Source organism: Triturus cristatus, chromosome 1_2 (assembly GCF_964204655.1).
Source record: "Triturus cristatus chromosome 1_2, aTriCri1.1, whole genome shotgun sequence".
NCBI classification, from domain to species: domain Eukaryota; kingdom Metazoa; phylum Chordata; class Amphibia; order Caudata; family Salamandridae; genus Triturus; species Triturus cristatus.
In genome coordinates, this window is record NC_140580.1 from 1,181,848,477 (window position 1) to 1,181,989,965 (window position 141,489).

Here is a 141,489-nt window from a genome sequence, read left to right on the forward strand (position 1 = left end):
CCCTGCAACAGAAGGACGGCACGGAGGATGCACATCTAGATGCAGCGTTTAATATAGCAGCAATTGGGGAGAAACTACTGAAGGCCATTAAAAAAACGAGAGTGCACGAGAGGATATGTATGAGTGCAGTGAAAGAGTTGGCCACCTATTCGCAGTTAGGACAAGGCAAGAAATCACAGAGTGAAATTAAGGAAGTGAGGGACCCTCTGTTAGGACTAGTTTCAGATTCGATTAAATTCAAACAGCCTTTAGCACATTTTATCGGGGTCTATACATAGAAGATCGGGGGGGTTGAATCAGATGGAAGAACGAATAGCAACATATCTGGAGCAAGCGGCTGGGGTGTCTTTATCAGTTGAAGAGAGTTAAAACAACCATTTAGCTGGAATGAGATTGCTGTAGCCTTGTCTAGTTCACCAAAAGGGAAGACGACTGGACCTGATCTGATTCCTCCTGAATTTTATGAGGTTCTTTCAGGAACAACTGAAAGAAATTTTGAAGACTATGCTTGTACAGATTGCAGAGGGTATGAATCCACCAGCATCATGGGCGATGGCGAAAATTATTGTCTCCCCCCCACCCTCCCAAAAAAAAAGACCTAGTGAGGAATTTGGATCGTTTCGTCCAATAACCCTTATAAATGGGGATGTGAAAATCTATTCTAAAACCCTTGCCTCTCGTCCGTCATTGATTATACACAACGTTGTTTCCGAGACAACATGGCTTTATCCCGGGTGGAGGCAATATGGAACACATTAGAAAAATCATTACGCTGTTTGATTTGAGGCAAGTGTTAGGAGACCCTAAGGCCGCATTTTCTTTTAGATGCTGAAAAAGCTTTTGATAGGGTCTCCTGGCAGTGTCTATGGGCCTCTATGCACTGGAAAGGGATAGGGGATCAGTTCACAGGCGCAGTGAAAGCCCTGTATGAAGAACCCGAGGCCAGAATACTTATAAATGGGTAATTGACAGAGGCTTTTAAAATAATAAGAGGTACAAGACAAGCGTGTCCCTGTTCACCGCTGTTGTTTGCGATATATATAGACCCCTTTTTGAAATGTTTAGAGCAGGCTGTAGATATTCCCCCATTATTTAAGTCAGAGCAGGCAGATAGGTGTTGGCCTATGCCGCCGATACTGTGCTAGCTATGTCGCATCCTGAGAAGGTGATAAAACAACTGAAATGGAGACCCAGCGATTAGGTGCTCTGTCCGGATATGCCCTGACTAGGGATAAAGCACAAATATTCACTAACGATTTTGCATCCATTATGGATAACGGAGTAGTTAAAAAAAAAAAAACATACCTGGGTGTTGTGATAACTGCTGAAATCGATGAGGTAGTAAAGGAAAACTTCGAACCTTGTGCTGCAGAAATTAAAAAAGCGCTTAAAAAATGGATAATCTGCACCTCACATTGATTGGTAGAGTGAGCATAATCAAGATGGTATTTTTTCCAAAACCTTTGTAGAGCAATCCCCCTTTTCTTTACTAATTCCTGGTTGAAAAAGGTCAAAAGCATATTTGCACAGTTCATCTGGGCTTACTGAAGACCTAGAAGATCGATGAAATACCGGTCCCTTCCCAGGGAGCATGGTGGCCTGGCCTTACCGAACCTTAAATCATACTGGTGGGCGGCCTCCATAGTGCGATGTGCAGCACTTCTGAATGCGGATCCTGGGCGGGACTAGTTCATTATAGCTGCCCCTTTGAACATGTGATTGGCCATGATGTAAGGGGCGGTCTATGGCGCCAACTTGACGATGGATACTATAAAAAGGTGCGCTTTAAGACACTGCTTACGGCTTTTAAAGAATGGTCCTCTGTACGGCGCTTGATAGGACTTGGGAAAATAAATATTACACGCCATTTTTATTAAATAAAGACCTAACTGTAATTTTTAATGATTGCTATTTTGATAAGTGGATAAAGGCAGGTGTAAAGTATATAGGCTGCCTTTTCTCCTCATGTGGCTTAAAGTCATTTGAAGAACTGAGAGCGAAATTTGATTTAACCAATAGATTTTTTTAAAATATCTACTGGTTAGAGACCCTGCAGAGGAAGGAAGGAGAATTTTGAGAGCTGTGAATGAGTGGATAGAATGATGCAGCCCGTGGCTCCTAGGACTGGGATGCTATGAGAGGCTGAACGAAAATATGAAAGATGATTTGGGGAAATGCTCAGCCAAGTGGCCGGAGACATGAGGCATTCCAGACGCAGATTTTCAAAACGCCTTTTTAGGTGCCTTATCGATCCTAATGCCTGCGAACCTGCGAAGCTCAGCGTTAAAGAACATGCTTTGCGTCATACTACACTCCCTATCGGATTGCTGTGTGGGGAGGGGGAAAGGGGTGCACTGCCCGCGGTGTGTGGCATTTAAGGCAGATTTAATGCATATGTTTGCCACCTGGAATGTGCTTGGCCCGCTCATTAGAGAAATTCTTAAAGAAAAAGTTGCTACTTCAAGTGAATGTAACCCCTGTTAATTATGCTGGGTACAACTAACCTGAAAAGGAAGGAATGGCAACATACAGAATATGGATACCCCCCCCCGCATTTCATCAGAGCACATGCAATCTGGAGAAAGTGATATATAAACGGAGGGGGTATAAGGCCAAACAGAAAGGGGCAGAAATTTGGCAATATTTTGTCAATTGGAGGGAAGAACCTGAAGGGTAATTCTATACATGCTCGAAAACAGTCTCTATTGCTTTGTATGGCAACAGTGAGAACTCCTTTCATAATGTCTAATGTTCCAGAGATTACACGTATGCACTTTAAAAACTTGGCACTTTCAGAATATGCTGCTAAGAGAGGAAACAAGGCTGTGCACAAGCACTTTATTGTAAGATGGGATGCGAAGGTCACTAGCCTGACTGCACTTTGACCCTTGAGGTTGCTGCTATAAACTGTGTTTTAATGTAATTGGATCATGAGATTAAATCTGATAATGGAAATGTATTGTATCTGTAGTCCATGGTATTGTAGGAGTAAGAAATCATAGTTGTATAATCAAACCCACATTGAACTTGTTTGGACATCTGTGGGAAGGGGGGGCTTGGGCACGGGGATATATCTATAAATGTGGGAGGGAGAGAGAAATTGCCTTGCTTTTCTTTGTCTCACTCAATAAAAACATTTTTTTTTTAAAGAAAAAAGCAGGGTGCACGAAGGCTTAAATCAGCTGAACGGGGAGGATGTTGGCAAACTGTGCACGCTGATGGACTGAATGGACCGCAGGTTTGTTGCTTCTAGACACACTCCTGCTGAGCGCCTTACAACATCCAGCGCAGCTCCTATGGGCATACATTCCATCCACCGGAAGCAAGATCTCCAGCCCACCTTTGAGGGGTTGAACCTTCCTGCATCAGACTCATCACCGATGCTCCGAACCACGCCCCTCTGGTACTGCAGACCAAACACTCTATAAATACCCTACCGGCCTGTCCGACTGAAGGATCCTCCGCATGGGAAGCCGACTTGGAAGATTCACTACACGCACTAGAGACATTATCACGCAAGCCGCTGAGCAAACCTGTGGACAAACAGGCACATCCGATTTCTGGTGGCTGGCATCCAGAATAGGACAGAACTTGCACATTAAGACTTAACCGACACTACAGCCTACTCTCAGCAGCTGTGGACACGGCCTCACCCCACTAGGCGCTCACAGGTATGGCAAATGAAAGAGCAGCCTGCATGGACGGTGGCCCTTAGCTGGGGCAGTACCAGAATCATCCTTCCGGATTGAAAGCGTCTGCCCCAACCCTTATGGAGCTAGGAACATCTGGCTGAAGCCCATATTTATAGTATCCTGCCCGTCACGTGCCTCAGGTCCACTCCCAGAATGGGTCCTAAGGTTTAGAAGAACAAGTTACTTCCCTTCGGTAACGCATTATCTGGTAGAAACGAGATCTAGCTGCAGATTCCTTACCTTTGAATCAGATACCCATGCCATACCATCCGGGAGGTGGGTTGCGGACTCATGGACTAGGCTAAAAAGTCTTGCAGGACTGAGCGGGCAAAGTGCCCGTCCCTGTGCACTTGACCATCAAGGCAATAATGTTTTGCGAACGTGAGCAATGATGCCCACGTTGCTGCCTGACAGATGTATTGGACTGGGACACATCGTGCCAAGGCCGTAGTTGAAGCCTTTCCCCTGGTGGAGTGGGCTCTTAATCCCTCAAGGGGCTGCTTCTTCGCCAAGGCGTAACAAATTTTAAAGCAGAGAACAACCCACCAAGAGATGGTTCTTTTCTGCACTACCTTTCCCTTCTTTGCTCCCACATACCCCACAAGGAGTTTGGTATCCACCCAGAACTCTCTTGTGTGGTCAAGGTAGAACGACAACGTACTTTTTGGGTCCAGTCGGTGGAGACGCTCCGCTTCCTTTGACGGATGTGGAGGAGCAAAGAAGGTGGGCAAAGTGATGGACGGACCCAGATGGAATGGGGTCACAACCCTTGGTACAAAAGATGCCCTGGTGCGAAGCACCACCTTGTCCTGAAAAGACATAAAATAAGGAGGCGAGCTGGATAACGCCTGTAACTCACTTACCCTCCGGGCCGATGTAATCGCCACTAAGAAGGCTGCTTTGATGGTCAACAGCCGGAGGGGACAACTGTGCAAAGGCTCAGAAGCAGCGCACATCAAATAAGTGAGGACCAAATTAAGGTCCCATTTTGGCTTAATAAAGGTTGTGGGTGGAAACAAGTGAACCAGCCCTTTTAGAAATCTATTTACAATAGGAGATTTAAAGAGAGGGCTGGTCTGGCAGCCGCAAAAAAGCAGACAGAGCACAAAGGTAACCCTTGAGAGTTCCCAAAACAGAGCCCTGTAGAGCAAGGGTCAGAATGAATAAAAGGACAGTGGAAAGAGAAGCAGAAAGAGGGTCAATGGTTCTTTTTGTACAGTAAATACAACCTTCTGCCAACAGCAAGTGTATACCGACTTAGTGGAGGGCCGCCTGGCCGCCAGAAAAACATTACAGACCTCGGGAGGAAGGTCAAAAGCCATCAACTGCTGCCGATCAATCTCCACGCATGGTGGCGCAGAGTTGACAGGTTCGGGTGGAGAATCCGCCCCTGCTGCTGCGACAGAAGATCCTTCCGAAGGGGCAGCCTGATTGGAGGATCGGCACTCCTGCTCAGAAGCTCTGGATACCAGACTCTTCTTCTCCAGTCCGGCACCACAAGAATGAATTGGGCCCGGTAGCTCCTGATCTTCTTCAGAACCCTGGGCAGGAGTGGTATTGGCAAAAAAGGCCTACAACAGGCCTGAGCTCCACTCACGACGAAATGCGTAGCTGAGCAATAGCCGCCTTGGAAACTTCAGCGCGCAGCACTACTGACATTGCGCGTTCTCTTTGGAGGTGAACAAATCTAACCAAGGTTCTCCCCACTGCTGAAAGAGACCTTGTGCCACCTCTGACTGGAGAGGCCATTCGTGATCCGATAGGCATCGATGGCTTAGATCGTCCGCCCTGGCTTTCAGAGAACCTGTCAGGTGTTACACCTCCAGGGTTATGCCCTGAAGCTCTAGCCACGTCCTCTCGACAAAGGGTCCTTGACCACCCCCTGCCTTGCTTGTTGCAGTACCACATGGTGTCGTGGTGGTGTTGTCTATGAACACCTGCACCAATTTCCCCTTGACAGAGGGAAGAAATGCTTTCAATGCCAAGCAAATCGCTTGGCGCTCCAACACGTTTATGTGGAACCCCGTCTCCACCGGAGACCAGTGACCTCTGAACTTCATCTCTCCCAAGTGGCCGCCCGATCCCAGAAGTGACGCATCCGTCACGATTGTGAGACACGGTTGGGGAAGGGAGATGGGTCTGCCTTTGACCCAATCGCGGTTCGTCAACCACCACTTCTGATCCTTCGCAGTTCCTTCCGAGATCTGAACCATGTCCGTGAGATTCCCCTGATGCTGTGCCCATTGGAACTTCAAGTCCCACTGCAGAGCCTGCATATGCCATCTTGTGTGCCTTACCAACAGGATGCAGGAGGCCATGAGACCCAACAGCCTCAGTGTCAACCTCACCGAAATCTAGGATAGAGGCTGAAATATCAGAATCATAAGCTGAATATCATGGACTCGCTGCTCGGGAGGATAAACCTGAAACTACTCTGTGTCCAGAACAGCTCTGATGAAAGAGAGCATCTGAGAAGGAGTCAGGTGTGACTTCGGCACGTTTATAGAGAACCTGAGCGAATACAGGAGTTTCGCAATAGTATGAAGGTGGGAGACGACAACCTGGGGGAGGACGCCTTCAACAGCCGGTCATCGAGGTAGGGGAAGACTGACACCCCTAATCTGCGCAGATGAGCTGCGACCACCGCCATCACCTTGGTGAACACTCGAGGGGCACTGGTAAGGCCGAAGGGGAGCATGGTAAACTAAAAGTGCTAGTGTCTACCTTGAACCGCAGGTAACGCCTGTGCCCTGGCAGGATGGGAATGTGAAAATACACATACTGCAGGTCCAACACCACCATCCAGTCTCCTTGGTCTAAGGCAGACAAGACCTGAGCCAATGTGAGCATTATGAATTTCTCATTTTTGAGGAAGAGATTGATGGTGCGAAGATCCAAAATGGCCCGAAGCCCCTTGTTCTTCTTCGGAATCAGAAAGTAGCGGGAATAACAGCCACTGCCTACTTCTGAAACTGGAACCCTTTCTATAGCTCCTTTGGCCAAAAGAGCCGTAACTTCCTCTTGGAGCAGCTTTAAGTGATCCTCCGCCAGCCGTTACTGACTTGGCAGATTAGTAGGAGGAAAAGAAAGGAAAGGAAGAGAATAGCCCTCCTGGACGATCTGCAAGACCCACTTGTCTGTTATAGATCTCCAGCGGGGAGAGGATGATGAATTCTCCCACCCACTGGCGTAGTGTGGTCCTGCATATCCGCTTAGGCGTGCTTGAAGACTGCGGCTGCTGGGGGTAGTGTGGCAGACTACTTCTGGCCTCCATTCCGAGGACGGAATGTACCGCGTCCACGCACAGCTTGGATAGTCTGTGAGGGACGTTGGCTAGGATAGGGCTGACTCGGCTGGAAACCCCTTCCGTTGCCACGAAAGGGTCGAAAAGGAAGACTGGCCACGAGGAGTGGAGAAGAGACCCAAGGATCTGCCTGTAGCTTGAGAGTCCTTGAACCCGACCAGGGCAGAGTCAGCCTTTTCCCCAAAAAGGCGAGTTCCATCAAAGGGCATGTCCATTAAATTGGCCTGGACATCCCCGAGAAGCCAGAAGTAGAAAGCCAGGCGTGGAGCATCAAGGCCACTGTAGTTGAAATAGACCTGCCCACCGAATCGGTCGTATCCAAACCCCACCGAATGGTGAATTTTGCCGCATCTCTCCTGTCCTTGACAGCCTGCGAGAGCAAAGCCCGGGCCTCCTCCGGGACTTGTGTTAGCACTTGCGCAACTGTCTCCCAAAGTGAGTAGGAGAAATGGCCCAATAAGCATGCGGTATTCACGAACCGCAATGCCAGACGGGAGGAAGAAAACATCTTCCCAAATGAGTCCAGTCTCTCGGATTCCCTATCCGGAGGGGCGGAAGGGAATTTGCCCTGTGAAGTAGACCACCAAACTTTCTGGGGGTGGGGTGTTGGCTGAGGAACTTTGGGTCGCCCGGTGCTGGGCTAGGATTGGACCAAGTTCCTATTACGACGTCCGCAAGTGCCTCATTAAAGGGAAAAAGGGGTTCAGAGGTGGAAGCCCCAGGTTGAAGCACTTCGGTCAGGAGATTAGTCCTGATCTGCACTGAGGGAAGTTCCAGTCCAAGGCCCTCAGCTGCCATCTTAACCACCATTGCATAGCATGCCAGAGTCTGGGGAAGTATCCACACCACTGGCTTCCCCAAGTTCCCCATACCAGTCCATTGTCTCCTCAAAGACATTCTGGTTCTCTAAAGTGTCTCCAGACTCCTCCCATTCCTCTCCTGAGCCTAGCACGTCCACAAAGTGCTCAGACTACAACATATAACCCCTGCGTTCTGTCGGAATCCGCGTCGAACGACGCCGTTCCGGCTCTGTGTTGTCGGGGATGAAGATGGGGCTTGCGCCACCGAAAGCCGCTGGCACCGACTAAGGGTTAGATGCCGGGGAAGGTCGCGTAGGTATGACCGGCGTCAAACCGGATCAGAGATCGGACCCCCGAGGCCCCACCAATGCCGCGGCCGAAGCAGACGACATCGAACTCGATGGGGCCCCATCCGACCCCACGGGGCCCGAGGGCTCACCAACAGGGTCGTTCCGCTCAAATATGCGGCACATGGCCTCGTAAAAATCCTTCATTTGAGTGAGAGTCGCTCCGGCTCCTGGAAATGGAGGGAGGCGCAAAGTCGACTCTGTCTCGGACTCCGCAGAACCGTGCTTAGAGCATCCGGGCTCCGTACCTTTTTCGATGACGGACACCAGTTGAGGTGAAGTCCTTCTTCTTGTGCCTCTGCCCAGATGACTTCGAATGGGGGGGAAGAGGACTTCGGGCTCTGAGAGCACACAAAGTCGTCCAAAATTTCGACAAAAGTCAAGAAAGAAGCCTGCCAAAAAGCAGCAGAAGGGTAGCTCTTCCCAGGTCGGCGCTTAACTGTCGCGGAAAGAAAAGAACTGACATCCGCTTGCCTGGGTGGCGCCTATGTAGGCACCGCAACGTTATAACTGATGCTACCAACGTCATCGACGACACGCGGAGCCGAATGAAGCCATCCGATGTCGCGCACAAGGGGTATTGCGCAGCAAAAGTTCCCGGATCCAGCCTGACGCCTGGGAAATTTAAAGCTAAGGAATCTGCAGCTAGAATTCTCCATCAGATACAGACTTTTGAAGCATGTAATGCCCTCGGACAGCCTCGCCAAGAAAGGAGCCGGCTGAGCCCGAGAGATGACCGAGGCAGCCTGAGAGCCACAGAAGCACCGCCTTGGATGAGGCAACAATTCAATGTTTAATGTAGGAGGGGTCCGTGTCCCCTTGCTTCACCGCTCCCCCTTTTTATATACCTTGGCCTCCTTCCTTATAGCACCGGCACCCACTTTTTAAATTGTGGGTTTTAAAGAGCTTTACCCTTGTAGAACAATGGATACATTATACGAAATCAATTCAGCACAGTCATGAATTTCGGAATTAAAAATATTGCTGGTGACATTTTTGAGCAAACTCTTGTATTTTTTAACTATTTCAAGTAATCATACAATAAATCATTCATTCTTAACATTTGTTCTTCAGATTTTGACCATTAAACACTAAATCCTGAAAAGCTCTAACATTTCTTGCTTTTCCTCTTGCAATACTACCCAATGGCGGAATACTGCCCAATGCCGGAATACCGCCAAATGCCAGAGTACCGCCCAGTGCCAGAGTACCGCCCAATGCCGGAATACTGCCCAATGCCGGAATACTGCCCAATGCCGGAATACTGCCCAATGCCAGAGTACTGCTCAGTGCCAGAGTACCACCCCAGGCCACAGTACCGCCCAATGCCCCAGTACCGCCCAATACCACGGTACCACCCAATGCTACGGTACCGCCCCAAGCCCAGGTACCGCCCTATGCCGGAGTAACGCCCTATGCCGGAGTAACGCCCTATGCCGGAGTAACGCCCTATGCCGGAGTAACGCCCCATGCCGGAGTGCTCAGTACCGCCCAATGCCACGGTACCGCCCCATGCCGGGGTACCGCCGAAGCCGAGGTACTGCCCTATGCTGGAGTAGTGCCACATGCCGGAGTACTGCCCCATGCCGGAGTACCGCCCCATGCCAGAATACCGCCCCATGCCAGAATACTGCCCAATGCAGTACTATACTGCTCAATGCGACTGTACTGCTCAATGCTGGAATACTGCCCAATACCGGGATACTGCCCAATACCGGGATACTGCCCAATACCGGGATACTGCCCAATACTGGAATACTGCCCAATGCCGGAATACTGCCCAATCCCAGAGCACTGCCCAATTCCAGAGCACTGCCTAATCCCAGAGCACTGCCTAATACCAGAGCACTACCTAATCCCAGAGCACTGCCCAATGCCGGAATACTGCCCAATGCCGGTGTACTGCCCAAAGCTGGTGTACTGCCCAATGCCGGAGCACTGCCCAATCCCGGAGCACTGCCCAATCCCAGAGCACTGCCCAATGCTAGAATACTGCCCCATGCTAGAGTACTGCCCCATGCCAGAATATTGCCCAATGCCGGAATACTTCCCAGTGCCGGAGTACTTCCCAGTGCCGGAGTACTTCCCAGTGCCGGAGTACTTCCCAGTGCCGGAGTACTTCCCATTGCCGGAGTACTTCCCATTGCCGGCGTACTTCCCAGTGCCGGAGTACTTCCCAGTGCCGGAGTACTGCCCAATGCCAGCATAAGGACTATAGTCTTCAAAGTATGATATCTGACTGTGAACATGGACCACAGCTTCGTTTTTTAGAACCATTTAATGATATCGTCTTTAGTACTTCTGCACTCTGTTCTGTGGTTTCATCCTTATACTGAAAGTAGAGACTGGTGAACCAACTACAGCAAGTTAAACCCAGTCAGTCACCACAGAACAGTTTTGGGTACAACCTGCGATCATGCAGTTAATGGTTTGTTCAGACTGTGATCCTCCTGACAAAGTCCCACAGATACCATTAGACAAATGTTTGCAAAGCAACAGGAACCGTCTCCTCAAAGGCCGTTGGATGTGTCCTGAGTAAGTGGATCTTCTCCGCACAGGAAGAAGCAGCGAATCCTTCTGCTACAGGCCAGGAGCTCATAGGCAGAAGGGCTTGGAAGGAAGGCATCCTGCAATCTATCGCTGCACAGGCCAAGACCCTGGTCCTGGACAGCAATCTTCTCAAATGTCAACATGAAATATCACAAACTTCCACATAATAACCGTTTCCAAACAGTTGCCAGTCACAGGAGGTGAGAGGCTCTGAATCATTTTCTTTGGCGGAGGACAGACACCAGATTCCAGCCCCGGTGCAGACCCCTGAGAGCTACTGTAGCTTGAGTTCTCCCTTCAGGAGAGAGGAACATATCAAGCACCATGAAGTGCGGTCACTTCGGACTGCTCGAAGTGGACAGGTGGTGAGAAAGTGACAGGGCATGGTTAATAGGGGTCTTGAAGAATAGGGGAGGGGTACAGGTCTGAAAGGGCAGAGAGGTTGGAGTGTGCATGAAAAGGTCTTCGAAGACGGAAAGTGTGGGAGTTATGAAGGATGGCTCTACTTGTCGGCATCTCTTCTTCGTCGTATAAGCCTGGAGGGATTGCAAACTACTTCTTACAGAACCACCTTGGAGAAAACCTCATCCTCTTCAGCCAGAGGACACCTTGTTCCCCTGTATCGCCTTCTCCATCCTGGAGTACCAAGCTCCAATCTTGCTGTTGCTCATGAGATCATCAAAGGTCTCCAGGCCCTCTGTCACTCGGAGAACGCCATACACCGCCTGCACCACAAGAAAAAGGAGTAGAAAAACACTGAATGTCATGGATAGAAACAGAAGTTCAATATAACAGTCTTGTATGAGAGAAACAGACCAAATGACTAGAGCAAAGATGGTGGTGTAATGAGAGGCACACACTGCCTTCAGCATCCGGAGGGAGAGAAGACCGCCTCACTGGGAGAAGGTAACTAGTGTGTACACACAAACGTTAAGAAACAGAAGATAGCTTCCGAACATGAATCACAAAGCAATCACATCTGAATGAAAAGACCCCCTTACTTCTTCATGCCTCTCCCTCTCCCTCTCTCTCTCTCTCAGGAGACATCTTCTGGGCATAAATCACAAAGTGTCTACACCAAAAGAGAGAACATACCCAAGACTTGATTTAGACATCAAGTAAGAATGCAGCACACCCACAACTCTAGGATGGCTGCTGTGGGTGACCAGACTACTCAAAACAAATATGAAGACAAAACTAAACAGTAAAAGTGAAAATGTGAAATAAGCAGATGGCCATCTGACACATTAAAAGCCTATTTTAATACTGAGCACCAGGCACATGGCTGCATGCTACCTACATCTCCATGTTCATGGACACCAAGTAGCAGTGAAGGTGAGAAGAAATCGACTTTCATTAGGAGAAAAAAATGCCCAGTTAAGGGGCCCTAGAAATAAAACAACAACCCAGGACCTGGCACTGCCCCTCAGCACAGTGAACATGGACCAGCACAATGGGGTCGCTTAGGATTACACAAAAGATAAGAACAAGATACGGCCACTCAGTCCCTACTACGGCAGTGTACTTGTGGGCAGCTGCAGCCCTGGCTCTGGAAAGCTGGCTGCGAATGAACAAAACAAGCTTTGGCAATGCCAATAGGTTGGGCTTTGCAAGCGTGCAATAGTTTTTATTTCCCTTTTTTGCATGGGTGTTGCATAAAAATATATAAAAAATTAAGGAGCAGCCTTCAGGTACAGAAGTGTACATGCAATCTGTGAAAATGCTGTCACTAAAGACACACAATCGAGGAAGTGGACTGACCCACTGTCTCGTGCGGAATGCTGTTATGAGCGAGAGTAAAATGTGGGAGTAGAAGACCGAGCACCAAATATTTCCCAGCGTCGGGCATACGCAGAATTTATGGATGACTGCTCAGCTGCTAAGATGACACCAATCATGTCGGGAAGAAGATCAAAGGCCATCAACTGTCCCCGCTCAACCTCCACGCATGGAGGTGTAGATGACACCAATCACTTCGGGAAGGAGATCAAAGGCCATCAACTGTTACCTCGAAACCTCCACGCATGGAGGTGTAGAGGACACCAATCACTTCGGGAAGGAGATCAAAGTCCATGAACTGTTACCTCGAAACCTCCACGCATGGAGGTGTAGATGACACCAATCACTTCGGGAAGGAGATCAAAGGCCATGAACTGTTACCTCGAAACCTCCACGCATGGAGGTGTAGATGACACCAATCACTTCGGGAAGGAGATCAAAGGCCATGAACTGTTACCTCGAAACCTCCACGCATGGAGGTGTAGATGACACCAATCACTTCGGGAAGGAGATCAAAGGCCATCAACTGTTACCTCGAAACCTCCACGCATGGAGGTGTAGATGACACCAATCACTTCGGTTAGGAGATCAAAGGCCATCAACGGTTACCTCTAAACCTCCATGCATTGAGGTGTAGATTGCACATGTTCCAGTGTGAACCCGGCCCTGCTGCTTCGACAAGAGGTCCTCTCAAAGGGGAAGCTAGATTGGAGAACATGTGCTCATGGCCAGAAGCTCCATGTACCACTCTCTCTTTGCCTGGTCCGGTGCCACTAAGATGACTTGGGCCCGGTGTTTCTATCTTTTTCAGCACATTGGGCAGGAGAGGGAGGGGTGGAAAGGCATATGGGAGTCCTGACCCCCCCAGTCTTGGCGGAAGGAGTCACCAACAGAGGACAGCCTTGGGAACTCTGACAAGCAAAGAACCATGACACTGCTTGGTCTATGCGGTGGCAAATAGACCCAGCCAGGGTCTTTTCCACTGTTGGAAAATACCCTTCACATCCCTATGCGTGTAACTGCCATTTGTGATTCGTTGGGCAATGTCGGCTGAGTTAGTCTACCCTGGCGTTTAAAAATCCGACCAGGTGTTGGGTGATCAGGGAGATGCCCTGGGCGTTCAGCTTCCATACACAGATCCACAACAATCAATCAAAAGAGGGGGGGACTAGGAGTCATTCAAGGTCCAGATGCTCCTACCTGGAAGTATATGTAACCAAGCATTGGCATAGCCAATAGGTTTCGCTTTTGGGATCCTAGAAGTGTTTAGCCGCGCAGCGCATTATCCTGGGCGATTTGCATTTTTTGAAGAGCAATTTCAAAACCATCTAAATGGAGGAATTGGCGGTGATGAGGCTATGCTTGGGTTCACCATTCCTAGGGAGCAAGAAAGACATAATAAACCGCGTCAACTCCTTGTTGGGGTGGTGAGCGTACAAGATTTCAATATAATACAATTACCAACAAAAACACTGGATAGCTTTGTCTGCCATACCACTCTTCAGTCTTTGTTAAAGAATTCAAAAGTTTGGACTGTGCATCCATTAGCTTTGGAATTACACACTGATGTGTAGTGGTATTCTCTAGACATAGCTTTATTTTTCCAGCAGTCGTTCAATGGCATGAAACCACCATTCGGGTGTTGCAGTCTCCCAACTAGAGACACCTGGTGATATTCTTCCCAAAATGTGTGATGGCTAAACTGTGTTGCAACTCAGCCCAAGGTCACACATGGTGTCAGGGTGAATGACTCAGTTCATGACGTTCTACAGCCTCAGGCACTTCCCTTGTCTCAAGGTGACTACAGGAAAACAAGCAAGAAAACATTTGTATTACTTATCACGGCCACATCCAGCCGAACACAACGATACCTATGCCCAGCAATATTTGGAAAGAGGATGCGACGTAACACCCTGAGCTGCTGACTTTGGAACTAGGGTCTTGGTGTCAGCCCTCTCCGTGCCTACAAAAAAACACATTAAAGTAGCTTAAACTTAGAACCAAAAACCAGTTTTTTCCTGTACACCAAGACTATCTGGCCCAAACGTTTACAAGCTTCCCTTTGCCTGTGTGAGTGGCACATACAGCAAGGCTCTTCCTGTGCATTCTGGTACTTGTAGTCTCCTCCATTAATAATGGGAACAGCGATAAAACGAGTATCAGAACGCAACAAATATGCTTGGGTGGATGAATTCCCTGAGAAGGATTAGACCATTAGCCTCGGTATCCCTACAAAGTTTGTGTAAACAAAAACAAGTATTGCTCAGTCGGCTTGTGATTCTCATTCTCAGCCTGAACCATAAGTGGAACTGTGCCAGGGCTGGAGGAGTGCCAGCAGAGGGTTAATGGAAGGAAGCGCTGCCACAAAGCGGGCCTTGGGAGCAGAGAGGAAGTCTGCCAGGGAGATGCAAAGATGACAGCACGGAGACAGAAAAGTGAGACAATGCAAGGCTAACCTCAGGGAACATGCTCTCGTCGACCCATGTGCAGTTTAGGGGGTTGGGAACGTTACTGCAGGGGAAACAAACACATGCTTTAACAGAACATGCTACAAGTTAACACCAAGCTCTTTATAAAACTAATTAAATTAAATGACCCAGTGCAACGTTGTATACTGCTTTGGGAAAAGGCAAATGCTACTTACCAGTATGCATCTGTTCTTGGCATGTAGAGCTGCAGATCTACACACTGTGCATAGATCGCCATCTGGTGTTGGGCCCGGATGTTTGCAGTTGTTTTTCCTCTTGGAAAGTCTTTGGAAGTCACGAGTTATGTGACTCCTCCTTTGGATCGTATTGCGCATGGGCTTCGGCTCCATCCTCAGATTGTTTTTCGCCAGCAGGGAAAGATGGAGTGTAGTAATAACAGTGAAGATGCCCATGTGTGTGTTGTATCTAAATAAGAACGACTGGAACAGATACAGGTAGCCGGGGAGGCGTGTGTAGATCTGCAGCTCTACATGCCAAGAACAGATGCATACTGGTAAGTAGCATATTCCGTTCGAGGCATATGAGCTGCAGATTACACACTTGTGCCTAGATTATATAGCAGTACCCATCCTTAGCGGCGACCACCCGTATCTGTTGCAGTGGTTTGAAATAATGTTTTGAGTACAACCTGGCCCACACTAGCTTGTTGCTTAGTTTGCACATCTACACAATAGTGTTTAGTGAAAGTGTGCGGCGTTGACCATGTAGCTGCTTTGCAGATATCATCTAATGGGATGTTCCCTAGAAAAGACATTGAAGCCCCTATTTTACGTGTAGAGTGGGCTTTAGGGGGAACGGATAGCGTTTGTTTTGCTTTGTGGTAGCAAATCTGTATGCATTTTACAATCCACCTAGCTATCCCTGATTTAGAAATAGGGTTGCCTTTATGTGGTGGAGAGAAGGAGACACATAGCTGTTTGGTTTTCCTGAAAGGTTGTGTCCTTTGGATGTAGTAAAGGAAAGCCCTTTTTACATCCAGTGTGTGTAAAGCCCTTTCCGCAATGGTTTGGGGTTGTGAGAAAAAGACTGGTAATTCTACCGACTGGTTTAGATGGAATGGAGAAATGACTTTGGGTAGAAATTTTGGGTTGGTGCGGAGTACAACCTTGTTCTGATGCATTTGGAGAAAAGGTTCCTGTATAGTGAGTGCTTGTATTTCACTGACCCTTCTGAGGGAAGTGATGGCCACTAGAAAAGCTGTTTTCCATGTGAGAAATTGGAGCTCACATTTATGTAATGGTTCGAAAGAGGGTCCCATTAACCGTGTGAGAACTATATTCAAGTTCCAGACAGGTGAGGGTGGCACTCTGGGTGGAATTACTCTTTTGAGGCCTTCCATAAAGGCCTTGATGGCAGGCACCCTGAAGAGTGATAGGTGCTGCCTGTTCTGTAAATAAGCAGCAATTGCAGCGAGGTGTAACCGAATGGATGTATATGCTAGGTTACACCTTTGTAGATAGAGTAAGTAACATATAATGTGCTGTATGGATACATTTAAAGGATTGATTGTGTTGTTGTGGCAGTAAACAACCAATCTTTTCCACTTTGCAGCATAGCATGCCCTAGTAGTAGGGCGTCTAGCTTCCCTGATAATATTCATGCAATCGGGGGGAAGATTAAGGTATCCGAATTCTAGGACCTCAGGAGCCAGATCGCAAGGTTGAGCTGAGCTGGGTCCGGGTGCCTGATCTCTCCATGGTTCTGGGTTAGGAGGCATGGCGAGAGGTGTAGCTTTTGGTGTGGTACTACTGAGAGTTCCAGCAGTGTGGTGTACCACGGTTGTCTGGCCCATGTTGGAGCTACTAGGATCAGTGTTAGGGAATGCTGTTGTAGCTTTCGCACCACTAATGGAATTAGCGGGAGAGGTGGAAAAGCGTATGCAAATTTGTTTGACCAGTTCATCCATATCGCATTGCCTTTGGACAATGGGTGTGGATATCTGGCGGCGAAGCTTGGGCATTTTTTGTTTTCGTGGGTGGCGAATAGGTCTATGTGTGGATGCCCCCCCTTCTGAAAGAACGGGTGAAGAACCTGTGGGTGAAGTTCCCACTCGTGGATCTGCTGCGTCTGTCTGCTGAGCAGATCTGCCACGGTGTTTTGGACTCCTGGGACGTGTTGGGCCAGGAGAAAGATCTTCTGTGGAATTGCCCATCTCCAAATGCTCTGTGCTAATTGAGAGAGCTGTGGAGAGTGTGTGCCCCCCTGTTTTTGAATGTAGTACATGGCAGTCATGTTGTCTGTGCGAATGAGGACTGCCTTGCCTGAAATCTGCGTCTGGAAGGTTTTTAGGGCGAGGAAGATTGCCAGAAACTCCAGATGGTTGATGTGGAGTAACTTCTGTTGCGGCGTCCATGTGCCCTGTGCTGTGAGATGTAACAGATGAGCTCCCCAGCCGGAGAGCGATGCGTCTGTTAGGATTATTTGTGGGACCGGGTCCAGGAACGGTCGACCTCTGGAAAGGTTTGTAGTGTTCCACCACTGCAGAGAGCGATGGGTGCGACCGTCTACCAACACCAGATCTGTCAGTTGTCCCTGGGCCTGGTTCCACTGGCGCGCTAAGCACTCTTGGAGTGGATGCATTTGGAGTCTTGCATGGGGCACTATAAAGATGCAAGAGGCCATCATCCCTATCAGTTGTATAAACACTCTTGCTGGGAGAGAGTGTTGACATATGAATTTTTGACGCAGAGCCTGTATTTTTGCAATCCTGGCAGGATTGGGATAGGCTATGGCTTTTGAGGTGTCTATGGTGGCACCGAGGTATTGTTTTGTGTGTGATGGTACCAGGTGGGATTTTTGATGGTTCACCGTGAAACCTAGCTGGTGAAGTAGTTGGACTGTAGCGGCGGTATGTTGCACACATTGTTGGTAGGACGTGGCTTTTATTAGCCAGTCGTCCAGATACGGGAAGACGTGAATGTGCTGTCTTCTGAGGTGTGCCGCCACTACTGCTAGGCACTTGGTGAATACCCTTGGTGCTGTTGTTACCACGAACGGGAGCACCTTGAACTGGTAGTGTTGCCCATCCACCACAAATCTGGGGTACTTTCTGTGAGACTGGTGTACTGGGATGTGAAAGTATGCGTCTTTCAAGTCCAGAGTGGTGAGAAAATCGTTCTGGGAGAGGAGTGGAAGAACCTGTTGAAGGGTTACCATGTGAAAATGGTCTGAATGTATGTAAGTGTTTAGAGGTCTGAGATCTAGGATAGGTCGTAGAGTATCGTCTGTCTTTGGAATCAGAAAGTACAGGGAGTAGACCCCTAAATTTTGTTGATTTATGGGGACCTGTTCTATGGCTCCTTTTTGCAGGAGGGAGATCACCTCCTGTTTTAGTAGCGCAGTATGTTCTTGAGACATAGGGTGGTGCCTGGGTGGAATGTTTGGGGGGGTAGATGTTAATTCTAGGCAATACCCTGACTGAATAATTTGGGTCACCCATCTGTCTGAGGTGATTGTCTCCCAGATGTGAAGGAAATGTTGTATTCTGCCCCCGACCGGAGTGGAATGGTCTGGAGGGAGCGGGGGAAAGTCATTGGGTAGGAGGTGTGGCAGAGCGGGCGGTATTTGTCTTGCCTCTGCCCTTATTATTATTGCCACTGTATCCGCCTCTTTGATAACCCTTTGTGAAGGTAGATTGAGGAGGGGATTTGTAGGACGTGGATGCACTATCCGAGGAGTAGCCTCTGCCCGTGCCTCGAAAGGAAGAGCGGCGAAAAGAGCGCCTGGGAGTATGTGACTGCAGGGCTCCTATGGATTTCACCGTGTCAGTATCTTTCTTCATCTTTTCGAGGGCTTCATCAACTTTGGGGCCAATCAGATGATCTTGGTCGAATGGGTGGTTTAATATAGAGGCTTGTACCTCAGGTTTAAAACCTGAAACTCTGAGCCAGGCATGGCGACGGAGAAGGACACTGGTGTTTATGGCCCTGGAGGCTGTATCTGCTGCATCTAGGGCACAGCGTACAGAGGTATTAGTTATTGTTTTTCCCTCTTGGATCAATTCATTAGCCCTAGTCTTGTACTTTTCAGGGAGATGGTGCATGATGGTCTCTAGCTCATCATAATGCGCCCTGTCGTATCGGGCCAACAGCGCTTGCGTATTGGCGATACGCCATATATTGGCGGCTTGTGACTCAGTGCGCTTCCCTGACGCGTCTAGGAGCTTGGACTCTTTGTCAGGTGGTGGTGCTTCGCCTGACGCCTGAGAATTTGAGCGCTTCCTAGCTGTAGATACCACTAGGGAATCCAATGGTGCAGGGCCTTTAATGTATGAAGGGTCTGTGGGGGCGGCTTTGTATTTTTTCTCTATACGAGGGTTTAGGACCCTGGCCCTGACTGGGTCTTTAAAAACCTCAGGTGCATGTTAAATTACGCCCTTTAACATAGGTAGAATGGCAGTAGACCTATGTGCATCGTCGAAGGTGTCTAGGAGAAAATCTTCCTCCACTGGGTCAGTATGTAACTCCACCCCGTGGTAGTGTGCCGCCCTTTGTAACAAGTGGTGAAAGCCTAAGGAATCTTCCTGTGGGGATGGCCTAGATGGGTAAAGGTCATCCTGTGGGACATCTGGGATGTCCGGATTGTTATAGTCGTCCCATGGGTCTGGAGATCCAGTAGGGGTGGGGTCTTGTGGCACATCTGCTGGATCATAATAAGGGTCTCCCAAATCGTCTGGGACAGGAGACAAGGTGGGGGAACGATGAGGTGGAGGGGGTGGAGGTGGGGAGGGTGGAAGAGGTGGGGAAGGCACCCTGAAAGGAGAGGTAGCAATGTCTTTCCTTTTTGGAGGTGGAGGTGGAGCTGGTTTGTCCAAGTGTCTCTTTTTTTAAGACAATGTCAAGTGTCCAGTTTTTGGATCCTTGGTGAGTGTTTTTTGCAGAGGATCCGGTGTGAAACGTTCCTGCGACACTGGTTGTTCGGTCGGCGCCGAAGTTTTCGGGGCCGACGGCTTTTTAGGCTTATCTAAGCCGTGCTTCTTTGGAACCTCCGATTTTTGGGTCGGTGCCGAGGGCCTTGTGATGTTCGGTCGGCGCTGGAAGAGTAGGCTTCGACACCGAAGGCTTTGGTGCCGGGTTCGGTGTGGAGGTGGAGGCCGATTTTTTCTTCGGTGCCGAAGGGTGTTTTTCGGCACCGGTGGTCAGCTGGCTCGAGCCAGAGCTGCCGGAAGGCTTAATAGGCTTCTTTACCGGGCCCGAAGGTGGGGTGTGAGAAGCAGTGTCCTTGGTCTTGCCTAGGCCCGGAGGTGAAGGTGTGACCGGAGCCTTTTTCGGTATCGGCGTGGGAGGGGGTATTGTACTCACGACCCGCTGCGCCGGGGTGATGTCCTCCACATCTGAGTCGTCGGCCTCGGAAGCGCTGATGAGGTCGTCGTCCTCCTGTTCGATGTTTTGCTGTCCCGGAGCTTCGACGTCGTCCCCGAAGATGTCGACTGGAGCGGAGGTCGAGGAGTGCGCCATGTTGCGTCTGGCCCTTCGATCTCGAATAGTCTTTTTTGATCTAAAAGACTTGCAGGCGGGACAGTCTCGAGCCTCGTGTTCAGGGGAGAGGCAGAGGTTGCACACCTCATGAAGATCGGTGTGGGGAAACTTGGACCCACATCGAGGGCACTTCTTGAAGGGAGTTCTTTCCATCAGCCGAGACTGGAGCCGGAATAGGCCCGAAGGCCGCCGTCGACGACCGGAATCGAAGAAGTGCCGAAGAGAAGGTGATTAAGATGATTTATTATCTGAATGAGCTCGATGAGCGAGGATTTTTGCGTCGATCGTTGAACTGGAAAAGTTCGGAACCGGAGCGCGAAGTATTACATCCGAGCCCGATGGCGGAAAAAAACAATCTGAGGATGGAGCCGAAGCCCATGCGCAATACGAACCGAAGGAGGAGTCACCAACCTCATGACTTCCAAAGACTTTCCAAGAGGAAAAACAAACTGCAAACATCCGGGCCCAACACCAGATGGCGAGCTATGCACAGTGTATAATCTGCCGCCCATATGCCTCGAACATATATATCCGCACGTCTCCCTCCCTGATGGGACTGACAGCTCCCTAAACCTTTGCTCACCAGATCAGCGAGGTTGGGCTGCTCCCCACCCATGAAGGGACGGTGTTTGCCAATGGCCTTCACCCAATCATTGGCTGCTTTGTACAGGTCCTGGCGAACGTCATCTTGGAGGTGGTGCCTGTGATTAGAGAGATGACACAATTAGGAAACAGACGTGTGGCGACTGTTACACCCACACGGCCAATACATATGCACAAGTATGTGCATCAACACCAGCCTGAGTCAAACACTTCACCCACAGCAAGGAAACACCCTCTCGATGTATGCGGCGACAGAAATTCAACACAGAATGTGCCTTCCAGGCATATACCCGACCCCCTTAACAAATTACAGACAGCACAGCGCCTACATGGTTAACCGATACCAGGGACATGTGCATGCTACAATAGTGCACATTAACACTCACATAACACTCTCATATGCACACTAGACACAGCGCATACAAAAGTTCAGATCGCTCATACGCACACTATGTACAACATACATAAGAACACAAGTCTCTCTAATTAACAGTATTTCTATGGCACCAAACAGGCAGCTGAGCCCTTTGCAGACAACTGTTAAGGGCAGTTTATTTGAACAGGGTCACTGAAGGTATGCTGCAGGGGAGGAACAAATTATGAGGCACGGATACCTAAATTATGTGGCAAGTAAAGGCAAATTATGCAGCACAATGCCACATTATGTGGCAGTATCTCTATTTCTGTCTGGGCAGATGTTGGAAGTCATTAGTATCAGTTTAACACCTGCATGTGAGAATCAGCAAAGGAGAGGGCACATGTAATGCGCGGTGAACGTCCTTGCTCTGCACTGCAACAAGTAGAGCAATGTTTTAAGCAACTTTTGATTTGTTTGAACTAGAAACCTTGTTTTTTTAAATGTATAACTTATGCAGATGATGATAGCTTTTGTGGAAAATTCATAATTATGCAGAAAATTCCAAAGCATCGCATAGTTCCAGTTGTCCTGTAGATAATTTACATTGTATACAAGAAAGGATGGAAGAGCGCTCAGAAGAAATGATCACTCTTGAGCACTGGAGGCAGGGTATGCACACACACAAGTACCAAAACAGTGCAACACACGTGTATGAACACAAACACCACTCACACGTGAGCACTGGATGCAGTGCTGTGCACACACAAGTACCAAAACAGTACAACACACATGTATGAAACACCACTCTCACGTGAGCACTGGATGCAGTGCTGTGCACACACACAAGTACCAAAACAGTGCAACACACGTGTATGAAACACCACTCACACGTGAGCACTGGATGCAGTGCTGTGCACACACACAAGTACCCCAACAGAGCAAGATACGTGTATGAAACACCACTCACACGTGAGCACTGGAGGCAGGGTGTGCACACACACACAAGTACCAAAACAGTGCAACACACATGTATGAACACATACCACTCACACGTGAGCATTGGATGCAGTGCTGTGCACACACACAAGTACCAAAATATTGCAACACACATGTATGAACACATACCACTCGCACGTGAGCACTGGATGCAGTGCTGTGCACACACACACAAAAGAACCCAAACAGAGCAACACACATGTATGAACACAAACACCACTCACACGTGAGCAGTGGATGCAGTGCTGTGCACACATACAGAAGTACCCAAACAGAGCAACACACGTGTATGAACACAATCACCACTCACACGTGAGTACTGGATGCAATGCTGTGCGCACACACAAGTACCGAAACAGTGCAACACATGTGTATGAACACAAACCACTCACACGAGCACTGGATGCAGTGCTGTGCACACACACGAGTACCAAAACAGTGCAACACACGTGTATGAACACCAACACCACTCACACGTGAGCACTGGATGCAGTGCTGTGCACACACACGAGTACCAAAACAGTGCAACGCACGTGTATGAACACCAACACCACTCACACATGAGCACTGGATGCAGTGATGTGCAGACACGCAAGTACCCAAAACAGTGCAACAACTGTGTATGAACACAAATACCACTCAAGTGGACACTGGAGACTGTCCTGTGCGCACACACAAGTACCAAAACAGTGTACACGTAAGCAATGGCTGCAGTTCTGTGCACACGCACAAGTACCAAAACAGAGCAAGACACATGTGTGAACACCAACATCACTCTCACTTGAGAACTGGATGCAGTGCTGTGCGCACACACAAGTACCAAAACAGTGCAACACATGTGTATTAACACGAACACCACTCACACGTGGGCAACGGAGACAGTGCATCCTGTAACGGATAATCATCTCGCGTAAGCTCATACATTACAGAGATACATTTACGGGTTCAGTTTTCTTTTTAGAACATCACAGCATTTTTAATGACTTGTGATCTTGGAGGAAGCGTGACGTCTGATCTAATCCTCTCTCTCCCTTGGTCTTGGTGTTGTGGTCGATTCAGTGCAGCGGTTCAGCTATGATAAGTCAATGTTTGATACTAGATTATTTTCTCTGGATCCATAAAAGTCTGAGTATGATGCTAGCATTTCTGTGCAACCAATAAATTACTGATTGCATCGTGTCTATCACCTGATGATGAAAAGACTGCATTCATTTTATCTACTCCGTCTAGGTGAGTCCAGCAGACCTGTAGCGCTAGTCATCAAGAAGAATGGGAATACTCAGCCCATCTAAAGAGCCCAAGTCAAAACAGCCCTCAACAGGGCCAGGATGACCAAGTATTTGGGAACCAATGTAGCACAGAATGGACTGTCATGAATGAACCACGCCTCTTTTTGGGGGAACTTGTGTTCCCAAAAGAGTGCTCACAAATAGCACATAAGTGCACTCGAGTTTGGCTTGTTTTATTAACTATGGTGCCAAGTGCATCTTGGATGCTCTCATCATCAGAGTTGTAGGAAGGTGGAATCTGACTACATGGTTGCCCCCACTTTTTTTCCTGGTGTTTTGCTGGTTTATGACTTAGTTGGACTGGGATCCTGCTATTCAGGGCCCCAGTATATCTGCTTTCTCTGTAAAATGGTTTGCATGTACATTAGGTACATATCTAATTGGATTCTGGAGTGCCTTATAAGCCCCTAGTATATGGTATACTATGTACCTAGGGCATAGGTACCTCAGAGGCCTACCAGGGGCTGAAGCATGTATTATGCCACCCCTGGGAAGCACTCCAAAATGGCACCACAGGTCTGCTACTGCAGCCTGGGTAAGGGTGTGCTTGCACCCCTTACAGTGGTATAGGCTACCCATATCCACACATATATACAGACACATATAAACCTATAAGCCACTCCTATGGCAGGCCTTGACAATCCTGAAGGCAGAGTGCTTGGTTTTATGTGTAAGGGCGCCCAAGCATGAGCTGAGCCCCTCTGTAGCTTTCGGAAATACTTCCTTATGGCCGTTCTGTGATACAGCCATACCATATACTCTTAAGAGCATTATAACCTCGCGGTAAATGCTAACTTTGGAATGGCTGCATCAAAACATGTCATGTTTGGTGTCAAATGCTTTGGAATACTACCCCCCCCCCCCCGCCAGTTCTGGCGGCGGGGGTAGCATTCCACTCTTCTAGAGGGAAAGACATGTTCACACTGGCTAAACCTGGTAGGACTTTCCTGAGCCCTGGCATCACAAAATGGATGCCTCTGCTACAAACACGGGTCTGGCCTCCTGCTGCTGACGAAACTCCGGCAGGGGAGGCCTGGACAATATGTTTCCTGTCGAAGGAAGGTGTGACCACCTCCCCAGACAGGCTGATGTGTATTAGGGCTGGGCGGGAGCACTCTCTGGTGCTTTGAAGTCCTGCACTGGGGGCACATTTGGTGTCCCTGTGCATAGTCCAGTTCAAACTGGTTGCAGGGGCTACATGCCACTGCTCTGGCGCGAAACTGTACAAAGGAAATGGGTGTAACCACCCCTCTTTCCAGGCCCACCCATAGGTGGGGCCTTAGAGTTAGTCCATCCCCTAAACTTACTATAAGTATAGGAATCCAGTCCCTAGGACTTTAGATTACCCTGGACCAAACTCTGCTACAGATATCCTGGCCCTTCGATGTTCTATCCTGACTAGAAGACTGAAGAAATCACCCTTGGGGGTCAAGGAGTGACTCCCCTGCTTGGCAGGCACCAAAGAAGCAACTGACCGGTCTGCATCGCTGAAGCTCCCGCCGGAACGCCGAAGTCTTTGCATCACCAGAGGTTGATTTCCAGACTTCCCCGAGGCTACCCTGAGTCCAAAGCTGAGGCCCGTGGCTATCGTGGGAGACGTGGAACCGTGACCCCTGGATACCGTGAACTTTTGCAGCAACACTATCTTCCTGGTCCTCCTCGAAATTGTGCTTTGAGCTCTGAGTAGCCCCAGCCTTGAGCACCTCCTGTACTGAAGATTGTTGGCCTCCACTCCACGAGTGACCCGTGGGCCAGCTTCAAGTGCGACCGCTCGAGGCTCCTTCGCGATCACTAACCCGTTGGCTAGCAGGTCCCCACGAAGGCAACTCCTTTTCTGATTGGGCGTTCCTGGTTGCTCCAGACGTGCCCTGACTTACCCTCGCTGGGTGAGTCCCCCAGACCTTGCTGGTCTGCACTGCAGTCCTCTCTCTAAATTCCAGTGACTTGCCGTTGCCAAGGCTTGTTGGGTCCATTCTGGTTGCCGACACCGCAGTACTTGACAGACTTCGTGGGACAGCTCGAATCCGGCTTGTGGACTTCGTCGACGCCTCCTGGACCTCGTGGCTGAAGAGTCAAGACACCCATCAACTCACCTGAAGCACCCGACATTTGTGGGCATTGGTCCATCCTGCCCTCGGTCACTGGCAAGTGACCCAGACTCTGTCCCCTCTGCTTTCAGGTTCCTTCCATCCTAGAGCCAGGCTTGGATCTCTTCGGACACTTCTCTTCACGGCAGCAGCAGTTCTTTGCAGGCTCCCATTGAAATCGACGACGCGACCAGACACCAAAAGACACCTATGCACTTGGCTTCCCTGGGTGAGGTAACTCGAGTACTCCGGTGCTCTCGTGGGTGCTAGCCCTAGAACTTCTTAAGACCAAAAGGGTTTGGTCCTGACTCGATTAGAAGTGTCCCTAATCTTTAAATTCCCAACCGCGACATTGCCCATAGAAGATAACGGGAACCCGCGGTTGTGTTTACACACAGCATACAGTCCACGTGGGTCCCCTGTGTCACTAACTTGGGTGGTTCCTTGGGGTCCCAGCGATTCTACGGGCTATAGGCCTAGTGTCTATTTCTCGGTGAAATTAATAAAGGGATGAAATCGGAACAAGGAACTTCTGTCTCAACACAGCTACCACTCATGCATTACCATGCTAGGGCGGATCTCACACACAAGCACAGCTACCACTCAGGCGCACATACTTTAAGCCGGATCTCACACATAAGCACAGCTACCACTCACACGTACATATTCTAAGCCGGATCTCACACATAAGCACAGCTACCACTCAAGCGTACATACTCTAAGCCGGATCTCACACATAAGCACAGATACCACTCATGTGTTCATATGCTAGGCATGATCTCACACATAAGCACAGCTACCACTCACACGTTCCCATGCTAGGCCTGATCTCACACATAAGCACAGCCACTACTCACGTGTTACCATGCTAGGGCTTATCTCACACATAAGCACAGTTACCACTCACGCGTTCATATGCTAGGCCTGATCTCACACATAAGCACAGCTACCACTCACGCGTTACCATGCTAGGTCGGATCTCATACATAAGCACAGCTACCACTCACGTGTGGCCATGCTAGACCGGATTTATTTATAAAATCTGTTTATTGGCATTTCTTTTAACAAGATTCACAGTACACTTTGAGACCAGAGCAACTTACATAAGTAATAGAATCATTGGTATGTATCTAGCCAGGTGTATATTAGTTAATAGGAGCGGGCACATCACCTAATCTCTAATCAGCATTGAGGGCCTCTCAACTGAAACTGTGACCACAATGTCCCCTTCGATATCATGTCACTGAGAGGCCTTCCCGTGGAAAGGCGCTAGTATTCCACCCACTCACCCCTAGTGTGGTTCCATAAACAGTTAGCAAACCATGGAATAATGGGGCAGAACATCAAATGCCCAGGTAAAACAACAACAGCAAAGTCCGGCTTATGATCTAGTAACCCCTGATTCTGTCCCCTGTTCCGACCCCCCATCCAGGTGTCCCTTGTACAGACTGTTTGATCAACATGGTCACCTTTACTTTGCGTCCCACCTGAACAGCTAGGCCCTCAGTACAATACTTCATGCCTCACCCCTAGGCTGGCTGGTGTCTGGCCCCTCTCGGGAGGCGCCCCCATCGCGCTCCCGACAGATCACTGCAGGATCCCCGTCGAGTCGCACCATGGCCTATAAGAGCGCCTCCCACTGACTCGCCATTGGCATCTTCCTGAGGCCTAGTGTTTCTTCCCTCAAGAGGGCCGTGCCCTCCACCTTTGCCCACACTAGCAGTGAACCCCGCCATACCCGCGTGTGGGGCAGATCAGCTGCCTTCCAGCGTTTAGTGAGCAGTCGCTTTGCCACCACTAGCCCCAGGTCGATAAACTGAGAGGTGACTTTCGTGGAGGGAGTTCTGTGAAAGAGGTGTAACAAATAGACCGGCCATTCGAACGGGATCTGACAGCCTGTACATGCGCGGAGCGCCCCCTGCACCATTCGCCAGTACGAACCCAGTGCGGGACAGCTCCACAGCATGTGGACCAGTCCGGCATCCAGCTCCCCACAGCGGGGGCAGCCCGCATCCGTACGATGGAAATATCTGTTGACGGAATCGGGCGTGAGATACGCTCTGTGTAGAATAAAGAATTGTATTTGGCGAAAGAGCATATTCCGGGGAATCTTCGTCAGGCCCTGCAGTACTCTGTCCCACTCCTTGTCGGCCATGGGCCGGGCCAAGTCCGCTTCCCACTTACGACGCAGCGGGGCCAAACTAATCGCTGCATGTGTACGTAGGGAGGCTGCGAACCACCGAATCATGCGTCTCCCGCGTCCCATTACATGGAGGTATTGCATCGTGAGATGTTGTTCCGGTTCCTCTCCAAGATCACCCAATCGACTCGTCAGCGTCGTTATCAGTGAACGGTGACGAAGAAAGTGGCCGGGCGGTAACCCCGTCTCTTCCGCCAAGGAGGCGAACGGGAGGAGGACACCGTCCCGGTAAAGATCCCCCAGTGTGTGTATATCTGCCGTACGCCAGTCCGCGAGTTCAGAGGTACATAGCACCCTTCGCCCGCTAGGAGAACCCTCCATCGGTATAGCCAGGGCATAAGGGATTCGGGCCCGAGTGAGATAGAGAGAACGGCGATAGCATTTGTAAGCCACCATCACTAAGAGGGGTACTGGCCTCGTCACCTTCGCGGCCGGGTGGAACAGTTTGATGATGTCAGCCAAGGGGGAGGGGCGTCCTGTAGTCGCCGTGTCATCCCGCCCTCTATCCGCTAACCACCGGGCTACCCACTGAAACTGCGCCGCTAGGTAATAATGTGCAAAGCACGGCATCGCAAGTCCCCCCTGGTCAGTAGGGAGGTATAGCTTGGGTAGCGCAACTCTGTGGCGCGCATTACCCCATATAAAGTCCCGAAGTGATCGCTCAAGGGCTGCAAAGAAGGATGCCGGTATATAAATGGGCAAATTAGCGAAGTAGTACAAAAGCCGGGTTAAGATCACCATTTTGCTTAAGGTGAGTCGCCCCGTGACCGTGAGGGGAAGGGTGCCCCAAAACCGCATCAGAGTCCTGACCGCTGTCACTGCTTTGCCCAGATTGCCCTCCACGAGATCCGCCGGTTGCCGATATATCTGGATACCCAGATAACGGAAGGTATCCGGCTGCCATTGGACCGGCACGCCCCCAAGATGGTAGTGCGGGTCCTGGGTTTCGGCTCGGAACGCATAGAGGCAAGACTTAGCAGCATTCACACGGAGACCTGAAAGAACGGCAAAGTCGGACAAGGAGCGCTCCAGTTCTATCGGGATGCGTGTCACATCTCTGACAAAGACCAGAAGGTCGTCCGCATAAAGCGATACCCGGTGTGTCGTATCACCCAGGGGGATGCCATCCGTCAGTACCCTGCGGAGCGTGGCAGCTAGAGGCTCTATTGCAAGCGCGAACAGGAGGGGCGAGAGTGGGCACCCCTGCCTCACGGCCGATCGGGATGGCGTCGCAGATGTATGGCCCGGTTCTCACCCTCACCACAGGATTCTTGTAGAGGAGGGCCGCCATCTGAAGGAACCCGAGGCCCAACACGTAGTGTGACAGTGTCGCCACCAGGTACCCCCACTCTAGGCAGTCAAAGGCCTTTTCAAGATCTAGGACCAAACAGCCCGCTCTAGGCCAGTGCTGCACACTATCAGTGGCCACCCGGAAAAACTGCCGCAAATTAAGAGAGGTGCTACGCTTAGGTACAAAACCGTTTTGGTCTCCGTGCACCAACACCGACACCGTTGGAGCCAGCCGTTCCGCCAATACCTTGGCCAGGATTTTATAGTCCGCGTTAAGCAGGGCAAGGGGGCGCGGTATGACCCTAAACTGGTAGGGTCTCGTCCAGGCTTAAGCAGGGATACCAAATAGGCCTCTCCCATGCAAGCAGGCAAGGTGCACTCTTCGAGTGCCGCAAGACAGAGAGCATGTAGCTTGGGCACTAGTGACTCCCGATAGGCCTTATAGTACTCCGCCGGAAGCCAGAGAGGCCACCGCGTCTCCTATCTCCTCCACTGTGAGGGGGCATTCAAGTGACTCCTGGTGCTCATCTGGGTCTGTGGGTAGAAGGGCAGCCTCCAGAAACCGATCCAGATACTGCGCCTGCCGGCGCCCCGTCGAACGGTACAGGGCCGCATAGTGTGCCGTCAGTACCTGATGAATCTCCCACTGCGTTTACACAAGCACCCCGTCGGGCCCACGAATAGAGTCTATCGGGGTGTTAGGGTGGCACAGGTGAGTACCTGGGACAAGCAGGGGGTCCTTCTTCTAGTCAGGGTAAGGGGTTACACTCTAATAATAACCCCCGCTCACCCTCTAGGTAGCTTGGCGCGAGCAGACAAGGCATTATCTTAGGTGTAATGGTTAAGCATTTGTGATCACATACGACAATCCAATGTTACCCCCACAAATGGACTCCACACTGGGTGTATCAAAAAATAGACTTCGTTTATAGATTTCAGATTTATCACAAGACCCAATAACGTGTAAAACGGGCCCACAATATTACTTGGCAAAAAGAGTTCTTAGTTCAGCGTATTGTTACAAGGTCCGTGCACTTCGTTCCCGGTTCTGTTGGGGGAACGGGTCTCACTCGCTCTGCGGGCGCACCAAGGGGGAGCGTGCACCTCGCGGTGTGATCGGGCACAGTACCTTTATCTTGTGGAAGTCGGCACGAAGGCTGCTCGGGCATTCAGTGGGATCTCTGATGCGGGGTCGTCCTGGCGTTGCGTACTACGGTACTTGGAGACCTTGGGCGTGCAGGCTCAGGGGACAGGCATCCGGGGGCACTTTCCAGCGGGATGCGGCGTTTCCAGAGGTTCGTCTTGTAGCAGGATCTGATTTCTTAGGAGCAGGGCTCCTACATTTATACTACATTTCTTTTGTTCTCCCAGGCCAGGGGGGCCCTTGCCTAGTTCATTCCAGTTCTGGAGCACTTTGTTTACGCGATGCAGGCTTCTTCATTCAGGGTGCAGGGCAGAGTCTTCAGACGCTCCACAGGGGGCGGAGCCGGCATTCTGGTGGCAGAGCACAGTCCTATTCAGAGTCCAGGTGCACTCCTCCCACCCATCTACCTGTCAATCGTCCTATTCACCACCAGGCTACCTAGCCCTGCTCATCTGGGTTTCCCCAGGCCTGTCACTAACGCAAGCCAGACAGCAGATACACATCACGCAGAGGCGGGCTGAAATGGTTAGGCAAGCAAAGGCCAGCTTTCTAAAAGCGGCATTTGTAAACGCAGAATATTAAAATAAACCTTACTAAAAGATGTACCTTATTATTCTGAGTTCAGGCATACTAAACTCGATCTTCTACCATGTTCCCTGGGCCTGTTAGGATCATAGGATGTAACAATCTTAACAGCCCATTCTGGCCTATGAGAACAGGGTAGCCTTACAATAGTGAAAAACGAAAATGGCTGTAATTCACTATTAGGACATGTCACACACATCAGGGCTTGTCCTACCTTATGCTTACAATGCACCCTGCCCTTGGGCCTACCATAGGGGTGACTAATATGAAGTTAAGGGAAGGTTTTAGGGACTGGAAAGTGTGCACTTGCCCAGTCAGCATGCACGCAGGTTCTGCAATGGCAGACCTAAGATACATTTTACCAGGCCGCTTCTGTGGGTGGCACAACCAGTGCTGCGAACCCACCAGCGGTATTTGTATTTACACGCCCTGGCACTCCTGGTGCACTTTACTGGGGTCTGATAGTAAACCAAATAAGCCAATCATGGAATCCAACCGACATATATATTTTACATAGGGAGCACTTGCACTGTGGCACTGGTTGGCAGTGGCACAGTGCTCTGAGCGGCCAACACCATAAAAACACATGAGTCACAGCGACAAAAAGTGGAAGGGAGACTCACGCCAAGGTGCCAGGTCTAACACGTGTCCCCTCCAACTGAAAAGTGGGGAGAACTACCCTACCCCAGGGAGTTCCTCATCACTAAGGCGGAAAAATCTGGACAGACCGTCAGCATTGGCGTGATCTGTACCAGGGCGATGTTCCACCGTGAAATCCATACCCTGTAGGGAAATGGACCACCTCAATAGCTTTGGATTCTCACCCCTCATATGCATCAACCATCTGAGGGGCCTGTGGTCTGTCTGAACCCGGAAGTGAGACCCAAACAGGTATGGTCTTAGCTTCTTCAGCGCCCAGACCACAGCAAATGCCTCGCGCTCAATAGCACTCCATCTCTGTTCCCGTGGAAGTAACCTCCTGCTAAGAAAGGCTACAGGTTGATCTAGGCCCTCCTCATTAATCTTCAAAACTTCAAAACTTTCTTTATTCGACCTCCCGAGGAAAGGTCATAAAAGATACACACAGAGAATACATTTTTAAAAGAGACAACAGTTAAAAAATGTAAACTTAAGTTAAAATACAAAGGACAGAATTTATCACAGCAATTTCATCACAAATTTAAAATAACAATGAATTAAAAGTGTCTAAGAAACAGGCCTCAAATTAATTTGAACAATATTGCTAACTTTAGAAACAAATGTATAAGATCAGCCTAGGTTTGGTCTATGCCGCATGATATATTTTAAAAAATTTGAGACAGTATAGACCAGACTCTCGCCCTCCAGTGATTGTAAAAAAAGTAATGCTGGGCGGCAAGTTCGGAAGCCCTCACGCTTTAGCAGTGGTATAAGTAGTTTTCTCCGGTGGTCCGAGTAGTATTTACAAAAAAGAATGGTATGAATAGTAGACTGGGAGAAGCTCCCGTCACAAGGGCAGGGCAGTAAAATTTTCTCCCAGTTACTTCCCAACGGAAAAGCAACTAAACGATGAAAAAGGTTCAACCTAAACCTAACCAATAAAAACAATTCGTATGACGTTATGCTAAAAGTTAGGTATGGCTGAATCCCGAAAGTTGTCTGAACTGTGAGGCTGTGTCTGGCTGATTGCTTCATGACCTCTGAGTTAAGCCGTAACTCCTCGAGATGATTTAGGCAAAGATTATAAAAAGACTTCCTTGATAACTCAGAGATCGAGGTAGGTTCGACATAGTATTCTACTAACCCGAGGTCAGTTAAAAATCTTTTGACATAGACCAGCCACTTTGATCTATGTACATTTTCAAGGGCTAAACAGTCTTGAATAATTTTTTGAGTAAAAACAGTTTTTTCTGATGACCAAATTCGGTGCCACAATAACAACGGCTGGATTCTCACCAGGTCTGTAATATAAGGAAGACCCAGTTCTAGGTGGGAAGAATAATTCGCCGCAGAAGGCGGCAAAGCGAGAAGGTATCTGAGAAAACAATTTTCTACTACCTGAATGGGGCCCACAGCTACATGGCCCCAGACACCTGCTCCGTATAATGCCACTGATGTACATTTGGCTTTATAGATTTTGACCATTTCGAGCGGTGGTTTTCTTCCCAACTTCCTAGAAAAGTTTACCAGTGCATTTTTTGTTCTCATAAATTGGAGTTTCCTCACCTCTATGGCCGGTTTCCAGCTTAGTTTGTGGTCAATCGTGACACCAAGGTAGGAATACTTGTCAGTGGTCAATATTTTTTCTTTATTCATATAAATGGCCCTAGTTTTAGTTTTAGTTGTTTTGCCCGCATTCATAACAAAAGTTTTTCCTATATTGATTTTTAGATCTAGGTTAGCCATGAAAGAGGCATAATTATTTAAGGCTCTCTGGAGTTCGTTTGGAGTACGGGCCAGTATCACCGCGTCGTCCGCGTACAGGAGTGCTGGTATAGGGCGATTGGCTGCCATAGGAAGGTCCTGAGCTCCATTCAGCATCTCCCTCTCCAAGCCATTTGTGTAGAGGGTGAAGAGGAATGGAGCGAGGACGCAGCCTTGTCTAACACCCCTCTCCACGCCGAACGGCGCGGTGAGTTCTCCACTGGTCCCGAACCTTACCCTGGCAGTCGCATTGCTATAGAGTTCCCTCACAAAGGTAACTATAGTTTGGTCCAACCCCAATTCTAATAGGATGGTCCATAATTTTGAGTGACTCACACAGTCAAATGCTGCCGATAAGTCAACATAGACCATATAAAGCGCTCCAGCCTTGATGTTTACATATTTATCGATCAACAATGAGAGATTTAAGGCTTGGTCTATGGTCCCCATACCTTCGCGAAATCCAAATTGTAAGTCGGACAGGATGTTATTTTCCTCGGCCCATTCCTGCATACGACCAAGAATTATCCTGCCCATCATTTTCCCAGTAGAATCCAGGAGGGAAATAGGTCGATAGCAGGAAACTAAGCACCTGTCCCCTTTCTTAAAAATTGGGACCAGTATGGATTTCTTCCATGACTCAGGTATGCCAACGATGCACAAAGAATTAAAAGCCCTGGTCAGCAAAGGAATCCAAAGGTCAACATGAATTTTAAAAAAGTCTATTGGTACTCCGTCAGGTCCTGGGGCCTTCCCTTTCTTACAAGCACTTGAGGCTCGAGTAACCTGATCTAAGGAAATAGTTAAGTTATTGGGAGATGACAAGACCAGTTGGCAATTACTTTCACCTATAGAGCTCACTTGCTCATCAGATGTAAAGATCTTAGAGAAATATGCTACCCAATCATTTTCGTCTATGGCCACCTCCACTTTTGGGGAGCAATCATTTTCCGTCAGAAATGGAGATTTTACGACTTTCCAAAAAGCAGCACTGTTTTTACAGGCACAACTATCATGTAGCTGATCCCAGAGCTGGCTTTTTAACTCAGATTTTCTTGTTTTAATAGCGAGTTTATAGGCCCTCCTCAATTCCGATATCTCAGTAGGGTCCCTAACTGTTTTATGCAGCGCAGATTTTAATTTGGAGTATGCTACTGTGCAAGAATGATTAAACCAGCCCTGCTTGATCCCTGCGTGTTTCTTCTTTTTTACTATTAGGGCTTTATGAATTGCCTGGATCACGATGTTGAAATTAATCATAACATCAGCATCTGTGGTAGTCAGGTCCAAGCATTTCATAATGGACGAATAAACGTCACTTACCACACTATACATTTTTAAAAGAGACAACAGTTAAAAAATTTACACTTAAGTTAAAATACAAAGGACAGAATTTATCACAGCAATTTCATCACAAATTTAAAATAACAATGAATTAAAAGTGTCTAAGAAACAGGCCTCAAATTGATTTGAACAATATTGCTAACTTTAGAAACAAATGTATAAGATCAGCCTAGGTTTGGTCTATGCCGCATGATATATTTTAAAAAATTTGAGACAGTATAGACCAGACTCTCGCCCTCCAGTGATTGTAAAAAAAGTAATGCTGGGCGGCAAGTTCGGAAGCCCTCACGCTTTAGCAGTGGTATAAGTAGTTTTCTCCGGTGGTCCGAGTAGTATTTACAAAAAAGAATGGTATGAATAGTAGACTGGGAGGAGCTCCCGTCACAAGGGCAGGGCAGTAAAATTTTCTCCCAGTTACTTCCCAACGGAAAAGCAACTAAACGATGAAAAAGGTTCAACTTAAACCTAACCAATAAAAACAATTCGTATGACGTTATGCTAAAAGTTAGGTATGGCTGAATCCCGAAAGTTGTCTGAACTGTGAGGCTGTGTCTGGCTGATTGCTTCATGACCTCTGAGTTAAGCCGTAACTCCTCGAGATGATTTAGGCAAAGATTATAAAAAGACTTCCTTGATAACTCAGAGATCGAGGTAGGTTCGACATAGTATTCTACTAACCCGAGGTCAGTTAAAAATCTTTTGACATAGACCAGCCACTTTGATCTATGTACATTTTCAAGGGCTAAACAGTCTTGAATAATTTTTTGAGTAAAAACTGTTTTTTCTGATGACCAAATTCGGTGCCACAATAACAACGGCTGGATTCTCACCAGGTCTGTAATATAAGGAAGACCCAGTTCTAGGTGGGAAGAATAATTCGCCGCAGAAGGCGGCAAAGCGAGAAGGTATCTGAGAAAACAATTTTCTACTACATGAATGGGGCCCACAGCTACATGGCCCCAGACACCTGCTCCGTATAATGCCACTGATGTACAGTGACTTACCACACTATTAGTTATTTTGTTAGAGTCAGCCATGGCCCATTTCAAAGAATAACCATTAAGAGTGGCTAAAACTAGGGCATTTTCATCCAGAAGGCTAGCAATTTTAACATTGGGCCTATCAGAAAGGGGGAGAGTAATACTGAGGGGATAGTGATCACTCAGTACCATCTGATGGATGTAAAAAACAGTATCCCTTTTTAATGCACCATTTGACATTAGAATGTAGTCAATGGTAGAATTGCAGCCTCGCCCATGGAAAGTTGGGGCCATTTTCTGAGTTGGATTGGCAAAGTTGTTGGCAATTTCCATATCTAGGTTATACATAATTTAGTTTAGAATGCTGCCAAAAGTAGAGTGTTCAAAGTGAGAGATAGGATTATCGAACTCATCGGTTAGGCCACATATGGGTTGGTTTGAAAAACAACAAGGATACAAATTAAAATCACCTCCCCATATAATAGTAACCTCTTTAGATGACTTTCGTGTTATGGATAATATCAAGGAGCAGATATTGTTAATTACTTCTACTGCATCGAGGTCAGAGAGATTGTTGTAAAAGTTAACCAATAGGAAAGAGTCCTTTGCATTGGTACTAAAACTAAGGATTTGAAAATTAGCTTCAAATTTAACAACCCCAATCTCATGTATCTTAATCAGGTTTGATATGTAAATGGTAAGTCCACCCTTGGCCCTGCCAGATTTAGAGGTTTGGGCGGGTGAAAAGTTCTAAACCCATCTAGGTGAAATGCAGTTGTTGTCCATGTTTCCTGCAAACACAGGATATTAAAATTTGAAATAAAATTTATCCAGACATCATTCCCCGAAAGTTGCCCCGCTACATTCAAAAATGCAATCGCTAATTTGGATTTGATGGGCTCCTGCACACACGTTGTTAAAGGAGTTGATGGTAGTAATAACAATCCTTGCTCATTTTCCGACGAGTAATACTCCGGACTTGTCATTTGATATGGCGATTTTTTGTTATTAGAGGGTGAAACAAAGTTTAAATCAGGGAGGGAAAGATCACTACTCTCTTGTGCCCTTAAACCCGGATCATAAGGGGCCCTTATGTGTTCTCGGATAAGGAGTCAGTCCACGTCCTCTAAACCCCTAAGGACGGAAAAACGATTGAACGTAGGAATGTTAAAATTTGGGCCCCCTAGTTTAGATCGTTGATAAAATCTGGGCACTGATGATTTCCTTAATAGTGCCTCAGGATAAAAGTAGGTAAGATCGAAAGTTTTGATACCACTCTGGGTTGAGTCCTCAAACCAGTTAATTATGTGGCTAGTAGCTCTGTGGTCCCTAAAATTGATAATTATCACATCCCCCTCAATGTCCTTTGGGCGAGGGCCCACCCAACCAAGTCTTCTGACATTCAGAATTTCACCGTCGATGTTAAAAGGTAATGGTCTGTTTTGCCCTAACCAATAAATAACCTTATTTTTTAGGTCGTAATAACCCTCTTTTTTGCCTCTCTGTAATATCGGGACTCCTGCCAAAATAACAGCATACGGGGCCGCTTCTGGAGGCAAGTCTATGTGGGGGCTATTTATGTCATCAAAGTTTGCCAAAGGATCAGGAACACATGGCCCATTTAATTTTGAACTGACAGCTGTCTGGGGAGGTTGTGAATCTATATTGTTCCTTCCATTAATTGACTGGACGTTAGTGGCTGGAGGGGGAGGTAAAAAAAATTCCACCTCCAGCCCTGTCCGTCCGTCCGTCCTCCTTAGATAAAGGTGGTTTGGGATGAATAGAAGTTTTTAAAGGGGCTAGATTCTCAGACAGTGCGTTTTTAATTTGAACAGTGTTGTTTGTGATCAACTTCTCTATGGACCCAAGTTGTTTAGAAACTTCTTTTGTCCTCTCAAGGAGTGGGAGAAAAAGTGATTTCAAAAGCAGCTCCAGGCGGCCCATCAGTTCGCCCAACAAAGAGTCTAAGTGATAGGAATCTGATTGATTAATCGGGGGTTGTAGATCAGTAACAGACAGAGAATCAGTAGTTTCGTGATTTTTCACTGATGAGGAAATTTTGGTGGAAGATGTGTTAGGTTTATTTTGCTTTTTCCCCTTCCTCTTTCTTTTTTTTAATGGAGGAGCTGCAACAGTAGGTCCCCTAAGTTTTGATTTTAGTTGGGGAGTACTACTGGCAGCACTGGTAAACAATGTAGCTGATGTTGTAACCTTAAGTGGAAGAGTCGGAGGAAAATTGGGAATAAGCGATGTAGAATCTATTTGGGGGTTTGCAAGAAGATTTGCATCTTGAGTGGGTGAGAAACTACCATGATCGTTTGAGGTGTTAGTTATCAGGCGGGGAACAGGAAGGACTGGGGCCGGTGAAGTAGCCATCTGAATAGTGCCAATTGAGGAGCGTTTGTTCATTAAATGCTCCGACGATAGGCGTCGTTCCACCATGGCGATCTCCTTTTCAAGTACTGACGTGGCCCTTGTTATAAAATTGTCCAAAGTACCCCGTACTGACCCACCCAATAACGAAGTTCTTCTTTGAGGAGTGGTTTGTGACATGGTAGTATAATGATAAATACCTTACATACACCAAGGGAAAATGAATGGTGACAGCTGGGACATGCAATACTCAACAGCCACTATGGTCTTATACTGAAAAACAAAGATAGACTCACGGACAAGCACTTGTGGTACGACAATGTCAGTGTTCAAGGAGTGGGCCCAGCCCAGCCTCGGCCAGCCACAGACAGCCCGCCCTTTGCCCGGGCTTAGCCCGGCGCCGCCCGCGCGCGTCCCACGACGCGGAGGGAGCCGCGGACTTTTGTGCGCCTCCGGGCGCGTAGGTGGCGTCAGGGCCCGCAAAGAAGTCTGGGTATTGTAGTCTCCCCCGCTCTCAGCCGCGAAATGCAGTAGCGGCAGGGTGGGGGGGGGGGGGGGGGGGGGGGGGGGGGGGGAGAGACCCACAGCAGGAAAGAGCCCAGTAGCGGCGATAGCGGCGCTGGATGGCAAGTCAGAACAGCGAGTGAGTCTCCCAGCACGAAGGCAGGCTTCACGGACTCAGGTTTCACAGATTAAGGTTTCCCTGTCACAATATATATGATTAACTGACAAAGACGACACCCAATGCATCCAGTGCACCTTCCCCTTGAAAGAAAGTCCGCTTTCTATCTACTCCTAATCACCTCCAGTTCACTTCAGTCCAGTTTTTGGGTATTTCAACAAACCCCCCGGAAAAAAAAAAAAAAGAAATAAACCCAACCCCTGATAGGGATCGTCTTCACTTCTGTACAGTCAAATTGTCGGAGTGTCACCAAGTTTACCTTCTCCCTCAGCCCTCCGGATCCAACAAGCCGACACACGAGCAGCCCACAGGAGAGCCTCAGCGATCAAACCAGAGTGGAAGCGGGAACTGACTCCAAGGTACCAGCCCTCGAGCAGCACATCCCCTCAGTAGAATCCGAAAGAATCCTAAAGAATGCAGAACAGACAGCGGGCCTCAAACACAACTCCGGCTCGACCAGTCCCAGCAATCTCGAGGCTCCAAGCATCAGAGGAGGTTTAGCAGAGGGGCAAGAATGAGAACGCCAAGACGCCGAGCCTCACGTCGCCATCAAACCTCTCGTGTTTCCAGGTACGGGGCGGGTCTTCCAGGTACGTCCAGATCCCAGAATGCACTGAAAAACAACCAGTCGACCACCATTAATCTGTGAAAGAACAGCCCCCACACCATGCTCTGAAGCGTCTGTCTGAACGATAAACTCTTTGGAGAAGTTGGGAGCCAAGAGCACGGGCGCCATGCACATAGCAGCTTTCAGGGCCTCAAAAGCTTTCTGACAGGTGTCAACCCAAATCACTTTTGTGGGCTGCTTCCTATAAGTCAGCGCTGTCAAGGGGGCAACAATGTTGCCATACCCCTTGACAAACCTCCTGTAGTACCCGGTGAGACCTAGGAAGGCTCTCACCTCTGTCTGGGTTTTGGGCGACTCCCAATTCAGGATGGTTTCTATTTTGCGTAGAAGAGGCGCCACCTGGCCGCTCCCAACCTGGTGCCCCAAGTACACCACGGAACCCTGCCCAATCTGGCACTTACTCGCCTTGATCGTGAGGCCTGCCCTCCGCAGCGCCATCAACACTTCCCAGAGGTGGCGCAGGTGTTCTTCCCATGTGGAGCTGAACACTGCGATGTCATCCAGGTAGGCAGCACTGAACGAGTCCAGTCCAGCCAACACCTGGTTGACCAACCTCTGGAAGGTGGCATTGGCATTCTTCATTCCAAAGGGCATAACCCGGAACTGGTAGTGGCCATCTGGGGTGGAAAATGCTGACCTCTCTTTGGCCCCATCGGTCAAGGCGATCTGCCAGTACCCAGACGTTAAATCAAACGTGCTGAGGTAGTTGGCAGCCCCTAGCCGATCTATGAGCTCATCAGCTCTGGGGATGGGGTGTGCGTCAGTACTGGTGACTGAATTGAGTCCTCTGTAGTCCACACAGAACCGGAGTTCGGGTGTGGCTCCCGGCGCTGCAGCCTTTGGGACCAAGACCACTGGGCTGGCCCAAGGACTGCTTGAGGACTCAATTACCCCGAGTGCAAACATCTTGGAGACCTCCTCCTTGATGCATGCCCTCACCCTGTCAGTCAGTCTGTAGGCCTTGTGCCTCACAGGTGTACTATCCCCGGTGTCCACATCATGGATGCACCAATCAGTGACACCGGGAACCAGGGAAAACAGATCAGAGAATTGTCCCAGCAGCTGGCGACAATCATTCTGTTGCTCCGGGGTCAGGGAGGAAGAGAGGATGACGCCATCCACTGACCCATCTTGCTCCTGGGCTGACAGGAGGTCAGGAAGAGGCTTGGTCTCCTCTTCCATCCCAGCATCTGTTGCCAAGAGCATGCCCACTTGGGACCTCTCCAAGTGGGGCTTGAGGCGGTTGACATGAAGGACCCTTAAGGGGTTCCTTGGAGACCGCAAGTCCACCAAATAGGTAACAGGACTCTTGCGCTCCACCACCTCAAAGGGACCGGTCCACTTATCCTGGAGCGCACAAGGCTCCACGGGGGCCAAGACCCACACCTTCTGTCCAGGCTGAAGCTCTACCAGAGTGGCATTCTGGTCGTACCATCGCTTCATCTCCTCCTGGCTGGCTTCCAGATTTGCCTCAGCAAGTTGCCTGAATCGCCTAGTCTGATTCCTGAAGGCCAGCATGTAGCTATATACATTCTGGGGAGGTTTCCTGGGAGATTGCTCCCAGCCTTCCTTGACCAAACTTAGAGGTCCTCTCACTGGGTGGCTATACAGGAGCTCAAAGGGTCTGAACCCTAGAGACTTCTGTGGCACCTCACGGTAAGCAAAGAGAAGGCATGGTAAGAGGACGTCCCACTTACGCCTCATGGGTCCTTCTAGGCCCATTATCATGCCTTTGAGGGTTCGGTTGAATCTCTCAACCAAACCGTTACCTTGGGGGTGGTAAGGGGTGGTGAATTTGTAGGTTATACCACACTCTTGCCAAAGGGATTTCATGTATTTGGACATGAAATTGGTACCTCGGTCAGACACCACCTCTAGAGGGAATCCCACTCGGGAGAAAATTCCCATCAGTGCACGTCCCACCACAGGGGCCGTCACGGTCCTCAGAGAGATGGCTTCCGGGTACCGGGTGGCATGTGTAGGAGAGTAGGGTCTGAAATCCTATGATCACCCAGATTTTTGCTTTTGCTTCATTGGTTTACGACTTTCCCTGGCTGTGGGCCTGCCAATCAGACCCACAGCCTAGCTGTTCTCTCTCGAAATTAACACACTTGTACACTAGGTGCATCCACTAATTGGAACTGGGCCGCCTTGTCAGTCCCTGTATCAGCATACCACAGGTATCCAGGGCATCGGTGTACCCAGGGCCTACCAGGGGCTGCAGCATGTATTATGCCACCCCTGGATGGCCGCCCAAATCTGACAACTGGCTGCACGACAGCTGGGGCAAAGTGGTGTAATCACCCGTTGCTGTAGGTGTAGTATTCCTATACCTAACCCTAGAATGGACACATGGATTCCTATCAGTCACTCCTATGGCAGGCCTTATCAATCCTGAAGGCTGAGTGCGGGGAATCATGTGGGATGGTGCTCTGGCGCGAGCTGAGCCCGTCGACGGCTTACGGTACCAAGTCCTAATAGCCGTTCCATGGTGACGCGTGCCAACTACTTTAAAATGCATTATAATCCTTGCGGTTATTTGCTAACTTTGGCATCGCATCACCCACACATGTCGAGTAAGGTGTCATACGAATGGGAATACGAACCCCTCGCCAATTCTGGCGACGGGGTTAGCATTCCCCCCCTTTTAGAGGGGCACGACATGGAAGTAACCTTGAACCCCGGTTAAAAGTTGACTCAAGCCTCAGCATCACAAAATGGATGCTGCCACCAGACACAAGTCTGACCTCCTGCTGCTGGGAGACCTTCCAGCGGAGGGAGCTTGGACAAAGGGTTTCCTGTCGAGGGCGGTGTTAGCACCATCCCAGACAGGGTTTGTGTATCCCAGGTAGGCAGGGCTGAAAGGAAGGTGATTGCAAGTGGCACCCCGGTGCTCACTGTGCATAGCCCGGCTCAAACCAGTTTCGGGGGCAACCCTGCCCCTGGGCTGGGGCGAAGCCGGACAAAGGATAGGGGTGTAACCACCCCCCTCCTGGCCCCACCCATAGGTAGGACCTAGTCACGGGCCAGCCCCTTTTCCTAGAATAAAGGTAGGAGCGAGTCCCCTTCCCAAATTGGATAATTCTGAATCTTGAACTACTTTCCACGAAAGGAACTCTTGACTTTTTCTGAAGACTCTCCCTTGTGGCTAAGGAGTAGCCACCCTGCACCAGCAGGCACCACCTAAGCGCTTGCGGTTTGCTGTACGTCTCTCCCACGGATCAAGACTGCCCAGCTCGACGAGAACCGGGTTCCCTGCCATCTCTGACCTCTACCTACATCGTCAGCCCAGCTGAGAGTCGTAGGTGTGACGAGACCTGCGGGACCGGCCATCTTCAGAACCTGCACGACGCTTATCTAGCACGCCCACCGAGGGACCCTCGAGTGAGTGTAACTAGGGTTTGAGAAGCCCTAACCCTGAGCAGCTCCAGCACCGAAGTCCGCCTCCCCAGCATCCACGAGATCTGCGTGGGGGCCCTTCCGCTCCTTGCTGTTCACCGCGTTGTCCGGCCACTCGCCGACCGGCTTGTGGCCCTCTTCACGACGCACCACGACAGTCCTTCATCACTGGTCTGGTTGCTCCAGACTGGCTCTTGCTCCCCTTCAACAGAGGAGTACCTCGGACCCTCCAGGTCCACTCCAGACGCCATCTTGACTCCACCGCGTGGGTTTGCCACTGCCAAGACCTGCTGCCCCACTCCTGGGCCCAGCATCGTCGACAGCAGACACCTTCGTGGGACAGCTCGCCCTCCATCCTGGTCGCCGCCGCGCCTCCTGGTCCGAGGAATAGCCGAGTCCGACGTCATCCACTCACCTGGTCGAGGTGACTTCAGCCGGTACCTTCCTGGTACCCACACGATCGCTGGCTAGCGGTTGAGAACTGAGTCCCCTCTGCTTTCAGGTTTCCTTCATCACCGATCCAGGCTTGGATCTCGCTGAACATCGACACTGGTCGCCTGCCAGCAACTTCTTCTTTCAGGCTCCTGAGACTACAACGAGGACTCCCGACATCTTGCCGAACCTCACGCAGCCGCAGCCTCTGGGCTAGGTAACTCGAGCATTTCGGTGCTCCATCGCAGGTTCGCTCTACAAGTGTCCAGTTCCTTTTTTGTTTAGTTCCACTGATCGGATCACTCCGGAATCAGTAACTCCAGACTCGAACCATTCGCATTTCACTGTAGAGTAGATGGTTTCTCGTGCCCCTCGGGCATTTGTGTAAATTGTGCAACTGAAGGATTTTCATAAGAGTTTTGTAGTGTGCTTAGCTCCCTGACTCATAAAGAGCTAGGGTAGTCTTGTTATAAATAAATATCCTTTATTTTCATAACAACTTGTGTGGTGTCCTTTCACGTGGTGTTCAAGGGGTAAATGTGGTGGTAAAACAGCTGGCTTAACACGCCCTCTAGAGTTTAGCCTAAAGACTGCTCGTATCCACGCTACTAGGATAGCTGGTCTATAAGGTTGACTTACAACCAATCATCAATAAGGGTCGTTTGGAATGATACACAGTGATCACTAGAATAGTGAGCACTACATATCAGGCCAACTTCTCACAGGATGGTCCACCAGGACCAGGGTGAACCTATTGCCCATGACTGTCCTGGGGTCCAGTGGCCCTACAATGTCAATCCCCACTCGCTGGAATGGGGTACCGATCACAGAGAATGGCTGGAGTGGAGCCTTCTGCTTCCTTCCACTCTTCCCACTTGCCTGGCAAGTCTGGCATGTCCTGCAGTGAGTGTCTGAACTCCTGCGCATTTGAGGCCAATAAAAGTGGGTGACAAGCCTTTCAAAGGTCTTGTCCTGCCCCAAATGCCCTGCCAATGGCACATCGTGAGCCAGCCCCAGTAGGAAGGCTCTGAAGTCCTGGGGTACCACCAGCGCATGGGCTGACCCAGGCTCAGCAACCTTAGGCTCTGTATACAGGAGGTCGTTCTCCCAGTAAATGAAATGTGACCCAGACTGATCACCTGCGGCCTGGTCTGCAGCCTGCTGCCGCATACCCACGAGAGAAGGGCAGTCTTTCTGCGCCTTACAAAAGTCCTCCCTGGAGGGACCTCCTTCCTGCTGCCAATGGGTCAGCTCAGGCAGGTCTCCCAGTTCAGCTATCTGTTCCCCTGTAGGCTCCAGCGAATCCCCCGCAAGGTCTGCTTCCTCCTGGACCGTACGAACTTCAGGGGCCGGTTTCCCGCGCCCCCTGCTCCTTCTCTCTAAGGCCGGTCCCTGGGCCTCCCTCTCCGGCTCCAGGACCTCTTGAGCACCTCTACTTGCTGCCATGGACTGTGTGGTGACACACGCCCAATCCGGCATACCCAACATCTCCAGGTGAGCCCTCCGCTCCACCTTAGCCCAAGGTGAGCTCTCCAAATCGTTCCCTAACAGACAGTCTACAGGCATGGCAGGCCTCACAGCTACCTGAAGAGTACCAGAGACCCCCCTCCCCCCCACTCAAAGGGAACCTGAGCCACCTTGCAGTGAGACTCTGTGTTGTCATCGGCAACAACTGGATAGAATGCTCCTGGGACAACCTGCTCTTGAGACACCAGGTGACACTTGACAGCTGTCACACTGGCTCCTGTATCTCTCAGAGCTTCCACTCTACGGCCATTGATGGTCACCCACTGCCTGTACTTCTTAGTGTTCTCAGGCAGTTGGGTTTGGGGGACCACTTCACAGTCTCCTAATTAGACAAGGGACATCTCTGTGGGACCCCACCCACCTTGGACACCCATCTCCGCCCCCAAGGCTACACTAGTCAGCCGCCGGGGTGGAGCACCAGTGGGTGCTGGTTTACCATACAAAGGACACTTTACATCAGAGGCAAAATGCCCCAGGTTACCACACTTGTAAGATTTTAGGGGCCCCTTCTGAACAGGAGGACCTGTCGGGGCCCCAGTCGGTCTTGGGGGTGGGGGAGGCTGAGAACCTTTCCCTTGGTTCCCTTGGGGATTACTTTGGGGCCTTCTTGGGAACTTCCTCTGGTTACCCCTGTCCCCCCACTCTTCTGCTGGGGACCCTGCCCACCTTTGGCGGAATCTCCCACATGACCCTTGTGGACTCTGGTACTGACCCAGCGGTCCGCCTCCTCAGCAAGCTTCCTAGGGCTAGTCAGCTTACTATCAATCAGGTGTTGGCGTAGCTCAGGAAAACAATTACTGGACAAGTGCTCCCAAGCCATTAAATCAAGAAGCCCTTGAAAATGATCAACCTTGCTACCCTTCACCCAACCATCCAGTGCTCTGGAAAAAAAAGTTACATACTCCACATAGGTACTGTTAGGAATCTTAGTGCCACCCCTGAACCTTTGTCTATAAAACTCAGGGTTCAACCCATACCTACTCATCAATGCTGCCTTCATATGGGGATAAGAATTATAAAAACATTTAAGGGTAAGTCTAGCAGTGTGTCCCGCCCCTCACTAAGGAACCGTCCCCACAACCCCGCTCCCCAATCTTTCTCAGGGACCCGGTGGGAAGACATGGCTACCTCATAGGCCTTGAACCACTGCCCTATGTCATCATTCTTAAAAAATTCCTTAACCACATCCTTGGGTATGTACACCCTTGATTCTGCCTGCACTGACGGTGTGCTGCCACCAGAGGGAGTAGACTCTAAACTTTTAGCTTTCAGATCCAATTCCCTCAACTTCATTTCATGCTCCATTTGGATTCTTCTCTCTTCCAGAGCCAGCTTTTTGCTTTCTAGCTCCAGTTGCCCACTCAATTTAAGTTTTGCGATTTCCATTTCATGCATCCTGGTTTCTTTCCCGTCTGCCAATTCTCCTGGCGACAGGCCTCTTCCAAAACTCCGGACGCTTGCTGCTGGTTCAACAACTACCACATCTCCAGGTGCCCTTGACTCAATCCAGGCCCTCAGCGCCTTGAGTAGATCTGCCTTGAGCTTACATCCAACAGTGGGGACTTTGAACTTTTTACAGAAACCCTTCAGCTGGGCCTTGGTGTAGCTCTCTAGTCTCTCCTCTTCCCAGTCAACATCCTCAATTTCAGAGACGACAGATGCTGCTCTCTCCACAATGACTGAATCAGGCATGGTTTCTTCCAACAATGGCGATTTCCAGCAAAACGAAAATTTAAACAAGTATGTGGCTACGTTATGAGTCTGAACTCACAAAAAATTGCTGTACATAAATCACAAATGCAAATTCAGAATCCTCACCGCTGACCACCAATGTTAGAATCCGGATTCCCTGGGTGGCACAGGTGAGTACCTGGGACAAGCAGGGGGTCCTTCTTCTAGTCAGGGTAAGGGCTTACACTCTAATAATAACCCCCGCTCACCCTCTAGGTAGCTTGGCGCGAGCAGACAAGGCGTGATCTTAGGTGTAATGGTTAAGCATTTGTGATCACATACAACAATCCAATGTTACCCCCACAAATGGACTCCACACTGGGTGTATCAAAAAATAGACTTCGTTTATAGATTTCAGATTTATCACAAGACCCAATAACGTGTAAAACGGGCCCACAATATTACTTGGCAAAAAGAGTTCTTAGTTCAGCGTAGTGTTACAAGGTCCGTGCACTTCGTTCCCGGTTCTGTTGGGGAACGGGTCTCACTCCCTCTGCGGGCGCTCCAAGGGGGAGCGTGCACCTCGCGGTGCGATCGGGCACAGTACCTTTATCTTGTGGAAGTCGGCACGAAGGCTGCGCGGGCATTCAGTGCGATCTCTGATGCGGGGTCGTCCTGGAGTTGCGTACTACGGTACTTGGAGACCTTGGGCGTGCAGGCTCAGGGGACGGGCATCCGGGGGCACTTTCCAGCGGGTTGCGGCGTTCGCGCCGTGCTGGTGAGGGGTAAACTGAAGATCACGCTGCGGGGCACGAACACTCGTACGCTCCTCACAGGGGAGACACACGGGATCACCACACGCACCGCGGCTTTCCCTAAAGCAGAGGGAAGGCGCGTACGCAAGCAAAGTGGTTTGTAGGGGGGGTAAAGCAAGTACGGTCACAGTCCTTCCGTTGCGGTGCGAGTTGCGACTCGTAGGGGTCAATAGTCACGTTGCTCAGGCTAGGTGAGACCCTCCTTTGCGGTGCGAGCTACGGCTCGTAGAGGGGCCACAATCACGTTGTTCGGGCCGGACAGTGGGTGCAAGCTTTCAGGGGAAGTACGCTTCGTTCGGGGAGCACACGCAGCAGTTCTCTTCCAGATTACAGGGAAAACGGTCCGTTTTCCTGCACTCTCACACGGCGGTGAAGTCCACTGGTCCTGGGACTTCGTTCAGGGGGCAAGCTCAGCACAAGCCCTTGGAGATCTTAAACAGCACAAGTTGAAGCAAAGTTTATCAGCAATCTTTCTCCTCTCCTTCAGCAGCAGGGCAACCACTGCAGGCCAATTCCCCAGGTCAGGGACAGTATTCCTCCCACAGCTTTCCCGGTTCCTTCTCCTAAGGCAGAGGTTCGTCTTGTAGCAGGATCTGATTTCTTAGGAGCAGGGCTCCTACATTTATACTACATTTCTTTTGTTCTCCCAGGCCAGGGGGGGCCCTTGCCTAGTTCAGTCCAGTTCTGGAGCACTTTGTTTACGCGATGCAGGCTTCTTCATTCAGGGTGCAGGGCAGAGTCTTCAGACGCTCCACAGGGGGGCGGAGTCGGCATTGTGGTGGCAGAGCACAGTCCTATTCAGAGTCCAGGTGCACCCCTCCCACCCATCTACCTGTCAATCGTCCTATTCACCACCAGGCTACCTAGCCCTGCCCATCTGGGTTTCCCCAGGCCTGTCACTCACGCATGCCAGACAGCAGATACACATCACGCAGAGGCGGGCTGAAATGGTTAGGCAAGCAAAGGCCAGCTTTCTAAAAGCGGCATTTGCAAACGCAGAATATTAAAATAAACCTTACTAAAAGATGTACCTTATTATTCTGAGTTCAGGCATACTAAACTCGATCTTCTACCATGTTCCCTGGGCCTGTTAGGATCATAGGATGTAACAATCTTAACAGCCCATTCTGGCCTATGAGAACAGGGTAGCCTTACAATAGTGAAAAACGAAAATGGCTGTAATTCACTATTAGGACATGCCACACACATCAGGGCTAGTCCTACCTTATGCTTACCATGCACCCTGCCCTTGGGCCTACCATAGGGGTGACTAATATGAGGTTAAGGGAAGGTTTTAGGGACTGGAAAGTGTGCACTTGCCCAGTCAGCATGTCAGTACCAGACTGCACGCAGGTTCTGCAATGGCAGACCTTAGATACATTTTACCAGGCCGCTTCTGTGGGTGGCACCACCAGTGATGCGAGCCCACCAGCGGTATTTGTATTTACACGCCCTGGCACTCCTGGTGCACTTTACTGGGGTCTGATAGTAAACCAAATAAGCCAATCATGGAATCCAACCGACATATATATTTTACATAGGGAGCACTTGCACTCTGGCACTGGTTGGCAGTGGCACAGTGCTCTGAGCGGCCAACACCATAAAAACACATGAGGCACAGCGACAAAAAGTGGAAGGGAGACTCACGCCAAGGTGCCAGGTCTAACACGGGGCATGTGCAGTCTCCTGCCTGAGCAGCCAGGCCAGTAATGCCCTGCCCTGTCGGACGTGGCATGAACCCGGGTCGAATGAGCCGCATAATTGTGACATCGCAAGCGTTCAAGTAGCTCAGCATGGCGTGCCCAGAGTCCTGACCCCCGCAATCGCCATGGCGTACGCACGAGTGGAGGCGAGACTCCAGGCCAGCGAGCGACAGTGCAAGCCGCCTACGGCTATTCCACGACGCGCCCAGACCATGTCCCCTAATGGTGGATTTGTGCGCATCCCACTCCGTCAGCTCGCTACGCATCGTCCCCTCATTCAGTTCAAAGAACTGCTCGATCACCGTGCCTAGGGAAGCGCGAAATTCAGCATCCTCCAGGGCTGTCGACAGAAGTCGCCACGTAGGGACGGGGGGGCCGACCGGGGTCCCATCGAAGACGCAATCTAAGAGGGTTATGATCCAAGTGGGTCCGGCCCAAATATGCTGCCTGGTCTATCAGGTGAGTCAGAGAGTGGGAGCCCACCACCCCGTCAAGACGGACGTGAAGGTCATGTACCACCGAATAGTACGAATAGATGCGGTCACCGGGATGCAGGCTGGGCCACATATCAAACAATGCCCAGCGCAACAGCCAGTCGGTAAGGCTCCTCGCATTCGAGACCGCCTGCGGGTTTCGGAGGGACGGGAAGGACCCATCTAGGTGTGTATCAAGGACTGAATTAAAGTCCCCACCCAGTAGCCAGGGAAGACATATGGTGCCAGTACCGCGGACAGATGATCCAAGAATGACGGCTGCTGAACGTTTGGGGCGTACAGAGAGCCTAGTAGTATGTGCTGGCCATTAAGCCTCCCACGGGCCAAGGTGTATAGCCCTGCGGGGTCAACCACTACTTCTGTGCATGTAAACGGTGTGCCCGCCCTCACCCAAATCAGTGTGCCGCGGGCATGTGCGGAGTATGTGGTCCCAAAGAGCTGGCCCCTCCAACGAGTGCGCAGCCGATCGAGCTCAGGCTGTGTCATATGGGTCTCTTGAAGGAGGGCGATGGCTGCCTTATGCCGCTGCAGATAGGCAAAAACAGAATAACTATGCGCTGGCGTGTGCATACCCTGTATGTTCCATGTGATTACGCCAGTATCAGCCATCTAGAGCAAGTAAGGACTGTATGGGCCTCGGGGCCAGGGCCGGATCGGTCAAGGGGGAAGACCCAGGTTCTGAGTGTCATGCCGGTATGTTGCAATGAAAAGTCTAACAAAAGAACTTTGGTGTGCTGCTGGGCGCACCTAATAAAAATCAAGAACTGTGTAACTGTCAGGGCAAACCCCCAAATGGGCATTCTTCCAAACTACAAGCCAAACGCTTATGGAATAAAACTAAGCCAGGTGATGGCTAACGGGTGCACGGTGCGGCTGTAACTAACGCAAACTGCTGTTTCACTGCGTTACCCCTACATTCGCCATATGTGCCTTCTATGATGCGGATCTTCTCCGGACTGGCTGCCACAGCAGGGCCCAACCCCACATCCCTGCGGGTCTCCCGCTGCCGCGGCCTTCTCTCCTGCTGTCCGTCAGCTCCCGGGTCTGGGGGCCTCTGGCCTCCGTGCAGCCCCATTTCCTCCAGCCAGTCCCAAACGTCTGACGGGGCGTCGAAGAATCGGGTCCCCTCCTTCGTGACCACCCTGAGGCGCGACGGGAACAGCAGTGAAAAAGGAATCTTCAGCTCGCGCAGCTGGCGCTTCACTGTCAGATAGTTGCTCCTCCGCTTCTGGACCGTCGCCGTGCAGTCCGGAAAAAACATCACTTGACCACCGCCCACCGCGATGGCGTCCAGCTTCCTGGCCTCACGAAGCACCACATCCCTATCCCGATAATTGAGGAGTCTGAAAAGGAAGGGTCGCGGCCGAGCCCCGGGAATAGGTCTCCGCGCCGGGACCCTGTGCGCCCGCTCCACTACGAACTGTGGGGAGAGCTCCCCCGGAGGAAGAATGTCCCGCAGCCGTCCCTCGACAAACTGTTCCGGGTTACGACCCTCCTCGCCTTCCGGGAGGCCCACCACTCGAACATTGTGACGCCGAGAGCGGCCTTCCGCGTCCTCGGCCCGGTCCTCCAGGGTATGGACACGGTCGATCAGGTCGTGTAAGGTTATAGTGTGGTTGCGCACCTCAAGCTGGATGTCCTGGAGCGTTTGGCGTTGTTGAGCAACGGAGTCCACTAACTTGCGGTGGTCCGCATGGAGGAGGGTGAAATCAACCGCAACTTTATCGATTCCAGACTCCAAGGAAGCCCTAGTCTGCTCCAAGGTGGTGCCCAGCCGGTCCACTGCTGCCCGCACGGTGTCCATTTTGGCCTCAAGTGTTGTCGCCGGTGGCTCCACGCCTCCACCAGGATGTCCCGGCGCAGAACCGGGGCCCTCCGCCCGCGACCGACCCTCATTCGGCTTGTTCCGCAGCCGACCCATAGCCAACTGTTGTGCTGACGGCATTCGCTGACCACCCCGGCACTTGTCAGGCAATCTCAACCCCCGGCCCCGTCTCGCCGGGGTATAGGAGAGTCAACACCACCCTCCCGCCACCGGTGCGGGGGAGAGGGAGTGAGGAGGGAGGGGGTCACAGAATCCTCTCGATAGCTGCCGCGGCCACCGTCTAATAAATGTCTTCTGTCCGATGCCTCCAGGCGCCCGAGGCCACCAAGACCGCCCCGTATTGTTCTCACAATATGTCAGTGCCCCCGCCAGGTGTCTCTCCTCAGCCCTGACACTTGTGCCTCGCATCAACCAGGTCCAACAATGATCCACCTCCGCTACCGGCGTTCACTGCTCCTGGGCTGCTAGCAAGTGGGGTCACCACCAGCTAGGCAGCGACCGCATCGCAGCCCGAGCGGATCCACAGTCTCGGCTATGCCTGGGCCCATCACTCCGCCACCACCAGCCGGGATGTCCCCTGTGCACGGAGCTCCCACCGACCTGTCGCTGCCAGCTCCCACCGTCCAACACTCCGTTCTCTCACCTCCTCCAGGTTCGTGCCAAGTATACGGAGACGGGAGCCCCACCACGTCCAGTCGGAACCCCAGGGGCACTCGTCAGCTCCAGGTGCTCTCCCCACTGCGGGGCGAAGGCAGCTCCCCTCTCCTCTGCGGCCGCCCGCCTCAATGTCCAAGTCCGTCCATCTGGCCCTCGGCCACCAAGCGCACAGTTCCTGGGTCACAAGTTCGCGCTCATCAGCGCTGGGGTGGCCCGTCACACTCCAGCAGTACGTAGTGATCTCCGCCAGGCCCACCGCTTTGCCGCAGCGCACGAGGAGGCCCGCCTCACTTCCCAGGCCTCCCCGCTGCGTCCTCCAATCCCACTATTGCGTCGGGAGCCGGCCCCATACGACTCATCCAGGCAGCTCCGACGGGCAATCGACCAGGTCTCGCTGGGGGCCAATCAGGACCAAAGTATCCTGCCACTCTCCGGGGAGGTTGCCACAGGCTCTCTTCACAGCAGTGCCACGCCGACGCGTAGTCCGCAGCACCTCCCGCAGACAGCGATCGCCACAGCGCCAGCCACGTACCCAGTGCTTCACCCGCTCAGCGCCTCAGACCAGCCGGCCACCGGCTCCGCCTTTCCTCGCCTTCACTGTTGCCGGCCTCCGTGTCGCAGTAGTTAGCCGCCAGCCTGCCTCCGCCACGGGAGTCGCGGCCCGTGCGGCCTCGTGGTAAGCTGCGGGCTGGAGTGCCCCTCGCGGCCGGCTGCGGCCCACAGCCTGTTCCTCTCTCCTCACTGGCTCCAGATACAGCGGGACATATCAGAAGCAGCGGGCTGTCTCCGGTCCCGAATTTCTCCGTGGGGCCGCGGGAAGCGTTTATGTTGCGGCTGGCGGTGGCAGCAACTTCAGCTCGCACTGCAGACAGGAGAATTCTCAGGATGATGGCACCGAGTGGCAGGAGCCTCACGGACTGGCGAACATCTTGCCAGCGTGCCACCTAGCGCCCCCGTGGCCATGCTAGACCTGATCTCACACATAAGCACAGATACCACTCACACGTTCCCATGCTAGGCCTGATCTCACACACAAGCACAGCTACCACTCACACGTTCCCATGCTAGGCCTGATCTCACACACAAGCACAGCTACCACTCACTCGTTCCCATGCTAGGCCTGATCTCACACATTAGCACAGCTACCAATCACGTGTGCCCATGCTAGACCTGATCTCACACATAAGCACAGATACCACTCACGCGTTCCCATGCTAGGCCTTATCTCACACATTAGCATAGCTACCACTCACGTGTGCCCATGCTAGACCTGATCTCACACACAAGCACAACTACCACTCACGCGTTCCCATGCTAGGGTTGAACTCACAGATAAGCACAGCTACCACTCACACGTTCCCATGCTAGCCATGATCTCACACATAAGCACAGTTAACACTCACGCACATACACACTAAGCCCTATCTCATGCATACGCACAGATACCAATCCTTTGTGTACACTACAGATCTCTCTCAAGTACCCACTTCAGACAGCATGACACAACACTGATGCATCTCATGCATGTATAGTACCAACAATGTATTCTGTGTGAAGAGATACCTCAATCATGTAAAGACTACTGACTACACACCAGACACATATGAATAAATACAATTCACAGCAGCACTCTACCGCTAGCACAACACACAAGGAGCACATGTCACCGAACACCCAGAAGGAAAAAGGGGTGGGGGGAGGCAATAGTATAGGAACCACAGTACTACAATTCAACTGAAAATGCTGAATGGGCAGAAATTCAGGAGGAAGCAAATGAGTCCTAAATCTATTTGTAGGTTCAGCTTTCTAAAACTTCACTCACCGGCTCTTCAGCCTCTTGCCGATGATGAACATGGCAGCTGCACCAAAGTACTTGGCAAAAAAACCTTCCACTGCACCAAATTTTCCCACACGGACAATGTAATCAAAGGAGGCCAGAGCTTCGCCAGGAGAGCGGTAAACGTTGGGAGAGATGAGGTGGACCAGCCGGTCATCCACCCATTGCCTCCACTTCATTTCCTCCCTGGATACAAATCAGAAGGAAGAAAATGCAAGTGAGAAGAAAAAGAAGATAAACATATGAGCCTGTGGAGGCAAATGGGCATGTGAGTAGGCAGGGTATGCATTAGAAGCAGAAAGCTGCGAATGATGTTGTGAATATTAGCACCTATTGAAGGGGCTGGATGGAGCCATGCATGAATGGGCTGTTGATTGAATGACGTATGCAAGAAATTCACATTTTTGCGTGCTCATTCCTGAATATTGCCTTTTGTTTGGCACTAGTTTATTGCTGGTTTTAGATTCTGCACACTGGGCACTGCTGTCCAGCGACTAGTGTATGTGCAACGACTGCTAAACATCAGGACATTAGCTAATCCCGATTGGCGTATTTAACTTTTCCAGAAGGCCATAGTATCTGATGCAAAAATACACCATTGTCTTGAAAAGTTAACTATCGCCTGAATATTACCGCATTTGTTGCGCCATTCACTACTGTCACAAAAGAAAACATAGTTTCAGGCCTACCCTCTATAGCCGGACTGCGACTTGTAAAACCTGCAATGCGCCCTCTTAAAATAACCCTTTTTGACAGGTAAAAACCTCCCTTTTAAATATTAGTAAATCACACCTATGTAGGCCTTGTAGCCTAGAAGGTACAGGATACATGGTATTTGAAAAAGCGACATGTAGAACATTAATAATACCATATCTTTACAGTAACCAACCAGGCCCAAAAAGCTATTTTCCCTGTGGCAGCTTAGCTGTCCTTTGTAGAAAACCAGAGCACAGCTTAAAATACTATGGTGTATCTCAGGAATAGGCCCAGCTACAAAAGTAATTAAACCACTCCTTTTAAAAATCCAATTCAATTATAAAGTCGAATTTTTAATAAATATTAAGGAAAAGTAACTTTCAAAAACTTACCCTTGATTTCCTGAGCGGTCAGAAGGCTAAATAGCGTAAGCTATCGGCTCTCAGCCTGTGCTCAGCCTTGAATAGGTGTGAACGAGGTGTGCATGCCATCCAGGAACAAACAATAGGCTGACCTGATAGGGCAGAGATTTAGCTTCGGAACTCCACAGAATATTCAGAGGGGGACTGTGGGCATCCTGTGACACCACACTGTCAGATTGTGCTCGACGGATCTGTTCAGCTACATGTAACACTTTGGGTACAGATGAACAGGAGAGAGCAGGATCCCCCGTCTGGACGCTGAAGGGCCCTTGCTTGCTCCTACCAGACGTCTGTCTCTGGGTTTGTTGTGGATTCAGTAACTGCTTCAAACTAGATTTTAGTGTTAGATATGGGAGGACACACGGATTACGATAGTACACTCTTAAAATACACTCCCAGCTCTCAGAGCCAATTTTAGTGTGGGCGGAGACTTTGTAAGGCAAAGAGGAACTGCTGTAAAAGTGGGCAGGTTACCCCTGGTTACCTTCGCCTCATTGGATAGGAAGGAGCTAGGAGTCACCTTTACCCACGCGCTGGTGCCAAGCATAAATGTGGCATTGCTAGGAGCCCTCTTCAAAAACACTTTCTGGATCTGCGGAAGATCAAAACCGGACTGGAGCTGCTCCCTCTAGTGCCCAGGACTAAGATGTGGACTCCAAAGATCAGTTGGCTGATCTCCTATGTGGCTACAGGGACAAAAGCTGCAAGAGGCCTTCTCCTGGAAATACCCAGATGACCAGTGGTAACTAGACCCTGACTGGACCTTGCTGTTGGCCTCAAGCTAACGCCCTGTGAGTCTCAAAGCGCCTCCCCAGGGGTTTTCAGGCGCTTTACACGTGTACTCCTGTGGTTGATTGGGACTTAAAAGACTAACCTTGAAATCAAGGAGAGGGGGCTCTATACACCAAAGGGATCGAGCTCCCAAGAACCATAAAGTTAAAAGAGAGGGGGCTCTATACAGCAAAGGGATCGAGCTCGCAAGAACCATAAAGTTAAAAGAGAGGGGGCTCTATACAGCAAAGGGATCGAGGTCCCAAGAACCATAAAGTTAAAAAAGAGGGGGCTCTATAAAGCAAAGGGATCGAGCTCCCAAGAACCATAAAGTTATAAGATAGGGGGCTCTATACAGCAAAGGGATCGAGCTCCCAAGAACCATGAAGTTAAAAGAGAGGGGGCTGTATACAGCAAAGGGATCGAGCTCGCAGGAACCATGAAATTAAAAGAGAGGGGGCTCTATACAGCAAAGGGATCGAGCTCGCAAGAACCATGAAGTTAAAAGAGAGGGGGCTCTATACAGCAAAGGGATCGAGCTCGCAAGAACCATGAAGTTAAAAGAGAGGAGGCTCTATACACCAAAGGAATCGAGCTCCCAAGAACCATAAAGTTAAAAGAGAGGGGGCTCTATACAGCAAAGGGGGCTCTATACAGCAAAGGGATCGAGCTCCCAAGAACCATAAAGTTAAAAGAGAGGGGGCTCTATACACCAAAGGGATCGAGCTCCCAAGAACCATAAAGTTAAAAGAGAGGGGGCTCTATACACCAAAGGGATCGAGCTCCCAAGAACCATAAAGTTAAAAGAGAGGGGGCTCTATACAGCAAAGGGGGCTCTATACAGCAAAGGGATCGAGCTCCCAAGAACCATAAAGTTAAAAGAGAGGGGGCTCTATACACCAAAGGGATCGAGCTCCCAAGAACCATAAAGTTAAAAGAGAGGGGGCTCTATACAGCAAAGGGATCGAGCTCGCAAGAACCATGAAGTTAAAAGAGAGGGGGCTCTCTACAGCAAAGGGATCGAGCTCGCAAGAACCATGAAGTTAAAAGAGAGGGGGCTCTATACAGCAAAGGGATCGAGCTCGCAAGAACCATAAAGTTAAAAGAGAGGGGGCTCTATACACCAAAGGGATCGAGTTCCCAAGAACCATAAAGTTAAAAGAGAGGGGGCTCTATACACCAAAGGGATCGAGCTCCCAAGAACCATAAAGTTAAAAGAGAGGGGGCTCTATACACCAAAGGGATCGAGCTCCCAAGAACCATAAAGTTAAAAGAGAGGGGACTCTATACAGCAAAGGGATCGAGCTCCCAAGAACCATAAAGTTAAAAAAGGTTTCCCTTTGGTCAAGACCTATTATGTACCATTCATGCCTCAAAGACACTCAACCCACCAACAAACATCATTCTTCACTCTGAACGTATTAAAGCATTAAAAACACTACTAAAGAACACATACATGACACAATTCTCAATGAGTACAATATTCCTGAAGGAGAATGAACATAGACCATAAACTCTGTCATATACACGTTAATTTGGATCCATTATAAACAGCTGAGGGCACGGGTCTTGATTCTCTGTCTCTGTTTAACTGCTGAATTGTCCAAATTTAACAACAAAGCTGGGCGTCAACGCGTTTCAGTGGTATATTCTCAATAGGACCACATTCATCAGGACAAATAAAGAATTTTCTCCTTAACAACGGCTTTAAACTCACTTTATTTTAAAAAAAGACTATCCACGATGTAAGGGCGACCTTCTATTGGCTTCAAAACGGGGTATTTGATTTATTCCCTAAAGATTTATAGAGGACTGTTATAGTTGGGATCTGTTTCAATTGGACTCCCCCGTAGTCTTTCTCTAGGGTTTAGATCATCTGTTTATACATCAGAGGCGTGTTTAGACACTCAAGACCTGATAGCGGGGTGGCGTTTTTCGTGGCTCTTAGTTCCAACGACTTGCTATCCCCGGTACGTGGCCTGGATCGTGGTAGATGCAATAGGCATAAACGGATGATCTAAACCCTAGAGAAAGACTACGGGGGAGTCCAATTGAAACAGATCCCAACTATAACAGTCCTCAATAAATCTTTAGGGAATAAATCAAATACCACCTTTTGAGGAAAAAAGAAGGTCGCCCTTACATCGTGGATAGTCTTTTTTTTTTTAAATCAAAGTGAGATTAAAGCCGTTTTTAAGGAGAACATTCTTCACTTGTCCTGATGAAGGTGGTCCTATTGAGAATATACCACTGAAACGCGTTGACGCCCAGCCTTGTTAAATTTGGACAATTCAGCAGTTAAACAGAGACAGAGAATCAAGACCCGTGCCCTCTGCTGTTTATAATGGATCCAAATTAAAGTGTATATGACAGAGTTTATGGTCTATGTTCATTCTCCTTCAGGAATATTGTACTCATTGAGAATTGGGTCATGTATGTGTTTTTTTAATAGTGTTTTTAATATTCTGTCATGATATTAATTGCACCATTAGATAGGTTTTTATCGATTAAAATATATATATATTTTGTATAATTTGGTTTTATAAGTGCTTTAATACGTTCAGAGTGAAGAATGATGTTTGTTGGTGGGTTGAGTGTCTTTGAGGCATGAATGGTACATAATAGGTCTTGACCAAAGGGAAACCTTTTTTAACTTAAAAGACTAAGTCAGAAGGTAAAACCTTTGAACGGATGAACCTGAATGGTCTATCTGAGCACGATCCACTGCAGTCAGCCGGAAATTGTGCCCAGGTCTGGTCTATTGCAACCACGGACCATCACTGGAGCTTCGTGAGCAAGAATGTTCTATTCTCCCGTGAGCAAGGCTCGGAAGCAGAGCTGAAATGCGTTGCGATAGATATTCATGCTGGTTGACAAATGAGTTTATGTCTAAATAAAGCGCCTGGACAAAGATGGTCTTATGTACTTTTTGCTGACAACAGAGACCGAAGAGTCAACAATAAATCCACTGGTACTCTTCTTGGACAGACCAAATGAAACAATCCATAAAGTAAAAGTAATATGGGCTACTGAGATTGGTTGAGTCAATTCTCTGGTTGACTATAGTAACATCTCTTTGTATTTCAGGTGGATTTTTGGTGTCTATCGTGTTAGCAGATGTGTGTCTTTTATATGACCCCTAGCTTTGCTCTTTAAATTAACCATGATTAATTAAATTGGACAGTTACTGTATTTAATAGAGTAAGCCTCATAAAAAAAAAAGGTTTGTTGCATTATGTAATACTAACAAGCGATTGGGTACCACGAGTACCACTCACAAAAAATGTTTTATAAAAGAATCTTGTTGTTGAAATAGTCCTTCAGGGTATATTTTGTGTTTATGTTGGATGGCCAAAGGCCATACAAATAAAGTGAATCACTACAAAAGTGATAAAAAGAAAAAACTTGCAAAATGCTGTGCATTTTTCCGAAACAAAATAAAGGGCTATGAATGTTTTGCTCAGTACTTCGATATGGGTAATAAAAAAGCACCAGAAACTGTCCCTGCCCCGCTTAGTGATGGTGATCAGGCCTGGCCAGTTACAGGCGCGAAGATGTCAAGGGACTCTTTGTGTACACTTCCAGTAAGTCTTTCTGGAGGAAGAGTGATAGAGCCTCGCTGCATCCTCTTGTACAGTGATTCAGCGCCTTGAGACCCTCACGGGTCACCACAGCGCTTTATAAGATTACTGACTGAGTGAGTGATTTAAAAGAATGGCTTGCGGAAGTCCCTTGGCAGTGCCAGGGTGAATCAGCATAAAGTGCAAATCTGTTTCTCGGCCTCCTCGAGGACGACATGTATAACACCTCCAATTGGCTCAGGAAAAACTCCCTACAATTCAATGGAGATAAAACGGAGATAGTATCCTGCTCCACGGCCAGAATGGCGCGGCCTTTGCCGTCCAAGTTCAGACTCACCCCTATGGATAAACCACTGACTCCAGCTAGAACAGTACGAAACCTGGGGGTTTTAATGGATGACAACCTTCAAATGGAGTCACAAGTTAACAAAACAGTTGGCATCTGTTTCTCCCTGATAAGAGCACTACGCCAGAGTCTCCCACTACTGCCCAGTGCTACTAGATCTCTAGTAGTGAGGAGTATAATTTTAAGTAGGCTGGACGACTGCAACTCTTTGTACCTGGGAGCACCACAATCCGTGCTACTGAAGCTGCAGAGGAGCCCGTCCAGAGCAGCCACACTGGCGTTAAACAGGCAGCCCAGGTCCTCAACGACTTTAGCTTTAAAGGACCTTCACTGGTTATCCATCAACGAGAGAATTCAATTCAAATCCCTCTGTATTGTGTTCAGAGCAGTACATGGTTTGGGTCCAGTGTCCATGCAGGAGAATTCACCTGGTACACTCCTGGGAGAAATCTCCGTTCTTCTAGTGCAAATCTGGTAACCGCCACTAGATTCAAGAAGACCAGGACGGGCGGCAGAGCGTTCGGTGTAGCAGCCTCACGACTCTGGAATGATCTCCCCTGAACATCAGACAAATTAAATCTCTGCTTCCATTTAGGAAAAGCTTTAAGACTTGGCTCTTCCCTGGGCATGAGTAAAATGAGCTCCCCTAAACCGGCCAATAGGTCATCTTTTTTGCTCAGTGACAACTTGTTAAGTCGCAGTGCCAGGATACACGTAGGGTGAGAGTTTTTGCGCTATATAAGTTCAAGTTACATTACAATACATTACATGCACATAGGTCACTGGTTCTTCTGTTTTTCAACCATTTTTTAACGTAAAACAACAGCACTCAGAGTCTGAATTTTGAAAAAAGCGTCTGTTTCTTTTCCGGGAGTAACGAACTTAGATATGGTTAAAATACAGTTGGCAAATGAGAGAATGTGACTGGAGTGAGCAGCCCGTCCACAATCCCCACGGTGACCGCCGGTGGCCAGAAGAGGCCTTTGGCAATCTCGGAAGCCTCAGGGGACTTAGTACTGAGGTCTGCACACCCAGTGTTGGCTAGGGTGGTGGCTAGGGGGAGAACCCATGGGGTCCTTGTGTGGCCTTGGCTCGTAAGTACACCCAGTGTTGGCTAGGGTGGTGGCTAAGGGCAGCAGCCGTGGAATCCATGGGTGCCCTTGGCTCGTAAGCGCCTCTTTGTAAGGCATAAAGACTTCTGCATCAAGAGCCTGATCCAGTCCAGGACGGGCCTGAGAGTGTGTAGACCTCTGGGTCCAGAGCCTGACCCAGTCCAGGATGGGCCAGAGAGGGTAAAGACCTCTGCGTCCAGAGCCCAGCCCAGTCCAGGATGGGCCGGAGAGGGTAAAGACCTCTGGGTCCAGAGCCCGGCGCAGTCCAGAATGGGCCGGAAAGAGTGAAGACCTCTGGGTCCAGACACCGGCGCAGTCCCGGACGGACCGGAGAGAGTAAAGCCCACTGGGTCCAGAGCCTGACCCAGTCCAGGATGGGCCGGAGAGAGTAAAGACCTCTGCGTCCAGTGCCCGGCGCAGTCCAGGACGGGCTGGAGAGAGTAAAGACCTCTGCGTCAAGAGCCTGACCCAGTCCAGGACGGGCCGGAGAGAGTGAAGACCTCTGGGTCCAGAGCCCGGCCCAGTCCAGGACAGACCGGAGAGAGTCAAGACCTCTGCATCCAGAGCCCGGCCCAGTCCAGGACGGGCCGGAGAGAGTGAACACCTCTGGGTCCAGAGCCTGGCCCAGTCCAGGACAGGCCGGAGAGTGAAGACCTCTGGGTCCAGAGCCCGGCCCAGTCCAGGACGGGCCAGAGAGAGTGAAGACCTCTGGGTCCAGAGCCCGGCCCAGTCCAGGACGGGTCGTAGAGAGTGAAGACCTCTGGGTCCAGAGCCTGGCCCAGTCCAGGACAGACTGGAGAGAGTAAAGACCTCTGCATCCAGAGCCCGGCCCAGTCCAGGACGGGTCGTAGAGAGTGAAGACCTCTGGGTCCAGAGCCTGGCCCAGTCCAGGATGGGCCGGAGAGAGTAAAGACCTCTGCGTCCAGAGCCCGGCACAGTCCAGGACGGGCTGGAGAGAGTGAAGACCTCTGGGTCCAGAGCCTGACCCAGTCCAGGACGGGCCGGAGAGAGTAAAGACCTCTGGGTCCAGAGCCCGGCCCAGTCCAGGATGGACCGGAGAGAGTAAAGACCTCTGCGTCCAGAGCCCGGCGCAGTCCAGGACAGGCTGGAGAGAGTAAAGACCTCTGGGTCCAGAGCCTGACCCAGTCCAGGACGGGCCGGAGAGAGTGAAGACCTCTGGGTCCAGAGCCTGACCCAGTCCAGGACGGGCCTAAGAGTGTGAAGACCCCTGCGGCCAGAGCCTGGCCCAGTCCAGGACAGACTGGAGAGAGTGATGACCTCTGGGGCCAGAGCCTGGCCCAGTCCAGGACGGGCCGGAGAGAGTAAAGACCTCTGGGTCCAGAGCCTGACCCAGTCCAGGATGGGCCGGAGAGAGTAAAGACCTCTGGGTCCAGAGCCTGGCCCAGTCCAGGATGGGCCGGAGAGAGTAAAGACCTCTGCGTCCAGAGCCCGGCACAGTCCAGGACGGGCTGGAGAGAGTGAAGACCTCTGGGTCCAGAGCCTGACCCAGTCCAGGATGGGCCGGAGAGGGTAAAGATCTCTGGGTCCAGAGCCCGGCCCAGTCCAGGACGGGCTGGAGAGAGTAAAGACCTCTGCGTCAAGAGCCTGACCCAGTCCAGGACGGGCCGGAGAGAGTGAAGACCTCTGGGTCCAGAGCCCGGCCCAGTCCAGGATGGGCCGGAGAGAGTGATGACCTCTGGGGCCAGAGCCTGGCCCAGTCCAGGACGGGCCGGAGAGAGTAAAGACCTCTGGGTCCAGAGCCTGACCCAGTCCAGGATGGGCCGGAGAGAGTAAAGACCTCTGGGTCCAGAGCCTGGCCCAGTCCAGGATGGGCCGGAGAGAGTAAAGACCTCTGCGTCCAGAGCCCGGCACAGTCCAGGACGGGCTGGAGAGAGTAAAGACCTCTGGGTCCAGACCCTAACCCAGTCCAGGACAGGCCGGAGAGAGTGAAGACCTCTGGGTCCAGAGCCCGGCCCAGTCCAGGATGGGCCGGAGAGGGTAAAGATCTCTGGGTCCAGAGCCCGGCCCAGTCCAGGACAGGCCGTAGACGAACCAAGGATGCAATCTCAAAGTCCCAGCTCGCCCTTGAGGGCCGCCATCGGGTCCCTGGGCCTAGATACAACATCTTGGAGAGGACTTTATTCTCGACTGCTGTGAGGTTCTCTGCCGTCCTACAGCCCCATAGCCCCACCCTGTGGTAAAGGCTGACTGCCTTTGGTTTGTGTGCATCAATGGCAGGTTTGAGTGACTGACTGCCGAAGTGATGGGCAGACTGAGGAATGCACCCACCTTTGGACTCAGGAGGCCCCGGTTTTGGATGGATGCGGCATCGAGGCCATCTTCTCGTCAAAACGCACGCATGATAGGCGAAACGTTTTGCACATTCCGATTTATTCCGGGTTTTTAAAACGTTGATTCTAAGTGTCTTTGGGGTCCTATGACCCTGAATATTGTTTTGTTGATGGTTCAATTTGCATTGAGGCAATATCTTGTGAGCTCCCGAAGCAGCTGCAGCGATTGCTTGGTCTGTGGTAAGAGAGCAGTGAGGTCAGCAAAGCTCGACGAAGGGTCTGAAATCATCCGATCCTGGGAAGGGTCGGATCCGGGTGCAAGAGAATTTCACCCATATTATTTAGGAAGAAGTTAAAGGGAAGGGAAGGGGGCTGCCCCCCCTCCTCAACTCCCAGCTCTGAAGGGCGGGCTCTTCTCATACACATCTTGGACGGCCGAGATTCCCACGCCGGGACACCCTGAGCTCTCAGGGGTGCCAATCAGAAGGGCCAGCCTACATGTCAAAGGCTAACTTTAGGACCAGTTTTTGACTGCTATACATTTAGGGAGATTCGAACAAGCCTTGTAGCCTGATGAATGGTACCCTCGCCCTTCTGAAATGCTGCTGGACAGTCTGACCATGTCTGGTCCCCTCGCCGAGCCCTGCAGCCGGTTTAACTACAGCCTCCTCTCCCTGCAGCATCTAGGGTCGACACTGGCCTGCAGTTGGTGGCATCCCCTGGCTCCTTTTCATGGATGGCATCACTTGTTGCCTTGTTCCCTGACATCGGGGCCGGATGATGATGCCATACAGCGTCCAGTGCCCTAGGGAAGGCTGAAACCCAGATGGATACATCTTAGAAGACATCCGCTGGCACACTGGGGGGGGGCAGGGGCAGCACTGGCCCTAGCGGGCACCAGGCGTGCCCTGGTGGGGACCTGGGGCTTCCTTGACTCCTGGCCCTAGCGGGCACCGGGCATGCCCTGGTGGGGACCTGGGGCTTCCTTGACTCCTGGCCCTAGCGGGCACCGGGCATGCCCTGGTGGGGACCTGGGGCTTCTTGGACTCCTGGCCCTAGCAGGCACCGGGCGTGCCCTGGAGGGGGCCTAGGGCTTCCTTCACTCCTGGCCCTAGCGGGCACCGGGCATGCCCTGGTGGGGGGCAGGGGCTTTCCTCAACTTCTGGCCCAAGACTGCCCTTTATACATTAAGGCACTAAGCGGAGCTTCAGATATAGGACCCCTAGCGGCTTCTTGCCCTGGGTAGGTGATCCGAGCTGACATGGGATCGCAACAAGAGAACCGAGGTGGGGGGGCCTCACCCGTGACATGAATCCTACTCGTTGTTTACTATGTAGGTGGTTTATAATAATTCCTTCTCTGCTGTACCCGCCACCAGTTAGTGATATTTCATTTTGTACAAAGAGGAGAAACGGTTGGTTCCTTCCCTGCAGTTGATCAACGATCATAAGACCAAGTCCCAAAATGTGTTCGTTTTTCTCTGGTTCTTTTCTAGTTGTGCCCAATTTCTTTTATAAAATGCTTGTATTTTTCTTTTGAGATATTTGTTGCCTTTCTTGGACTTGTGCCTTTGTGATGAGGGCAGGACGGTGCCTTCCATCTTACAGAACATTGGAGTGCTGGGCGCTGCATTGAAGACAGTGGAGTGCTCCCGGCTTCTAACAGCCGTAGAGGCCCGGAGCATCAACATTCCAACGTTGCCCTTCACAGCTCCGAGAGGCCTTGGTTTTATTTGTTAGAGCATTCTGCCCTTTGGGGTGAAATGTTCTAATAGCCTTATAGCCATGTGCAACTGAGCTTTACCGGCCATTAAAGGCTCGCTCCCTTGTTAAAGGCCCCAAGTCAAAGCAGGCCTTTAATAGTCCGTGCTCTACTGTGGACTATAAGGCTATATTAGACAATATTGGCAAAGCGCTCCAGCGGTGAAGTGTCATTTCTGCTGGCAGCCCCGGTTAGTGATTTGTCCCATTTCCTGCAGCTCATGACAGGAGGCTGTCGAGCCTAAGGGCAGTTCTTTTGTAACGCTGGATGCCAAGATTAATCATATCCGTTTGGGTTTAAATCGGTGTATATCCAGACTACTGGCGAACAATTAGCCTGCATACTGCTTCAGCATTGACCATCACTGGCGCTTTGTGGTGCTATTTTTACAAAACATTTTAAAATTCATATCTCTGGTAACCCTTATTGCTTTTGTTAGACCTGGCACCATTGGCGTTGGTCTCCCTTCCATTTTTTGCTGTTCCCTCCTGTATTTTTGCTATGTGTTTTGCTGGTCTGGATGCTTTGGGTACTTTGCCACTGCTATTCAGTGCCAAAGTGCAAGTGCTCCCTACTGTAAAGTGTTGTATTGGATTAGTGACGCCATGATTGGCTCATTTGATTTACTTATCAGACCCTAGTACTGTGCACCATGTGTGCCCAGGGCCTGTAAATCAAATTCTGCTGGTGGGCCTGCAGCACTGATTGTGCCACCCACAGAAGCAGCTTGTAAAATGTGGCTCAGGCCTGCCATTCCAGGGCCTGTGAGCAGTCTTGGACTGCCATGTCAACTTGGCAAGTGCACCCACTTGCCAGTCCCTAAACCTTCCCTTTTCTACATATTAGTCACCCCTAAGATAGGCCCAAGGTACCCCCATGAGCAGTGTGCATTGTATGTGAAAGGTAGGACATGCCCTGGTGTGTGTGGCATGTCCTGATAGTGAATTACAGCCAATTTCGTTTTTCACTATTGCAAGGCTACCTGTTCCCATAGGCCAGAATGGGCAGTTTGATTATAACATCTTTTAATCCTAACTGACTCAGGGAACTAGGTAGAAATTAGAGTTTAGTATGGCTGAACTCAGAATGTTAAAATACATCTTTTAGTGAAGGTGGTTTCTACATTCTGTGTTTGAAAATACCTCTTTTAGAAAGTAGGTATTTTCTTGCCTAACTATCCAGCCTGCCTCTGCTAGGTTTGTGTATTCCATGTCTGATCTGTGAGAGACAGGGGGCTGAAGAGGGCCTTGGCTCCAGCAGTCTGATGGGTCAGGGCTGGGATGAATAGGGCCTACATTGAAAAGAGAGTGGGGGGCGGAGATTCTTTCACTGACCTGAGCCCTCATAGAATAGAGCAGGGGGAGGAGATTTCCTTTCAGCTACCTGTGCCAGGTCTGCTTTCAACAATTCTGTCTCCACCTCCTGCCATGAAGCTGCACAGAACTGGTTTTGGCTGGGCACAGGCACCATCTGCCTTCAGAGGACAAAGGATTTACTGGTATAAATATTGCGGCCTGGACTCCAAAACTTTAGATCACTTCTGGGAATCAAGACGAACCTTAACCAAGGAAGCTGAAGGAGGAGACTGCCCCTGTGCTGTTTTGCGATTTCTGGGGTTGGCCTGCAGTGGTTACTTTATTGCCAAGGAAAGGGGAAAAGGACTTTTGTGTACTTTTCATAATCTTGAGGAAGAATCTCCAAGGGCTTGAAGTGTGCTTGCCTCCTGCCTGAAGTCTCAGGGATAACAAGACTTCACCACCAGCTCCCCTGAATTCCCTTGCTGGGCATTCTACCTGCAGAGAGGTGCCTGCTGTTGTTTGGGCCCTCTGAGAAGACTGCATGTCGCTGGGAGCTAGAAGCACGACGCAACGAGGAGAAGCATATCGCCACCGTAGCAGTTGCCGTCGCACCGCTGAAGAAGCGTGCCGCCGCAGCTGTGCACCGTCGCATCATCAACGAAACGTGTCGCATCACCGGAGAAGCATGTTGCTGCCGCAGAGGTCGCCGTCGCATCACCGGAGAAGCTTGTCGCGGCTCAGAAGTTGCAGAGTTTGCCGGATGGCCGTCGGGCGTGCACGCATTGCATCCAACATTGTCGAATCGCATCAAAGACGCCATTTTGTCGCATCGCACCGGATCGTTGCATCGCATAGAGGCGCCATCTTGTCGCATCGTCACTGGGCCGCAGTAAGAAATGACGCATCAACTCCCCACAGAGTAAGGAAGCGAGCCTCAACTCCCCTACCCGCAGTAAGGAACCGATGCATCCACTCTCCTGAGTGTTAGGAACGGCGCATAAACTTCCCTGCGACCCTTTTGCTTGTTTTGCGTGACGCATCTAAGGTACTTTGAGAATTAAGTGTTGCATTTACCATCTACATTGAACTAAGCTATTTCTACCATTTTAAAGTCTATTTTTGATTACAGTATTGTGGATTTTTGTCGTTTTGTCTTGTGTTCAGTCTAGTAAAGATTACTTATTTTTCTAAACTGGTGTGGTGTCCATCTGTAGTGTTTTCACTGTATTACTGTACGTGTTCACAAATGCTTTACACACTGCCTCTGAGATAAGCCTGTCTGCTCGTGCCAAGCTACCAAGGGGGTGAGCAGGGGTTATTTATAAGTGTAGCCCCCTACCCTGACTAGAAGCAAGGGTCCCTATTTGGTCAAAGGTACCTACCTCTGCCAACTAGAGACCCCCAATTCTAACAGCCTTTGTTGTCCTTTTGTTTATTAATTATTACGGTACTTTTACAATTGCCTAATGGGAGTTGACGAGATCCTTTCATGGAGTCTCCTTTGGGGTTGGCCAATTCAGATGCTTGTGCTCCCACGGTTAGGTACAGGCCAGTCCTGCTCATGGGACTCCTGCTTGAGCTGCCAGGGTCGGGTACACGCCAGTCCTGCTCATGGGGCTGACACTTGCGGTCCCACAGTTAGGTACACGCCAGTCCTGCTTGTGGGAGTCACGCTTGAGTTCCCACGGTTAGGTACACGGCAGTCCCGCTCACGGGAGTCACGCTTGAGCTCCCACGGTTAGGTACACGCCAGTCCTGTTCACGGGACTCACGCCTGAGCTCCCACGGTTAGGTATACGCCAGTCCTGCTTATGGGGCTGACTCTCTAGCTCCCATGGTCAGGTACATGCCAGTCCTGCTCATGGGACTCATGCTTGAGCTCCCACGGTTGGGTATACGCCAGTCTTGCTCATGGGGCCGATGCTCAACATCCCACGGTTAGGTACATGCCAGTCCTGCTCACGAGAGTCACCCTTGAGCTCCCACGGTTAAGTACTCGGCAGTCACTCTTGAGCTCGCACGGTTGGGTATATGCCTGTCGTACTCACAGGGGTCACGCTTGAGCTCCCACGGTTAGGTATACCCCAGTCCTGCTCACGGGAGTCATGCTTGAGCTGCCAAGGTTAGGTACACCCCAGTCCTGCTAACGGGAGTCACCCTTGAGCTCCCTAGGTTAGGTACACGCCAGTCTTGTTAACTTGAGTCACGCTTGAGCTCCCATGGTTAGGTACACCCCAGTCCTGCTCACGCGGGTCAGGCTTGAGCTCACACAGTTAGGCACACACCAGTCCTGCTCACGGGAGTCACGCTTAAGCTCCCACAATTAGGTACACCCCAGTCCTGCTCATGGGGCCGGCACTTGAGCTCCCATGGTTAGGCACATGCCAGTCCTGCTCATGAGGCTGACGCTCTGGCTCCCACGGTTAGGTACACGCCAGTCCTGCTCATGGGAGTCACGCGTGAGCTCCCGCGGTTAGGTACACGTCAGTCCTGCTCATGGGAGTCACGTGTGAGCTCCCACGGTTAGGTACACGCCAGTCCTGCTCATGGGAGTCACGCGTGAGCTCCCGCGGTTAGGTACACGTCAGTCCTGCTCATGGGAGTCACGCGTGAGCTCCCGCGGTTAGGTACACGCCAGTCCTGCTCATGGGAGTCACGTGTGAGCTCCCGCGGTTAGGTACACGCCAGTCCTGCTCATGGGAGTCACGCGTGAGCTCCCGCGGTTAGGTACACGCCAGTCCTGCTCATGGGAGTCACGTGTGAGCTCCCGCGGTTAGGTACACGCCAGTCCTGCTCATGGGAGTCACGCGTGAGCTCCCGCGGTTAGGTACACGCCAGTCCGGCTCATGGGAGTCACGAGTGAGCTCTCACGGTTGGGTATACGCCAGTCCTGCTCATGAGGCTGATGCTCTGGCTCTCACGGTTGGGTATACGCCAGTCCTGCTCATGAGGCTGATGCTCTGGCTCCCACGGTTAGGTACACGCCAGTCCGGCTCATGGGAGTCACGCGTGAGCTCCCGCGGTTAGGTACACGCCAGTCCTGCTCATGGGAGTCACGTGTGAGCTCCCACGGTTAGGTACACGCCAGTCCTGCTCAGAGGGCTATTTTTAGGCTCTTTGGGTCAGTACACACCAGCCCTGCTTATGAAGCCTACGGTCGGGCGCCCTTGGTTACTTACACACAGTTCCTGCTCATGGTGCTTGCTCTCATTTCCTTTTGGTAGAATCCTTGCTCTTTATACTTCTGCAGAGGCACCATTGCTTAGGTATGGGTGGTCTCTGTTTGTGGCCGCCCCTGGACGTCTCTGGGTACACCAGCCCTCCTGCGGTACTTACGTTCTGGCTTCCTTGGAGGGGTACACAGAGTGACGCTCCTGCTTATCTAGCATCAGCCAGTACTTGTTGTTGTACTCGATCACCTCCTTGCCCTTCTCGTTCACAGCCTTCATTGTAGGGTAGTACGACGCGATCTCTGCCAGCGACTTGCGCCTGTAAACAGAAACCCTTCCATCAGAGCTGTGCTGCCAGAGCTAAGAGACAAACAAAGCACCACAATAGACACACATTAGGGCAAAGGAAGGCCACACAATTCAGGGTCCCAAAACACCAGCATTGCTGAGACAAGAGCACCCACCACCAGGGCAGACCACGCCTTGCTCCCATCCCCTCTATGCCTCAATCTCCATTCCATTCTCTATGCTTCCTTTCCAACAGGCGCCCTTGTCCTCCCCTCACACACTATCCATCTGTTCATCATGACCACAGAGGCCTGTGCTGAACCCAGTCGGTCCAGTTCAACATCCAGCCCACAGAACACCAGCACCCGTGCTCTAAACTCCCCTGTACTGCAGCATAGCAACAAACGACTAGTTCACAGATCTGTTAGGGGAAGAAGAGCGTGGGGAGGGGGGGGGTTGAAAGAGAAAAAAACAAAAGAAGAAGGAAGAGTTGATCATGTTTTCTCGATTGATGGTTGGTAAACTTCATAAAAGCAGGCTTTAAAAAAGAAACCACACACACCAGCGTCTTTTCTCCCTGTCACCCTGTGTGAGGGGTTCGGACTGTTCCCATCTGTCTGGGTATCAAGCTAGCATCATACAAGTCCACTAAATATCAGCGCAGGAGAAGTCGGCAATTGAGAAAGTGTTTGGACACTGGCTGAGTGGGGGCTAGAGCAAAAGGTAAGAAGCTGGAGCGCTTGGACACTTGGGCTGTGCATGCAAGGAGAGGCAAGCTGTGCACGAGTGACGTAGGTCTCAAAGGCGGGCTCTCATCCTGTAAGGAGAGGCTAGCTGTGCTTGAGGGATGTAGGTCTCACAGGTGGGCTCTCATCCTCTGTGTCTCCAGGTGAAAAACTAACTTGTGCAAAGCTGCCATCTCACTACTTTCACCAACTTCCACACCGTGGCCTCATGCCCACCCATGAGCGCTATTCCTTCATGACTGTCATGCACAGTTGGACAGGAGTCATATGGGGACAGGTTAAGGGGTCAGTCTGCAGAAAGGACAGCGTGGAGTAAGGCAATGGAGTCTCACGTTTTGCTTATTTACATATTCTGTTCTGTTCAAGTCTCCACTTCTGATGCTTCTGTGATCTGATCTCTCCTGCGCTCACCCTCTACCCTCACTCTCTCCTCCACAGGGTGTGTAAGCAGTGTCCTAACCATCCATCCCCTTTTCACCCCTTCCTGCTCGCTCCTCCTCCCCATATGTTTCAAAACTTTAGACTGAGGATATTTAAACTGGTATAAGTTCTATACATGGAACAAACCATCTAGGTTTTTGCATTACATTTATTTGTTAACACAACCAACACACTTGGAGCCCCAAGCTTCTCGGCACTGAGCAAATATGCATTCAAATAGAAAAAACATAAATCAAAACTATTTAAAAAAAGTACATTCTGCCCGCTATGTACAACAAGTGCCAACTAACACTGAGGACTTGTTCCAGTGAGCATTTGAAAAATATGACATTAAGGAATGTTCGTCTGAGCAGCAGGAAGACGGCCACTCTGCGTCCTTTTCCACCAAGGATGGAGCCGCGCCATTTTGCAATTAGAAGTTTTGGATTCTTTGGAAACCTTAAGGGTCTGTGTGATTCCACCAACTGGATGCAAGCAGTCAGCTATTTCAGTGACGAATCGGTCCAGTTACAGGGCTCCTGCCTTGGTAATCTAGGAAATACGAGAAGAAAAGTCCCTCCCAAAACAATTATCCAAAGGTACCCACCAGGGCCAGAGGCTGCAGGGAAGCTCCAGAACTCCAAGCCAGCCAACCCCAAGAGAAAGATGAGCTGAAGGCGACCGACGCCCACCAGTGAACCCCAAGAGAAAGAGGAGCTGAAGACGACCGACGCCCACCAGTCAACCCCAAGAGAAAGAGGAGCTGAAGGCGACCGACGCCCACCAGCGAACCCCAAGAGAAAGAGGAGCTGAAGGCGACCGACGCCCACCAGCGAACCCCAAGAGAAAGAGGAGCTGAAGGCAACCGACGCCCACCAGCGAACCCCAAGAGGAAGAGGAGCTGAAGGCGACCGACGCCCACCAGCGAACCCCAAGAGAAAGAGAAGCTGAAGGCGACCGACGCCCACCAGCGAACCCCAAGAGAAAGAGGAGCTGAAGGCGACCGACGCCCACCAGCGAACCCCAAGAGGAAGAGGAGCTGAAGGCGACCGACGCCCACCAGTGAACCCCAAGAGAAAGATGAGCTGAAGGCGACCGGCGCCCACCAGTGAACCCCAAGAGAAAGATGAGCTGAAGGCGACCGGCGCCCACCAGTGAACCCCAAGAGAAAGAGGAGCTGAAGACGACCGACGCCCACCAGTGAACCCCAAGAGAAAGAGGAGCTGAAGGCGACCGACGCCCACCAGCGAACCCCAACAGAAAGATGAGCTGAAGACGACCGGCGCCCACCAGCGAACCCCAAGAGAAAGAGGAGCTGAAGGCGACCAACGCCCACCAGTCAACCCCAAGAGAAAGAGGAGCTGAAGGCGACCGACGCCCACCAGTGAACCCCAAGAGAAAGAGGAGCTGAAGGCGACCGACGCCCACCAGCGAACCCCAAGAGGAAGAGGAGCTGAAGGCGACCGACGCCCACAAGCAAACCCCAAGAGAAGGAGGAGCTGAAGGCGACCGACGTCCACCAGCGAAGTCCAAGAGAAAGAGGAGCGGAAGACGACCGATGCCCACCAGGGAACCCCAAGAGAAAGATGAGCTGAAAACGACCGGCGCCCACCAGCGAACCCCAAGAGAAAGAGGAGCTGAAGGCGACCGACGCCCACCAGTGAACCCCAAGAGAAAGAGGAGCTGAAGGCGACCGACGCCCACCAGTGAACCCCAAGAGAAAGAGGAGCTGAAGGCGACCGACGCCCACCAGCGAACCCCAAGAGGAAGAGGAGCTGAAGGCGACCGACGCCCACCAGCGAACCCCAAGAGAAAGAGGAGCTGAAGGCGACCGACGCCCACCAGCGAACCCCAAGAGAAAGAGGAGCTGAAGGCAACCGACGCCCACCAGCGAACCCCAAGAGGAAGAGGAGCTGAAGGCGACCGACGCCCACCAGTCAACCCCAAGAGAAAAAGGAGCTGAAGGCGACCGACGCCCACCAGCTAACTCCAAGAGAAAGAGGAGCGGAAGACGACCGACGCCCACCAGCGAACCCCAAGAGAAAGATGAGCTGAAAACGACCGGCGCCCACCAGCGAACCCCAAGAGAAAGAGGAGCTGAAGACGACCGGCGCTCACCAGCGAACCCCAAGAGAAAGAGGAGCTGAAGGCGACCGACGCCCACCAGTGAACCCCAAGAGAAAGAGGAGCTGAAGGCAACCGACGCCCACCAGCGAACCCCAAGAGAAAGAGGAGCTGAAGGCGAACGAAGCCCACCAGCCAACCCCAAAAGAAAGATGAGCTTAAGGCGACCGACGCCCACCAGCGAACTCCAAGAGAAAGAGGAGCGGAAGACGACCGACGCCCACCAGCGAACCCCAAGAGAAAGATGAGCTGAAAACGACCGGCGCCCACCAGCGAACCCCAAGAGAAAGAGGAGCTGAAGGCGACCGACGCCCACCAGTGAACCCCAAGAGAAAGAGGAGCTGAAGACGACTGGCGCCCACCAGCGAACCCCAAGAGAAAGAGGAGCTGAAGGCGACCGACGCCCACCAGCGAACTCCAAGAGAAAGAGGAGCGGAAGGCGACCGACGCCCACCAGCGAACCCCAAGAGAAAGATGAGCTGAAGGCGAACAAAGCCCACCAGCCAACCCCAAAAGAAAGATGAGCTTAAGGCATACGACGCCCACCAGTCAACCCCAAGAGAAAGAGGAGCTGAAGGTATACGAAGCCCACCAGCGAACCCCAAGAGAAAGATGAGCTTAAGGCATACGACGCCCACCAGTCAACCCCAAGAGAAAGAGGAGCTGAAGGTATACGAAGCCCACCAGCCAACCCCTAGAGAAAGAGGAGGTGAAGGCGAACAACGCCACGCCTTTATTACCAGTAAAAAGGCAGCAACATTAGATCCATCTGGTGAATTGTCATGAAGATATAGCAGGATCCGAGTGTCGCGATCATACAGTTAAGAACGCATACCCTGACAGCCCCCAGCTTAGCGACAGGGACCTTATATGTATTAACTAGGAACAGAGAGAGAGGGTGACCCCTGGCAACAGCGTAGCTCAGAGCAAAATTTGTGTATGGGCCTCAACGGGATGTTTCTGCATGAATTAGATGACAAGCATATGCAATGGAATAGGTCTCGCATTTACAAGAGTTTGAGCTATTGGCACTGCAAAGGACAATGCCTTTTATTTGTGTTGTTTTTAAATCAGATAAATAAAAGGTATGGTTATTTACAATGCCAATAGCTTAAGCTATCGGAAATGATAATTACATTACAAATGCTAGTTTGTAAAAATGCCCATGCGGCGCTTTCACATTATGGCAGCCGCGCACCTTTCCTCAAATGAGCCGAGTCTAAAGAAAGGGGCAGGGCCACCATTAAAGTGCAAGTGCGGCATGGGCCAATAAAAAAAAAAAAAAAGAATTAAATAAACAGTAAAAAGTGTTTAAAAATATGGCCGCGTTTTGCGCAGCAAGCAAAGCAAAGGCAAGGCCGCCAGTATCAGCATGGTGAGCTATGTTAAAAAAGAAAATAAAGTGTTGCAAAAGATCGTGTCCGGCCTGCAACAGCATGCATGTGAAAACCATTAAATGAAATGATGCTCGGAGGCTGTAATTAAAGCCTATAGCAACAACACATGTAAAAGGGGGGTGTCCTCATGGGCGGGTACAAATGAAGACTAGGTGGTACTAAGGAGGGACTAACGAGCCTATTTACAAATCAGAAGCCAGCATTTACGGAGGACAATGACACAAGCCAAAGACAAATAAGGGCGGAGAGTGGGCAGAGCTTCAAGTCCATACTTCAATACAGCATGCCTCGAGAGCAGCGCATGCGCTGCCCAGGCTCGACCTAAAAAGTAATGCATCCAGTACAACTCTCATCAGCCCCGACCACATCCTCCAGCTGGAAAAAGAACACCCCAAGGTCTACGGGGTCAAACATCGTAGTGACCTGTCCTCGGGCCCTTATTTCTAAGAATTGCTGCCTAAGATCTAAGATCATGGTTGGTGTACCCTGACCAGGTCTGACAGGATGGGAGCTACTTCTGGCTGAGATAGCAAGACCAACTTTTCTAAGAGAGGGCCCACTTTGGAGAGATGCACTCATAGAATTTAAGTCTCAGCTGCAAAGAGAGAGATGCTAGCTACCTTCTGATGATGTAACTGGAACTACGTCATGGGTACACTTTAGTACATGTAAACGGCAGTCACCACAGCACAAGCCACCACCTCCTTTACTGTGGGGTCTCAGCTCAGCATCCATCGTAGCCCTGGCGCTGACCCCTTCAGACTCTCAGCCGACCATCCACAGCCCTTAGTCGCACGGTCACTGGAGTATTACTGTCTCTGTACGTGGCCGATGTGTATATATGAAGGACAGGGAGGGAGTGTGTCCATACCTGATGTGTGTATGTGATGGTCATGGGGGGGGTGTACATACCTGATGTGTATATGTGATGGCCAGGGAGGGGCTGTGTACATACCTGATGTGTGAATGTAATGGACAGAGAGGGGGGTGTGTATACCTGATGTGTGTATGTGATGGACAGGGAGGGAGGTATACATACCTGATGTGTGTATGCGATTGACAGGGAGGGGCTGTATACATAGCTGATGTGTAAATATGATGGACAGAGTAGGGGGGCTGTACATACCCGATATGTAGATGTGTGTACATACCTTATGTGTATATGTGATAGGGAAGGGGTGTGCACATAACAGATGTGTATATGTGAGGGACACAGGTGGGGCGGGTGTACATACCTGATGTATATATGTGTTGGACACAGAGAGAGGGGGGTGTACATAACAAAGGTGTATGTATGATGGACAGAGAGAGATTGCCTGATGGACGGGAGGGAGTGAGTAACTGTGATGGACAGAGAGAGATTGCCTGATGGACGGGAGGGGGTGAATACCTGTGATGGACAGAGAGAGATTGCCTGATGGACGGCAGGGGGTGAATACCTGTGATGGACAGAGAGATTGCCTGATGGACGGGAGTGGGTGAATACCTGTGAAGGACAGAGAGAGATTGCCTGATGGACGGGAGTGGGTGAATACCTGTGAAGGACTGAGAGAGATTGCCTGATGGACGGCAGGGGGTGAATACCTGTGAAGGACAGAGAGAGATTGCCTGATGGACGGCAGGGGGTGAATACCTGTGAAGGACAGAGAGAGATTGCCTGATGGACGGCAGGGGGTGAATACCTGTGAAGGACAGAGAGAGATTGCCTGATGGACGGCAGGGGGTGAATACCTGTGAAGGACAGAGAGAGATTGCCTGATGGACGGCAGGGGGTGAATACCTGTGATGGACAGAGAGATTGCCTGATGGACGGCAGGGGGTGAATACCTGTGATGGACAGAGAGATTGCCTGATGGACGGGAGGGGGTGAGTACCTGTGATGGACAGAGAGGGGTGGGTTTGATGAACCGGAAGGGGCGAGTTACAAGTGATGGACACAGAGGGGTGGGCCTGATGAACGCTGGGGGTGAGTACATGTGACGGACAGAGAGGGATGGGTCTGAGTGACAGGTGGGGAGAGTGTGCACATACCTGTAAATCTGATGGACAGAGCGGGCGTGCTAGGTGGACGGGGAGGGTGTGTGCACGTATCTAATGTGTATATGAAATAGACCGGGAGGTGTGCATGGAAGGAAAGAGTACCCTCCGCGAGGCTGTGGTAACGTGGCTTGTTCAGATCTGTGTCTGGTGTAGTATAGAGTTTTACCTGATACATGAAATGTTCCAAATTCTTGGAGCTAAAATAGAAAAGATGGTGTTGGTTTTCCAGTAGTGGCACATTCCAGTACCACACTTGTATCACCCCGCTGTCTCCTTAAAGCCCCCCTACCAATGGCATGTTGTGCAGAACAGATCTCCGAGCTGCAGGAGAGGGCTGCCCCATTACCCAACACGTTAATCAGACCCACACGCTGAGCCTATAGACCAATTACACGTATGTTCAATGCTTGGCCCCACCATGCCCAACGCAGCAGCAGTCACACGCGCTTACTTGGACACTAGGTACGTCTTCATCACGCTGATGATCACAGAGGAGTCATTCAGCTGCTGCAGAAAGGACACAAGACATAAAAAATAAAAATGATGGTTAACAGAGTGCTGTAGCATCAGACCAGGCTTTCACACTGGGTCAGACTCAACCAAAAGAAGGGCTGGCAATACTCACAAGAGTGTCACCCGGACCCACCAGGAGGATGGGCACCTTACGGTAGCTGGAAAACTTGATCTCACTCCTCAGCACTGGGTTCACCTCCACAATTTCATAGGGCACCTTGTGGTAGTCAAGAAAGGCGCGGACTTTGCTACAAAAAGGACACGTCTGATATTGATAGAGAGTCAAAGGGAGGTCACCTTCAGACTGCTGTAAAAGACAAGAACCAGGACTCTTATGAGAACACAAAGAAATGCCAACAGGGAAAGCCAGGAGAATCCTTTTCCCCACCAACCTGCATGTCTTGGAACAGGAAATGACACAGTGCGTTACTTTCATGAATGGGAACTTCACAAGGATATTCGATCCAATCGTGGGGATCTGTGGTACAGAGACTCTTTACGGGTCAACAGTTACAGGTCCCTTGGGCATCAGAGTCCATTTCACAGTAGCCTTCAGGACATTTGTGGTCATAAGAGGGTGCTGGATGTACACAGGATTGGGGAGTAATATAGACTGGATGTACGCGGGATTTGGGAAAGAATATAGACTGGATGTACGCGGGATTTGGGAAAGAATATAGACTGGATGTACGCGGGATTTGGGAAAGAATATAGACTGGATGTTCCCGGGATTTGGGAAAGTATATAGACTGGATGTACGCAGGATTTGGGAATTAATATAGACTGGATGTACACAGGATTTGGGAATTAATATAGACTGGATGTACACAGGATTTGGGAAAGAATATAGACTGGATGTACACAGGATTTGGGAATTAATGTAGACTGGATGTACACAGGATATGGGAAAGGATATAGACTGGACGTACACAGGATTTGGGAAAGAATATAGACTGGATGTACACAGGATTTGGGAAATAATAGAAGAGAAAATAGAAAAGCTCAGGGCCACAGAACAAGCAGTTGACTTCCCCCGCCCACACCATCCATTGCGAGGTTAAGGGAAGGCATAGAATGTTTGAGAGGAGCCCCAGGCGAAGCAGGCAAACACTGCCAGGGTAGGTGAAGCAGCGTCTAAAGGGCATCGGTGCTGGTGTATATGGGCTTCTACAAGAGTGTGACTCCAGGCTGGACACCTTTTAGCATGTAGGAAATGCTGGGAAAGGAAACTGTTCCCACGTGAGTGAGTACTGGAAAAAACAATGACCATTATTGGGAAAATGGCAGATGATCCCCACCAACTGGAACAAAAACAATTCTAGCTATCAGAAATGAGAATTTCCAATTCTATTCAAGACACAGAAGCAAGAATTAAACATTTCACTTCTTTACCACTTTTATGGGATACTGAACATACAACACTACTACAACCCTAGGCTTTTTACGGAAACAGAAGAGACGTTTACAACACCAGGTCTTAAGACAAAGAAGGTGGTATTACAGTAACTGCAAAACACAGATTGCAATCCTTGGCCGTGTCCTGAATTAAACTGAAATCTTATTTGCAATGGCTAGAAAAGTCTGCGTCAGCCCTGTTATACCAAAGGAGTCTGCTGCAAGTTTTAGACACTGGTGATGTTTAGACGCCGTTCTCCGTCGGACCACCTCCCACCTGTGGGTAGGCTGCGACACCTTGCTCCCCAGACTAGTCTTCTGGGGTCTGATTACCAGTAACTCTAAGGAGGAATTGAAATTTGCCATCCCTTTTACATCTGCATGTGGCCTAGACATCACAGGACCTCTTGCCTGGCCTGCTTTGTCAGAACTACCAGTCGAGAGTTTCAGACTTTGGAGGACCCAGTAATGCAGAGGGCCCAGGAAATGGTTTGTAAGGAGGAAGTAAAGAAGCCTAGGAACCTCACCAAAAGGGCCAGAGAGATGCTCTGCTGTAGGAACACCCTCCTCCATCCCTTTATTGATTGTATATTCAAAGTAAACAACTGAAGTTTTGCTGCTAATGAATCCATCCTGAAACTAACCAATTCCATAGACTTGTTCGGAAGCATGTCTGATTTTGCTGAATTTAAGACGGCTGTCCAAGCCCTAGGGTACGGAGATTGTCCAATGCAGGTGGATCTGTAAAACTCAGAGAATCCCGTGATGGGCGAAAAGCTAAAAACACGTCAATAGACATTGGTCTAGTTTAGGCAGACCATCCAATCTTCACTTAACAAATCCCTCAGAAGGTGTATAAGTGCCACCCGGAAGTACAACTTTGGCTTTACAGATACCTCTTGGGCCTTCCTGCCAACAGAAAGAGGTGCATTCCCTACCACAACTGACCCCCTAAAATGATTTGAGTAGAACAATAGAAGATTGACGTTTGTGTAAAGTCATGAACGGATCTGCACATTTTCCTAGCTCTCTGATGAATATGTCCACACACAGGCCTTGGGGTGGAGTAGAGTTTTAAACTCACAGCACGAGGGATTGGGAGGGTGCAGTGAAGCTGGCTGAACATTGGACAAAGACTTAAGGGAGGCCTGTCAGAGGGCCCTGGAACAATCCCCCCAACTGTGTCACTGTCTACACCTCAGAGACCGAGGGAGGACATTTGCCTTAAGATTCTGGCACGTAATGGCCTTGGCAACAACCTAAAAAGAGAGGTGGTGATAAAGTACCTCGCACGCCACTCCCCGGACGTTATCCTTTATTAAAGGTACACCTGGAAGGCAACAACTGTGGGTTCCTGGGTAGGGGCCTGGTCCAAGCAGGTTATTCCACCAGGTCCAGAGGGACAGGGATATTTGTTTGTAGGTCTTTGCCCTTTGTGGTGGCAAAAACTTGGGGGGACCCCGAGGGAAGTAGGGCTGACGTGGAGGGCATGTGGAACTGGGAAAGGCTGATCATGGCGTCCTGGTAACTCCCTCTGGGTCTTCAGGTGGAAGGCCTGAGAAAGATGGGGAAACGGTTGACCGGGATCACTGATGCACTGGTGGTGGGAACCTCAAATGGACTTCCTAGGAGGATGTAGATAGAGCACTTCAATGAGGTGGTCACCCAAGGAAGGTGCACGTCCCTGCACACTCACAGAAGCCTTGGGGCTGACAGACTTGTGGTGGGCTACACACCCTTAGGCTATGTAATATTCCTACTCTTCCAACGCAGCTCGCTCATTGGCACGACTACACTATCTCCTAGTACGCACACCCCAAAGCCACAGATAACAAAACACGCCTAGTACATACTGAGAGATATCTTGAACCACTCCTCACTATTCACTTAACTACGGCACCAAGGTACGCCTGACGCCTGGATACCTGGGAGTTAACAGACTGGACCACTTGGAAACTTGTCCAAGAGGAGACATTCGGCTACTTTCAGACAAATAAGGGGTCGGTATCCTCCGGGCTGGTCCTCTGGGGAAAAGAAAAGTCGGTGCTGAGAGGTCAATTATTTCCCATGTTATAGGAAAGAAATGGGATAGTGAGGCCAAGATACTGTAGCCAGAGGAGGAGATATAGCTAGGGAAAGTCCTGCATAGAGGCTCCGTATACCAATTACGCCAATCCCATCTCAGGGAGTGAAATCGATAAACGCTGCAGCAGGAAGCCAGAACGCTCTATAGGGCCAAGCAAAGTAAGATCTATGAGCAGGAGGACAAGACAGGCAAACTCCTGGCCTGGCTAGCCAAGAAGGAGGAGGGCTAGAGATGGATCTCTGCGATCCGAACACCCCAGGGCATACCCACTGAAACGGCAGAGTGTACAGCACATGTATTTACCTAATTTCTGCAGGGTCTTTACAGCCTGCACACAAAAGTAATATGTCCAAATTTATTGCTGATATCCCTGTCCCACGCTTGGAGAAGTAGGATAGACAATCTCTTGAGGCTATTACGGACAAAGATTGTGGAGGCCGTTTCTCAACTTAAAAGCAGGTGGATGCCAGGCTTCCCTCTAGACGCTTTCAAGTGTATTAAGAGTAGGGTGGTGCAACCACTGCAGGACCGGTTTTATAAATTGACGGTGCAGAGCTGGTTCCCCAATGTCCTCAGGCAGGCGCATATAGTTATAATGTATAAACCAGGTAAGGCACCGGCGAATTAGGCATCCTATCCACTGACCGCTCTTCTAAACACCGAAGTTAAGATACTTGCAAAGGTCTTAGCGAATCGCATCATGCAGGTCAAAGAACGCCATTGTGGCCCCATGACGAGTCGAGCATTATGTCATACACACACTAGATACAAATTCTGGCGTCATTGCAAATGAATGTCTCGAGGACAAACTTTGAGGAAAGCAGCAGTGATTCTGGAACTCGATGCAGAGAAAGCATTCTCTGAAGTGGCCATTCCTTGCGGATCGGAGAGGATAGGCTTTGGACCCTCCTTTCTGGCCTGGGTGCGCCTTCTGTACTCGGTGAGGGTCAGAATAAATGGTACTCTTTCAGCCTGGGCAGAGGCACGTGCCAGGGCTGTCCCCTCTTCCCTATGCTGGACTTAGATGGAACAGAGGCTGGGAGGATGCTATCTCCTGCACACGAACAATGTCCTACTTTACCTAGCAGACCCCTACGACACCATATCAACAGTCCTCGAGAACCTCTGCATTTTTGGCTCATTTGTGGACGTTAGCATCAGCTGGGGAAAATCAACTGCCTACTCCTTCACATTTTGGCACCCACAAGCTGAGTGGTCCAATCCACTAATATGGGAAGAGACGGGGCTCACATATCTAGGCATATATGTAACTAAAGACTAGAAATTGTTCCATGAAGGCAACCTGGACCGGGTGCGGACAGGCTACCACCGCAATGTGGCACATTGGATCAGCCTCACCCTATTGGTCACAGCGGAACTATACAACATGATCTACCTCCTGAAATTCTTATATATCCTGCAAAATTCACCATTTGAAGTCCATGGTAACTTTTTTAGGATGGTGGAGGCAGAGACTAGAAACCTGCAAATCCCGCATAGCACTCTCCACCCTGACCAGACAGCCAATAGATGGGGGAATCGCACTCCTGGATGTATACTATTGGGCAGCTCAACTATTAGTAATAAACGACTGGTCCTTCGCGTACCAGGGGGAATCTCCCTTTAAGCAGACCGAAGGATAATGGATCCTCAGGGCAAGGTGGGGGGATTAGAAGGACCAGACAGAATCTTGCACCTCCTGGAGCCTACAGCTGTGGTAGTCAAGATATGAAAAAGGGTGAAGCATGTGGGTGGACCACTGGACCCTAGAGACGCCACTATGGGAATCAATTAAACAGGCAAAACTACATGGGGTGTCGGCACACTGGCAAGGGGACATACTGGGTATTTCAAAACTCGGGACCTGACAAACTAAAAGGGATGGTTAACATTTGAATACCTGCAGAGGCAATACGACCTATCAGGAGGTCGGTCCCTATGCTAAAACAATACTCCACCAACCCCGACACCACACCCAGGACATGGAAGATGACTGTCCAGTCGAATACATGGTACTTCGGACTGCGTTACATAGACACACCATCTCCCAAATATATTCTACAGTCCTGGCATACTGTCAACCCTCCCTACAGGTATAAAGAGAAAAATGGGAGGAAAACCTAGGCAAAATAGAGGATGACGAGTGGGGGGCTGCATGCCAGTACCCGGGGGAAGTGGCCATTCGGGCCAGTTTCCTACTAATCCAATTGAAACTTCTACAGTGAACGTACTTCACACAAAAAAGGCTGCACGCAATAGGAGTGTCTAGCACCAACCAGTACCGAAGAGGGTGCGGCAGGCTTGGCACCCTATTACCCATGGTCTGGGAATGCCCAAAACAAGATAGATTTTGGTCAGGGATACAACACAGACTCTTCCAGGTGGTGGGCGACAACCTGGTATTTACTCCCAGCTGATAGCCAAGGGAGACCTGGGGGGGGGGGCCTTGACAGATGCACTTTGGCCCTCTGCAATACAGCAGTGGCAAGTAAAGACATTGTGAGCAAATGGGGACGTGAGGTCCCTCAAACCGTTCGCAACTGGACTTATAATATGCAGTGGTGCTGACAAGCAGAGGAACCAATATACAGGGCGAGAGAAGGACTCCAAAAGCACCGCAAAATATGGGGCCCATGGCAGGAAGACATGGAGGAGTGAGGGATAACCACCAAGACCTAGAGATGGGGTTAGTGAGCGCAGTCCAACCCTTGAAGCTGGATATGAGAGACTCAAGAGGCCAGAGGGGTAGAAAGGCTGAACATACTGATGGGATGGGAGACATCCTTAGAATGGGATAGAACTTGCTGCCTTTTGTTCACAATTGTGCCGAGGAGCGCAGGAATACCTGCTCGTGGGGGACCGGCATGCTGCAGGCCGCCGGACGCCCCCGCTCCCTCCATAGCCCTGTCAGAGGGCTGGGCAGCGGTACCCACATTGCATGAGGAGCCCACCTCAGCCCGGAGGCCTGCATCACCCGATGGGAGCCAGGCCTTGCCTGTACTGGCAGAGTGATCCTTGATCCGGCTGCAGGTGCCCATGTATGCCGATGGGAGGTCCTGCCCTTCCTGCTCCGCCAGCCCTTTCCTTGCTCCCACCGTAAGCCCCATTCGGAGCCGGGAGTGCTGCGGTCTGACCGGGCCCCGCTGCGACACAGGAGAGTGAAAGACCCTCAGCGGATCCTGATGTGTCACCGTGCCGGCTACCCAGGAGGACGATAGCAGGCGGCCAGGGGGACTACTGAATCCCTACAGGCCTGCGAAACCCTACTGCCTCTAGTCATGGGGCAGCAGGGGGGCTGGGACCTCCTGCTGCCCCATGACTAGAGGCAGTAGGGTTTCGCAGGCCTGTAGGGATTCATAAAGTGACTGGCAGTCCCCCCAGCACTCAATGGACCCATCACGTTTGCTTCACCGCACAGCAGTAGCACCCAGAGGCCCTCCTTTGAGGTGCAGCGCTCTCCTACCAGTCTACATGATATCAGCAGATACCTGCACACATGTCCCTGGCATGTACCGGCATGGTGAAGCCTAAACAGGGGTGCCTCTGCTTCAATAAAACAACAGACACCCATGCCATGTGACCCTCTGACTCAGACATGTTGACACTCCAGATCCCGGAGTCCAAGTCAGACTCATTCTGCCACGTTAGCGGAGCTATTGCAGGCAATACTTCATATGAAAGGCACCTTCGAAATTAAGATCGACACAGTGGCAATCGACAATTTACTACTCCAAAAATAACACAAGAAGCTAAAAGAGCGAGTGCATGGGTAGGAGCCAACTATGCAAGAGGCGGTACCAGCGGTCGTGGCTCTCCAACGCACCACTGACAAACAGAGACTGGTCATCAAGAAACCACAGGCTCGGGTGGAGGATGCTGAAAACCACTTGCGGTGAACAAACAGTAGGTCTGCCCGAGGGTACGTACAGCCCCAGCACAGAACTCTATCTAGAGGACTGGCCGATTGTCTAGGTGTATGACCACCACCCCACTACGTGGCTTTGAGTCGATTGGGCCTACAGGGTTCCAGGATGCCGCTCCCACCCAAGGCACCTCTGCAACCAATGATGGTACACTACAGGAGCCGTCCTCCAGTGCACGAAGAAACATACCCAATGGTGGAGGCACGACACGAATATTCTCCAATGACACAATGAAAGGACAGAAGTAATGGAGCTCCTTTCTAACAGCTAAATGGAAACTGTCAACTGGAAATAACACACTATAGGAAAGTGTCCCTCTTTGCATGGTTACCCCCCACTTTTTGCCAGATTTCTGATGCACTCTGAGTGCGCACTGGGGCCCTGCCAATCAGGTTCGCAGTGTCTGTGTTCTTTCCCAAAACTGTACCTTTATTTCCACAATTGGCACACCTCTGGCCAACACATAAGTCCCTTGTAAAAGGTACCCGTAGTACCAAGGGCCCTGTGAACTGAGAGGGTCTCTAAGGGCGGGCAGCAGCAGCATGTATTGTGCCACCCTGAGAGACCCCTCACCTAACACATATACACTGCCATTGCAGACTGTGTGTTTTGGTGCAGACAAAACTGAAGAGTCGACATGACACACATGCCTGTGTACAATGCCCACAACCGCTACCTGTGGCATAGGTAAGTCAACCCTTTATCAGGCCTCACAGCCCTAAGGCAGGGTGCACAATACCACAGGTGAGGGCACTGCTGCATGAGCAATATGCCCCTACAGTGTCTAAGTCCATTCTTAGACATTTTAAGTGCAGTGAAGCCATATTGAGTGTATGGGCTGGGAGTTTGTCATTACAAACTCTCCAGCTCCATGATGGCTTTACTAAATGCTAAGGAATTTGGTATCAAACTCCCTCGTGTCCAGCTGACTGGTCTGCACCAGCCAGACACACACAGACATTTTTCTGACCGCCTGAGGTGGGGCCATCGTAAGTGCTTCACACCTATCCCCAAGCAGGAACAGCATTCAGGGCCGGGAGCCTCAAAGGTATATGCTAGCCAGGGACTCTCCAGCTAGTGGAAATGCCCCCCCCTTCACCAAGCCCCACTTTGGGGGGCAAGGTCGGTGGGAAAATTAGTAGACAGGAGAGGTGTGTCCCCTCCCTGCCAGGACCACCCGTAAGGTGCCCTAGACTGAGGTGACCCCCTCCTTTGGAAATCCTCCATCTTGAATAGAAGGATTTGACCCAATCAGGTTAAGGGGATGCCTCCCACCAAAGGGAGTGGACATTCTAAGGGTGTAGCCACCCTAAAGGCAAGTAGCCCAGTGGTTACCAATTGCCAGTATCTGTAACACCCCTAAATTCAGTATTTATGGACAGCCCTGAACCTTGATACTCAGATTGCTGTGTCCCAAGCCGAAAATGACAAAGAAGACGTCATGCATCCTATCCTGTCTCCAGCACAAAGACCCCGCTAAGAAGAGGACATCTGTCCGGTTGCCAGCGACTTCCAAGATCCCCAGGAAGACTGCCACTTTAGCCAAGACCAAATCTCCTGAGGACAGCAGCCCTGTCTAGAAAAACTCCATCTTCAAAGATTCCGGATCCAGGCGGATCCACGACCCCTGCCCACTCTGCACCTGAAGCCCACGGCCAGAGTTAGAGTTGCTCATCTGTCCTGTGAAGTCTCCCCAGTGATCCTGACCTCGTCTCCATCGGTGGCTGACATCTTGTGGACCCCGAAAGTCACCTGCAACGAAGGGTCCCACCAACCGCAACTGGCTCTGGTAAAAAAAGACCCGCCTTAAAAAGATACCCCTGCATCTTCTGCCCCCGACTTTATGGAGCCCACCCGACGGTGCCCAGGTGTCCCTCAACTCTATCCCTTACCTCCCCAGCTGGTGGTCACCTTCATCTAGCCTCCTGGCTAGAGCTGGTAGCCTCTTTGTGCGACCGAGATTCCCCATTGAAACGCACTGGGCACCAGACGCAGAATTTGCACCCTTCACCTGGCCGTCCCTGTGCCACTGGTGGTATAGCTTTGGTGCTGCCTTGTGCCACAGTACTGACCTTAACTGTGTCCTCAAACCGCAGGTACCTACCTACAAACTGTGCTTCTGAGGTACTCTCAGTCTCCATTGACTAACATTGGGCTCAGTGACCTCTACACCGGGCCACCCCAGTGCCGCTGGTGGTGCAGTACCTACCTTGAACTGACCCTTGCCAAGTATTGGTCTAAACCCCCGAAGACTGGAATTGTAAGTTGAGTACTTACCTGCTAATGCAGAACACGGTTTTCCTTCCATAGGATTGCACTACATTCTCATCCTATTGAATACAAAAGTACGCCCATTTCTATTTCAAAGTTCTAGTGTTCTGAATCCAGACCACAAAGGTATTCTGACTACTGTACTGCATTGTTTAACTGCTTTGCAAAACAATTCCAATTGCAATTGAATAGTATTGCTACTTAAACTGTTACTTACCTGCAACCGAGTTCCTCTTAGTTTCAAAAATGAAATATAGTAATGACTTTTTATATGCAACATTTGATCTCAGATTAACCACAGCACCGAAACAGCCCTCATCGCCGCCACCGACGACATCATGGCCCTGCTGGACAACGAAGAAACCACGGCCCTCATCCTCCTGGACCTTTCAGCCGCCTTCGACACGGTCTGCCAGCACACCCTACGCACACGCCTCCACAACGCAGGGATCCGCAACTAAGCCCTGGACTGAGCCACCCCCTTCCTCACCGACAGAACCCAGAGTGTCCGCCTCCCTCCATTCCGATCCAAAGACACCAAGATCATCTGCGTTGTACCCCAAAGATCGTCCCTCAGTCCGACACTCTTCAACGTCTACATGGCACCGCTCGCCAACCTCGTCTGACCGCCGACCTCAACATCATCTCATACGCTGACGATACCCAGCTGATTCTCTCCCTCACCAAGGCCCCCACCACCGCAAAAACCAACCTCCACGAAGGAATGAGGGCCATCGCCGAATGGATGAAGAACAGCCACCTGAAACTGAACTCGGACAAGACGGAGGTCCTCATCATCAGATACACCCCCTCCACCTGGGACGACTCATGGTGGCTGGCCGCGCTGGGAGCTGCGCCGAACCCCACTGACCACGCACGCAACCTGGGGGTCATCCTGGACTGATCGCTGTAAATGACCCAGCAAGTCAACGCGGTCTCTTCCTCCTGCTTCAACATGCTCCGCAAGATCTACAGATGGATCCCCACCGGAACCAGAAACACAGTCACCCAGGCCCTCGTCAGCAGCAGACTGGAATACAGCAACGCCCTCTACGCGGGAACCTCGGCCAAACTCCAGAAACTACTATAGCGCATACAGAACGCCTCTGCACGCCTCATCCTCGACAACCCCCGCCACAGCCACATCACAGCCCACCTGAGAGATCTGCACTGGCTCCCCGTCAACAAGAGGATCACCTTCAAGCTCCTCACCCACGCTCACAAAGCACTCCACAACACCGGACCAGCGTACCTCAATGAACGACTCACCTTCAACACCCCAAACTGCCAGCTTCGCTCCGCTGACCTCGCCCTCGCCACCGTCCCCCGCATCCGACGAGCGACCACCGGCGGCAGATCATTCTCCCACCTCACCAACAAGACTTGGAACACCCCTCCCATCCGCCTGTGACAGACCCAGGACCTGCTGACCTTCAGGAGACTTCTCAAGACCTGGCTGTTCGAGCAGTAGCAGCATCACCACCCACCCGGCCCCCCCCCCCCCCCCCCCCCATCACAGCACCTTGAGACCCTCTACAAATGGATCGATTGATTGAGTGTGTATCATTTCTTGCCCGAGAGTGTACAACAAATGCTTAACACAGCCCTCTGATAAGCCTAACTGCTCAACCACACTACCACATATAATAGCTTTTAGTATATTCTACTTAAGTCTCTGGGGATCCAATGGACTCTGTGCACACTAGAACTTACTTTGGTATAGTATATACAGAGCCTGCTTCCTACAAATATGCTCTGCTCTTCCTGGCCAGGTTGTGAGTTGTGAGTTGTGCACGACAAGACACACTTCTTTGACACCCCACATGAAGTTTGGGGTTGGCTGAAAAGCAATGGAACAGAAACGTCAGACAAACCGTATCCGCGACCAAGCAGCGACAACAGAAGTCCTGCTTCGGCCACCGAGAATCAAAGGAAAAACCCACAAATCAGCAAGCGGCTACAGATAGTGCCTTGGTACTTGAAGTCCTAACTCAACGTCGCTCCCCTCTCCTTCCATGGCTTCGGATAATGCTGTACTGGACAGTTTGAGTTTAGTGAGTGGAGACTTTGGGCCACCTTGACTGCTGTAGGGCCTGTTGGTTACTCCAGGAACTGCTGATGACCTGAGGAAGAAATAATTTTAATTTTAAGTGTGCAAGGATTTGAGGAGGGGCAGACTGATGTATATGTCAACATGCATGCTCGCCCGGCGGCTTGCTGTGAAGGGATGTTAACCTTGGGTGATTCTGGGCATGGGGGGCCCATAACTCACTTGAATGTAACCTGTTGATGCAAGTGGGGCTCGCTCGGGAGTCCTAACCCCATTCGCTGGCCACCCCTAACATGCTAAAAGACTTCCACCTAATGGATCTTATACACATTTTTTTTCTTTGTAAAGTTCTTTGTTATTGTTTTGTTATCTGTTCGGATGGCCACAAATGTGTTACTATCTTGCCCTGGGGTGGAAGTTTACTGGATCCGCAATGTCTAGTTCACACACTCTACAGGAGAGCTCAAGAGGGCCATTGCTGCCGTTAGGGGGAGACTGCTGATTATTCTTATCTACTTGTTACAGGATTGAAGGTGGAACGGCTTAATTGAGAGGGGCAGGACCGGATCAAGCGTGACACGGTCTACACTGATGGCTGGCCTGCATTACCTAGAACGTCAGGGGCCTGGGGACACCAACTAAGAGGCACCTTTTCCTCTCTCATGTGATAAGGCATAAGGTCTAAATAGCCTATATTCAGGAAACAAACCTTAACCCCTCAGAATTAACAAAGGTGAGGAGAAGGTGGTAATGTCCTATCACCCAGCGTGCCCCTTGGTCTTCCGAGTAAAATGATACCCCACTTGTGTGGTTGTCCAATGCAGAATCGGCTAAAAAAGTATTTTTCAAAACATTAAGCGCATAGAATTTGCTGTGCTTTACCCTTAATCCCTATGTTTTTGTCCCTTCCCAGTCACAGGCCCTTGGCCCACCCACACAAGTGAGGTATCATTTTACTCGGGAGAACAAGGGGAACGCTGAGTGGCAGGACATGTGTCCCGGCACATTGATCCCACACACAAATGTGTCGAAAAAGTGATTCAGCTAAATTTGAGGTTTGAAGGGGATTCTGGGTAGGGAAATGTTGGGGGACCCACGCAAGCCATACCTTGTTGGACTCCCCCGGGTGTCTAGTTTTCAGAAATGTGTGGGTTTGGTAGGTTTCCCTAGATGGCCGTTGAGCCTGTGGCCAAAAACCCAGGTGCCCCCCCCCCTTGCAAAACCAGGTTGTTTTGTGATAGATAATTATGAGGTCTCCACAATACGTTTTGGGCCTTTGCTTGTCGCAGGCACTTGGCACACCCACACGAGTGAGGTAACATTTTTATTGGGAGATCTGGGGGAACGCTAGGTGGTAGGAAATGTGTGTCAGCCCGGTGATCCCACAACTTTCCTACACAGAAATTTGAGAACATGGTGATTTTTTTTCCAGCTAAATTTGAAGTTTGCAGGAGATTCTGGGTAGGAAAGCGTGGGGGATCTATGCAAGCCATGCCTCTCTGGACTCCTCAGTATGACTAGGTTTTTGAAATGTGTGGGTTTCTCAGGTTTCCCTAGATGGCCGCCGAGCGCGGGGCCAAAAACGCAGGTGCCTCGCTTGCATAACCAGGTCATTTTGTGATAGATAATTTGGATGTCTCCACAATACCTTTTGAGCCCCTCCCTGCTGCGGGTACTTGGCCGACCCACACAAGGGAGGCACCATTTTCATTGTAAGACCTATTGGAACACTGGGTGGAAGGAAATTTGTGTCAGCCCGGTCAGCCCACAATTTTTCCACACAGTAATATGAGAAAAAATAGATTTTTTTCTGCTAAATTTGAGGTTTGCAGGGGATTCTGGGTAGGAAAACTTGGGGGGTCCACGCAATTCACACCTCCCTGGAATCCCCCGGGTGTCTAGTTTTCAGAAATGTGTGAAGTCTCCACAGTACATTTTGGGCAGTTTCATGTCACGGGCACTAGGCTTACCCACACAAGTGAGGTACCATTGTTATCGGGAGACTTTGGTGAATGCTGGGTGGGTGGAAGTTCGTGCCTCCTCGCAGATTCCAGAACTTTCCATCACAGAAATGTAAGATAAATCTTTTTTTTTTTTTTTACAATGGTTGAGGTTTGCAAGGTATTCTGTGTAACAGGACCTGGAGAGAGCCACACAAGTCCCCACATCCTGGATTCCCCTGGGTGTCTGGTTTTCTAAAAATGTATAGGTATGCTAGGTTTCCTTAGGTGCCACCAGAGCGAGGGTCCAAATTTCACAGCTAGGCACATTGCCAAAAAAGGGTCAGCTTTCACTGGAAAAATGTGATGTGCCCATGTTGCGTTTTAGGCCGTTTACTGCTGCTGGCACTAGACCTACCCACACAAGTGCAGTACCATTTTTATCGGGAGTCTTGGGGGAATGCTTGGTTGGTGGAAGTTTGTTGCTCCCCTTAGATTCCAGACCTTTCCACCACAGAAATGTGAGGAAAAGGTGTTTTTTTTAACTAAGTTTGAGATTTGCAAGGGATTCTGGGTAACAGAACCTGGTGAGAGCAACACAAGTCACCCCATCCGGAATTCCCCTTGGTGTTTAGTTTTAAAAAATTGACAGGTTTGGCACCTTGCAAAAAAAATGTCAGTGCCTAGTGGGCTTTCTGGGGAGGGAAATTGGGAGCTAATGCCCCCAGGGGTGCAGAAAGACTGTGGCTAAATTTTTCTGTCTGCTGGGTGGGGGCTTTGGTATACCCATTCTGAGAAGCTCCCACTACGTATAAAAAAGATATCATAATCACTAGCGCCTAGTGGGCTCTCTGCTCCCCCACCCCGCCCGGGGCAGTTCAGGGGCTACTGGGGGTGGTGGGGGGAGGCAGAAAGACTATGGCAATTGTTTTGGGATAGGGGCATTGGCATGCCAATTCTGGCCAGCCCCCACCCCTACGCATAAAAAAAAAAAATCCCTGGTGCCTTGTGGGCTTTCTGCCCTCCTGTGGACAGATCAGGGGCTATTGCCCCCATCTGCCTCCTGGAGGGGGCAGAAAGACTTACCTTTTTTTTGTTGGAAAGGGGGGTGGCATCGGCATGCCCATGCTGGGCAGCCCTCCACCCCTGACCTATAAAACAAGCATTTACAATGCAATGGTCTCGGCAATATTATAGGTAGAGCTATTGGTATTGCTCATTATTTTTTTATCATTTTTGTATCCCTAAATAAATGGCATTGTCATTTCTATTGGCATTAGCTTTTTTTGCATATGTGATACCTATTGCATTAGCAGAGAGAGAGTGAGGTAGTGAGATAGAGAGAGAGAGTGAGGTATTGAAATAGAGAGTGAGGTAGTGAGAGAGAGTGAGGTAGATAGAGAGTGAGGTAGTGAGATAGAGAGTGAGGTAGATAGAGAGTGAGGTAGTGAGATAGAGAGAGTGAGGTAGTGAGGGAGAGGGATGTTGTGAGGTAGTGATATATAAGCATAGAGTGATGTTGTGATGTAGTGAGATAGAGAGAGAGGTAGTGAAAGAGAGAGTGAAAGTGAGTTAGTGAGATAGAAAGAGTGAGGTAGTGAGATAGAGAGTGATTGAGGTAGTGAGTGAGAGAGTGAAGTTGTGAGGGTGTGAGCTAGAGAGTGAGGTAGTGATGTTTTGAGAGAGAGAAGTTGTGAGATAGTGAGGTAGTGAGATAGAGTGGAGTAGTGAGGTAGAGAGAGTTATGTAGTGAGAGAGAGTGAGGTAGTGAAACAGTGATGTAGTGAGGGAGAGGGATGTTGTGAGGTAGTGAGATGTAAGCAGAGTGGTGTTGTGATGTAGTGAGATAGAGAGAGGTAGTGAAAGAGACAGTGAAAGTGAGTTAGTGAGATAGAAAGAGTGAGGTAGAGAGATAGAGAGTGAGTGATGTAGTGAGTTAGAGAGAGAGTGAAGTTGTGATATAGAGAGTGAGGGAGTGAGAGAGTGAGGTAGTGATCTTTTTAGAGAGAGAAGTAGTTGAAAGTGCATTTGCTCTGAGCTCATTCACGAATACAAATAAGTGTTACAGTACTTACATTTACTTTTTAATTGTGTTCTAAAGTGGAGAACATGGACTTCATTATATTTGTGCTGAAGAATCGCAGGGCTGTGGCTACGAGAATTGGCTGGGAATGCGGTCACTGGTTCGAATACAAAGATTGGCAGGGTACAGAGACTGGCTGGGTACAGAGACTGGTAGCGCTGAGATTGGCTGAGGGTGCAGGGACGTGCTGACTGGCTGGGTACTGCATCTACAGAGGCTGGCTGGGGGTACAGAGACTCTCTGGGGAGCAGAGGCTGACGCACGTCATCCTTCCAATGGCCAGGCGGCCACTCCCTCACCGGAGAGGTAAAATAGTGACTCTTCACTCCACAAGTATGGTGATCCGAACCATATAATAGTCGTCGATCTCGTGGGGGTCAATACATGTCTATATTATTAGCCTCGGTGTTCTGACATACCGCCAAAGCGCCGAGAAACAATGCTGAACCAGCGTCCAGCGCCCTCTCTTCCACTGGAGCACAAAGTACTGTAAAGTAACGTAGATGAAGGAGGCTACGCGTTCAGAAACGTGTCTCCCCTGAGAGTTCCATGGCACTAGACTAACACAGGCACTTAACATGTGCACTAGTCTGGAAGAGATTCGTTCACTTTCCAGCACCATGATAAGCGTGTAAGCTTTTAATTCTGTTAAGAACACTAGTGCTAAACCGATGGGAGTAAAACGGAAATAAGTGCCATATGAGATGAACTGCTGGTCAAGACTTAAATCCTACCAAAGCCGACTCAGCCTTCTATCCTAACAAGGTATGCAAGTTACATCGGAAAACAAGAACAGCTGATGTTTACAGCACTTGGAAACGCAGGATGTAGAATGGAGCGCTATCTGTAAACAATGTAATACTGCAAGCACCAACACCACAAGCTATGATGAATGCCAGCTGAGTACACAGATAATGCCGCCCGCCCACTGATCATTTAAAGCTCGAAACCGATGGGAGTAAAACGGAAATATGTGCCATATGAGATGAACTGCTGGTCAAGACTTAAGGATTCCCGAGCCCGGCGCCGCACGCAACGCCCTCGGAGCTTCGCGTGAATGCTAAACAAGGCAAGAACAGCTGATGTTTACAGCACTTGGAAACGCAGGATGTAGAATGGAGCGCTATCTGTAAACAATGTAATACTGCAAGCACCAACACCACAAGCTATGATGAATGCCAGCTGAGTACACAGATAATGCCGCCCGCCCTCTGATCATTTAAAGCTCGAAACCGATGGGAGTAAAACGGAAATATGTGCCATATGAGATGAACTGCTGGTCAAGACTTAAGGATTCCCGAGCCCGGCGCCGCACGCAACGCCCTCGGAGCTTCGCGTGAATGCTAAACAAGGCCGGGTGAGATTACTAGCTGTAAGGGGCCCCACCTACAGAGAGAGTCTAACAAGGGGGAAAGGCGTCCAAGGCACGGTGCGGATCCCTGCTCATCGAAGGGCAGCGCCGCCAACTATACTCACAACAGCACGAAGATCCTCACGGCCAGAGGACAGCAAAACAATGGCGGATGGAAGCTCCGAAACTTTTTCGGATTCGGGGGCGTGTTCCTGCTGTTCTAAAAGGGCGTGGCTAAAAAGTGGAAAGAACAGCAAGGAACACGCCCCCGAATCTGAAAAAGACGGAGCCTATTTGGAGGGACGGCTCTCTCCTCCAATGGCGGGCCTCCGTTTAGGACTTGGGGGGTGAGGATGACTTCAGCACCACCTACAGCACAAGGCTTGTCTGGCTAGAAGAGGAGGAAACTGATTTTTGGGCTGTGCTTGATTGCCAGGGGTATGGGGGTTAGAGGCGGGCAAAAGGGAACCTAGATGCATGGTTAGATCAACCTACTTGCTGAGGGGATTGGTTACAAGAATGTGTATGCAGAAAAAGTTACCATGTATGCTAATAGTTCTATTGCAGCTGCAAGTTCTATGTTATCATGTGATGAGGGAATATATTTTGCCTTTCGCTTGTTGCAATGGCTTGATTTTCTTTATAAAATGGAAATAAAGCATTTTTTTAGTATAAAGTTACGACAAACATCTGATTAACAAAGCCTTTCATTTGCCCATTTCAATTTAATGACCAGCAGGTTAGTTTGGGAGATGCTGTTGCACTTAAAGCGATTTGAAGGAATGTACTGTATAGTGAAGTATATAATCAGATATAACTGCTTATTGCTATACTGCAAGCTTTACACTTTTGTTTCCAAAGTAGTGCAAGATAGTATACTTTTCATCAATCTAATGCACAAATTAACAATTTTGAACACATCAGCGGGTCTTTTGCACCCATTCGAGGCCGCTATATCATGAGCCAATACTCAGTTGTGAGCTGGTCCTTGAACAGACTCTTAAGAATTCCAAAGACCAAATTCTACACAGAACTTCAGCACAGCTTTTTATTTAAATATGATGCAAAATCTTCATGGCAATACTTGCATGTGGCAATAAAAGCTGGCTCTTGCAGGCACTAGGGGTCTTTGAAAGTTTAGTTTGTGACCACATAGCTTCCAATGTGAGAGCCTCAGGAAAACCTACAAAGATTTTTGGGAAGGTTAAAATATTTTATGAGTGCTTGTTAAATAGCACCAGATCCGGCAATAAGACTGACTTACCCTGTGGCCACAGATTGTTATACGATTTCTGTGGAACCACGGAAGAAAAGTGTGGTAGTCTGTTATTGTACTAGGAGTTTGGTGCCTTGATATTCCAAGTGTAAAACTGCTGATCATCATAGGGTAGTGTAATACTACTGTTTATACCTCAGCTTTACCACGTGAGACCAATGTTTATTATCATTTGACATGAATGTTTCCACAACTCTATGCAATGCTTCATTATCTAAAGTGTTCAAATGAGCAGTGCTGATCAACTTTTGTGCAAAAAAAACCTTTGCATCAAAATTTGATACAAATGCTACAGCATAATAACTTACTTCCCAAACCACTAGGCCCTAGGACTCTAAAACGTTTTGTTAGTTCATTAAAGGGCCGTGCTAGACACCTCGGTACTGTGTTTGCTTCACACCAGTTCTGGATGGGTAGACAGTTGCACTTCCCTTTGTGACCAGTTGCTCTTGAGGGCCTGTATTTACACCTTGAAAAATTAAACATGCTTCTCTGTTGTCCATGCTATATTAAAAAAAGAAGCAGGAAAAGGCGATACCCTGAAAGTAATTTATTTTCCTTTGTTTGATGCTTTCAACTACAACTCTTGTTCTTATTTTAGAAATTATGAACACAGAGGGCGGAGAATAAGAAAACTACATTCTTTATGAGTATAAAGAGACTATTTGCCATTTATATTCTTCCATAATCTCTGCCCCTTTAAAAATCAATGTTGGCATAAGATTGCAGCGAGACGTTAGAACCAATCACTCTTTGACTATGTACATGCCTGTTTCATGAACCCACAAGTTGTGACGCATACTCTGATATTGCAGTGTTGTGTGCTGGTCGCAACAGGTAATATACACATAGCCCCACATGTCTTGATCTGAGCCCCAATTATAGTTATAGACGCAATTGCAGTGCACCTTATAGTTGTGTTGATTTTGTATGTACTCTTATTTATTGTGTGAGCACAAAACTTATGCCAGGGAGCAGGTGTGCCACAATTGTGTATCCAATGAGACCGCTCCTCCTGCTTTAGAAATAGGTACCCAATACAACTTCCCGGTACTCTGTTAAGCAGCTAAATATTAACTATGAATTATTTAGCTGCTGGAACAGTATCATGATATTTCTCTAAATTGGTGCTTTAGTTTTAGACAACAAAGGTCAGAAACAAAACTAGGCAACCTTTGACTGCTATTTCTGAGCTGTACGGTCTGAAAATAATGTAGTAACTGACATAAATATGGGGTAAATAGGGTTTCTTTATTGACTGCAGGCCCACAGAGGCAGGTGCTCGCTCTGCGGTGCAGCACAAAAGCTTGCGCAAGACTATGTTAAACTCAACAGAAATAAAAAAAATGCATATATACACTTGATAAAACAAAAGGTACGCCTGTTTCATTCTGCACATCCCAATTGTGTCTTCAAAACTGTATGTAGCCTGTGTAACATTACACACGGACACATTCACTTTTTGTTTATTTTAGGCACTTGGAGGTTAACTGATTAAGTCATCAGGCCTTAAAAGAGAGGTGCGCTTGTTTGGCATGATTCTAAAATCTGTGAGGCCTTTCTCAACAGCGTCTGTGAACACTCCCTGCTTTGAGAGGAAACTCGGGCAGGGCCTCAGGATGCCGCCGAACTGGAGATGAAAATGCATCTCTTCGCATAACAAAGGGACAATTAGCATCGCAAGAGACCCGCGTTCTCTTAACTCTGCTGGGGGATGGGCCCTGCCTCGAACACCTTTCTACAGAGAAGCAGCGTAGGATGCAGGTGTGCAAACAGAGGCTGTCTCTGTAAAGCTTCAATCTACGATCAGTCATACAAGTGCAACTGTTAAGCGATGCATGATTTTAAAGGCGCAGCTAAGTTTTGTGTGGAAATTGTTTCATTTGTAAATACTACAGCTCCGTTTCGAGCTTGCGCAGGCTGAAAGGCTTACAGATCTCTGATCTCTTCACCATCTGAACGTTTGGAGTTACTGTGCTCAGTTTTGTAAGCTGTTCACGTCTTCAGTAGTGTGCACTATAAAAGGGGATATGAGAGGAAACAAAATCTGAATGCTAAACAAGGCCGGGTGAGATTACTAGCTGTAAGGGGCCCCACCTACAGAGAGAGTCTAACAAGGGGGAAAGGCGTCCAAGGCACGGTGCGGATCCCTGCTCATCGAAGGGCAGCGCCGCCAACTATACTCACAACAGCACGAAGATCCTCACGGCCAGAGGACAGCAAAACAATGGCGGATGGAAGCTCCGAAACTTTTTCGGATTCGGGGGCGTGTTCCTGCTGTTCTAAAAGGGCGTGGCTAAAAAGTGGAAAGAACAGCAAGGAACACGCCCCCGAATCTGAAAAAGACGGAGCCTATTTGGAGGGACGGCTCTCTCCTCCAATGGCGGGCCTCCGTTTAGGAAGCCAGCCAATGGAGGAGAGGCAAAAAGAGAGGCGGGCTAAGGAGCCACTCTAGGAAACATTAAATCTCGACTTCCGGTTCTGCCTTCGGCAGACCGGTAGTCCTCGACCTAAAAAGAATCCCTGGTGTTTAGGGTACTTTCTGCCCGGCTGCAGATTGGGGCTAATGACTGGTTATGCCAGAATTTATAGGAGGGAGCAAAGGCCCTTGCCCAAGGGGCCGCTCCCCCCTCCCTGGTGGCTAGTGGGTGAATCCCTGCTTGGGGATTGCCCTGCTGGGGATCCACTAGGGACTGGTACCATTGGAAAGGGGACATTCTCTACTTTCCAAAGATACCTCTCCCATGTGTTTCGGTGCTCGGGGGCTGAGATAGCCCCACGAGCACTGAAACAGTGAAACTGAAACTAAGCTTCAGTTCTGTTTTCAATGTAATGACAACAGCGCGCCATGCACGCGATAGTCATTACATTGAAAGACAAGCATTGGCATAGCCAATAGGTCTCGCCTTTGGGACCTTATAAGTGTTTAGTTATCCAGCACAATATCCTTGGTGCAACAACATCAACTGTTGCATGGATATGCACTTATAAGGTCCCAAAGGTGGGACCTATTGGCTATTCCAATGCTGGTTTCCTCTTTCCATGTGCGGTGCATTCTGTAGCACACGTAGAAAGAGGAAACACCGCTTAGAATTGTTTTTGTGCGGAAGGTGCCCCTATCTGCACAAACGAAATCCTGCCTACATTGGCACTAGGCTGCAGAAATGGCACCAGCGCAGGCAAAAATGTCAGGAAAGCACTGAAATACGGTACATTTCTGCGCTTTCACTTTGGCATAGAGCAACGCAGCAAGGTGCCTTGCTGTGCTGCCCTATGCCAAAATACCATAAATTAGGCCCATGGTGATTTCCAAACCGTATGCATGTCCTACAGCGCTTCGACGACATGGATGACAACACAAATAATGTTGAAATGAAGAGAATAATCAATTAGGTAACCAATTGGAAAGCATTTTAACAGTCAACGCCAAGGCCTTGAGCATTATGTCACAATTCATTTGTTACAGATGTCACAAATCTATTCTGCAACAGCATCAATGACATATTCATGAGAGTGTTGCTTGTACTGAATTGGTTAAAAAGCTGTCTATTAATTATTGGCAATAGGGTCCTAGGACCATAATACCCCTAGCAACCCTTTTCTTTATCTTTTTAATATCAGCGCCAAACCCAAGAATAAAGGGAAACTGGGGTTTGACGCCGATTTTTAATCTTTATACCCCCTGGCCAAAAAATCTTCTCACCAAGTGCTCCCTGAAATATTGGTCGAGCCCACCCTGACCTTTAGGCTTCGGGGTGTCCCAATGATGAAGCATGACACCACTAGGGTGTGTGAGGGAAAATATTAACAAAAGGACTTGCCTCCTTCCCCACGCCTCGGTGGTGTTACTCACTTCAAATAGGGCACACCAACACCTGAGCTGGCAGCAGAGTTTTCTATTCCTGACTGGCCCCATTACGGGAGTACTTATTGTGATTTAGTGTTTACCCCGGGAGGGTGTACTCCCTTACAAAGTTCCTCTCGGCCCCCTAACCTTACTAGGGATCCGTCCTAATATAGGTTTGTGAATTGTATTAATTTGAATTGCCATAATAAATAATACATAAAGAAATTGTTTCAAATAATCTTCCAGGTGTTCAACTCGCAGAGGAGATTCAGAAACAACCATAATAAGGCACATCTACTGACAACATGGCAACGTTTTGGCGGGAAGCCCCTGATGTCAGATTGCCTCTGAAACTGAAGTGAAGACAGAGTGGTTGGCATAGCTCTTATAATATATTGTCTTCTGTCAGTCATACTCATGAAGATGCAGCAAACACTCAAACGACGGCAATCGAGGAAAAAGACTGAACAGCAAAGAACAGCAGATTCAAGTTTAAAAAGTGAAATATAAGGATTCATGTTTTTATAGATGAGCAGTTAAGTTTTTTGTGAAATAACTGAAAGCATCACTCATTTTCTACTGTGGCATAATTTAGAGAGGCAATACAAGTTTTATGAACCTCTCTTAAAATAAACAATAAAAACGCAAAGCAATGTTTAATACATGTGTTAATAACACAATGAAAGTTGGTGAGTTGGAGACAAATGCAAACGTTTGTGATACATACCCAAAGCTACAGCAAAGCTACAACAATAGCAGACGAGAAATAAAAAAAAGCGAATAGCCACATTTCTTAAAGAACAGCAAAGTGAAATAATTCAGCATGAGGAGTGGAAGGAATGTATGAAAACAGAGGCTTTATTTGGGAAAACGAGCTGACTTTCGAATGATTCCTAATGTCCTCGGGAACTACGGTAAACAAGCATTGGCCGCGAAAGCACTTCATGAGCCATGACGGCTCCTAACTGTAAAACAATGAGATAAGAAAAGCAGACGGCGGCTGCGCGCGTTCACGCGCACATGCACACAAGCTTTAGGCCAGGGTAGCACTTTGAAATTCCCCTTACTAAAGTCGATCAAGCAGCGCATGCGCTGCTCTAGGCTCGACCTAAAAAAATAAAAAAAAAGGCCTAGAGATGTTGAGGAAGCTCTTCGCCACCTCCCGAGGCAAAAATGTAATTTTGTGTACCTGTGCACATGACGGAATGGTTCCGTCATGAGCACAGGTGGTCATGACGGAACCATTCCGTCATGAGCACCGAAAGGGTTAAGAGTTGGTACATATGTTGTTCAATTTACAATCAAGAGATAGAGCAATCAATATGGGTAGACCGCCTCTTGCTCTACCAAAGGTCCCTGGAATGGCAGGAGTGTAAAAAAAAGTAAAAACCGACTTAGTGAAAGTTACTTGACACAGCACAGGTTTCCATGCAGGCAAAACATTTGTGGCCCTTTCAAAAGGTCTGCAAGGGGGACGTAGCCAAGATTGCAGACGGGTGGGAAGCACTATCAGCTCTCTCTGCTCCCCGCCGACAGGTCCCATCGTCAACAGCCCTCACTGTGCCAAGTCGAGCCCCCAGTCTGAGCACTGCGACCCCCAGAGGTGGGGGACAGATTGTGGGAGCCATTCCACGTCCATACAGAGATTAAGAGGGCTGCCCAGGCAGCGGAGGCCGCACACGCCCCACTCTGCTGCTCGGGAGCACTGCCCCCCTGGAATTTCTTGAGCAGCTGTGCATCGGCCTGAGCCCTGTTGCTGGTCCGCTTGCGCCCAGACGAGGCCCCAAGTGGCGCTGGAGCTGCCGCGGGAGGACCGCAAGACAAGAGACTGACTGCATCACACCATTGCCCCATAGAAGCAGGTCCCTCGGGAGGAGGCTAAATCGAGGGCTGCAGGGCAGTTGGGGGAGGGGGGCAGCCTGAGGAGATGGTGGGACATTTCCCATAGCCACGTGTGGACCGGGAGTCGTTGGGCCCATACGGGCTGGTGAGCAAGTCCTGTGGACCCCCCCTCTGCATTACAGCTGCCACGGGGATTGGAAGGACCCTGACCTCAACGCCGGCCTAGCTCATCTGGTCCAAGATCTAGCATTTACCATCTCTTCCTATTGGGGGCCGTGGAGCCCTACACCCCAGCTCCCTGCAGCTGCGAGAGAGTGAACGGTAATGGGGGATGGGGCGCCTCTGCCAGACTGTCCATGCTGATCCTGATGGGGTGAACTTCCTGGGGACGGTGATGCAATTCCTCAAGCCTATCGCTACCCACCTTGGTTCCCGGGACCACCCGGATTTCAGACCCCTACAGGAGAGGGTGAGACCCTTCCTGGCCCCCCCCATCATGGCCTCAGGAAAAGGCAAGAGGGACAGGGCTGTTAAAGAAATGCTCCAAAAACAATCAGGGGTCCAGACCGGAGACCTAGCCTCACCAACGATCATTGAGGAGCCCTCAGATGCTGCTCAGGTTGATGCGCCAATCAACCAACCCCTGCTTGGAAGCGCTGTTCGCCTCGGTGAAAGAAGAACCCAGTCACTTTAAAAGAACTGGATGGGGAGCTCAGGGAGCGTCGCCGGGAGGTAGAGGACTTGGGAAACAGAGTTTCTACTCTAGAGGATCTCAAACAGGGGCGTGAAGAGTAAATGGAGCAACTCCAGCAAGAGATCCTGCGCCTCAGAGACCAACATCTGGACCTGGAGGCACACGCGAGGACCTAGAGAACAGGTGCCGGCAGAACATCTGCATTCGAGGCATTGCATGTGCAGCAGAGGGATCGGATATAGTTTCCTTTGTGACAGAGCTGTTTAAATCCATACTTGACGCTAATCCCGATACAGAGAGCAAGCTTGATCACGTCCACAGAGTTGACCCCAGCAGATCCTCGACTGGACCCCCCAGATATTCTAATGTGTGTCCACGATTTCACCCTGAATTCTACAGAGCAGCAGAGATAAGCACCCCATTCAAATTGATTGTCACACCCCAGTCCTGCATCAAGACCTAGCAGCGTCCACCCTCCAGAAACACAAGACCTTTCAACCCATCACCTCGCACCTGCGAGAGATGGGGGTGCCCTATCCCTGGGGGCACGCCTTTCACATAGAAGGGACACTGCATCAGCTCCGCTCACGGGATAAGGCATGACACCTACTCAACTTGAAAGAGACTCCCCCTGTACGCCCCCGAATGAGGGGACAAGGCCGCGAGAAGAGGGGAACCCTGTGACCGGAAGAGCTTGAGATTCTCCCCTGGCGAACTGCACCTGGAGACCATTGCTAGAGAGAGGCAGGTGATCTTAGTCATACTGGCCGGATATCCAGCTGGGCCTTCGAGTGCATAACAGACAATGCACTCCAATTTAATTTACTTTCCCTTTTGCTTTTCTCTTCTCCATTACTTCTATGGGGACTTGATGGGGAGAGGGGACACGGATATTCCTCCTTTCAACTGGTGCTCCATGGAGATTGCCATCCTGGACAATTATCTTCCTGTTGACATTAGTTGGTTACTTTTTACTTGGGCCAGTTGGGCCTCTCGTAATGGGGTTTCGTTGGACCTGGTGACAAAATGCACACACATCTATCAATCCCGCCCCCATGCATATGACCCAATCGCCTCTATCCCTGGGAATGACAGTGGTAAGATAGGGCAACATAGGGCTACATCGAACGCTGCTTCCCACTTGAAACCGCCATGACCAACCAATTAGTGGTTCTCACTCAAGGTCAAAGGCCTCAATCACTCGCTGAAACAGAGCTCTAATCTTTCCTACCTGGAAAACTCCGGGGCACACATATGCTCATTGTAGGAGACACATCATCTTCCCAAAGACCAACATATACTTTGCTCAAAGCCCTTCCCCACCAATTTTTCCAGTCTCTATCGTCCAAGTCGGCTGGGGTGGCGATTCTGATCTGTGCATTCAAGGGACAGGTGGGGCCCAAACAGGAAGAGATTAAGGGTATGTTCCTAGCATACTCACTGATCATCGGGTCCAGTAGCATCACCATAGGCACAATATACTCTCCCAACGAGGGGCAGGAACACTTCCTCCCCAAAGCGGTGACTGAGATCATGGGCTCACAGGACAGGCTGGTGCAGATTGGGGTGGGGGACACCTAAATCTAGTACTCAACACCGAACTAGACAGATCGGCACAACGCCACAGGCAGGCAGGGCTCTTTCCTTAGAGGGACTAACCTGGTTGAGAGAGACAAGCCTTGTAGACATATGGAGAGCATCACACCCAGAGATTTTACCTTTTATTCCCACGCCCACAAAACCTATGCTAGTCTCGACTATTTTTTGGGCAATTTGGGGTTTGCTTCCGTGGTCTGGTTGGCAGAGATTGAACCATACCGCAGTGACTGTGACCCTCACAATTCCGTCTCCCGGTCCATCTCGTAGGACCTGGTGACTTAAGGACACCTTACTCCAGAGCCCAGAAGTTATTGCCCAGATCACCAAGACAATCACAAATTACTTGTTGACTAATGATACTGCAGAGGTTTCGGTCTCCACATTGTGGGAAGCCCTGAAAGCAGTAGTCATGGGGGAATTAATTGCCATAGTAGCGGCAGATAAAAAACTTCGCTGGGACAAGAGGAGAACCTATCCCGCCAAGTCACAGAACTCGAGCGCATACACAAGAGGACCGGGCTCCCAGGGTCTGGAGACAATTAGAGGCAGCTCGAAACCAGCTGGCGGGCATAGACACTGATAGAGCGGACTATGCGGCACTACGGCTCGGACACAGGTTTTACGTGGAGGGCGATCGCTTCAGCGACCTATTGGCGAATTGGTTGCATGCCCAACATCAGGAGACGGGAGTTCGAAAGATTGTGGACACTGAAGGACGGGAATGGTCAGATGACGCACAGACCGTGGAGTCCTTCTGTCACTAGTTCCAGACCCTCTATACAGCACAGGACCTCCATTCAGAAGCGGCCTCTGCATACCTCAAAGAAGCTACTACTACCTCTTTGATGGCCACAGAGTCGTCTGAAATGGATCGACCTATCCAAATCAAGGTGGTCATCTCCAGCATATCCCACCAAAAGCTATCCAAGTCTCCGGGCCCAGATGGCTTCCCAGCCTCCTTTTATACAGTCTTCCGCCTGAGCCTCTCTCCTCACTAGACTCTTTAATGCGATGGTGATCCACTTCCACTGCTCAAGGCATTAATAGTGGTAATCCCCAAGACCGAGAAGGAAAAAACTCAGTGTTCCTCATACGCGGTCTGACTCAACCCCTTACTTCCAGGCTTTATTGACCTTGACCAGGCTGGATTCGTACCTCAATAGCAGTGCAGTGATAATACCAGGCGTATCCTGTACCGTATCGATATATCTCAGAGGTACGGTGAGGAGAGCATGCTTCTCGCCCTCGATGCTAAGAAGACATTCGACAAGGTCCATTGGCCCTCTCTAACAGCAACGCTAGCACACTTCGGCCTGGGTGACCGCTTCTAAAAGTGGATCCTCAGTAGCGATGACCAACCCACAGCCGTAGTCCACGTCAATGGGTGCTCCTCTGCCCCATTCCGCATTGGTAGGGGAACCAGACAGGGGTGCCCGTTGTCACACCTGTTGTTCGCCCTCTACATGGAACCCATGGCCCATAAAATCTGGTCTAGCCCACAAATTAAAGGGGTCCAATTCGGAGGGGAACAACACACCTTAAGCTTATACGCGGATGATATTATAGTATCTTTGGAGGAGCCTTCCATCTACTTACCTGCCTTTTTGGCTGAGCTGGAGGCATTTTGCCTGGCACAGGCTTTAAGATCAATATTTACAAATTTCAGGCCCTCAACCTCACTCTTCGGCCACCGACCCTAGATGCCCTGCGACAAGCCTTGCCCATCCAGTGTGCCCAGACATCCATCGGGTACCTTAGTCTCCAAATAACTCTCACTATCACGGACACTGTTGCCCTCAATTATCAGACGCTGACCTACCAGATTATGTCTAATCTGGCCCAATTGTGTTTCTACTCCCTATCCTGGTTAGGAAGTATTTCAGCAATCAAAATGACAATCCTTCCCAAGATCTTATTCCCCTTCCAGGTACTTCCTGCTACACCACCTCCCAGGACATTGTGTCCTTCCAACAAGAGATAAACAAATTAGTGTGGGCAGACAAGCGCCCGTGCCTCCGAACAGACCTCAGCTATAGAGCCCTAATGGAGGACACCCTGGGACTCCTCCGCTACTACTAGGCCACTCAACGTAGGGTCTTTGTGGAATGCGCATATGCAGAACCGGAAAAGCAATGACTATTTATGGATCGAGCACTAGCAGGTCAGGCTCTGTGGAGCATTCCCTTCCTTCCTAAACAAGCGCAATCTAAAACCCTATACATAAAGAGTCACTAGCCGTTTGGGATGGATTAGTGTCACAGAGGGGCCCAACGTCTTTCCCCTCACCACTGACTCCCACAGTGAAGAACCTAGATTTCAACCCGGGCTTCCATGACCCTACATTCCAGGTATGTAGGTCCGTGGGCCACCTGTTTGACCTGGAGGGCCCCCTCACTTATGAGTCCTTACATACAGAGTACACACTTCCAGAATCAGAGCGATGGCATTACATACAGATCCGCGATTGGGTAATGCACCCCTCCATCCGTCCCGAAGCCAAGCGACAACTCACTCCCTTTGTACGCTGGCAGAAGTCCACAACATCTGACAAACGCCTGGTTTCAGAACTGTACCGACAGATAGGCCCAACTACAGAGGTCCTCAAATCCAAGAGCCAGACACGTTGGGAGAGTGACATTGCCAGGGAACTCGAGGCAAAAGAGTGGGGAGACTTATACTACCGGGCATGACACACGCCCATTATATTACCAGCATTGAGACAAACACGAAAATCGCTACCTATTGGTACTACACGCCATGACTGCATAAATATTACGTGTCCAAATCTTCAGAGTGTTGGCGCCAATGCGGGCTACCAGGACTGCCCGAAACTCAAGGCCTACTGGTTGCAATTGCTTACGGAGGTGGACACCCACTTTGACACGGAGCTTCCCAGCTTACATAGTTTTGGGCCTTCCAAACGCACTTACCTTTCCTCTTAGGTCCCAGCGGGGTAAACAGATCAGTCTAGCCCTGGGCGCGGCCCTACAAAATATCCTATCTCACTGGGGAACAGGGCAGATTCCCACGCACTTAGGCTGGCTACACCATCTGTGGCACATACTTGGGATGGAACGCATTACCCTCTCCCTGTCTAATCAAGGTGCATCATTTCCCAAACTGTGGGGGCCCTTCTTGACCCTACTGATATCAGAATTTGTGAACTCATTTGTCCCAAATACCTGCGACTGTCAGAGGCCCATTCCGCCCCCGCTTAAGGGTCGTAACATAAGACAGCCCCTTTAAGGGACAGCCAGGAAACTGTTTTCTGATCCCCAGGTCCAGGGGTGGGAGGCTGGGGGGATGTTGCATTATATTGCATAGAGCCCTGGAGATAATGGGCCAGGAAACGCTGATGTAACATCAAACTTAAACTATAAGAAGGTCTGACAGCTCAAATCATCCTTCTTAGACTCGATACCAGTTGAAGTTTCCAGCTAAGAATGTCATGAGTCCAGTGCCCCACGAAAAGGGATAATACTAAATATCAACTGCGGTCGAACACCGGTCCTATGGGCCACCTGACTGAAGGAGGAGGAAACAAAGGAGCCAATGAGCCTTTAGATGTACATTCCTTCCCATGGTGAACAGCGGAAGATCGGGTGGAAACAAACGAGCCAATGAGCCTTTAGATGTACATTCCTTCCCATGGTGAACAGCGGAAGATCGGGTGGAAAAGGAGCCAATGAGCCTTTAGATGTACATTCCTTCCCATGGTGAACAGTGGAAGATCGGGTGGAACAAAGGAACCAATGAGCCCTTTAGATGTACATTCCTTCCCATGGTGAACAGCGGAAGATCGGGTGGGAACAAAGGAGCCAATGAGCCTTTAGATGTACATTCCTTCCTATGGTGAACAGTGGAAGATCGGGTGGGAACAAAGGAGCCAATGAGCCTTTAGATGTACATTCCTTCCCATAGTGAACAGCGGAAGATCGGGTGGAAACAAAGGAACAAATGAGCCTTTAGATGTACATTCCTTCCCATGGTGAACAGCGGAAGATCGGGTGGAAAAGGAGCCAATGAGCCTTTAGATGTACATTCCTTCCCATGGTGAACAGTGGAAGATCGGGTGGAACAAAGGAACCAATGAGCCCTTTAGATGTACATTCCTTACCATGGTGAACAGCGGAAGATCGGGTGGAAAAGGAGCCAATGAGCCTTTAGATGTACATTCCTTCCCATGGTGAACTGCGGAAGATCGGGTGGAAACAAAGGAGCCAATGAGCCTTTAGATGTACATTCCTTCCCATGGTGAACAGCGGAAGATCGGGTGGAAAAGGAGCCAATGAGCCTTTAGATGTACATTCCTTCCCATGGTGAAAATCGGAAGATCGGGTGGAAACAAAGGAGCCAATGAGCCTTTAGATGTACATTCCCTCCCATGGTGAACAGCGGAAGAGCGGGTGGAAACAAAGGAGCCAATGAGCCTTTAGATGTACATTCCTTCTCATGGTGAACAGCGGAAGATCGGGTGGAAACAAAGGAAGGCTTGTTCAATAGCGAAGATGATTTCTTACACACGGAGTACCCTAAAGAAGCCGTTTCTGGTACCATTTGAGAGCCCCTCTGGAGCTTCATATTAAGCATTTAAGTTTCTTGAGAAACCCATCCAACCTAGAATACAAATGATTAGATAATATTCGGAATAAAGATTCCGCTTCCCCCCCCAAACACTTGGCAAGACCTGATTTCGCTGCAGATTTAGAGCCAAGCTCAGTTCTCCTTCATTTTTCAACGTAAGAAAGGAGTTAGTAGGTTCATGAGGCTTCGTTTGATGAAGCTCCGCTTCATTAATCAAATTCCTCACCCTGGTCGGCACAGGGTCTGCACAACATAAAATGGGCTCTTATAGAATATCTGTAATAACTGTCCCCTTATTTGCATTCACATACATATCAGCATGGGCATTTAACCGAAATCCCACCTCCATTGTTGAGATTTCCTCTTTAATGGTTACCACAGTGGAGGTAATAAGTGTCAAAATAGAAGGTTTGTTACAACCTCACTTCTAGCCATTGCTGGTTAAGTCATTAATCGGTGGAAAGAATTTCCACCTACCCATCTTGCCAGAAGAGGACACCAAAAGGGGTAACCCTCCCCAGTCTCCTCCAGGCGAAGACAGGTCCACACTTGGCCTGCTAGCGTCCTATGCTATGGGAAGTATGGCTGAATTTAAGATGCCTCCTGGCAGCAAGCCACTGTGGGGTGCGTAGTCAAGGGCTCCACGAACAGCAGTTAAGACATCTTGCTCTGCATGGAAGTGTGGCTGAATTGAAGCTGCCTGCTGGGGGGAAGGCTGGATGGAGTGTGTAGTCCCGGTTCCCACAAACAGCTGTTATGGCATCCTATGCTATGGGGAAGTGTGGCTGAATTTAAGCCTTCTCCTGGCAGCAAGGCAGTCTGGGCTGTGTAGTCCAGGGCTCCATGAATGGCAGTTATGGCTCTCCCCTGTAAACAGTGTTGTTCACCATCATATGGAGCTCTCTTCAGAGAATGTGCCAGAAATGGTGCCTTCAATTCTGTAAATGCATTGGTATGTACAGTAAGGTCAGATTTCCTGAGAGGCTGTGGCGTGACCAAGAGGGACCGTCAGGGTTCCCAGGTGACCCAGTGCACTTAGCATCCTAGTCCCTCCAAAAGAGGGGCGGCAGTGGCACAGGGACTGTCACGGTCTTCAGTTGCTTGCCCAGAGGTCTAAGAGCAGCAGAGACCGCACGCTGCCCCAACTCCTGCACACTGTTTTCTATGGCCGCAGATCATCCTTGGTCCAGTACAAAGGAGGTTACCTACTCCTCAGTATCCTCCTCAGTACCCTCCTCAGTACATACAGGAACTCTGGGAATCATCTGTAAAATATATAGTTGTTAGACCTGGCACCTGGATTTCACGGTGGAACATCGCCCTGGGACAGATCACGCCAATGCTGTAGGTCTGTCCAGATTTTTCCGCCTTAGTGATTTTTCCGCCTTAGTGATGAAGAACTCCCTAGGGTAGGGTAGTTCTCCCCACATTTCAGTTGGAGGGGACACGTGTTAGACCTGGCACCTTGGCGTGAGTCTCCCTTCCACTTTTTATCGCTGTGCCTCATGTGTTTTGCTGGTGTTGGCTGCTCAGAGCACTGTGCCACTGCCAACCAGTGCCACAGTGCAAGTGCTCCCTGAATAAAATATATATGTTGTTTGGATTCCATGATTGGCTTATTTGGTTTACTGTCAGACCCCAGTAAAGTGCACCAGGAGTGCCCAGGGCTTGTAAATACAAATGCTGCTGGTGGGCTTGCAGCGCTGGTTGTGCCACCCACAGAAGCGGCCTGGTAAAATGTGTCTAGGTCTGTCATTGCAGAACCTGTGTGCAGTCTGGTACTGTCATGCTGACTGGGCAAGTGCACCCACTTGCCAGTCCCTAAACCTTCCCTTAACTTCATATTAGTCACCCCTATGGTAGGCCCGAGGGCAGGGTGCATTGTACGCATAAGGTAGGACATGCCCTGATGTGTGTGGCATGTCCTAATAGTGAATTACAGCCATTTTCGTTTTTCACTATTGTAAGGCTACCTGTTCCCCATAGGCCAGAATGGGCTGCTGGAATTATTACACTCTATAATCCTAGCGGACTCAGGGAACATGGCAGAAATTCGAATTTAGTATGCCTGAACTCAGAATAATAAAATATATCTGTTAGCAAGGTTTATTTTAATGTTCTGTGTTTGCAAATGCCACTTTTAGAAAGTTGGCATTTGCTTGCCTAACCATTTCAGCCCGCCTCTGCGCTGATGTGTATCTGCTGTCTGGTTTGTGTGAGTGACAGGGCTAGGGAATTCCAGGAGACAGGCTGGGCAGCCAGGTGGTGAATAGGAAGATTACACCAGGATGGGTGGAAGGAGTACACCTGGACTTTGAATAGGGCTGTGCTCTGCAACCACAATGCTGGCTCCACCTCCTGTGGAATGTCTGGTGTCTCTGCCCTGCACACTGAAAGCAGAAGCCTGCATCATGTCAACAAAGTGCTCAGAAACCGGACTGAACTAGGCAAGGGCCCCCTGGCCGCAAAGAACAAAAGAAATGTAGTATAAATATACGAGCCCTGCTCCTAAGAAACTAGATCCTGCTGACAAGACGAACCTCTGCCTGAGGAGAAGGAACCGGGAAAGCTGTAGGAGGAGTACTGTCCCTGACCTGGGGGATTGGCCTGCAGTGGCTGCCTTGCTGCTGAAGGAGAGGAGAAAGATTGCTAAAGAAACTTTATTTCAACTTGTGCTTTTAAGATCTCCAAGGGCTTGTGACTGAGCTTGCCCCCTGAACGAAGTCCCAGGACCAGTGGACTTCACCGCCTTGAGAAACGCCGCTGAGAACCGCCATTCTCCCCGTAGCGCCGAAGCCGAGAGAAGTGTGCATCTCATAGATCGATGCGTACACTGGAAAGCCTGTGCCAAGCTGTCCGACCCGAACAACGAGACTAAGGCACCCCTACGAGCTGTAGCTCGCACCGTAAAGGAAGGACTTCGTGCCGCACTTTGATTTCCCCTCTTCGCATCATACTGCTCAGGCGTGCCCCCTACCCCTGTTGTGGGCAGGCTGCGGTACGTAGAGTGGCTGGGTACGTCGCTCACAATCGGAGCGTACTGCCTGCTTCGCACCGCGCTTAAGGAAAAAGCGCCGCTCTCAAGGTACGGCTCGTACGCCGCAACGAACAGCAAGAGCACCGTACCTACGCACCGTCCCCTCGAACAACGCGACTGAGGCCCCCATCGAGCTGTAGCTCGCACCGTAACAGGAGGACATCGCACCGTACAACGCGCGTTAGTTTTCATCGCAACGTCCGTGGCGAATTCTCCAAGATAAGGTACTGTGTACGTTAAGCACCGCAGGGTGTATGCTTTGCACCGGAGCGTCTGCAGCGTTGTGAGACCCGTTCTTAAGCACTGCAGGGTGTACGCCTCGTACCGGAGCGTCTGAAGCGTTGTGAGACCCGTTCGTAAGCATCTTTTATCCCCGTACGAACCGTACGAAGAGGAACGAACCGCACAGAACCTTGAAATTACGCTTGAAACAAGAACTGCTTATTGCCAATAGTATTGTGGGCCTTTTTATCGTTATTTGGTCTTATGCTAAGTCTTTCTATATAAAAATACTTATTTTTGATAAACCCAGTGTGGAATCCATTTTTGGTGTTGTCACTGAGTTACTGTATGTGGTCACAAATCCTTAACCTGTAACGCCCTGAGATAAGCCTTGTCTGCTCGCGCCAAGCTACCTAGAGGGTGAGCAGGGGTTGTGTTAGGAGTGTAACCCCTTACCCTGACTAGAGGAGAGGGTCCCTGCTTGTCACAAGTCTTTACTTGTGCCAACCAGAGATCCCCAATTCTAACAATAGTTCAAAAGAGTCTGCTCAAGTTTGGCAAGCTGTTAACCACTAACCCTGTCCTGGCTTATACTGACCCTGAGGCAACAGGGAGAAAACGATAATTCGTAAGTCCGCGAGGATAGGTTATGTCAATCCAAATACCAATACCCAACCTAACGGAGGATATTTGGGGCATCCTTTGCCCACACCGTGTACGATATTTTGATGCAACAATGGTAAGTGGGTGGGAAGCACTGCTGTGGGTGAAGACATGTTAAATACAGAGACTGCGGCAGTCATGTGGATGGTTACTACAACCAGAATGTGTAAGCATAGCACACATGGATTAAGGTACACCCAGGTTTCAGTGGAGTGGATGGAAGGATGTTTACAAGGCGCTCGGCAAGCAAGGCGGCTTTCTAGGTTCCTAAAGAACAAGTTACTTACCTTCTGTAACGCCTTATCTAGACATAATCCAGCTGCAGATTACTTACCTTTGAATTTCCCAGGCGTCAGATAGGATCCTGAAGAATTTTCTTTCAGCAATATGCCTCCGTGTGACCCCTGCGCCGTAGTGGCACCCGCATCACCTATATAGGCACCACCTTGGCACGATGACGTCAGTTACTTTTCATGACTTTCTACGGCAGGAGCGCAGAGCCATGAAGTGCACAGACACGTGTATTTAGAACAACTAGGGCCCTGAAAGGGATCCGCACTGACCCTAGAAACCTGTCAGTAGTGCAGGAAGGATGGGTGGGTCAGTAAGGAATCTGCGGCAAGATCATTTGTCTACCAGGTAAGGCGTTAGTGAAGGTAAGTAACTTGTCCATCTGATAGAGAGATTTCTATATGCAGATTCCTTACCTTTGAATAGATTCCCGAGCAATACAATCCCTGGAGGAGGGACTGCGGACAAGGTTAGAACAGGAAGTCCTGCAGGACAGAGTGGCCAAAAAGGCCGTCCCTTCGGACTTGACTGTCCAGGCAGTACTGTTTGGTAAACTTGTGCAGGGATGCCCACGTTGCTGCCTAACAATTGTCAAGGACTGGAACTCCACGTTGCAATGCTGTGGTCTCTGCCTTATTACTGGTGGAATGAGCTCTTAAGCCTTCAGGAGGCTGCTTCTTGGCCAAAGCGTAGCAAAGTTTTATGCAGAGGACGACCCATCGTGAGATGGTCCTTTTTTGTACCGCACAACCTTTCTTCGTTCCAACCCCACAAAGAGTTGGTCGCCCACCTGGAACTCTTTAGTGCGCTCAAGGTAGAACAGCAATGCTCTTTTTGGGTCTAGACGGCGAAGTCATTCCTCTTCTGTAGAAAGATGCGAAGGAGCGCAGAAAGTGGGCAAGGGGACGGATATTTTTTTCAATACTTAGAAATCATTACATACGTTTACCATACATGGACATGTGAAACAAGAAGGATACATAAATGGTACTGAGGCATCATTACATGCAGTAGTCAAAAAGCAGGTGCCAAAGGGTAGCAATGAAACACCTTGGAGGAAGTGATCTCTCCCGAAGAAAGTAGGGCCTCATTGTGTTTGTACCCAAAAGGAGAGAAGTAGAGATATTACAAATGGTTAACTTGCGGAACAAAACTGGGGTGAACAACAAGAGGGGAGGGAGGCTTGGGCAGGTGTGTGTTGATGCTTCCTAAGTGACAGGGGCTATGGGCTAAGGCGAGAAGGAGCGTGTTGTGGCAACTCAAAGTGTTACCAGTGGCCAATGTGCATGCGTGTGTTGGGAGTCCTCAGGAAGGCAGGTCTGCCTTGGCCCCTAGGGAGGGTGCTCAGCGAGGCGCCTCGGGTGGGCCTTGTGACTGAGGGGGTGCAGTGTCCTTGTCAATTGTTTGTCGAAAGCGCAGGAGCAGCGTGGCCCATTCGGGGGAGATGGGGTGCCGGGCAATGTCGTGTGATTCCTAGCTTGGCTAGAAGGAGGGACAGGGCTGCAAACCGTGACTGAACTTTGTGATGCTTCCTACGCCTGAATATGCCTAGCGAACAGGCTTCCCAGGAAGAGATGTCAGAAAGCTCTGTGACCTCATGCAATGGAGCATGAATGGCGCCCCAATAATGCTGGAGGGCTGGGCAAGCCCAAAACAAGTAGGAACGCTGCACTAGGGGCATGACAGCGAGGATAAGCGAACTGTGACCCTGGGAAGTGGTGCTGATGTCAGGTAGGCCCGGTGCATGATGAAGAATTGTATATTTTTGAAGCAGGATTTCCAGGAAACCTTCTTCGGGAATTCTAGCGCTCGCTCCCACTCGATCATGGAGTGGTCTCCCATAATCCTCCCATTTATGGCGTAAGTGGGGCAGGTGGCAAATCTCAGATGGCCTTATATATCCAAGTGATGAGGTGACAGCCGAGGCCCATAGTTAGCACAGTGTGGAGTACTGGGTGAGTTGTGGGCTCGCCCCCAGATAGGTCCGAGAGACGCCGGCGATCGTGTGAGTTGCAGATGAAGAAGGAATTGCCCCAGGGGGAGTCTGCTCTCTTCTGCCAACTGATAGAAGGGGAGAAGTTGGCCCTCAAAAAAAGCGACTACACCTCAAGGAGCAAGAGGTCGGTCCAGGCTTGTAATTCCCAGGCAGTGTAGTACCCCCCACCTCGAGATAGGCCAACCAGCAGCAGTAATGTGGTATAGAGCAGGGCCCCTCGGGACAGGCGATGGATTCGTGGGAAAGGTGACAGATTGTTCCACAAGGAATGGTGTTACCACTTTCGGGAGGAAAGAGGCTATAGTGCGAAGCATCTATTTGTCAGGGAAGACGGTCTGGTAAGGAGGCTTGGATGACAGAGCATCGAAACGCCGCCTACCTGCACCGGGAGTCTCTCGTTGTTCCCTGCTGCTGGGGGGCCTCTCACTGCTGCTGCCAGCGCTACGGGACACTACTGGGTGTTTCTCCTTCCTTCTGTCGCCCCCGCCGCCGCCCTCTCATTCGCGGCCGTGAGCGGGGGGTGACTACATACCCCAGACCACCTAGCGCGCCCTGACGCTACCAACGCGCCCGGAGGCGCTTAAAAGACTGCGACTACTACGGGGGAGTGGGAACGAGTATCGAAACGCCGCCTACCTGCACCGGGAGTCTCTCGTTGTTCCCTGCTGCTGGGGGGGCCTCTCACTGCTGCTGCCAGCGCTACGGGACACTACTGGGTGTTTCTCCTTCCTTCTGTCGCCCCCGCCGCCGCCCTCTCATTCGCGGCCGTGAGCGGGGGGTGACTACATACCCCAGACCACCTAGCGCGCCCTGACGCTACCAACGCGCCCGGAGGCGCTTAAAAGACTGCGACTACTACGGGGGAGTGGGAACGAGTATCGAAACGCCGCCTACCTGCACCGGGAGTCTCTCGTTGTTCCCTGCTGCTGGGGGGCCTCTCACTGCTGCTGCCAGCGCTACGGGACACTACTGGGTGTTTCTCCTTCCTTCTGTCGCCCCCGCCCTCTCATTCGCGGCCGTGAGCGGGGGGTGACTACATACCCCAGACCACCTAGCGCGCCCCGACGCTACCAACGCGCCCAGAGGCGCTTAAAAGACTGCGACTACTTCCGCGTCGCGGGCGACGCCGGGCTAAGCCCGGGCAAAGGGCGGGCCCTCTGTGGCCCTCAGAGGACCGATAGAGGCCGGGACGGGCCACCTCACTAACGTGTAAGACTTTACAAGACTATATTATTAATCACACGGTGGGGGTGCTCTGCCCTATTTATGGTATATCGGCTCTGTAGTATTGTTTTTAGCTTGTTCATATTTGGCTATTAGGTATCATCATATGTGTTGGTGTTGCCACATTGTGTGAAAGTTTAATTTAAGTTTATTCTAAGTTTTAGGTCTTCCCAGGGGTTTGCCAAACATGACTAAAGCTTTAGCAGGCAGCAAATCCACGACTACGTCAACGTTAGATAACTATTTAGTCAAAGTAGTCACTAAAATTAATAGTGATAGGCGTAAATCCTTGGGACAGGGTTCAAACTTAACGACTACTAGCCCCCTGTTAAATAACACAGTCACTTTATCCTCTTCTCCATCTACTACTAAGAATTGTTTAAACGAGGATAAAGAATTATTAACCCTGGATGGTCATTTTCCTAGTGAACAAGAATCACTTGAAGTTAACAGAGATTTAGTGACTGATGTTAATGAGACCGTAGAAGACTCTCCGGACCGGCCAACCCAGAGAGTGCTAAGATCTCGTAAACTGACTCATTTGAAACAGGGTTGCCCACGAAGCACTCATAAAAAGACGGGTCCTGCACTAACAAAACAGGTTACCAAGGAACCAGCCATCCCTAACAACCCTATGGCTAAGTTAGACTCTCACCAACTTGATTCCTTGTTAGGTCTTTTAGAGTCCAAAATTTTGAAAATTCTTGAACCCTTAGTCACCAAGATTGACGAACTATCTGTTGAGATTGAAGGCCTACGTAATCTTTTGACACGTAAGATTAATTCCTCTGGGAATATGACTAGAGTAGCCGAGGGTCCACTTGTTTCTGCTGATATCCCTAGGCCCCCAAAGGATACTCCAAACAGTACAGCACCATTGGTGGTCGAACCCACGACAAATGAGAATAACACTTTACCTTCTGAAAGTTGCTTAAGTAGTAATAACGCAACGGCAAGTACATATTCAGGAGGAGTAAAACCAGATCTTCCCCCTGACTGCGCCCCATTTGTTGTAGTGCTAACCAATGTACCCCCCTTGAAGGACGTCGCCAAGAATTCTTTCCCTGAAACCCATGAATCTCTTAAAAATAAATCAGTCTCGTGGTTAAATAAGCATTATGGTTTTCCAGCACACTTATCCCACCTGATCCTAACAACGAGAAGAGTTTCCTGGGTTGGGCGATCGCGCAAGACTATAAAGGGGGATTGTGTAGTAATACATTTTAGAAATCCCTTCATAGTGCATAATATCTTATCAAAAGCTACTTTGCTCCCACACACTGACGAGGGTATTACCCTTCACTCATTGAGTTATTTTTATAAACAACAGACAAATTTACCCCGCAGTGTTCCATTGGAGGTTAGAGCACGTCATCCTGAAAGCCAGTTTCCTCAAGGTCTTGTTATCTCAAACCGTTTTCAGGCTCTGAGTAACTTAGATTCTAATGATTGACTGCACTCTGTCGGGCCTATTTCTAGACTTATTAGGGAAAGTTTATCCCCTACAGAAGCAGAGGACATGGTTTCCAGTGGTTCTGTGCCAGTCACAAGTAGAGAGGGCACCCAAAACGTTACGCCTGCAATGGGGATTGTTATTGATGAAAGAGTGGATGATACTGTCAGTGCCCCTCGAATGCCCTCAGGTACAAGTGTCCTTAGCTGGAACATAGCTGGCCTAAACAACAAAGCCCATGATCCTATTTGGAGGGACAGTCTATTAGGCCACGAAATTATTGGTCTACAAGAAACCTGGGACACTGAAAATACCTTTTTGCTGGATGGGTTCTCTGCTTTTTGGTCACCAGCGGTGGCCTCTAGTAGGGGGAGGGCTAAAGGCGGACTTTTAACCCTTATCGCATTGACCATTGATGGTAAATACAGTAAAGTGGAGACAGGCTCGCCTTATTGTTTAGCAGTAGAAATCCACTCCAACTCTAGTGGGATCTGGCTCATTGTAAATTTTTATAATTCATTTATCCAGAATACGCCAAATGAACATTTACTCAGTCTATTTGATTTTTTACAAATGTATAATGAATCTTGTAAAAATCCTTATTCGGTTGTTGTGCTTGGTGATTTTAATGTTCATTCTTGTTCTAACAATTGTTTTATATGGGACAGTTTAGGTCCACACAATCAAGGTAATTTACACTTTGAACACACACCACAGGGGATATTTTTAGAAGAGCTTCTAGTTGGGAATTCTATGGTTTATCCCGCCAATCACATTAATGACATCCCGTCCTACAAAGGAAGTGGCTCAGGATCCACTATTGACTACATCTTTGTTACATCTAACTTAGCTGGAAATGTAAGTCAATATAAGGTAAAATGGTCTGTTTATAGCGATCACAACCCTGTCCAGTTAATTCTCACTGATGATCTCAATAAAAGAGATTCTGATAATCCTACTGTCAGAACACTGGACATAAGGCCAACTGACCAAACTCGACGCCTGAAATGGTGTCAGTTGGTCCCAGAGGACTTTACCGAAAACTTGTGGGGCACGGTTGGGGATGAGATACTTTTGTGTTTACAAGACGGGATCTGTAGTGATGCAGTTCTGACAGCCTATGATAAAATTTGCTGTCAGGTAAATAGTGATCTTAAAAAAGTATGTAAGGATAAACCCAAAATTGGGGAGAAATGGTTTGATCACAGCTGCTCATCTGCCCAACGGAAGCTAATGTCAGCTCTTAAAGCGGTTCCACTTGATAGAGCAGAAATTGCCATTTGTAGGAAGGCCTATAAAATGGCTCAGAAAAAACGCAAAAATGAAATCAGGGATGAGGCATGGAATGAACTCCTGTCCATTGATGTCATTAAAAATAGTGCGAAATTTTGGTTTATCGTAAACAAGCCTTTTTTTAATGGTAAAAGCAATACTGAGCTTGAATGCGGTATCCAAGAGGACAAATGGTATACTCATTTTAAACAGGTGTATGATGGAGATGGCACGAGGGTGGGGTCCTCATTTAACCCTGAGAGTTATACCTTGTCCTTCACAGAACTAGAGGTGACGAATGCTATTTTGGAAATGACAAGTAATAAGGCGCCGGGACCTGATGGGAGTCCCGGCTGATCTTTTTAAATCAGACATAAAACTCTGGTCCAAAATCCTTTTTAATGTTTTCACAAATGCCTGTCAATTGGGCCTTCCATCAACGTGGGCGAAATCGGTCATCGTTCCTATTTTTAACAAGCATTTACAATGCAACGGTCTCGGCATTTTTAAAGTTAGAGCTATTGGCATTGCTCATGACAATGCCGTTTCTTTAAATGTTTTAAAAACAAAAACATAAACAAAAATAATGTCATGAGCAATGCCACTAGCTCTAACTTTACCAATGCCGAGACCATTGCATTGTAAATGCTTGTTAAATCTCGGAGCTAGACTGCGCAAGCGCAGCCTTCGCAGCCGAGACATAAAAAGTACTCTGGAATCGTATACATTGAGGTTCAAGGTGTGTCAGCATAAAGGGGGGGGGGGGGGAGTCACGAGGGGCGCAGTCTGATAGTCTAGTCAATATACATTTATCTAATAAAAAAAACTGCAACACAAAAATTTGTAAGGAAGACAACAAATGTGACAGTAAATCTGTTCTGGTTTACTTAATTGCTTACAAACAGGCTGCATTTTAAAATAGCGTATCGGGTTAAGGAACCTGCTGAAGAAAGGTTAGTGTACCCTGCTATTTCCAGGGTATAGAAACAGTATGATATCTTTGGTGGATAACTCACTAGCTGGAGAGATCTGTGTGGTTGTAGTGCAGGTTTGACTCACCCCAAAACAGTATAAGGACAATGTGCAACATGCAGGACAGTGATTTGTATTTTATGTAGATAGCTACGGGGTTACACCTTTTGTCACAGAGTCCCTTGTGTTAACTAGATTTTTAAATGTGCTATCCTTGTATTATATTTAGCACACTGAGCTATGAACAGACATCAGTGAGCTAAAAGGAAACTGCAAGCAAGAACTGTACTTTTTTCGAAATCTTTCATTACTCCGAATTGCAAAAAAGGGCGGCTCTGAGTATTAATATAGATTTTAGTATAGGCACTCGCAATCTCTATAGTCTGTAGAACCCACAGACGTTCTAAATCCTAACTTTGTGTTTCTCCTATGCATTGCCTCCTAACATGCATGAGACGAGACTCCTACACCGTGACCCTCGTTGTCTTACAGTGCAGGTATACCTCTTACATGTACACGGAGGGTTGGAAAAGTTAAAACCCGGACTCTCACTCAATCATAGTTTGTCTCTTAAGCCCTTGTGAAGAGACAGCAGGTTGAGTGTCTGTGCTTTCCTCCTAGACACTGGCATCAAGACACAAGGCACCAGCTAGCTCCTAGCCTAAAGGACCAAGAGGAGTACAGGTGGCCATGTAAGTGAGACATTTGCGTTGCAACCAGTTCAAAATGAAATAAGAAACCTCTCTCATCCACTGTGGGTTGCTGGTGTGCCCATACTTTGTGCGGTCGCTGCTGAATCTGTTCCAGTGTCTTCCAGTTACACCGGGACAACGTTTGCACATTTCCCTGTGACCGGACTGAATCCCGGATCCGGATGAATAATAGCAGCTGAGCAGGCAGGATTCCCTTATTGCATGCACTCACGGCCGCAGCGGAGAAACCAAACAAGTTTAAAGGAGTGGGGTGAAGGTGAGGGAAGATAGGTGCGTGCGCAAATGCAACGCCGGGAACGTGCCATGGTGGGCGCCTCATGCTCTAACTTATGAGAAAATAAGAAAATGCATGCCCGGCAGGCAGTGCGCGCTGTGCGGACACCAGACATCCTGTGGCAAAACACCGGTGTCGTCAGGTACAGACTCCTGCCATGCACAGCCGCGGAAAATAAAACACCGCGAGGCTGAGAAAATAACAGTCATTGTAAAGCGAGACAGAGATGGTCCTGCGGGCAGAGGACCCGCTGCCACTTGTGTGCCGGCGCTCGTGCAGGCAGGCGTCCCGGAGAGGGTGCAGTTTACTGGCAGCGCGGTGACAAGTGCACGGAGCTCCGGCTGTGTGTACAGACTGTCTAGCGCGCTCATCATCACACAGACCATCATCCTCCACCCGGAATGTGTCTGCGAGGGGGCGCTTCACCTGCGAATGTCATCATAGCTTCAAGCCAGCTTTTCTTTCTCGCAGCCGGTGTGCCAATATCCACCCACAAGTGTGTCTCGCGCCGGAGCTCGCCTCTCACTGGCAAAGGGGCAGATTTTGTAAACAACGAAGCTACTTTGGGAATGCGATCAGGTGTCTTTAAAGAGATTAGCCGTATAAATGCATGCTTCTTCCCACGCCCTGGCTCCTGTCCCACCATGCACTGGATCCCGTCCACCACCACCCCCCGGCTCCCGCTCCCTCCATACCCGTACCTCTTCCTCCTCCGGCGTGTCCAAGTCCTCTCGGCCCCCGTGTCTGCCGTTCAGCTCCATGGCTTCGGTGTGAGAGCCCATTCTCCCGGCGGGATCCCTTCTGCCGCTGGCTGGAGCAGGGAGGGCGTGAGGCCTGGGCAGGCGTGGGAAGCAGCGGGCTGCAGTAGGAGGGGACGCCGCTCTGCGGGAGGGGGCGGGGGTACAGAGCGGCTGATGCCCGCGCGGCGCTGGCTGTAGTAAAAAACAGAACATCCCTAAACCACGTCTATTCCTTAAAACGGGGTTTAAAATGCATAGGGACGGAGTGCCGTACTTGCTTGATCGGAAAGCACGTCCTCAACTTGAAGCCATGTGTGCTGTGCAGTTTTTTTACGAACATTTCTCTCCAAGATTAAGTGGCGTAATGTACAATGAGTTAGGAGCTGCAAGTCCCGTCAATCAATTTAAGGTGAGGGAGCAACGCCGGGACACCACCGCCTTTCTCCGAGGCAGAGAAGAACTGCCTCGGAGAAACGCAGCCTCGGTTTCGGATTCGGGGGCGTGTTTCTTTTTCTCTCCTCTTGCCATTGGCTGGAGGAGAGAAAAACACGCCCTGCGAAAAGCAACGAAAAAACACGCCCCCCGATCCGAAAAAGACGGGGCTTCAACGGAGTGACTGGACCTCTTCTCCAGTGGCTGGCCAGCATTTAAGAGGCCAGCCAATGGAGAACAGGAGCGAAGAGGGGCGGGTGCAAGCCCCTCTTCTCAATGACATTAAATCTCCGGACTTCCGGTCTGCCGACCGGATGGTCCCGAGACCTAAAAAGGGGGATAGAGGCGACCCGAGCTGTTATCGCCCAATCTCACTTATAGATTCCTCAGTCAAAGTTCTGGGGAGGGTGGTCCTCGCCCAACTAAACGGTTGGTTAGAGGAATCAGGAAAACTCTCTAGGGTCCAGTATGGATTTAGGAAAGGGATGGGTACCATAGACCAATGTTTAAACTTACAACCTTTAATTGGTAAATACACGGTGGCCAAAAAAGGAGCCCTGCTGGTTGCCTTCATGGATTTGTCATCGGCTTTTGACCGTGTAAATAGATCAAAACTATGGCCCATGCTCCTTGCACTTGGTGTAGACAAAGACATCGTCCACTTTTTAGCGGACCTACATAGAGAGTTAATAGCTACAGTTCGCTACGATCAAAGGGGTAATTGCACAAAAGATATACCCATATCTTATGGGGTTAGGCAGGGGTGCATTTTGGCACCTCTCCTTTTTACATTGTATATAAATGATTTAGACAATACCCTTATCGCCTCATGTAAAGATATCCCCCGTGCAGGGAAATATTCAGTCCCTGCCCTTTTATATGCTGACGATGCCGCCCTAATTGCTAGAACGGGAGTGGGCCTTCAGCTATTGCTAAATTCATTTGCCGATTTTATGAAGGGTTTGGACTTATCTGTTAATTTTGTCAAATCACATGTCATGGTCATCGGCCCTAAATCCGCTAAATCTAAAACCTTTTTATGTGGGGGTCATCAACTATCCAGGGTTTCTTCTTTTCCTTATTTGGGTGTTCTTTTTGATGATCGAGATTCCGGGGTAACCCAAATTACGGCAAAAAAGATTGTGTTTTCAAGAGCAACAGTGGGTGTTCTGGGCTTCGCCAGAAAATTGGGAGCTAGACCAATGAAGGCCCTTATCCAGGTGTACAAAGCTAAGTGTCTCTCCATAGCTTTGTACGGAGCTGAGGTTTGGGGCATAAAAAATGCCAAAAGCATACAGACAGTTGAGGATAGATTTTTAAAAAACCTCCTCTCAGTCCCGATCTCAACTGCCAACTATATTGTTCATCAGGAACTTGGTATTGGTTTTCTTGAAGATAGTATTGCTCTGGCCCCGATGCTCAAATGGATTAGCATTTGGCTTAACCCGGATTTACACCTGAATCATACAATTTTGAGAGACTGTTTGTTGCTTGATCATGGGCTGCACATACACTGGTTGAAATATATTCGGAACCTGGCGAACAAGCTGGGTAGACCAGAGTTGTTTCTTTCTCCTGAGACCCTGGTAAAAGGTGACATTAATTGGTGCAAAGAAACTCATATGTACATATCTACCTCGGCAAGGGAAGAGAAGGAGCTGGTTAAGGGCTCAGTTAGGGCCCACCAGCTCTGTAAAACAATACCCTTTATGGAACCTTATCTTGGATATGTAACAAATGCAAATCATCGTTTTCTTTTAACCAGATTTAGATTGAATCAACTACATCTATTGATTGGAACTAAGAAAGACTGGAAAAGGGCGTTGGACCCTGGCCCTTGTTCTTGTGATAACTTTTCCCCCCAGGATGCGATACACCTTTTCTTCTTCTGTGAGCACTTTATTGACATTAGGAAACGTTTTTTAATCCCAATATTAAGAGACAAAGGCTTTGTTCAAGTGAGACCTGCTTTTTTGTACTTACAGCTGTTAAACAATGTTTGGGAAACTTTTAATATTGCAAGTTTTTTAACTGTGGTAATTCGTACCTTGAAGAAATGAACTGTACTCTTTTAATGTTTTTAATTGGACACGTTACCTTGTTAAACCAATTTGTGTAAATGTGTTTCTTTTTAAGTTTGGAAATACACTAAAAATGAACCTTGTTTTTTAAATATGTATTTATTGTAGTATGCTTTTATGGTTTGCACTTAAACCGAATAAAGACTTTATGACTGACTGACAGAGCCTGCAATTTTCTCACCCTCCTGGCAGAAGTTATTGCCTCTAAAAAGGCTGCTTTTGATGGAAAGCAGCCAGAGGGGGCAGTTGTGCAGAGGTTCGAACGAGCGCACATGAGGAAGGTGAGAACCAAATTAAAGGTCCTACTGGCGCCTAATGAAAGGGGAAGTTGGGAACATATGTACAATTCCCTTGAGGAACCTATTTACAATGGGAGATTTAAATAATGAGAGTGGCTCTGACAGCCTCAAGAAGATAGAAAGGTTTGACAGGTACCCCTTTGAGTGGGAACAGAAGGACCACACGAATTGCAATACTACCAATGCAATCTACATGATCAACTGCCCGTGCAAATCCAAATACATTGGCATGACTACTAGCAAAGTCAAATTACGGATCGGAGAACATAGGAGCACCATCAGACGAGCAATCCCAGCAATCAAACTGACAGCACACAGTCGAAAAAGGATATACATATAGCGACCTGGAATGGACCATCATTGAAAGAATCAAAGATGGTACCAACATTTCCAGAAGGCTACTAGAACAAGCATTTGCAATGCAATAGGTCTCGCATTTATGCAAGTTTGAGCTAATGACATTGCAACTAACAATGCCTTTTATTTATTTTTGATAAACAAGTTTTTATTGTTTTAAGTGACACAACAGAAAAACATTGAGCCTGTCGTACCACCAGCTTACAACCGCACAGCACGGGACCACTCCACCCCCCCGCCCCCCCCGAAACTCTCCCCCCCAAACAGCATGTTCACAATACATTGCCCAACCATTTCCCCCAGACCCTACGGTACTTCTTAAGGCAGCATCTTGCCTGGTAGAGAGTTTGTTCCTGTGCCGCACACCAGTCCACTCCAGTACTCCATATGGCCAAGCTAGGCGGCTGTGGGAGCTTCCAGGCCGCTGCAATGTCTCGTTTCGCCACCATTAACGCCGTCATAAGGAATAGCTTCTCTGCGCGCGTGCCATCTAGGCCGTCAGTGATACCCAGTAGGGTGTGTCTAGGGTTATGTGGCACCACCCACCCCAAGACCTCCGTGAGGTCGGCTTCTATGCCCCTCCAGTACCCCCCCCCAAGTCCGGACAAGACCACACCATGTGGATGAAGTCGGCCGGATCAAAACCGCAGCGGGGGCAAGCTGCGTCAACGGAGAGGCCCGCACGGTGCAGACGAGCCGGTGTGAGATAGGCAGTGTGAAGGTAATACATTTGAATAAGCCTCAGTTTGGCGGAGGCCGTCACAAGCCTGGGTGCCATAAGGGCATCCCGCCAGTCGACCTCGTCCAGGGGACCCACCCACACCTCCCATCGTTCCTTCAGGCCTTCCCGGGGCATGGGGGTATTGTTGATAAGAGAACGATGTATCCTGGATATACCCCCCCTCCCCAGGTTGCCCAGCAGGACCTGAGCCTCCGGGGGGCTGTGGTCCGGCAGCCTAATGTCCAGTGGGGTGTAGGTGCGTATGGCGTGTCGCAGTTGGAGGTATCTATAAAATTGAGATGAGTGGAGGGAGAAGCGCGCCTGCAGTTCCGAGAATGAGCACATGCGTCCCCCCCCGCCAGACATCTCCCAGCTGGGAGATGCCGAGTAGGTCCCAAGATTTAAAGCCCTCCAGTTCCGCAACATCCCGCAGCCATGTCCCATGCCAGAAGGGGGTGGCGCGAGTCTGCCTGCCTTTTATTTTTTTTGTATTAGTTTTAAAAACATAAATAAAAGGCATTTTCATTTACAATGCCATTAGCTTAAACTCGGGGAACTGCGAGACCTATTGCATTGCAAATGCTCGTATTCTTTGTTTTCACGGGCAGCTCGCATTTCTTATCGCCCGCATCCATTTGCAAATTAAACATCCAAATATCTGACTCCCAACTAGCTGATCCTATTCAGGGGCGGGGGGGATCCCCTTTGTTTGCACAGTGTGCAGACACAGACTCCTGTTGTACAGATGGTGTGTGGTCAACTTAGGAGGCAGTGGGGAGAAAACTGCTTCATTCAGGGATTACTCCCCGGCAGGAGCAAATTAGATAATATGAGTTTCCATGACGTCCAAATAGAGTCCCAGTGAAACCTCCAATGAATGCGTGGGCAAATATTAAGAGGCTAAGAGACAATTACACGGGATTTTGTTTAGCACCAAATGGCTCCATCGGTGTGCATTTTATTGTTATATATTGTAAATTGGCAATGAATAGCCAAATTAGGCGAGCAGGCTTCATGGCAAAATGTTCCCTGAATAGGGCGGTATTTTAATCTTTATGATTTTACTTTGAGACACAGAGCCCCAAAAACACATCAAAGTATGAGTCTATTCTTCTAACTGCGATTATAGCATCTATCTTGGCATAATCTAGTAAGTACACACCACAGCTTTATTTCAAAATATAAATGTAAATTACAAGAGAAAAAGTGCAGTTGGAATAAAATAAATATGATTTAGGTTTAGGTTATTTGGCTAATAAATCTAATTTGAGACGAGTACATTACAATACGATTCTTCCACAGATGGGGAATTGCTGTGATTTACAATGGGGAGGGAAGGTCGGGTGCGGGAGGAGGGAACCAGAGAACAAATAGTTTTGTATATTTAATAAGAGTATTGAAGGTTTTTTTAGCTAATGCTTTTGCCGACATACAACTGAAATATCATGTCAGGCGGCTCCAACTTAACAGTTCTCTTTTATTCTCATCATTGCACCCATCCCGAGTGCCTGCATTACAGCCAGGGAGATGCAAATCATAATGTATGCAGCCCAAATGGACTGTCCCTTTCTCGTTGCGCATTGCCATATGTAATGGCGATGTTTCCATCTACTTTTACAGCCAATTTTGAAGGAAAAAAAGCTATTCGGTTGGTTCACACATTTCCAACAAAATGCATTAAAACGGTTCTGTCAGCATGTTCCATTGAGCTCTGCGTTCTGTGCAAAAAATTATTTTCAAGCGATCACATTTATCAAAACATAAAGCCACTTTAAAACCCGGCTCTGCTTGGTCAGCTGTGCTTAGACAAATAATAACAGATTCAGAACTAAATAACCAGCTGGGGAAATCACACAGCGCCCTGCTCAATGGGAAGCGCCACCCGGCCGGCGCTGCTGCTCATGCAAATATTTATGAGCGAGGAGGAGATGTTAACCCCAAAATATAAAAGTATTTTTTGTGCTACCGTGAAAACCTTTCACGATCAATAGTGCGGGGGCGGACATTGTCACTGCAATAGTTTATTTATAAGTTATTTGATAGCGCTACAAATCCTTTATCAGTTACTTCAGGGCGCTTGACACCTTGATGAATGGCCTTAAAGTTAGATCGCCCCCCCCCCCCAATACAACATGTCAACTTCAGATGCTGCATGCAAAGCGTGAAAGAAAAAGAAAAAAAAAATTTGATTTGGAGAATGGGTCCGTGCCATGTTGTGTCCGCCGCTCCCAGAGCCCCCGGCAAGCTGTGACTGGCCTCGACTATCCAGGACTCCGGTATTTCACGTGAGGGTCTACACTCGTTCATCATAATGTGATGGAAACATTTCCCACCACACCCGTAACAGGTCAGAAAACATTTGTTCCAGACAAAAAAGTGATCAACTCGCAAGGTTACCTCGAGGTGAGGGGCAAAGCCAGGTTTGAATAGAAGAGGGGACAAGTACGGGAATGCACTTTAAAAAAGTAAACAAGAAAAAAAGCAGCATCTGCAGGCCTTACAACAAAGGAGGCGAAACAAAGCAAAAAAAAGCATTGGCATCGCCAATAGGTCTAAAAAACGAGACCTATCTTGGCTTCGTCAATGTTTTTTTCAGTAATGCTAGCATTGCAACTGAACAAGCATCAATCTCTTAGCTTTATGGGGCCAAGTGTTTCTAATTAGAAACACATGGCCCCATAAAGATAAGAAAGTGCTTTGCGACAGCAGCAAAGCAGGCGACCCAGTCCGGATCAGAGGCGAAAGGGCGCAAACCAAAAACCCTCATTTCCAATGGCAGACCACCGTTTAGCATAAACGGTGAGGCCAGCCAATGGAAATGAAGGGCGGGGCTTCAAGCCCCCCTCTGAAATCCCTCTCACAAAATCTCTCGCAGAGACGAGCAGCGCCTTGCACTGCAACGCGAGACCTAAAAAAGAACAACGGTGGGTATATAGATTCAAAACAGACAGACAGGGACTGAATGATTCAATACCGTGGAACATACTGAGCCGCAGATAGTAGGACAGTCAGTTTCCAGTCCCTTAGCTCCCCATGTCATCCTATCAGCTCACCCCGCAGGGAGATGTCTATCACCCCTTCCACCACTCCGACAAGGGGCCCCTCCCCATGGGACATCACGTACAAATTAATACTCAGCAACATCGAATGGGATTTAAATAGCCCATCCCCATGGGGGAGAATCATAGGGTAATCCATCTACAGCCATTAATTACATCGGGATATCCTTACTGATTTACTCCACCCCAATAGTCCTTGTTCTTCTGACACATCGCTATGATGGATCCCAAGCGATTCACACCTTACTTCATATAGATTCTTCTATTCCATGGGCGTGAATTGCATGAGGCTGGGTTTGATTGGGGAGACTAGTGGTTTTCCAAATACCTAAGGACAGCCAGTCTAGCAATTTGCTATACCTTTACCTATACCACAAATCCCATGTACCCTTGGGAATGTTTAGTCCAGATGGCACGTCCTCCCGACCAATCACTATGACCATAGTTCATTATGGGTCAAAATGACAATGTTTCGCTTAAACATATCTAGGGATGTTATATCCCAAGTATTATTGGATAACAAGCGTTTTTCCAAAGATATAGGGAACTTTAGTTTAGCGCATGGGCACCATTGCTAATAAACTACAATTCCCATGGATCCACGGGAACCTGTAGTTCAAGGGGAAGACACACAGGAAGTGACACTACACGCGAGCGACCGGCACAGAGCAGCACCCCTCCCAAGCACGTGACCAACATAGTTCAGCATAAAAATAGCCGCGACCCACGCAAAACTAGTGCAAATGCCGGGGGACGCGGAACACCAGTAGGTGCAATGAGGGGCAGGACCTCTGGAGTAGTAAGTGAACTAGAATAACCATGCTACGGGACCAAGGTAAGAAATTTCTGATTTTAACAATGGGGGCAGTCGTGATAACGCTGACATCTATCCTACTTCCCTACAGCATATGACTAAAAGGCTGCCCTTTACCCGATCCCCATGAGAAACGCAGTTTGCCCCTAAATTGGGCAAGACCCGATTCCGGTATTACTGTATATTATAAAAGTGGGGAACACAATCAGAACTGGGTTTACATAGAAATGTATGTGTGCAACATTATGTTTGAGATCGTACCGTAGAGGGTGACAGGATGGAGTATGAGTTCTTTTAACCTGTCACTTGGCATTCACGGATTCACAAGTGAAATTTACATGCAAGCAAAGAACGCATACTGCTATCAGCAGATTGGGAACAAGGTTTCCCCAACATAGCTCATTTCCTGGTCACAGAGCACAGAGTGATAGCACACCGAGCAAGATGGTAGTGCTGTGGTATGTCTGCACATATTTAAGGAACAATGTGCTTAAATACATAAATTGGTTTGTTTTGTTTCTTTTCATTCTTGTCTTACAGGTGGGATTTTTGCGTTCTAACTGGATGGAAAGCTAAGTATACCCTCCTTTCTTTTCACGAGGGAGCAGCTTTCTGCTCAGTCAATAATATATAGAATTATCCCCCCCTAAACTCCAGGGAGGGAACACCATTTTGTCCTGAAGAAAGCCCGGGACCTATTTTGGCCATTGATTAAGGGCTGAAACATGTCGGCACACCTTTAGGGTCATGGGACCATAACCTCCTCTTGACCCCCTGTATATATTCTTTTTAATATCCACTATGTGTGAGAAAGTGCCATCTTTCTTGCATGGTATGCCCCCACTTTTTGCTGAATTGCTGAATGTACTTTGACTGAGTGTGCCCTGGACTCCTGCCAATCAGGTGCCCAGGGCCATGTTCCTTCCCTAAAACAAACCAAACCCAAATTGGCAAACCATGGCCACATGTCTGCCCCTGGTACCCTAGGTACCCAGGGCCTTGTGACCAGGGAAGGCCTTTAAGGGCTGCAGCACTCCTTGTGCCACCCTTAGAGGCCCTGTACCCTTACACACACACACACTGACTTTGCAGGCTGAGTGTTTGGGTGCAAGACAAAAACAAAGTCGACATGACACACATCCCTGTGTGCCATGCCCATCACCTACACTGCCATGGCATACATCAGTCACCCCTCTAGCTGGGTGCCTTATGCCAATGGTGTGGGCACAGGAGCAGGAGCCCTGTGCCCCTACAGTGCCCAGGTCCATTCCTGAGCACTGTAAGTGCAGTGCTGCCATTTAAGAGTACATGGTGCTGAGAGCTCGTCAAACACGAGCTCCACAGCACCATAATGGCAACACTAAAGACTGAGAAGTTTGGTATCAAACTTCTCAGCACATTAAACCCACACTAATGCCAGTGTGGGATTTAATGTACCCAGCACGCCAGGGGGCATCTTAGAGGTGCCCCCTTAAACCTAACCTACAATCCACGTCTGCTCTGAGGCTGCCTAGGCTGCCACCCAGCAGACATGTTGCTGGACCCCTGGGTAGGAGAGCCCCTGCTCTCCTGGGCCTGCAACAATGCACATCCTGGGCGAGGTGCTAAATCTCTTCCCCCATGATGGGCAGGGGGAAGCTTCAAAGGCATGCCGCCTCTGTGAGCTTCCCCAGGCCCCTGCAACCCCCCCACTCTGGCGGGAAGCTTTGGTCGGAAACCCCAAATAAGGACAGGGGATGTGCCAGCCTGCCAACCCCACCCCTCAGGTGGGGGAGGCGAGGTGAAGCACTTCTCCGGGCTCTCGCCATCTTGAAGATTGGGAGCCCTACCCTATCAGGACTAGGCTACTGCCCCCCTCCCACAGGAGAGAGGCAGGATAGGGGGTGTACCCACCCCAGGACAGGGACCCATTGGTCCCTGCCCTTCACCTACCTGTAACGCCCCTAAATCTAGTATTTAGGGGCACCCTGAACCTTCCTTCCCCAGATTCCAGATTCAAAACTACAAAGCAGAGCAAGAAGAAAGAAGACCTGCCCTGCAGCTGCTAAAAAGAGGAAGACACCAACTGCTTTGGCCCCAGCCCTACCGGCCTGTCGACCCTCGAACCTGCTCCTGCTCCAACCCGGCATCTCTTGTGGCCACAACCTCACCAACCCCGGAGGACCTGGCTACCTTTTGGCTCGAAGCCCCAGGGACTCCCATGAGTAGAGGCTCTACTCAAAACCTACCTCTAATCCCTGGCAGCAGCCCTGAACCGCAAACCCAGCACACTCTGCACCAGCCAAGCCTGGCCAGTGCCGGAGTGAACAAAGACCCAGAGGACGACCCCATGGCGACTGTGACCTCGAGTCCGGCACCCAAGGACCTCCCTCGACACTCCTGAAGAAGCCTGCAGCCTCAGAACAAGGTGCCCCCCCTACCGCGATCAACAGAGGGTAAGATTTCCCGACACCAAAAGGCACCCCTGCACGCAGCACCCTGCGGCCCCCTGTGCCCAATCCCGGGGTACCTACCTAACCTCCAACTACCCAACTTACCTCTCAAAGTGGTGGTGGCACCTGAAGAGTCCTCGTCCCGAGCTTGCAGCCTTTTTCTAAACCGGAGATTTCCCATTGAAATCAATTGAGCGCCCGAAGGCTCAAAAGCACTCTGCACCCAGCCGCCCAAGTGGCCCTGGCAGTGAAAACTCTACACCTATCTACTTCCCCACTTGCCCTGAGTAAGTGACCAGGAGCCCAGCTCCTACAGCCGCGTGGCTTGCCAGTCAGCAGCCACCAACCAAGGCCCCCCTATCCCCCATAGGATAAAATTGGGCCTAACTCTCTCTGCACCCGGCCGCCCTAGAGTCGCTGAGGGTGAACCAACTGTACCGACCTGACCCTGGGGGACCCCTGAGTCTATGCCCAGAACCTCAAATCTGCCAGTCGAGTACTTACCCTTAAACCGCTAACTCTATTTTCCTCATAGGGTAACATTGACTGGCTTTTTCCTGAAATTTCTTCTAAGTGTGGACTTTTCAAATCTTAAAATATTCACCAAAAATCAGCCGAGTAACGAAAACGAAATTACTCACCTGCTCTTAGGTGAGCTCCCAGTGCTGGATCTTGGTGCCCAGCACTGACTCTGAAAAATACTTACAACTGTACTTACCCTTAACCCAATTTTCTTCCATAGGAAACGATTGACTGTTTTTCTGTGAAATTTCTTCTAAGTGTCGATTTCTGCAATCTTTAAATATTCTTCAAAAATCGTATAATATCTGAAAACGTAATTACTTACCTGTTTTGGATAAAGGTCCCAGTACTGAGTCTAGGCACCCAGTACTGGATTACAAAAGTAACGAGAACATACTGTACCTGCAACGTGAATTTTCTTCCATAGGGAATCATTGACTGTTTTCTTTGAAATATTTTCTAAGTGTCAACTTTTAAAATAGCTAAATATTGTTTAAAAATCATTACAGTAATTAAGTCGACTTTCATCACTTGATTCTGAGTACTGACCCAGGACTGAATCTAGGATCCAGTCCTGGAATTCCAAAAGTAATCTAAAAAGTAATCTGTTGCAAATAACTTGAATTTACCATTGAGCTCAATGTATTGATGTGTTTAAAATAGAGTTGCCTACTGCAACCACTTGTAACTGTTTACAAAAGTCAATTGCATATTACAAAAGTATTTATATGAAACATCTCATTCTGAGAAAGTATATTTTAAATCCAAGTGTTGGTTCTAAAATAAAACAAGAATATATTTTTTTATATATAAACCATTGGCCTAGAGTTCAGTTATTGAGTGTGTGAGACCATTTGCTGACTGAGTGTGTACAACAAATGTTTTACACTGTCCTCTGATACTGCCTTACTGCTCGACCAAGCTACCACTTTAGAGAGTAAGGTTATATCTAACTTTAACCTCTGTCAAACCCTGGGGGACTGTGGACTCTGTACTCCCTGTACCTATTAAGGAACAGTATATACAGAGCCACTTTCTCACACTGTGTCCCCGCGAATAAAGGGATACCTGGGGAACATAGTAGGATTTTTATATTTAGACCCCCTGGCCTACATCTCCCAAGTGCTCCCTGAAACACGGTCGAGCCCACCCTGACCTTTAGGAGTCAGGGTGAACCCGATGATGAAGCATGACACCAATAGGGTGTGTGAGGGTTAACTAACAAAAAGGAGTTGCCTCCTTGCCCGTATCGTAGCAGCGCACGCCACGTGAGCCCCTATTTGAGCCCATTTGGATCTGGATACTTTAAGTTGACTACCCCTTCAGAGTGCCCAGAGCCGAGCCCTGCTGGGCAAGGGTTAAAATAAAAAGCAAAACCTCCACAAGGGAAGCAGAACTGGGGTCAATAACCTTTTCTGTATAATACAATACAAATTTGTTTCACCAGCAGGCATATACGGTCTTGGTAGAGGGCCTCCTGGCAGCCAGAATAACATTACAGACTTTAGGAGAAAGATTGAAAGTCATCAACTGTCGCCGCTCAATCTCCGCGCAAGTAGGCGCAGAGTTAACAGGTTCAGGTGGAGGACCCTCCCCTGCTGCTGCGACAGAAGATCCTCCCGAAAGAGCAGCCTGATCGGAGGATCGATACTCATTCTCAGAAGTTCTGGATAGCAGACTCTCCTTGCCCAGTCCAGAGTCACAAGAATGACTTGGGCCCAGTCGCTCCTGACCTTGTTGAGAACTCTGGGCAGGAGTGGTATTGGCGGAAAGGCGTGCAGAAGCCCTGAGCTCCACTTGAGAGGAAAAGCATCTCAGAGCTTGAGCAGCCTTAGAAACACTGAGCAAAACTGCTCTCAAATTTCGCATCCTCGGCAGAGGCGAACAGATCTAACCAAGGCTCTCCCCACTGCTGAAAGAGACCTTGCAACACCTCCAGATGGAGACGACATTCGTGATTAGCTAGGCATCGACAGCTGAGTTCATCTGGTCAGATTCAGAGAACCTGCCCGGAGCTGAACCACCAGGTATATGACCTGCTGTACCAGCCATGTCCAGAGACGTAGGGCCTCTTGCAAAAGGGTCCACGACCCCGCCCTGCCCTGTTTGTTTGTTGCAGTCCCACATGGCGTGGTGTTGTCTGTGAGCACCTGTACTAGCCTGCCCTTGATGGTGGGTAAAAAGGCTTTCAATGGCAGTCGCATCCCTCAGAGCTCCAGCATGTTCATGAGGAGTCCAGGTTCCACCAGAGACCAGAGTTCTGAAATTCCCACCTCTCCCAGATGGCCGCCCCATTCCAGGAGTGACCCATCTGTCACCACTGTGAGATCTGGTTGGAGAGGGGTCTGCCTTAGACCCAATTGCGGTTTGTCAGCCACCACTGCAGGTCTCATGCAGTATCCTTCGAGATCTGGACCATGTCAGAGAGATTTCTCTGATGCTGCGTCCACTGGAACTTCAGGTCCCACTGCAGAGCCTGCATATGCCATCTGGCATGTGTCACTAGCAGGATGCAGGAGTACATGAGGCCCAGTAGCCTCGGAGACATTGTCACCGAAATCCAGGATAAAGGCTGAAGCATCAGTATCATAGCCTGAATATCCTGGACTTGCTGCTATGGAGGATAGGCCTGAAACTGTACAGATGAAAAGGAGCATCTGAGAGGGAGTCAGGTGTGACTTCGGCACGTTAATAGTGAACCCCAGCGAATGCAGGGGGACCACCGTAGTCTGGAGGTGGGAGACGACAGCCTAAGGCAAGCCCGCCTTCAGCAACCAATTGTCGAGCTAGGGGAAGACTGGTACCCCTGATCTGCGCAGATGAGTGCGACCACCGCCATCACCTTGGTGAACACCTGAGGGGCGCTGGTAAGGCAAAAGGGGAGCACGGTGAACTGAAAATGCTCATGGCCTACAGTAAACCGCAGGTAGCACCGATGAGCAGGCAGGACGGGGATGTGAAAATAGGGGTCCTGCAAGTCCAACTATACCATCCAGTCTCCTGGTTCCAGAGCAGAAAGGACCCAGCTAGTGTGAGCATCTTGAACTTTTCCTTTTTTAAGGAAGTAGTTGAGGGTTCGTAGATCTAGGATAGGGCGAAGACCCTTAACCTTTTTCCTGGATCAGAAAGTAGCGGGAGTAGTAACCACAGCCTACTTCTGGTGCTGGAACCCGCTCAATGGCTCCCTCCACAGAGAGAGTCCTAACTTCCTACTGAAGCAAAGTCAGATGATCCATCGTCAGCCAGTCGTAAGATGGAGGCATGGAGGGAAAGGAGTCTCAAAGGGGAGGGAGTAGGCCCTTCGGACTATTTGGAGGACCCTCCTGTCCGATGTGATTTTCTGCCAGAGGTGGAGATGATGGATGATCCTGCCACCCGCTGGCCACCCATGACCTAGAAGGGAAAGACTTGAAGGGTTAGGAGGCTGAGGCTGCAGGGGGGAGCTGACCGGACCTCTGGCCGCCCAACCCCGGGGTCAAAACGAACCGTGCCCTCGGCCACACAGAGGTTGCTGAACTTAAGCAGCCTTGTGGCTGGAGTATGGCTGGCGTGGATGAAAGGGGCAAAAGGCAGACTAGGGATGTATGGCCACTGAAAGGCCCAAGGACATGGTCCTTAAAGCACTCCCGCGCCATGTTTGACTTGTCTCCGAAGAGACAAGAGCCTTTAAAGGGCATGTTACTGATGGGAGTGAGGCCTGGACATCCCACGAAAAGCCAGAAGTTCTCAACTAGGTGTGGTGTCTAACAGCCACCGTAGATGAAATCGCTCTTCCCAGTGAGTCGGTTGTGTCAAGACCACAACGAATGGCGAACTTTGCCGCATCTCTCCCATCTGATACCACTTGGAAGAGGACGGCCTGGGTCTCCTCCGGGACCTGTGGCAGCACTTGCACAACCATTTCCCACAGGGAGTGGGAGTAACGACTCAATAAGCATGTGGTGTTTACTGATCGTAATGCAAGGCTGGTGGAAGAGAAATTTCTTACCCTAACTGTCCAGCCTCTCGGATTTCATGTCCGGGGGAGCGGAAGGGAACGTGCCATGGGAGGTAGAGGCTTGGACCACCAAGCTCCCTGGGGTAGGGTGGGTAGTGAGGAAGTTTGTGTCACCCAGGGCAGTGGCGGCAGGCAATTGTCCTAGTCACAGGTTCACAGTAGGAAATCCACAGAGTTCCCTTTAAAGGGCAGCAAGGGTTCCGAAGAGGAGATACCTGGCTGCAGGACCTCCATCAAGATATAAGTCTGGACCGCCATGGAAGGGAGCTGAAGGTCCAGGAACTCAGCCGCCCTTCGCACCACAATAGCATATGATGCTCCCATCTCAGCACCCACGGTAGGGGGAGAAAGCAGGCCAGAATCTGGAAAGGTGTCCAGTCCGCTGGCCTGACCCAATTCCTCATACCAGTCCATTTCTTGATAACACTGGTATTGTAAAGGGTCCAGAGACCCCTCCCAAACTTCATCCTTTCATAGCCCTTCAGAATAAGGCTGTAGGTTATGCTGGCGCCTGGATCGGCAGGTGTTGATCCAGGTCGTCGGAAATCAGAATGGGGCTGGCGCCGTGAGAGGGCATCAGCAATGTCGGGAGTATCAGTGTATCAGTGTTCGTCCACATCCATTTCCAGATCGGGGGGGGGGGGGGGGGGGGGGGGGGGCTTTACCGGCATCACAGGTGCAGGACCCGATGGAGCCTTCCCTGGCCCGAAGGCACACTGGTGGGGTCAGGACGCCCAAAAATGAGGCGCATGACTTCATAAAATTCTCGTAGTTGGGCAGATGTTGGGGCACACTTCGACTTCTTATGTTTTTTGCGCCTCTTACTGGAATGTCCTGATGACTTGGAGTGGGACGAAGACGACTTGGGACTCCTGGAGCAGTGCCCAGAGATTCCTCTCGAACGGAACCACGAGCGAGATCTCTGAGGAGTCATACAAAGCCGTGCGGACTGCTGGGCCGCAAGCAGCTTTAGGGACTGCTCCCTCAAAGCCCTTGGAGGCATAGACCAGCAGTCGGAGCACGACTTCAAGTCGTGGTCGCGCATCAGGCACCACAGGCAGACGAGGTGCGGGTCAGTAACTGACATGGCGCAGTGGCAGGCGCAGCACGGCTTGCAGCCAGAAGTCTTCCTAGACATGACAAAAAACCTAGCACACAAAAAAGGAATCGACAAAAAGTTGAAAACTTTCCTATCAAAAAGTGACAGAGGGTTGCTGTCTTCACGGATCTGTGCTTGACTGAAGTGGAAAGAAAAGAACTGACCTAAGTGCGCCAAAGTGGTGCCAACATAGGTGACGTGGATGTCACTACAGTGCAGACGCCGTAGTCATGCGGAGCTGACTGATGCCACCTACCAGCGTGCAAGAGTATTGCTTGAAGAAAAACATTCCTGAGCTAGTCTCATGCCAAGGAAATTCAAAGGTAAAGAATTTGCAGCTAGATGTCTCTATCAGAGATGGAAGATGCAGAATGAGAGCGTGGACCTGTGCTCCGCTGGGCTCAGCACACACTCCCCATGCAACCACGGCCTGAAGACTTGTGTGCTCCACTGGGCTCAGCACACACTCCGCATGCCACCACGGCCTGAAAGAATGATCTTGCTCCTGCCAACCAGCAGCTCCTAGATTCCGGAGCAAAAGGAAAGTTATGTATGGGAGGCGAATGTGCTAGGACGGACCACAGATATGGAGGTCTGCACAGCCCAAATGGCAAGCCTGATTGCACTGTCTACAGACCTGAAAACTTTTTGAATTAAGATTAATCTACCACTGTATTAATGTGAATAAAGACTGAAATAGTACTCTAAAGCAAATATATGCCATGCACAGATTAAACACAAACAGCATCTATGAATTCCAAACTTTAAATGAGAAAAAATACATAAAACATTCCAAGTTGAAGGGAAAAATAGCACTTATCTTAGACTGTTGACCAGCAAAAACAAGCACTGGCAAAGCCAATATGTCTCACCTATGCAAGAGCTATTGGCTTTGCTAATGTGTTTAACCATGTTGTTCACACGCGTGGCTGTTGTTCATCATGGCTAAAGGTTTGTGACTAAAGGAGAGTGATACGGAAACATTTCTGTTGACCAGATTTAGATGTAACATGTTGCATCATCTTCTGGCCTCTACTAGTGGCTGAAGCCCGCCTGGCACCTTGGGTCCCTGCAGCTGCGACAACGTGTCCCCGCAGAACACCCTACATTTTAAAATGTTCTGCAGATGTTTAGCTCACCTAGAAGTTGGTTTATCACGCCACTAGTGAAATCCTTGAATTTTATGCAAGTTAGACCTGCTCCTTTGTTTCTTCAGCACCTATCCACAAAACACATTATATTCACAGAATATTGCTTTATAAGAGCTGCGTTAAGATCGAGGCATTCTAGGACTCATTCATTTTGTTGCTGCTATTTGAGAATGTTTATATAAGCGATACTGTGGGTGTTATCTATAAGGGATATTTGTTGTTTTTATCATCTTTTATAACTTGTGTTTATATTGTGAGCTTGCCGTTCTTATGCTTGATATGTATGTATATACTATATTCTTTTAGGTTTATGAAAATAACTGAATAAAAATGTACTTACTTGCATCACGCATAAGGATTGTAGCGTGGCGGTTAGCATCGTGCAGTGGCGGATGGTGGTTTACCATTGTGCAGTGGTTGCTAAAGACTGTAGTGTGGTGGTAACCCATCATGCAGTGGAAGATAAGGAGTGTAGTGTGGTGGTTTACCATTGTGTAGCAGTGCATTAGGACTGTAGTGTGGAGGTTTACCATCATGCAGTGGAGCAGAAGGACTGTATTGTGGTGATTTAGCATCATGCACTTGTGGATGATGGTTTACCATCGTGCAGTGGTGGATGGTGGTTTGCCATTGTACAGTGGCTGGTAAGGACAGTAGAGTGATGGTAAACCATCATGTAGTGGAAGATAAGGAGTGTAGTGTGTTGGTTTAGCATTGTGTAGCAGTGCATAAGGACTGTAGTGTGGTGTTTTAGCATCGTGCAGTGGTGGATGATGGTTTACCATCGTGCAGTGGTGGATGATGGTTTACCATTGTGCAGTGGTGGATGGTGGCTTACCATTGTGCAGTGGTGGATGGTGGCTTACCATTGTACTGTGGCTGGTAAGGACAGTAGAGTGATGGTGAACCATCATGTAGTGGAAGATAAGGAGTGTAGTGTGTTGGTTTAGCATTGTGTAGCAGTGCATAAGGACTGTAGTGTGGTGTTTTAGCATCGTGCAGTGGTGGATGATGGTTTACCATCGTGCAGTGGTGGATGGTGGCTTGCCATTGTGCAGTGGTGGATGGTGGCTTGCCATTGTACAGTGGTGGATGGTGGCTTACCATTGTACTGTGGCTGGTAAGGACAGTAGAGTGATGGTAAACCATCATGTAGTGGAAGATAAGGAGTGTAGTGTGTTGGTTTAGCATTGTGCAGCTGAGGAGAAGGACTGCATTGTGGTGATTTACCATCATGCAGTGGTGCATACGGACTGTAGTGTGGTGTTTTAGCATCGTGCAGTGGTGGATAGTGGTTTACCATTGTGCAGTGGTGCATAAAAACTGTAGTGTGGTGGTTTACCATCATGCTGTGGCAGGTAAGGACTGTAGTGTTGTGGTGGTTTTGCATTGTGCAGTGGCAGATTAGGAGTGTGGTGTGGTGGTTTACCATCATGCAGTAGTGGATGGTGGTTTAACATCAGGCAGTTGTGGATAAGGACTGTTGTGCAGTGGTTTAGCATTGTGCAATAGTGGATAAGGAGTGTAGTGGGATGGTTTAGCATCATGCAGCGGTGAATAAGGACTGTAGTGTGGTAGTTTTGCATTTTGCAATGGTTGATAAGGATGTAGTGTGGTGGTTTAGCATAACACAATGGTGGATAAAGCCTAAGCATTAAGAGTGCCCACCTCGTTCCATGTTAAAGGGGACTCAGTATTCTGCCTTGGACTTTCATATGACATGATGCATTGGGGACTCAGTATTCTGCCTTGGGGTTTCATATGACATGATGCATTCTGGGCATCCACTAGACCAAAACTGATAGCAGGTGAAAAGTGTAGGTTGGAAGGAGTGCCCCCGAAGACATACACATCGGAGACCTGACCTTCCACCTCGACAACCCCAGCGACCCCAACTCCACCACCCTTTGTGACAACCTCGCCAACATTGGACTCAAACAACTCGTCACCACACAGACCCACAGGGCAGGACACACCCTTGACCCCATCTTCGCAGCAGGAAACAGCATCCACTTCAGCTACACAACGCAACCCCCATGGACCGACCACCACGGCAAACACTTCCTTGTTGACAAACCCAAGCCACACAAACCAGCCCCACGCCCACCACGAAGGAACTGGAGCAAAGTCACCGACAAACAACTCAACTCCACCCTCATCCGAGACAACCGCACCCCGACACCCGACGCCAATCTAGCAGCCAGGGAATTCCACACGTGGCTCTCCAAAGCCGCCCGCTAGGCAACCCTGACAAGCAGCGCCCCGGTAAAGCCGCCTGGTTCACCATCGATCTCCAAGAAGCCAGACGCACTTGCAGATGCCTGGAGAAGAACTGGAGGAAAAACAAGACACCCGGAAACAACACCACCTACAAGGACACTATGATGGAGTACCACAACTGAAACAGAACCACCAAAAGAACTTTCATCCACAACAAAATCCTCACCAACTCCAGCAATTCCAAGTATCTCTTCAGTGTCATCCAGGAATTCACCAACCCCCTCAGCGAAGCCACAGATATCACCCTGTCCCAAGACCTCTGCGATAAGCTTGGAACCTACTTCCACCTCAAGATCAAAAACCTCTACGACAACTTTGTCGACCATCCACCAGACGCCTCAGCCAGCTCGCACCCCAGACACACCAGCCAGCCCATCATCTCCACCTAGACGCCGATCACGGCCGAAGACACAGCCTCAATCATGAAAGGCATCCACTCAGGGGCCCCCACCGACCCCTGCCCTCCACACATCTACCACAAAGCCGCCATCGCACCCGAACTACAAAGCGCTATTAACACAACCTTCGTAACAGGCACCTTCCCAGATGCGGCGGGAAACGCGCAGAAGTCAGGCCCCTGCTCAAGAAGCCCTCAGCTGACCCCACGGACCTAAAGAACTACCGGCCCATCTCGCTCCTCCCCTTCGCAGCCAAAGTTGCAGAGAAAACAGTCAACTGGGAACTGACAAGATTCATCGAAGATAACGTCGTCCTCGACCTGTCCCAATTCAGATTCCGAAGCAACCACAGCACTGAGAACGCCCTACACGCAGCCACAGACGACATCCGCACCCTCCTGGACCAAGGCCACTCCACAGCCCTGATCCTACTCGACATATCAGCAGTCTTCGACACCGTATCCCACCGCACACTCGTCGCCAGACTACACGACACCGGCATACAAGGAACTGTCCTAGACTGGATCTGATCATTCCTCACTGGAAGAAGCCAAAGGATCAGACTGCCACCCTTCCTCTCCGATCCCATGGAAACCACCTGCGGAGTCCCACAGGGATCATCACTAAGCTCGACCCTCTTCAACATCTACATGGCCCTCCTTGCCGCCATCGTCCGTCAACACGGCCTCAACATCGTATCCTACGCAGATGACACCCAGCTCATCCTCTCCCTCACCAAAGAACCCACCACCACCAGACTCATCTTCCAGAAAGGAATGCAGGACGTTGCAGTCTGGATAACCAACAGCTGCCTGAAGCTCAATGGCGAGAAGACAGAAGTCCTCAGAACCAGCCCTTCAGCATGGGACAACACCTGGTGGCCCACCCCCCTCTGCAGCCCACCGATCCGCTCGGACCACTCCAGAAACCTCGGCATCGTACTCGACTCATTCCTCACCATGAACCGACAGGTCAACGCCGTCACCTCCATCTGCTTCTTCACCCTCCGCATCCTTTGTAAGACGTTCAAATGGATCCCCCTCCCCCCGAATGAAGAAAGACAGTCACCCACGCAATCATCACCAGCAGACTGGACTATGGAAACGCAGTCTACGCCGGCATAACAAGTACCTACTCCACAAACTCCAGACGATACAGAACACGGCCACCAGACTCGTACTCGGCACGAGCACATCAGCCAACACCTAAGGAAGCTCCACTGGTTCGCTGTGGAGAAAAGTGTCACTTTCAAAATCCTCACCCACGCCTAGAAATGTCTACACGACACCGGACCCAAATACCTCAACGACAGA

At 49.7% G+C, this 141,489-nt stretch overlaps 1 protein-coding gene across 1 annotated transcript; it reads right to left on the minus strand.

Annotated features, from left to right (window-relative positions):
- Positions 1–10,402: 10,402 nt before the first annotated feature.
- Positions 10,403–120,576, minus strand: PTGES2 (prostaglandin E synthase 2). The gene is made up of 9 exons (XM_085624896.1): positions 120,496–120,576; positions 99,686–99,702; positions 93,961–94,069; positions 76,849–77,043; positions 76,675–76,730; positions 69,375–69,527; positions 53,746–53,946; positions 21,022–21,139; positions 10,403–11,418 (listed from the first exon to the last, which is right to left on the minus strand). The coding sequence occupies exons 1-9, from the start codon at positions 120,574–120,576 to the stop codon at positions 11,287–11,289; spliced, it is 1,062 nt and encodes a 353-aa protein (XP_085481022.1). The 3' UTR covers positions 10,403–11,286.
- Positions 120,577–141,489: the final 20,913 nt, after the last annotated feature.

What these genes read in the sequence shown, in the direction of transcription:
- PTGES2 (XM_085624896.1), bottom strand. Translation starts at nt 120,576, where the DNA reads ATGGGCTCTCACACCGAAGCCATGGAGCTGAACGGCAGACACGGGGGC. An exon ending in TGGGTCCGGGTGACACTCTT is followed by an intron (nt 76,731 to 76,848) that starts GTGAGTATTGCC and finishes TCCTTTCTGCAG; the next exon opens with CAGCTGAATGACTCCTCTGT. An exon ending in AGCCCAACCTCGCTGATCTG is followed by an intron (nt 11,419 to 21,021) that starts GTGAGCAAAGGT and finishes CTTGTGGTGCAG; the next exon opens with GCGGTGTATGGCGTTCTCCG.